The sequence below is a fragment of the Nothobranchius furzeri genome, chromosome 1 (assembly GCF_043380555.1).
Source record: "Nothobranchius furzeri strain GRZ-AD chromosome 1, NfurGRZ-RIMD1, whole genome shotgun sequence".
NCBI lineage: Eukaryota > Metazoa > Chordata > Actinopteri > Cyprinodontiformes > Nothobranchiidae > Nothobranchius > Nothobranchius furzeri.
Window position 1 is genome coordinate 84,859,917 of NC_091741.1, and position 122,481 is coordinate 84,982,397.

The 122,481-nt window shown below is 42.1% G+C and overlaps 7 protein-coding genes and 2 long non-coding RNA genes across 13 annotated transcripts; 6 read left to right on the forward strand and 3 right to left on the reverse strand.

Annotated features, from left to right (window-relative positions):
• Positions 1-6,990: 6,990 nt before the first annotated feature.
• On the reverse strand, positions 6,991-9,238 carry hs6st2 (heparan sulfate 6-O-sulfotransferase 2). Of its 2 annotated transcripts, none has more exons than XM_015948324.3 (2): positions 8,421-9,238; positions 6,991-8,017 (listed from the first exon to the last, which is right to left on the reverse strand). In XM_015948324.3, the coding sequence occupies exons 1-2, from the start codon at positions 8,993-8,995 to the stop codon at positions 7,204-7,206; spliced, it is 1,389 nt and encodes a 462-aa protein (XP_015803810.3). In that variant the 5' UTR covers positions 8,996-9,238; the 3' UTR covers positions 6,991-7,203. The 2 variants fall into 2 exon arrangements, with proteins under 2 accessions (XP_015803810.3, XP_015803801.3); XM_015948315.3 differs by having other exon boundaries at positions 6,991-8,020.
• Positions 9,239-19,416: 10,178 nt separating this feature from the next.
• Positions 19,417-24,079, forward strand: zgc:153018 (Transmembrane protein 179-like). The gene is made up of 6 exons (XM_015948300.3): positions 19,417-19,954; positions 20,467-20,604; positions 20,748-20,826; positions 21,624-21,836; positions 23,381-23,393; positions 23,645-24,079. Exons 1-4 carry the CDS (start codon positions 19,632-19,634, stop codon positions 21,819-21,821), a joined length of 738 nt encoding a protein of 245 aa, XP_015803786.1. The 5' UTR covers positions 19,417-19,631; the 3' UTR covers positions 21,822-21,836; positions 23,381-23,393; positions 23,645-24,079.
• A 1,954-nt stretch (positions 24,080-26,033) lies between these two features.
• Positions 26,034-26,720, reverse strand: LOC107378218 (uncharacterized). The gene is made up of 3 exons (XR_011520488.1): positions 26,580-26,720; positions 26,448-26,505; positions 26,034-26,172 (listed from the first exon to the last, which is right to left on the reverse strand). It is a non-coding gene; the product is annotated as an uncharacterized lncRNA (long non-coding RNA).
• Positions 26,721-44,561: 17,841 nt separating this feature from the next.
• Positions 44,562-46,133, forward strand: LOC139069820 (uncharacterized). Its single transcript, XR_011520489.1, has 3 exons — positions 44,562-44,677; positions 45,799-45,881; positions 45,998-46,133. It is a non-coding gene; the product is annotated as an uncharacterized lncRNA (long non-coding RNA).
• Positions 46,134-52,297: 6,164 nt separating this feature from the next.
• Positions 52,298-58,970, forward strand: trmt12 (tRNA methyltransferase 12 homolog). Its single transcript, XM_015948272.3, has 8 exons — positions 52,298-52,333; positions 52,409-52,461; positions 52,600-52,759; positions 52,833-53,031; positions 53,307-53,457; positions 53,538-53,647; positions 57,929-58,086; positions 58,271-58,970. The coding sequence occupies exons 2-8, from the start codon at positions 52,409-52,411 to the stop codon at positions 58,634-58,636; spliced, it is 1,197 nt and encodes a 398-aa protein (XP_015803758.3). The 5' UTR covers positions 52,298-52,333; the 3' UTR covers positions 58,637-58,970.
• Positions 58,971-62,491: 3,521 nt separating this feature from the next.
• On the forward strand, positions 62,492-83,845 carry sytl4 (synaptotagmin-like 4). 2 transcript variants are annotated; one of them, XM_015948249.3, is made up of 18 exons: positions 62,492-62,664; positions 62,762-62,810; positions 63,735-63,925; positions 66,860-67,075; positions 72,192-72,301; positions 72,456-72,567; positions 72,665-72,832; positions 74,807-74,918; positions 74,995-75,088; positions 75,158-75,252; positions 75,400-75,492; positions 75,832-76,010; positions 76,370-76,472; positions 77,780-77,941; positions 80,867-80,969; positions 81,045-81,150; positions 81,227-81,435; positions 83,127-83,845. In XM_015948249.3, the coding sequence occupies exons 3-18, from the start codon at positions 63,807-63,809 to the stop codon at positions 83,273-83,275; spliced, it is 2,130 nt and encodes a 709-aa protein (XP_015803735.3). In that variant the 5' UTR covers positions 62,492-62,664; positions 62,762-62,810; positions 63,735-63,806; the 3' UTR covers positions 83,276-83,845. The 2 variants fall into 2 exon arrangements, with proteins under 2 accessions (XP_015803735.3, XP_054595167.2); XM_054739192.2 differs by having other exon boundaries at positions 80,867-81,150.
• Positions 83,846-83,932: 87 nt separating this feature from the next.
• srpx2 (sushi-repeat containing protein X-linked 2) lies at positions 83,933-102,585 on the reverse strand. The gene is made up of 10 exons (XM_015948260.3): positions 102,304-102,585; positions 99,238-99,306; positions 97,869-98,060; positions 97,599-97,775; positions 97,178-97,301; positions 96,974-97,095; positions 96,709-96,888; positions 94,552-94,685; positions 94,339-94,460; positions 83,933-84,355 (listed from the first exon to the last, which is right to left on the reverse strand). Exons 1-10 carry the CDS (start codon positions 102,350-102,352, stop codon positions 84,175-84,177), a joined length of 1,350 nt encoding a protein of 449 aa, XP_015803746.3. The 5' UTR covers positions 102,353-102,585; the 3' UTR covers positions 83,933-84,174.
• Positions 102,586-103,333: 748 nt separating this feature from the next.
• tspan6 (tetraspanin 6) lies at positions 103,334-110,678 on the forward strand. Its single transcript, XM_015948240.3, has 8 exons — positions 103,334-103,557; positions 105,917-106,105; positions 106,185-106,259; positions 106,346-106,441; positions 106,552-106,701; positions 106,794-106,877; positions 109,883-109,954; positions 110,059-110,678. Exons 1-7 carry the CDS (start codon positions 103,471-103,473, stop codon positions 109,949-109,951), a joined length of 750 nt encoding a protein of 249 aa, XP_015803726.1. The 5' UTR covers positions 103,334-103,470; the 3' UTR covers positions 109,952-109,954; positions 110,059-110,678.
• Positions 110,679-116,237: 5,559 nt separating this feature from the next.
• On the forward strand, positions 116,238-118,303 carry mid1ip1l (MID1 interacting protein 1, like). 3 transcript variants are annotated; one of them, XM_054739191.2, is made up of 3 exons: positions 116,329-116,347; positions 116,865-116,941; positions 117,260-118,303. In XM_054739191.2, exon 3 carries the CDS (start codon positions 117,346-117,348, stop codon positions 117,826-117,828), a length of 483 nt encoding a protein of 160 aa, XP_054595166.1. In that variant the 5' UTR covers positions 116,329-116,347; positions 116,865-116,941; positions 117,260-117,345; the 3' UTR covers positions 117,829-118,303. The 3 variants fall into 3 exon arrangements, with proteins under 3 accessions (XP_054595165.1, XP_054595166.1, XP_015803716.1); XM_054739190.2 differs by lacking the exon at positions 116,865-116,941 and having other exon boundaries at positions 116,238-116,347; XM_015948230.3 differs by lacking the exon at positions 116,329-116,347 and having other exon boundaries at positions 116,786-116,941.
• Positions 118,304-122,481: the final 4,178 nt, after the last annotated feature.

A 122,481-nucleotide genomic window follows, 5' to 3' on the forward strand; every position in this document is an offset into this window, starting at 1 on the left:
CCAGCGGCAGCTCTGCGCATCTCAGATCGCAACTGCGCTTGTCTGCTGTGCGGCTGCCGGCTTGTGGAGGTCTCAGAGACCTCTGTGTTCCACCCGGTTTTGCCCAGCGGTCAGCCCGGCGTATCTCTGACTCAGAAGCTCTGGTGTTGTGCACAGTTAACTCCGGTTGTAGCTAGGTTGCTACCACCGTTAGCTTAGTTCCCACCTCCGCATTAGCTTTGGGTTAGCTTCAGGTTAGCTTGTAGCTAGTTCGACCGGGTGTCGTCAGTTGATCCCAGCCTTACAGCCCCACCCTCAGCTCCACCTCTCTTCCCTTTTGTGGAATTGTCTGGGCTTGACGGAACCTGTGACACGGTCAAAATGGCGGCGGTGGCCACCTCCCATTTGGCCTCAAAAACTTGTTGTTGGAGCCTATGGAATTGAATTGTCCAGTATTTATGTCGATGAGCAAAACGCATCAGGAACAAATAAAAGACAGAAAACAATAAAGGATATGATATGACATGAACGATTGGGTGTTAAATTTGTTTTTGAGGTGGCGACACTTTGAGAATGTTACTGTGGCCGTGCTCAGGATGCATCTGTCTGGAGCGCGTAAGAGCTCTGCGCCTCTCAGCTCTAAATAATACCGGAGAGTCCACATAAATAATGTAAAATAAGTAGAACCAGGATCGTTTTGGGCTCTCCCTGGGTGTGTAAGCTGAGGGCTTCCAGGGGAGCATCATCCTTTGGGGTGAGCCGGAATACCTCACCCATGATTCGAATCCTGCGTGTAGCACAAGTTGGTCGCATGAGTTGCCGGATCCTAGCAGACAGTTACCGGAACGGTCCTTTCAAAATAAGACAGTTCCCAGATCTTGTTCTGGCAAGAGCCGGCTCAAATTAAGCACTGATTCTATCCATTCAGATGTTTGATTCGATCCAATCAGTCGTGGAGGCGTGTTGGCCCAGGCCAGCCCTGAGTGGACCACCAGGATAATGGCCAACGAAACGCCCGTTAGGAGAGGGGAAAGTACCAGGCCACCCAGGTAGGAAAACAATATATGCAATGCAGGGTGGGCCGAGCGGTCCCATATGTGAAACCCCTAATAGTAGTGACAGATGAAATCAACACAAGTCCTTACCAATCATTCCAAATTTCAATCATTAAGAGCTAAAGTTAAAATCTTCTGTAAACAAAGGTCAGCAGATACAGTTTGATGTTCATAGCCAAATTTTCTTGAAGCCATATAGAGTTGTCATGGTTGTGTCTAAAGTTAATTGTAAAACACATTTGTAAAGTTTCTTAAGAAATAGATTGTAGAGAAACATCAAATATCCTCCAGGTGATACGAGGCTCTTTGCTAATAGGTGGGGTCAACATGTGGGTAGGACAGGCTCAAAGAGGACAGATAAGGACAAATGAGGCTGGCACAAGCGCACTGCGTCCCCATCAAACACAGTGCACCAAAAGGGCCTCCGACGGTGTAACCTTGAGCTGAGCTCTGATGTCTGCATTATTGTGCAGGCTGAGCGCCACCTCGACAGGCTGCCTTACACCTATAGTCGCTCCACACTATGGGTGACCTTCTGCTGCAGAAACACGATTAGCCACAGAGATCAACTGCTTGTTCTTCTCCTTTGTTCTTTATTGTAAGAACATAAACAGATTGTTGTGGCCTGTTAATCTCACCTAAAATTGAATGGTTAGAGAAATTAGCTTGTTTCATTTTTGCATTTATTTTGAACTTGAGTTTTAAATAAAAGGTCAAATGGATTTTAAAGACTTTACAAAGCAATAGTTGATAAAAGAATAAGAAGAAATTAATGAAAAACTTATTACATATTGTGGTACAATTGTTGTGGTCTCCAATATAAATGAATGCCTTGTGAGTTGATCTCTGTAGGAAAAAAAATGCAGTCACACTCCTGTTTCAGGAGGTAGAAGTTAGTTGGAGCAAAGGTGAGCAGAAAACAGTGGGATTTGGAGTCTAACTCATTATTATTAATTATATTTGAACATCTTTCCTCCGATTGGCTAACAGCAACCCTTTTCTACCATTGACTCAATTTGCTCTGCAACACTGATGTTTTATCTCCAAATATACCACAAGCCTGAAGGAGTTCTGCCATGTTGTGGAGTTGCTAATGCTAACAGTTAGCTCCTAAGAGCTGAGACGTGCTTTGCTCTCTCCTGGCTGCAAAAGCCAACTCAATCTTCCGCGGTCAAAGCCAAGATGGGTGAGTCCATGAATGAAAATTTACAGTGTGACGTAGATCTGCGTTTTCTAACCCGACTGTTTCCCCGTCTATTTTCATTAAACAGCTAATGGAGGAAATGGGGTAGAAGACCATTTTGACATTTAGCCTGCATGTGAAACTCAAGAGTGTTTCAAAAATAATAAGTAGAAAACAGTTTCTGTGAGCTTGGTTTTTAGCCACGTAATGTCAACTGGTTCCACTAACTTGCTTAAATGCAAAGAATAAAATATATTTACTCTTAACATGACAACATGTATATTACTCTTTACATTTAAGCAACTAGGTTTAGTGGAACCAGTGGATAGAAATTGGTTAAGTAAAATCAACGTTTCTTTTCTTAGAGTGTGCAAGGCTGCAAAATTTTGTTTCCTACAGAAAAAAACTTAGTATAAAGAAGATTGTTACATATTATTTTACAAAAAATTTTAAATGAGGTTGGTTTGCTTTTTGCATGAACAGATTTTTGTTCAGAACATTTAGAAATGATGATTTGATTATGGAGAAAAAAATTGTCAAAAAACAGAAAAAAGCCAGTGAGAATACAATTTTTTAGAAAAGCCTAGATCTGTGTTTCAGATTAGTTTCACATGAGAATCTGAGAGTTTCCCGTGTAAGACTGTTTTTCTGATTTTTACTGTAGTTCCAAAAACAATAAATTCCCATTTTAAATGCACAGGTTGTATAAGAACTAAAGCTGAGAAAACACAACTCAAATCTGTCTAAATCCTCTGTGTCACAGCTTACTAGCCACAGACAACTCTTTTAGGAGAAGTGACAAGAATGACTGCACAACCGTCAAGCATCAACGACCAGGTGATTGATTTAAAAGCATCAGGAAACCAATCCATAAATCACAATGTGAGTGAAAATCAGCATCCAAGTAATTAGGTTAAGTATGAGTAATCCCTTCGGCTCATTAAAGCACCACAACTCTATTTTAAACAACCATATTACTGCTAGTTTTATCATAAAAACCTAAATGAAAACATTACGCTTGGACGGTTTAAAAAAAGGAACAAAGTGTTAATGGCGCACAGAGTTTGTATTTGTGTTCATGTGAAGTCCAAAGTACTCTTCCCTGATGCCAGATAAAAATTTGACCACACTGAAATAACTAAATCTCCCACAAATAGTCAGATAAACACTTAATTTGTGAATTCTGCTACAGTGTTGATGAAAGTCTTAACTTGACCTTTAAAAAAATTACAGGCTGTGAGAAACAGGAAGTAAATCTAGTTATGTGGGAAATGTGTGTGTGTGTCAGTTTGTCTGTGTTTATATTAAGTAAAGAAAAACTAGCCTGACTGGTACAGAGTCCAAAGCCTGAAGGGTGAACTTGTCTTGACTGGCTGCATTGTTAAAGGAGATGAGATAATGGCTATGCATCCACTAGGACTGCAATCAGTAAGTGTAAATAGGTGATGACAACACAACATGGCATGCTGGCTTGACCCCGCAAAGGACAAACAAGGACAAGACCTCCAAACTCACAGCATGCATGCATGCACGCACACAAAACCATGCAAACCTGCAACAACCTGCAGGTATTTTTATCTTTCACTTTGTTATTGACTAAATGTTAATACATTTTTAAGTGACTCAAAAGGTCATTTATGACAGCGTGTTCGCACTTGACCCTCCAACAAGACAACAAACACAGTTTGTGTCGAAACAAAACCTAATTGCGAAGATATCTTTTGTTATATTAAATGTCAAAAAATAAAATAAATTTCGTTTTCTAGAATATGGCACCTGCTTACGTCATCTGTATCCAGATAGAGGAGAAAAACCCTGTCAGAGCTTTACAGAGTATGTTAAATGGGAGCGCTGTTGGTGATTTTTTTGCTGGTGCGTGCTACACCCTTCTTTAACAGCCAGCTTTTGCGCGTTTATGCAACAGGCAGCAGCAGCAGCAGCAGCGTATTAAATAGGTGCGAAATGGATTACATAGAAAACTCAGAGCCAACCTGTTCAAAGGGTTGAATTAAGAACGCAGAAAAATCACTCTTACCTGTTATTAGTCCAAACGGATCAAATGCTTTCGACTGAAATGTTTCTTGGATCGTACTTCCTTTTTGTCTTGGGTAACTGCAATCAGCACAACACTGGAGCGAGAGGGTGGAAAATAAAACGTGCAAGCTAGAAATAAGACGCAGCAGCAAGAAGCGGGGGTCTGCAGCTGAAATATTTTCGGCACCTACATTAGATCGGCAGCAAAACAGACTGCACTCAGAGCAGATAAGACATTAGAGGAAAAAGCACTCAGAGGGAGGGTTAGATAAAATGGGAGGAGTTGAACAGGGAGCGCCTCATTTTATTAAGGTGTAACCATCCAGGAAAATGAGTCACGACAAAAAGGTATGGCTGCGGATGGACAACCCCAAATGTGCGTAAATTAGCATACACAGCGACTTTAATTAGCTTAACGGTGGAAAGCTGATAGCTTAAAATGTACTGGTGTGAAGTAACCAGACTAGAAGTAATTAGATTGTTTTTATCATTATATGCGACTTATTCGTGTAATTTTGTGAGAGAAAAAAAAATCTTTGTTGAACTTTATTAAAATGTAAAGACTTTAGCTAGGCTAAAGCTAAGTTAGCTAATGTGGCAGTGTGGACGTCCTGTCAGTGTCCCGATTGGTGATGCGCCCCTGGCGTTGCCAAAGGGATTGTTTCTTTGGCTGACTGGTTAGCGCGCGTGGCTCTCACCCGGGAATCTGGGGATCGTATCCCGCCTGGGCCCTCGTTTCTCCTCTTTGCCACATTAACTTTAAAATGTACTGAAATAGTAAGTTGAAATTTTTGTTGAGGGCAAATCTCTTAGAAGTTTTACATTTTTCAAATAAACATCAATAATATGTGTTAAAATGATTAATTTGCACTTACCTTCTGATGGCTTTAATCGTTTTATTTTTTTCTCTCTGTAAAAAGTCGTCTTCCGGTTCGTGGATTTTCATATTTAAATCAAAGTGAGAAGAATAAAGTTGTGACTGTTGTCTTTTTCTAAAGTCACTAGTTGTGACACTTTGATTTTATAAACATTTAATAATAAAAAGATAAGCATTGGTTATTTAAAATATTAGTTTAATATTGAAATTACAGCTCACACAGAGTTAATATGTGACTTCATTAAAAAGGTGTAGTAGGCCGTTGTATATAATCAACCCACACTTCAATTTAATAAATTACTTTCTTTTAGACGTAAGTAATAACGTTCCTCAGAAAAATTACATTCTCAGTAGTCCAAACTCAAACAAGAAATATAAAAGGCAGACTTGATAGCGAAAAATAAAAGGTTAATTTAAGTGTACGAATGTATTTAATCTATTTAAAAATCAAAATGATGGTTGATATTTGGTATAGCTTTACTTTTGAAAATGTTATATTTGTCTAATACACATAACTAATCAAACTTGACATTTTTTCTCTAGAAATATTCTGAGTGAGGTGCAACAATACATTTTACTTGTAAGAATTAGGTTTGTCACTTCAGCTAATAGGCGAGTAGTTTTTATGTATAAAGTATACAGCACAGGCCAAAAGTTGGGACACACCTTCTCATTCAATGTGCTTTCTTTATGTTCATGACTATGACCATTTACAAAGAGGCCAACAAGTGCTAAACACCTCTGGGAACTCCTTCAAGGCTGTTGGAGAACCATTTCAGATGACTACCTCTTGAAGCTCATTAAGAGAATAGTGTGTGCAAAGCAGTAATCAGAGCAAAGGGTGGCTATTTTGAATAAAATAGAATATAAAACATGTTTTTGGTTATTTCACCTTTTGGGTTAAGTACATAACTCCACATGTGTTAATTCATAGTTTTAATGCCCTCAGTGAGAATCTACCAATGTAAATGGTCATGAAAATAAAGACAACACATTGAATGAGACGGTGTGTCCAAACTTTTGTCCTGTACTGTAGGTTGATAACCTAAATTAAAATTTACTTGCTTGTTTTTTGAATTTAGGAGCATCTAATGATCGGTTTAATTAATCTGGAGTAGGAGTAGGAAACACTGCCCCAATCCTGCTCAACTGAATTCAAGGTTTGCCTACATAGTCATAAAACGTTGTTTCATTAAAGAAACTTCAGCCCCCCCTGCTGGTCTTTTGCATGATTGCAAGTGTTCTACAAAATGGGTACTGTATGAAAGAAATGTGACAGTGGAAATTAAATAAGTGTAAAATTATTTTATATAAAAACCAGACAAACTTAATGACTTTGCATCATTGTGATGTTAATGCTACACAGTGAGGTATAAATGAAAACTCAATTTTCCTTTCTTATGATTTTAAAAGACACTTAAAAAAAACAAGTGCATTTCAAACTTCTGTTTCAAACAGTAAAATAATTTGGCAAACTTAGACAGTTCATCACAAAAAGTCATCACAAAAAGTAGTGTAACATAGATGAACTGCATTAAACAGTTTGTCCTAACAGAAGATAATCCTATTTTAAGCCATGTGAGTTCAAGACCAAAAGAAGAATGTTAAAGGCTTGTTTCCAGTGAAAGGTAGGAAAGTTGTGTCTGTTCTCAACAAACGGAACAAAGTAAACAAAGTGGCTGCATGGTGGCGCAGTAGTTAGCACTGTTGTCTCGCAGCACAAAGGTTGCAGGTTCGAAACTCGGCTGCAACCTTTCTGCGTGGAGTTGCGTGTTCTCTCCATGCATGCGTGGGTTTCCTCCGGGTACTCAGGTTTCCCCCACAGATCACAACATGCCCTACAGGTTATAAATTGTAAGTCGCTTTGGATAAAAGCATCTGCCAAATAAATAAACATAAACATAAATACACATAAAGTAGAACATCAGCTTTAAAAAAGACATAGTAAGTTTCAATAAATTAAGGTGTTCTCTAAAATGGGTTTATAGTGGGGTGGAAAGAAGGCCTATGCTCAACCTGAATTAGTGAAAACAAAAAAGGCAAAACTTGGCACACTTGATAAGACAGGCCTCCTGCTACCACTGTTCTACGTTGTCTGTGTAATCCTCCATGGTGCTGTTCTCCTCAAGATCCCACCAGTCCTCCAGGAGCACCTCTGACTCCACACTGTTCCCCGTTGTCTTCTGATGCTCCTCGTTTACGTAACTGTTTGTCACATGTGGCGTTTCAGTGGGCTTCAGCCACCTCCCCTGCTTCGTTGCGAACCTTCCACGAAGACGCCTCCTCTCCTGTTGTCGCCTTTCTCTGGCCTGCCTGCGCTCCTGCTGCCTCGCCACCTGGAAGCGCTGCAGGAAAAGGTCACGGGCATACTCATACAGCTCCACGTCCCACTGGTTCAGCTGGCGGATTCTGTGCTGTGTCTCAGAAGGTACCTCAACACTGGAAGCGCGCGTGCCGTTCAGCTGTGTAAAGGGGGCGATGAACGCCAGGTCGAAGGTTCGTTCAAAGAGGTACTGAGTCTTACGCTGGTATTCGGTCAGGCCAAAGAAGGCCATGCCTCCTAGGTTGCGTTTAGCGCTCTCCAGGAGAACTGCCCAGCGTTCCTCTTCACTCATGGCAGAGACATTGTAGCAGCCCACCAGACTCAGGTCAGCCAACATGCGAGTCTGACGGTTGTTGGCCAGGTTGTAGGGACAGTCCATGAACTCCTGCAGGGAGCACCCTGACCAATCATCTCCTGGATAACAATTTGGCAGCTCTGACAACGTGGGTGAACGTCCATCGCACACGTGTAGGGATGCTTTCCATGTAGCACCTCGCTGCACATGACGCCACTCACTCAGGAAGCGTGACACCGGATCTCTCAGGATTGTTATATAGTAATAGTTCCTACTGGAAATAAGAAGAAAATGTTGAGTTAGTCATCCTGAAATGCTTTCAATCGGCTCTGTGATAAAACAGTGTTTGGTTATTTATCATCATCTTATCTGGATAAGATGGAACAGATATGAGTCACATGCTGATTGTGTTGTAAACAAATATTAGCTGGTTTGGATGCCTAACACAATATGGAATGATCGTTATTGGAGGGCGTTCTTTTATCCAATCTGTTTTGAAGGTTAAAAGTTTTATTGTGATGTTTTTATGCATTTAAAAAAAACTGTTGATCTCTCGTGGCAATTTATTTATGCATGTATTGTTCCAGTGTAGCCTACCTGTGTAAATGTTGCTTTTTGTCTATAAATCATGCAGATTCATGTTATATTTTGCGTTCCTTGTTATATCCACCTACCTGGGCAGGGTTTTATGAGTCTCTTGGGAGCCCATGCGTGAAGGGACACAGCTGGTCAGCTCGGTCCAGTCTGCATGGAGCCCGCAGCTCCAGCCGGTGGAGAACCGAGAGAAGAGCCAGGTTTCCTTCTTACCAGGCCGAAAACACGTACACTTCTTCTGACCCGCGTGACACTCACATGGCCTCTCCAGCTTGATATTCCGCACCAAGTGTCGGCCAAAGGTCGTGCCCCCTGTCTTCTGGATGTGCAGAAACACTATAACATCATCTCCCTTCATGTTGAAATCCACAACGCGATAAAGTTCTGCTCTAGTGAAGTTGAAGCGAGGGACGAATCGAGCCAGAGCTCCGTCCTCTGCGATGTACGGATCCTTCTGAAGCCCGTCTTGCATTTCATTGTCGCCGATCCGAGGACGAGGTGGGCCGCCGATGGTGAACCATGACCCCAGGTGGTGTAGCATCTGGCACTCGGACTTACTGGGGCACACATACTGGATCATGATTACGCCAAAGATCAACAGCATGAGCAGCACGACCAGGAACCGCTGATGACTGCTGTTGGATTTCTCATCCATCTTCCCGGAGCGGACAGAACACCATCACTCAGGCGGTCCGGACCCCGGTGGGCGCCCGAAGAACGAAGGCGGAAACAATAAAAAGGCGGACGTGAGCCAAACGATGTAAGCGACCTGCTGTGTTGACTCGGAAAATAAATCTGAAACGATTGCTCTTTTCCTCTGGATGTCAGAGCGCGGCCATTATCGGGTTTGTTTACAATAACCGAGCAGCTCCATCATGGCAATCAGTCAGTTCCGCAGAGCAACAATCCCCTTAACGACGCCAATTCTCATTTTACTCAGCCATCGATTCCTGACCTTTCCTCCCATCATCCACTGCGCGTAGAGTGGGAGTGAAACATAACGTCATCCTGTGACGTAAGCGTAACTAGACCCAAACGTTACGTACCTGTTAATTTGCCATCTTCATGGAATATTCACTGCCGTGGAGCCAGCCCTCCGTTCGGAAACGACAGTCAAGCCAGCCCTCCCTCGATTTTTACAGGCGCAACTACAAAAGAAATTACGGTGTCCTCGCTCGAGATTGCCTTTCAAAATAAAAGCGTACTTCGACGATGTGTCTGAACCAACGTGCTGATAAACACTTTTTCTAAGTTTGTGTAAAACAGTGTGCAAGATAAAACTGCGTTTTAAATGATTTTATCTATTCATAAAATACTTTTAATTAAAAGAATGAAAACGTTTTAAACATTTTTCTGTAAAATTATGTGCAAGATAAAACCGTTTTTAATGATTTGATCTATTTAAAAAATACCTTTTAATTAAAAGAATGAACACGATTCAAACGTTTTTTTGTGTAAAATTGTGTGTAACATAAAACTGCATTTTTAATGATTTTATTTATTTAAAAAATACTTTAAAAGAATAAACACACTTGTGTACTTTGCAGTTCTTATACATCACCTCCCATTCATCCTGATCTGATGGGGCATTTCTAAATAAAGTTTCACTATATTCAATGGTTTCTTTCTCAAAATCTGTCCGATTCCGCAACATCATTCTACCTCAAGTCTTGGGTTGCCTCAGGGGTGGACTACTGGCAGTTGTGAGAGGGGCCCCTGTTGGGAAGACGGCGGGAACATGCGGCGGCTCCTGGCCCAGGCCTCAGGTGGACCTTGGCTCCTCTGAAATAATAATTCTGTCCCATCACGTGGGAGGGGGATGTCCAGGAGGGGGAGGACCCAACCTTACCTGGATGGTTGTGCAAATGCAGGAATGTGAGTATATTCTGCTGGGGGTGGGGCTGGGTTGGTACCCTCCATCGACATACGGTACCCTCGGACTCAGTGGGGCTCTGCAATGCTGCTGCTTTGGGCCCTGGCGAGATGGGCTGGGATCTCCATGCCCTGGGTGGCATTTTGGGAACAGAGGTGCCTATTGGGGCCAGTGGGGGAGCTGGCTCCCTGGAGGGCTAAGGCCAGAGGTCGGCAACCCGCGGCTCTTTCATCCATCTGATGTGGCTCTCTGCTTGTAAGCTAATTAATGAATATTTAATTACAATGTATTTTATTTTACTGCATACATTTTTTATCTGTAGCCAATTCTAAATTTAAATATCGTCTGCGTAATCCTGAACAGGTGTCATGATCTGCCCCAGCCTCCCTGACTGTGTCTCTCCTGCCCTGATTAACCTTATTGTTCTCACCTGTCCCTGATTAATCTGCCCATGTGTTCCTGATTCCCTTGTGTATTTATACCTCCCTCCTGGTTGTTGTCTTTGTCGGTTCATTGTCGTTGTGCATGTTCGTTCGTCCTGTTGCTCCCGTCCTACAATAAACATCTTTTTATTTTTTACATCCGTCTGCCTGCTCTTCTGCCTCCTGGAACCCACCACCACACATGGTCTGCCACCTCCACCCGCAGAACATGACAGAATGAACCGACCAAACCTGGACCTGTGGTGAGCTAACACACCTGCTTCTGGAGGATTATTTTTTCTTTTTCTCCCTTTCAGCAGAGGGTGATTTCTGGCCTGGAGTTTTTGTGTTCGGCGCATCCTACCTGTTCTCGGGGTGGTCGAAGTCCTCTGGGAGATTCTGGCGCATCCCACTTTGTCTTCGGGGTGGTCAGGGTCATTCACCACCTGCTGTTTTTGCCCCGTCCCATTCTCCTCCTGAAGCCGCGGATCCTGGAGCCTCAAGGGAGCTACACCCCCTACGCACGCCATTATTCTCCGGTGTGGTAGGGCTGGTCTCCCCGCTCTTCTCCGGTGGATCCTGGAGCCTCAAGGGAGCTACACCCCCTACGCACGCCATTATTCTCCGGTGTGGTAGGGCTGGTCTCCCCGCTCTTCTCCGGCTTCCCTTCACCCGAGCCTCCGCCGATGGACCCAGCAGATCGGGATGTGCACCTGCTCTGATTGGGATGTCGAGTACCTGCCGCCGAGCTGGGCTTCCACGCGTCGCTCCCGCTGCTCTACCATTTCCTGGTCCACGCCTGCAGGTTCTGTGCCTGCAGGTACTCCACGCGGCAGTTCCTGCTGGGGCCTAAGCCTGCTGCTGCAGTTCCTGCTGGGTCTCACGCCTGCTGCTGCAGTTTTGTCTCAGTGTTCCTGGTGTCCTGTGTTCCTGGAGTCAAGTCTACGTGTCAAGTCAAGTCAAGTCTACGTGTCAAGTCAAGTCTACGTGTCCAAGTCAAGTCTACGTGTCCAAGTCAAGTCTTCGTGTCCAAGTCAAGTCTTCGTGTCCAAGTCAAGTCTTCGTGGTCAAGTCAAGTCTTCGTGTCCAAGTCAAGTCTTCGTGGTCAAGTCAAGTCTTTGTGTCCAAGTCAAGTCAAGTCAAGTCAAGTCTTCGTGTCAAGTCAAGTCAAGTCTTCGTGGTCAAGTCAAGTCTTCGTGTCCAAGTCAAGTGTTCGAGTCCCAAGTCTTCGAGTCAGAGTTTCCCTGGTCTAAGTTCGTGGACACGTCTGTTTGGTCGTAAGACGGAGTGCCGCCTACTCTTAGAGGCCCCTGCTCCGCAGCCCTGGTCTGTGTTTGTTCCCTGGTCTCGTCTTCCGTGTTCCCTGGTCTTGTGTGCCCTAGTCTGGTCTTCGTTCGTCCCTGTGTCTCCTGTGCTCTGTGGCTTGTGGGTGTCTGGTATCCGCCCCTTAAGGGGGGGGGGGGGGGGGGGGGGGGGTACTGTCATGATCCGCCCCAGCCTCCCTGACTGTGTCTCTCCTGCCCTGATTAGCCTTATTGTTCTCACCTGTCCCTGATTACTCTGCCAATATGTTCCTGATTCCCTTGTGTATTTATACCTCCCTCCTGGTTGTTGTCTTTGTCGGTTCATTGTCGTTGTGCATGTTCGTTCGTCCTGTTGCTCCCGTCCTACAATAAACATCTTTTTATTTTTTACATCCGTCTGCCTGCTCATCTGCCTCCTGGAACCCACCACCACACATGGTCTGCCACCTCCACCCGCAGAACATGACAACAGGTTACCTGCTTGTGCATAATCAAATGTCTCTATAGGCGCTTTCTGAGCTGAAGAGGATATGAAATTCTGGACTTCTCCTCAGACAGGCTCAAGGATGTGTCGCAGTGTTGGAGACAGGAACAAGTGCTATTCAGCCAAAGATTCATAATCAGGGAACATTTTTTAAGCGACAAGGCTCTGAGAGACTGGGTTTAGAAAACACAGAATCGTCCTGCATGGTTCTTGTAGGAGCCATTCATGTTTTGTATTTTCCTTTTGTGAATGAGCTGGTTGTGCACAGGCTTCTGCACCTCAGGTGATTGGTTGCATCGTGGGTGTGAATATGAACGTGCACCCAGGTGGAGGTACGGCTGCCCTCACCAGGAGACCAGTGAAGTGCAGTCACGTAGTGATTTGCTGACAACCTCACATTTTTCAGCTTAGCCATTAGCCACAGCTGGTTCTACATGATTGTGGAGCAGAGTTTTAACCTGAAGATGGAGATATAAATATGGTTTTGGACTGAAATATTAAATTTAAAGTAAGTTGCACTAAACTGCCACACTAATGATTACACATGTGTACAGCACCATTAGACGCTCATCTATACAGGTTATCAGCAAAAAAAAGTTAATTTAGGCCTTACTTGCTCTTTAAAAACGCTGTTTTAACTTGCACACAGTTTTACAAAAAAAAACCCAGTTTAAATCGTTTTCAGTCTTGCATTTAAAAGTGTTTTTTAATAGATAAAATCATTAAAACACAGTTTTATCTTAAGACACAATTCTATACCAACTTAGAAAAAGTGTTCATCAGCACTTCAGACACACGTCCTATAAGTGTACTTTTATTTTGAAAGGCACTATCGACCGCAGACACCGTAATTTTTCTTGTAGTTGCGCCTTTAAAAATCGAAGCAGGGCTGGCTTGCCGCTCGTTCTATGGAAGCATATGTGGAGGGGAAAAAATCCTTTTATTATGCAGTAGCAGAAATGATATTTCATTTTCATATTACCACTGCCAAATTTGACTCAAATGAAATTAATAAGCAATCTTCCAAACTGATTTTTAATTTTCTTCTTCATCATTGCTTATTCTGTGACTAAATGAAAAGTATAAAGAATAAAACATTTAAGATTTGATTTTCAAATAACACTCCAGCAAAAATGTAACACAGTATGCAGGGCGGGCACGAAAAAGACATAGCAATTCCTCTTTCTTTACCATTTCCATTAAGTCACAGAATGAGCAATGATGAAGCAGAAAGTTAAAGAGCAGTTTGGAGGATTGCTTGTTTTTTATTTGTGAGTCACATTTAGCAGTTGTATGTTGAAAATGAAAATTGAATTCTGCTAATGCATTTTAATTTTCAAATTTGACATTTCAAATAGAATTTTGTTACACATTTGCTGGAGTGTTATTTGAAAATTGGTTCTCAAATGTTTTTTTCTTTATACTTTTCATTAAGTCACAGAATGAGCAATGATGAAGAAGAAAATTAAAAATCAGTTTGGAAGATTGCTTATTAATTTCATTTATGAGTCAAATTTGGCAGTGGTAATATGAAAATGAAATATAATTTCTGCTACTGCATAGTAACATGAATTTTTTTCCACATATGCTTCCATACGTTTCCGGATGGGAAGCTGGCTTGACGGCACTGAATATTCCATGGTTTAGGAAATTCAACAATCAATATTTGGCTTTCAAACTCGCCGAAATAGCTCAGCTGGCAGAGCGTCAGATCTGAAGGCCCCAGGTTCTACTCAGTGATTTTTGCTGTGGCATCTTCATTTTAAGTATGCAAAAGATCAGTTGAAAACCACTAATATTCCTAATAATTGAATATTTCTCTACTTTAAATATGCAGTATTAAAGATAAAGTTAATTATAAAATTTCCAGAGAAATTACACAATAATAAATAAATACTCAAGCAAATGTAGTCAATTTTGTCCATATTAACATATTATTTTGATGTTGTTTTTTTTTCCAGCTTGAGTTGTCAGTCTCTGTGCTTTAATTGATAAAATGAGTAAAGCATAACAATACTCCAGAAGTAGACGTCTCTAATTGGATATTCTGTTCCATGTCTTTTCTTCTTCCGGCTCTTGGAGAGTACAGACGCTTTTTTCCTCCTCTCCTCCCTATCTTATCCCCAAGGCTCTTTGTCTGTCTTTGGGTGTACGGCGCTTCTGCATTTTTTCTGGAAATTATGAAAAATGGACCTGGTCAGTTGGTCTCTCAACGCGATTGACAAGATTTTTTTCAATGATGAGAACGGGAGAAGGGGCTCCCGGATGCCCCTCTGGGACAGAGCCAGCTGGGCATATCATGGACTCCTGGAAACAGTGGAACCTGATCTGACTCTCTTAACTGTCTGTAGAGGATTCTGAAGACGTCTGGATATTCGTGGTGTTGGTGTCAGGTTTCTTGCTTTTTGGCCTGAGTGGTTACCTGGCTCACCGGAAAATTAATGAACTGTCAAGGAATACTGGCTCAATCCTGGAGCTCAGGGATGGATTACACCGAGCTGTGAACGCACAAACTCATAATTGTCGAGATGAGTCGTAAGCTTGGAACTTTGGCTGAGATTCAGACTCTGGCACAGAAGGTGGATTCGATCAAGGAGAAAGTTGACATATTAGCACGGATTGGGTTAGATTAATTACGCCATTATTGGATTTAGAGGGGCTGAGGACCAACAGCTTGTGAATGTGTGTGTGAATGGGTGAATGACTGATTGTGTTGTAAAGTGCATTGGGGGTTCGAGGACTCTAGAAGGCGCTATATCAAATACAGACCATTCACCATTTAACAGACTTGGTAAATAATATGATCCTGAGAGGAGGAATCATGTGATGACAGGGAAAGGCTGTAGCTTGTTGGCAAACCCAAACATGAAATCAGAGGGCTGAGTGATGAGGAAGTGTGAAGCAGCTATGATGAGAATCCGCTTCTTTAAATCCAAGACCATGGTCTTGAGTCGGAAAAGTGTAGAATGCCTTCTCCGGGTCAGGGATGAAGTCCTGCCTCAAGGGTAGAAGTTTAAGTATCTCAGGTCTTGTTCACGAGTGAGGAAAAGATGGCGCACAAGATCGACAGGTGGATTGGTGCTGCGTTTGCAGTGATGTGGGCGCTGTACCGATCTGTCGTAGTGAAAAGAGAGCTGAGCCAGAAGGAAAAGCTCTCGATTTACCGGTTGATCTACGTTCCTACCCTCACCTATGGTCACGAGAATTGGGTAGTGACCGAAAGAATGAGATTAGTTTTCTGCGCGGGGGGCTGGGCTCTCCCTTAGAGAAAGGGTGAGAAGCTCTGTCATCAGGGAGGGGCTCTGAGTAGACCTGCTGCTCCTCCACATCGAGAGGAGCCAGTTGTGGTGGCTTGGGCATCTGGTCAGGATGCCCCCTGGAAGCCTTCCTGGTGAGGTTTACAGGCGTGTCCAACGAAGAGGAGACTTAAAGGGAGACCCAGGACACACTGGATGGACTATGCCTCTCGCCTGGCCAGGCAACGCCTTAGGATTCCCTCTCAGGAGCTGGCCCAAGTGGCCATGGGAAGAGAGGTCTGGACCTCCCTGCTTAGAATACTGCCCCCTCAACCCAACTTCGGATAAGCGGCCAAAAATGGATGGATAAATTACAAACCTAGGAAAGCTAAAATGAGCACAAACAAAACATATTAATATTGTACTTATAGGCCAATGGGATGATGTTTAGGTCTGCATCCTGAATCCTTATTTGTCTCTGAGCTCTCGTGATTCAGAAAACTCCAGATGTTGACTCTTGTGTGAGTGCTTTTGCGGTCAGATGCCCTTATTTTTTTAGCTTCATAAGAGAAATGTTTTCTTTGTTTCTTCTGAGGCTCCATCATAATAAACACGTTACAATAAATGCTAACCAGGTATAGCTTGTCTGTTCTGAGGTGTAAATGTGGATTGCTGTAAAGTGTGACTTTGTGAGACTTCAAGTCACCGGTCTGGATAGTAGCCGGTCTGGGTTATGCAGGACTTTGGATGTGATGCGCTAAGGAAGGTGAAGCCAATGGAGGTCTTGAAGAGACAAGAGTGATGTGGTCACAGGAGTATGTGAGGTTTAGGAGACAGGCAGCAGAATTCTGGATGTCTAGAAGTTTGGTGAGGGTTTTGGATGGGATACCATAAAAGATGTTATTGCCGTAGTCCAGTGTTACCTAATGTTTTTGTTTGAGGACCCCCTTGCTTGTGTCCAAAACAAGCCAGGACCCTCAACCCCAACTCCTACATGTGATCATTTGTCATTTTTATGCAGACATACAGAGTTATAACTTATACTGTGTCATTGGGACATACATGTAATTTTTATAAATAAAATCTTGCTAACCCCACAACTTACAACAATTTAAAAATATGAAAAATTTATAAATTTCCCTTAAATAACCATAATGATATTGTGTGTCATATTTTATCTGATTTAAAAACTAGTTAGTTAGTTATGTAGTGTAATATAAGTTTCAGTGGGAGCACGGGCAGAATATCTTACCCTCCAGTCAGGACCTAAAAACAGCACCAGTAGGCAGCAGTTTATCAAAAATATCCTTTATTAACACAACCAGCAATAAAACACTATGGCCGAGTTCCTTCACGATAAAACCAGCTGTTCAGCATAAGTAAAATCAAGCAAGCGGGTACTTAGCTGGCCCAGTCGATGCGACCCCCTCCCCGGGGTCAGAGCCTCCGACACCGTCCAGCGCCCCGGGGTTCAGCTTGCGAGGACGGCGGGTGAGTCCACGGCTCAGGTCTGGCTGCCAGAGTGTACGGCGGCTGATGTCGGCGTGGTCTCGGCACCCAACTACTCCCAGCCCTCACTACCTAAAGAAGGCGTCAAGCCTCCCCTCCTAGCGCTGGAACACTGCCCACCTACTCAGCTGTCTTCATCGCCGGTAGTCCTAACCAACTGCGAACGATCCCGCCCCCAGAACCGGGTGCCACAATGACAGGTCGACCACACACACGCCTTGGTAGATCTGCCACCCTTTTCTCCTCTCCAGCCTCATTACGCCTGACAAGCACCAGCCAGCGTCCAGTCGCCACGCCCCCAGAATCTGGCAACCCCTGTCTTCTGTCTTCCACAGTAGCTTATGTATAAAATGCATGTTTTAAATGCATTTGTTCCATAGAAATCCTAACTTTTTAAGGGATTTGAGAATTGAATTAGTGTTGAATTAGACACAAAATATGTGTTTTTAGCTTCAAGGGCAACCTGCTGGCTTGATTATCACCTGTAAGTCACTTTGGGCAAAAACGTCTGCTAAATACACAAACATAAAAGATAAAGAAAAACATGAGGCCACACGACTGTTGCTGGCATTTTAGATAATCCAGACAATCGACCCGTCTGGAAGGTTTTCAAACTTCTTTTTTCCTTCTTAGAGGCTGCTGAAAATAGGTCATCAAGACAATAAATAAATAAATAAATATGTAAAATAAATAAAACTCTGACGTGGGATTGATGTAGGTAGGTCAGTGATGGTTCTAGCAACAAAGATGGTCTGTATAGGATGATGTCACACTCCACTCAAAGACTCACGTAATTAAAATCAAGTTGTCATCTCAACCGTCCCAGCTTTCACAACTAAAGATCGCTTAACGTGAAATGTTTTTATTTCAGTGGATTAAAACATCTTATTAATCAACATGGGATTTTAAAAGATTGTAAAATAAGTTCAAATAACTCATAGTCATTGTCTTCATCTAAATGTTATTTGTGCTGTTTAAGTCTAAGATAATTTAGTGAAGGTCTCATTAAGGTTTCTTTAAAAAATTAACAAAAATAAATAAATAAAAGAAATAAACCCAAAGGTTTACACATGAAGAGATGAGGCTGTCACACTGTATAACAGTCTTCTTGTGATTTATTTAAAAAGCAATCCAAAATATTTTACTTAGCTAAATTCTTTATTTATTTCATATAACTGGTAAGTCCAGTGATGGACAACATGTTTAAAATGTACAACGCTTTTGGTTAATTTTTTTAACACTGAATTCTTTATACTTCTTTTGCTCAGCTGGGTTATTATGCACAAATAAGGAGCTAATGCAGTAATAAGGAGAACCACAAAGAAGAGGTAGTGATGTTTTGTTGTTGACCTGACAGCATGATTGTTCATCAGTGACAGTTAGATCATTGTCAGTTTCCTATTATAGTTTATTTTATTACTGTAAACTTAGTCTTTATTTTATCGTCATAGACTAAATGTTCACAGATTCAGTACACTATCTGCTATTTATTTCATGTAAAAAAGGAAACATGGCAGAAATAATCCATTCTAAACTTATTTAATTTTATGAGAATAATACTGGCTATTATAGAAATGTTAGCTATCAGCGTAATAATAATAATAATAATAATAATAATAATAATAATAATAATGCATTGAACTTATATAGCGCTTTTCAAGACCCCCAAAGACGCTTTCACACACTCTCACATTCACACACTGCTAGTGATGGTAAGCTACCATGAATCAATGTAATCCCCATAGTTTAAATCATTACAATAACCTTGATTTGTTTAAACTAGAAGCCATCACCTTATGTGAAGCGGAGAGCTACTTCATTGATATTGAGCCATATGAAGGGCTGCCTGGAGAATGCATTACTGATTTGGACTAGAATAGATCAGAGTTAAACAGAACTGCATGTACACTAAACATAATTTAATGGTTTTTGGAGAATTTTGTCATATTTAAACCTAAATAAATGCATTGTGAAAAATAAGATGGCACTAGATTGTTTTTAAATTTTGATTTTAGGTTGGTTGAGCTATTTCTATTTGAAGAAAAGGCCAGTGGGAACCTTAAATAGTTCCTGCAAGCACCAGATTGGTAATCCCTGTTTTAAACGAATCTGTCCCTGCAAAAAATAAGACTAAGTTAAAGTGAAAGCAGTTAACAATCATCACTTAATAGATTTCAAGAAAAGAATACACCTTATAATTATTCTAATTACCACCAAATGTGTTTGAAAGAGCAGGTTCGGTTTGGTGTCTCGGATTTCTGTACGAGTGAGACCTCCTGTCTGCTGCTCCTCCTCTGCCTGTGCGTGCAGACCGTGTGGACCTGTGGACCCGCCCTACTTCTTTAAAATCCCACCCTAACTGGGACAAGTTACAGAACCAAGCCAAAGGGAGTACCTGATGACCCACTTAATTTTCCTACAAGGTGAAAGCTGTCATCGTTAGCTCGTTGCTCGGCCAGTGTCATGGAGCTGAACCGGCGGCTGCTTCTAGCTCACTGCGCGGCTCACGGCCTCTCTATAGCGGCTGGGCTGCTGGTTGTCGTTCCGATGGCCCTGAACGGTTCCGCTTTTAAAGGCCGCTGCGCCCTCTTCTCCACGGGCTATTGGAGGAACGAAAACCGGGCCGAGTTGACGGGGGAGCCTGGAGAGTTATCCCACCTAGTGGTGCGGCAGTGGGGCCCACCAGAAGCCTGCCAATTCGCCACATTTGTGGGTATTTTCACGGTGCTTTACGGGGCTGCGCAGGGCTGGAGGTGCCTCTTCTATCTGCACGGACGACACGACGAGTGAGTCTGCTGACACACACACACACACACACACACACACACACACACACACACACACACACACACACACACACACACACACACACACACACACACACACACACACACACACACACACACACACGCCAGTATCTTTGCTGGTAAGATGATGTAGTTATAACTAACAAGAGTGCGTATGTTCTGTACCTAACCATATATTGTTTGAGGCAGAACATATGCGCTCCTTTTTAATTAGTGTGCAAACATGCATGCTGCATTACAGGATATTACCGCTCACCTAGCCCAATGATCCATTTTCTTAAATAGAAAAATAATTTTCATTAAAGTGCATGTAGCAATAACTGAGCAGCAGTCATGCAGGTAAAACTGTTGCTATCAGGATTAACAAACGGTGTGTGTGTGTGTGTGTGTGTGTGTGTGTGTGTGTGTGTGTGTGTGTGTGTGTGTGTGTGTGTGTGTGTGTGTGTGTGTGTGTGTGTGTGTGTGTGTGTGTGTGTGTGTGTGTCCGCCAGCACCCTGTTTTCATCCTTCCTCACGGTCCTGCTGAGTGTGTGTGTCCTCTTCCTGTCCGGAGGGGCGAGTGTTATTCTGTCTCTGGGATTCAGCTCCTGGTGTGACACAGTGACTGATGACAACACGCGACCCTACAGGTACAGCCGCCGAGTTACTGCTCGTCTCCAGAGTCACATGATCCGGGGAATTAGATGCATTTATTAATAAATGTGTCATGCTGTAATATTAAATGTTTTTACAGAATTGTATTGCTCATCTTTTGGCTCTTGCTTGTGTTCAGCTGTGCAGAGTCTCAGTCAGTCCCACTTTATCTGGACGTGAACACCTCTACTTTCTTCACAGATCTCAGTCTGGCTCAGGTAGGAGCAGATAGTAGAGAACTATTTACCGTCATCTCACTACAGAGTTCCCTTCTCCCAGAATAAAACCTGAAATCGTGTTTTTCCTGCATTTTAAGATTAACAGATGTGATTTGGTAATTAGGAAACAATTTTAGGGATTTTTAGTCTTTTCACAACCTAAACAATTTGCTTTACCTTAACAACTAGAGCACAACAACTACAGCAACTACAGTGAGATTTAGTTTTTATGTTGCAAGTGTTCAAGGGAAAAAATCTCCTTAATAAATAAATAAATAAAAAGATCTGAATGTATGGGATTCACACGAGTTAAGATAATTCACACAGAATTTTTGTATTTTACCCACATGAGCATGAATCAGTCACTCACTTTTGTTTCACTTTCTCCCAGAGTTTGCTCCTCCATCTCATTTACAACACCAACACACTGACTTGGCTTGGCATTCAGAATAACATTTACTGCTATAATATACTGTGTGCAATATAAAGCACATGAATATTTAAAATGACTGCATACAATAAAAGTGACTTTTCATTGACTTAAGTTCTGGTCATAAGTTGGTGTAAAGCACTGGTACAGATCTCAATGTATCACCAGGATGCTTTTGTGGTTCTGAATCAGTGGTTGCTATGGGCAACATTAATTTCCTGTCGAGTTTTTATTTTTATTTTAAAAACTGACATACTGCTTACCTTTTTTTTTTAATAACAAAAGCGAGTGCTCTGATCCATTTTTAATGTGCTTCTTTGATCAGAGAGTTCACGTTCAGGTGTCGCCTCTTGCTCTGTGTCCCCAGGCGTCTCTGTGGTGTGTGACAGCTCTGTGGCTCGCTCAGTCCATCCTGGCCTTCCTGAGACTCTACCACTCTCACAACCAGCACATGACCGCACCTTGTCTGCACCGAGACAAGGAGCTGCTGCTCAGCTACAGCCTGTCTGACTGTGGCTCGGCCTCTCCTCCTCATCCTCCAGAAACTCCAACCATCTTTGTCTGACCCACAGAGTGTGAGGTAGAGGGAAAACGCCTTGCACTTAACTTCATTGTTGACATTTGAACCTCATTTTGTTCACCCAGACCACTCAACATGTCTGCTCTGTTAGTCTTATTTATATATATATATCACCTCTTTCAGCAGAATGTGGTCATTAATAGATTATTCATCAACTCATAAGCATCACAGACTGCAGGAGAAGAAATGCCAACGAAGTGTTGGCTGTAGTGAGGTGGTCTATGACTGGTGCGATCAGAAAAACCCACTAGTTATAAGTTTGCCCTCAAATATCAGGCAAGTTTTAGTCGTAATGCTGTTTTAAGCAATTTAATATCAGATCTATTCCCTTTAAAAAAAACAAGTGACCTATAAACCAAAGTATTTTATTTAATCTTGTAGAAAAGGGACATTTGAAATTCAGATCACTTCCTGCCATTGTTACGTGAATTTAGCATTTTAATATACAATTTAAATCATGTTACACAACAAGCTGTACCATATTTATTCAATTTTTTTTTATCTATAAGGGAATTTGATTGAAATTTGCAGCGAGATTGTTTTTAAGTAGGATTTAACCAAGATGGCAGAAACAGTGTGCTAGTGAGCGATAACTTGAACAAGACTTTTTAAATGTGAACAAAATATTCTAGAGCAGCCTCAGGTTGAGTTATGGTGATTTCGTAGATGTGTGAAAATGTTTTTGTTTAGTGGTTGAGTCATAAGATTTCTCTGACCAATACCACCAAAAATACAATAAACAAATAAACATATGAAAAAGCAGGCACTTTCAATGAAAGAGCCATTTACTAGAGTTTATTAGATGTTTTGGGAGGTGAAGTTCTTTGAAGTGTCTCCACAAGAAAATCAAAATGGTCTCCTTTGTGTTGTATCTGCTTTTCTGTTAGTAAACAGGGAAAACTCTTCAGATTGCAGGCTTGTTGATTTGAGATTATTACTGGATGGCCTGAGTCAAATTAGGGCCTCAGTCATCACTAACGGATAAAAGAATGACACGTCAAACCTTCCTGCACTTTAAGTGTCCAACACATTAAGATGAAAGAATTAGAACTTCAAAGGCAAATTCCACCCAAAATTGAAAATTTCTCTGTTGACATATTTCCCAGCATTAGATAAATGGGGGAAAACAATTTTGAACCAGCCGAGTCCTACTCCTGACCCGGTTGTTCTCCTTTAGCTTTAGCTTAGCATAAAACACAGCAAGTGAATGGATCCAACTAGCATTGTGATTTAAAAAAAAGTCCTTAAAATCACTCAGTAGTGATCCAAATTCTGCTTGGTGACCTAAATAATCAGACTGACTGCAAGTGAAAATAATTAGTAGCATAAAGGAATCACAGGTGCCATTTTAGACTTGGGCCTACTTTATGACAAATCACAGCTGTAAGCTTCCACTGAAAGGTGCAAGCAGCCCCAAAGAAACCTGCTTCCTTACACACGTTATCAAACCAGCATAATACAAACACACACACACGCAATATGTCAACGAGAGGAAAATTATGATTTTGTGATTTGATTTGTTTTTTTGTTTATGTTTCTGACAGCGCTGTAAGCAATGTGAGTATTTAATACATTGTGTTTATATGTTTAAGATGCATGCTCATTTATATTTGTCCTTGAATGCATTTTGCACTTTTGTGTCCTCTTCAGGGAAAAACACACACCCATTTATGTTTTGAGTGTATTGTTGAGATGAAGCACTGAGATGCTTAGATTGTGAAAGCATGTGGTTGGCGTGCGACTGAGCCACCGTGTTCATGAAAGTGGCTCACTGTGTGAGCAGGACCGGAATGTTCTTTTGTGTGCAGGGAAAACACACCACTGGCCTTCTCTGCTCTCGTGACGGTTTTCATTATGATGCCGTTTGTGTGGATGGAGCTGCTCTGTGGGGCTGGATGAAGCTCTCAGATCCTCCGTAACGGGTAAATTCCCGATGAGAGATTTGTGTGGAACTCGGTGAGGTCAAAGAAACCAAAGGGAGTTTGCAACAATGATGAGTTTATTTAAATGACTAAGTTGTTAACTCTTTTTACGTAGTTTACCAGAACAGCCGTGATGAAACGCAAACAGCAGAGCTGGAAATCTGAAGTACAGAGAACATGTGGTTGTTACTTGAATTATATGAAATGCTTTTATTTTTTAACTACATGTGATTCTGCTTGTCTTTGACCTATTTATGCTAATTTATTCTCATGTGTTTTTCCATTTTTCTTTATTTTAATAAAGAATTTCCACAAAAACAATGTTTGTCATAATTGATAAGGGATTTTGAAAATACTTACAACTTTGGTTAAATATGTTTGAACCTTTTTAACAATTTATTTTATTAAACTGTGTTATGGATTTTATCAGTAACTCAATACCTGCAGTCGAAGAGGAAAGGAGACAATAAGCAGACAGTCACCGGATTGCAATCAGGGGCAGAGCACGAGGCAACTGCCCTGAGATTCTGCCCTGAGAGTTTATTATATAACATGAGATAAGAAAAGAACAGAGGTGTGTGTGAGTGTGTGTGTGTGTGTGTGTGTGTCTGAGTGAGAATTCTTTCAGGATTAATGATAAAGAAATAATGGATCATAAAATTTCCATAACATAATCCCTCCTGTTTATCCGAATAGGATAACCAAACAAAAATAAAACAACAAAACAAAGAAAATAATAAAGAACAAATGAAATAATAAAACACGATAAGGCAAACACAACTGACAATAACATCAAACGGCAGTTTAAAGAGGTACAAGTGAAATAATGGAAATCAGTTAAATCAACACCATCATAAGAAGAGGTATTTCATACATACTGATGTGAATTTACTGTGACGCAACAATTCTACAGTTTATAGCAGTTCCTGTAAAGAGATTAGGAAGGATTAGCAAAACCATATAATATATCGTAAACATCAGTAGAGTTTACTGAAACATCAGATGAATTAAAGCTTCAGGTCACACACGGCTTTTTCTGTGAATGAGGAAAAATGAACAGGTAGTATCAATTTATGCAGCTCTAACTAGCTGAGGCAAACCAGGCATTTTTCATCAAAGAGCTTGTCCATGGACTGAGAGTCCCAGTTGAAGAATAGTTTGGAAGGTTAGAGTCCTCTCCGTTGATCAGGATGGTTTCAGTCTTAAGTTGATGAGTTCCTTGAAGTCCAGGTCTGGAATGCAAGAATGGAGTTTGGGATGTGAAAGTGCATAGTTCAACTTCTCAATAGGAAGGTGTCAGGGTCGTTCCATGGCATGCTGAGGTGGTTCACCTGTCAGGGAGCTGATCTTGTCCCCGAAAAATCCTTCTGGTCCTTTGACCGTGAAACCAGGTTGGAGATTGGGTGCAGGTGACTGAAGTAGTTATCCTTTTCCAGTGTCTCTTCTTCGATGTCTCCTGTCGTAGTTGAGTCCAGGGGGTCTTCAGCCAAGGTGGGTGCAGGCTACGTTGTCATGTAGGTGTGTGGTCAGGGAGGAGGAGCCCCAATCTGTCATTTCAGTTCCAGTACTCCCGTCAGATGCTGCTGTCCCAGTCGTTCCGTCAGGTGCTGAGAGGCGGCCCAAGTGCAGGGCCATGAACGTGAGCGCCAACATCAACAATGTGGTGAATCCAGCAAGCTTGAAGCAGATATTCATCTTTACCGGGGTTGAGACATGAGTACCTATTGTTACCATCACATCTTTGAAACCCGGACTTCGTTGCACTCTAATAGCGGTCAGTTGATGCTGTTGAGCTTGCAGTGGGATAGATGAATCCAAGATGGTCTCTCAGCAATCTTCACAGCAGTAGGAGTGGTGTGGAGTACTTGGAATGGACCTTCTCACCTCTGGCTGCCCCAATTGTCTTGTTTCAGCACCTTCATCAGAACCCAATTTCCTGGATTCACGACCTGTGGGCGAAAAAGCACAAGAAAATTTTGGGAGATCACTGTTGATTTAGACTTGTTTTCAGCAAAAATTCTTATCATCCAATATTTAAAGTATTTTCTCTGTCGCTCTGGACTCCAGTTATTCTCATCCACAGTTGTAATAACAAAGGTTCTTTCAGCTCAAATTCAAGGTCTCAACATCCAGCAGTTACCTCATTCACAAATATGTTCTTTTTACTTATCTTATAACAGAGGCACACAGGTGGGTGCATAGCACCTTGCTACTCGTTAATGCATCATTTTTCTATGTAGGGTCCATTTCATTTAGACTGCAATATTGTGAGAGTTTGTGTAGGAAAATCGTTATCAGCCGTCCGACCTCTTGAGACATGAGATAGCTCATGGCTCTCCAGAGCTAAAGAGGCATAAAAGGATATAAGCAAAACAGGTCAGATGCCGGCAAGCGTTTTTCTGCTTAGGAAAATCCTGAGAGAAGGAAAGAAAACATGGCAGAGGAGCCAACATCAGCTTTGCATAATGAATTTGATCAATAACCACTAACTTTCCACCAAACAATAGAACAGCACGCGATGCCATTTGTTGGAATTTAACTCTCACTTGTGGTGCAAAATTAAAACCAACAAAAAAAAAAAGCACAGTCATATTACTGAATAAACGACTAAAAACATCAAACACAACCCTGCAAAAAAAATAACCAACAAAACGCACAATAAAGAACATAAAACTTGAAAGCTGGCTACCCATAATGCACGCTGGAGCCACATGCGGTTCTTTCATCCATCTGATGTGGTCGGGGGGCTGCCAGAGATTTTGAACTCTTGTGAATGTTTTTGAACCTCGATTAATTTTGGATATTTGTCTGGATTACTCACCTCAGGTTGGCTTCTCCTCTGGATTTCCATCCAAACCTGCAAGGATCTCTCACCGGCTCGCTTCCTGGTTCACCATCACCCGCTTGGCCGACCCGTTCTCCACCATGTCTCCGCTCCCTCTCCAACTCCACACGCCCCTCTCGGAAACATCATCTCTCACCATCTCGGACTGCACATTATTCATTCCTGGACAATACCCCGGCTCATCCCCTCCCTGGCTCTCCTGAGTCTCCGTACCGTAAGTTCCTCCTACAACACCCCACTTTGGACTACAAATCCCAATACTCACCTCTGCTGCTTTCCCTCTAGACGCCGCTTCCTGTTTCCCCATCCGCTGGACTTCCAGTGCGCCCTTAGTTCTCCATTTTAATAAAAGATCATTATTATTTCCTTTAAATTGTCTCCGTCTCCTGAATCTGCATGTCTTGGGTTAGACATTTGCCCCAGAACATGACAATATTTCATTTTACTGCATTCATTTTAAACCTGAACAGGACCAACGGTTGACAGGTCACCTGCTTGTAAGATGTCTCTATAGGAGCTTTCTGAGCTGAAGAGGATGTGAGATTCTGGACTGTTCCTCAGGCAGGCTCATGGATGCATCGCCACGTTGGAGACAGTGCTATTCAGCCAAAGTTTCATAATCGGGGAACATTTTCTAAGTGACAAGTCTCTCTGAGAGACAGGGTTTGGGAAACACTCGCTTCAGTGAGAGGAACCTCCCCGCATGGCTCTGGTTCTGCATTGCGCTCCAAGCCCCCGATCTACACATCTTCAGCTCGTTGTCTATCTTGTGTGTGTGTGCTGACAGTGAGCTGCGCGGAGCTCAGTGTCCAGCTCAGATGTTCTGATGGGGATCTTTTCTTGATTGATGTAGCTACATCCGCGATGTGCGTAACGATAAAAATATCAGCGCATCTGCAGCCTTGAGGTTTCTCCGTCAAAATAAGTGATCAAATATGGGAAATTTCATTGTGAATCCTGTCATTTAACTGTTTTTCCTTCTTGTGAAGATTGTTGCAAACAGGAACATTAAACTTGATTAACACCAGAGCCATTCGCACTATGCCATTGTCTCTATCTCTGTAAATGAGGCTAAAACAAATTGATCGGATCCTTTTCTTACCTTTTCAACAATGTTTAATGTAAAGTTTAGTTCAGCACAAAGTTTAATTACAACAGTCCAACGAGACAGATCCTGGATTTGTATTCTGAACAGTTTAAACATGTTTTAAAAGGAGATGTGTGTGACGCGTCAAAAACCGTCACCTGCTCAACATTAAAACCACTAACAGGGTGAAAAATATCTAAGTACTGTCGACACAGATGGGCTACAAGTTCTCGGTCAATTTTATACAAACTGTTTTATTATCTTCTGTTGAAAGATAACTTTAAGTATTGGTTGCTGTCACCTGTTGTGATCGGTTAAAGCAGCTCTCGGTTGTCTTAGGGTAGGGCCCGCCCACAACGCCGCAGCTGCTGCGGCTCCCAGTGTTTTCTTTACTGTGGGAAACGGGTAATAATAGCTCTTTGATGGGAACAGGTTGCCGACCCCTTGTTCTACAGCGTGATCAACAATGGTGGGAGGAGTGAGAGATGTGTTTTCTAGCTGGAAATATAGTCACTATTTTGAGTTTGTATCAGCTAAAGATGAAAATATTAAGGTTTGTTGTACACTCTGTGCTGTCTCTGTGTGTTTTATTTTTTATGAATACTATTTATTTTAAGTGAGGACAAGAAAGACTGTTTTTATTTTATTTTTATACAAACATGCATTATGTCAGGCAATAGGTTTTAAGTTCAACTTAAAATGTAAGAAGATACGTTGTTGACATTACTGTTAAAAAGCATTTGCAATAAAGTGAGTGTTGGTAAAACCAAATCAAATCAAATCAAATCAACTTTATTTATAGAGCGCTTTCACATGGCCAGAATGGACAAACAAAGCACTGTACATCAATAAAATGCCACACAATAGGACAGAGATATGACCATTAAAATACATTAATAAATCCATTAAAATACACTAAAAATCCCTGTAAAATACCGTAATAAATCCTATAAAAATGCAATAAGAAATCCATTTTAAAATACAGTACAAAAACCTGAGTGCCAGTTCACAGTCCATATCCGGCCTACTTCCCCCAACTTCAACGTCCAAAAGCCAGCGAGAACAGATGTGTTTTCAGTCTTCCTTTAAAGGTTTCTAATGACTTGGCCTGTTTTACATCGGCTGGCAGCTCATTCCAGAGACTTGGTCCAAGTACTGACCAAGTTGTAGTTTTCATGTTGAGGCAGTGGAGAGTGTTTTTGGTACAAGATGAAAGTAACTAATAAAGTACCTCATAATCTAACTTAGTTACTTTTTAAATGAATGAATCAGTAAAGTAACTAAGTTACTTTTGGAAGGAGTAATCAGTAGTCAGTAATCAGATTACTATTTCAAGGTAACTGTTGCAACACTGGTCGTGTGCAGAATGTCAACAGAGGCAGCCGAAACCCACAAGGCAGCACAAAACAATGCAAAAGTTGGATCTCGCATAACAAGTCTCCTCTAAAAGCCAAAAATACCCATCCCAAGGAACTTACAATTACCAGGTTACATCAGCAGGGGGCAGAGTCATGCAGCATAGTGTGCATAAAACAAACAAAACAAACTAACAAAATGCCTTAAAGCTTATTTCCGGAGTATTTCTCTTATCCGATGGCACCATCTATTGGCTGACAAGCATATCACACAAAAAGTCTATTTCTCTGTTTTTTGTTTTAGATGGCGACTTCACGTTTCTGTTTATAAATGTGCTTCTGTAGCCGACAAACAGAGCTAAAACACGTTGTTTTACGAGTATTATTCTCATGTCATGTTTTGTTCTCATATATTTTTATTTTAGAGACTTACTTGTCTGTGAAAAGTTCATTAACTCTGCATCAGGCGAGGTATTCCTTAAATTTGAAGCATCTAAGCGGTAGTCTAACGCTATTGGTTTGTTCTGGTCGGCACTCAGTTTCCTGTTGCACGGAGCTCTGTGGGGCAGGGGTGTGATTAGCAAAAAAAAAAGACGTATTGCTTACATTATATCACAGTACATGATGAGACAATCACTTTTACGGATTTCTGACCAATCATATGTGGCAAGGTGGAGAAATGAGGGCCCGGGCGGGATTCGATCCCCAGACTCCCGGGTGAGAGTCATACGCTCTAACCAGTCAGCCAAAGGGACATCTCCTTGGCCAAGTAGCCAGGGCGCACGATCAATCGGGACATTGTGACAGGATGCTCACACTGCCACATCTTCCCCCCTCTTTCCACAAGCACGTCCTCGTGCTCCCGCGCAGGGTGCCACAAACTTCACATCCATGGACCTACTTGACAGTACTACATGGATCCTGCCAACAACGCCAAATGTGGCAAGGTGGATAAACGAGGGCCCGGGCGGGATTCGATCCCCAGACTCCCGGGTGAGAGTCATACGCTCTAACCAGTCAGCCAAAGGGACATCCCCTTGGCCAAGTAGCCAGGGCGCATGATCATTCGGGACATTGTGACAGGATGCTCACACTGCCACACATACATCATTTCTGAAAGGTGAAAACTCCAGAAAGCAGCTTTGTCACTTCCACTTCCGGTCGGTAACAAGACGGCGCCTGTGCTTGGCTTAGCCGCAGTCATCGTCCACTTTTTCAAACTTTTCTCCACTAACCTCCTCTTTTCCACCTTGCTCCTGTCTGCGATCCTCTTCAGTAGTGTCCCTGCTACCATCTCCTATGATTGCCAGACTCTTTTGTCCTTCCGTTCGTTCACGATCGCCCAAGATGCACCGAGGACATACCATCCTGTTTGTATATCTGAGTGGAGCACTGGCACGGAGCCAAACAACGGTCCCAAGCTGCATGCCTCCAGCAATGTTTATCCGGTCCCGGGAAAACGTCGGAGGAAAAGAGGTAAACGAGCAGGAATCCAGGTGAGAATAAGACTTCTCTTAAAGTGTGGTTTATCTAGTGAATATCGGCGTGATCTTCTAGCTTCTCTTCTTTTCTTTGGTGACTCGAGCGCCATTTCCGCATTCCCGCCAGGCCGCGTTGCAGCGTGGTTCATCCGTCCAAGTTTTTTAAGGTCGGTTTATCCTCATTCCTCAGTGGTTTCTCCTCCTGTTCCCTCCATAAGTATTTTTTATAAACCCCGTGGATCTAACCCTGCTAATTTACGCTCACTAACTCCAGCTGTTTCTGTAGTTTCTGATTCCTCCACCTCACTCAGCATGGCTCTATTAAATACCTGCTCTGTTAACAATAAGTCCTTCCTGCTCAATGATCTAATTCTCTCTAAAAGCCTGGATTTTCTGTTTCTGACTGAAGTTTGGCAGCAAACATCTGATTATTCTGGTCTGATTGAACTTTGCCCGAGTGGTTATTCTTTTCTTAGCCAGTCCTGGGGTTCTGGTCGTGGTGGAGGCCTAGCTGTTGTTTTCAGAGACCATCTTCCACGTGTAGCTCTACAACCTCTGGTCACTTTGCTTCCTTTGAACTTCAGCTGATTAAAGTCGGGTGTAAGGACCCATTCTACTGTGCTGTGGTCTATCGTCCACCTGGTCCAAATAGTTATTTCCTTCAGGAGTTTAGTGACTTTCTATCCTCCACTGTGAAGCTGTCCAGACTGGTGATTGTTGGTGATTTTAACATTCACGTTGATGATCCCTCTGATCACTTTGCCATGAATTTCTCCAGCCTTATGTACACCTTCGGCTTTACCCAGCATGTTTCTGGCCCCACACACACCAGGGGGCACACTCTAGACCTTGTTTTTACCCTGAGTCTAAATTCTGACAGTGTTTGTCCTGAGGACGTTTATATTTCGGATCACCATTGCATTTTCTTTAACTTGTCAGTTTCTGCGTCCCCACCTCCTGCTCGCCGTATGGTTAGTTCTCATTTTCTTAATGAGAGCACAGCTAGCCATTTTTCTGCTGCTTTTGATCCACCCTGTTCTTCTGATACCGACCCAGATTCCTTAACTTCTCAGTTTAACGAGCACTGCCTCTCCATTCTGGACAACATCTGTCCTGTCAGAACCAGATCAGTTCCTGCAGTGAACCCTACTCCCTGGTTTAATGACAGCCTTCACAGCCTGAAGCGCCAATGCAGAAAAATTGAGCATTTGTGGAAGAAAACCCATCTCCACGTCCATCTGCTGCACCTAAAGGATCTTCTGACATCCTTTAACTCTGCAGTCAGAGACGCGAGGGTTTTCTATTTCTCCAACCTGGTGTCCCAGAGCAAAGGGAACCCCAAGGTGCTGTTTAACACCATCAGCAGCATCGTCTCTCCTGCCACTCCTACAGCCTCCATCCACTCTGTTACAGACTGTGAGAACTTTCCGTCTTTCTTTAGGGACGAAGTCAATAAGGTTGGATCTAGCATTTCTCCTTCAGCCTTATCACTGCCTCTCCCAACCCCAACCAGGCCCATCAGGACTTATTTTCACACAAAGCCTAAAATAACGTTTCCCTCAGTTCAAAAATAAGCGCTTTCTTGGTACCAAAGTGCGTCTTTAAAATTCATGAATATCATATGTGAACTCCATGGCACAAAACAAGCGGGATTAGAAAATAGCGTTTTTAGCCCCATTGACTTGCATTCATTTTTTCGTCCTTCCGGGGACCCATGGTCCGGAAGTAGATGGGTGTGACTTATAGGCTCCCTATAGAAAACTGAGCACCAACCAGAACTGACCAAATGCGTTAAACTACCACTTACATGCTTCAAATTTAGGGAGGACCACAGTCCTGTGTTGTTTGAAGTTCCTCTTGTATGTGCCTCAGTTAAACCTCGCGCTGTTGCTCAGTGCAGACGTGTTTTTAACTCCTCCACTGCTGAGCACTTTTCAACAGTCTTTAACCAGATTTGTCAGATCCCGGATTTTTTATGCAGCCAGACTGATGATCTGAGCTCTTGGTTTTATTCCACCTGTCGGACTGCTTTGGACACTGTGGCTCCACTAAAAACCAGGCGGCCTAAAACCAAATGTGAGCCCTGGCTGAACGAAATGACCCGAGCTGTCAGACGCGACTGCCGTCGAGCTGAACGCAAATGGAAAAAGGACAAACTACAGGTGTCATTTCAGATGCTGAAGGACTGTTGGCGTCAATATCAAAGAACTGTGAAAGAGGCCAAAAGAAAACACTTTTCGGACATTATTTTGTCTAACTGCCACAACCCGCGTGTGTTATTCAAAACTATTAACTCTGTTCTTAGTGCACCATATGCTGACTCTATTGAGCCCTCATTAGAAGCATGTGAAAATTTGTTACTCTTCTTTATTGAGAAGGTCTCCTCCACAAGGGCTCAAATCTGTCCTTGTGCTCATGAACCCTCAGTCGTTGTTTCCTGCTCTGCTGTCTTTGACAGGTTTGAGCCTGTGACTCTGTCATCTCTACAGGAGACTGTTGGTCATCTTAAGCCTACAGGGTCTCCAAATGATGCTGTTCCTCCTCGACTTTTAAAAGAGGTGATACCTACAGTTGGTCCTCTGGTTCTTGAGCTGGTAAACCATAGTCTGAGGTCAGGCGTTGTCCCTAAAGATTTTAAACATGCAGTAGTCAAACCCCTGATTAAAAAACCTGCTCTTGATCCGCAGGATCTTGCGAATTACAGGCCTATCTCCAAACTACCGTTTCTTTCTAAAATTCTTGAAAAGGTAGTTCATAGCCAAATATTGGCCTTCCTGGAAAAGCAAAATGTATTAGAGGTTTTCCAATCTGGTTTTAAACCCTTTCACAGCACTGAATCAGCCCTTTTAAAAGTTTTTAATGACATATACTTAGCTACTGATGCTGGGGACTGTGTTGTTCTTGTGCTTTTAGATTTGACAGCTGCTTTTGATACTGTGGATCATGCTGTTTTATTCTCTCGTTTAGAGCACTGGGTGGGCATTAGCGGCACAGCTCTGGAGTGGTTCAGGTCCTATTTGGCGGGGCGAACTTTTTGTGTCAGTCTCGGTGACTATGTGTCGTCCTCCGCTCCGCTCTTGTGTGGTGTCCCGCAGGGCTCAGTTCTAGGCCCCCTCCTCTTCTCTTTGTATCTTCTTCCTCTCGGTTCTATATTGAGAAAGCATGGCATTGCCTTCCACTTGTATGCTGACGACTGTCAGATCTATGTCCCTCTAAAGAAAAAAGGCAGAAACCTCATACAGCCATTACTACAGTGTCTTGACGACATAAAGGCTTGGATGTCTGTGAATTTTTTAAAATTCAATGATAAAAAGACTGAGGTGATGATTTTTGGTAGTCCTACTGAGACACCCAATGTGTTTGTAGATTCCTTGGCCCAGTTTGTTAAACCAACTGTCACCAACTTGGGGGTCAAAGTGGACTGTGATCTGAAGTTTGAACATCAGATTAAGGCGGTGGTAAAATCTGGCTTCTTTCACCTCAGGCAGCTGGCAAAAATAAAGCCAATTCTTTCACGGCAGCACTTTGAGACAGTGATCCACGCCTTTGTAACCACTCGGCTGGATTACTGTAACGCACTCTACATTGGGGTCAGTGCATCATGTATTAGTCAGCTACAGAGAGTGCAAAATGCCGCAGCTCGTCTTTTAACTGGCACTCGAAAGTTTGAGCACATTTCCCCTGTTTTAGCTTCACTTCACTGGCTGCCCATTTCTTTTAGGATTCATTTTAAAATTCTTTTATTTGCTTTTAAAGGTCTTCATGGCCTTGCCCCCTCTTATCTCTCTGATCTGATACAGCCTTACACTCCCTCCCGCTCTCTCAGGTCTGCTGATCAGCTGCTCCTGATTGTACCCAGGACTGAGCGTAAATTTAGAGGAGATCGTGCTTTTGCTGTTGCAGCCCCAAAACTGTGGAACGAACTTCCTTTAGAGATAAGACAGGCCAGTTCCTTATCTGCTTTTAAGGCACTCCTGAAAACACACCTCTTTACCCTGGCTTTTAATACCTTGTGAGATGTTGGTTTCTATTTTTTATTTTATTTTAGCTGTTTTAGGTGATTCAAATGCGGTTTTATCAAGTTTTATCAAGTTTTTATTTTTAATATAGGGCTAGTTTAATTTTATGTATCATGTGTTTTATTTATCTTTGCTGTTTTCTTTCTAGTCAATTGTTTTAATGTACTTTCTGTACAGCACTTTGTTCCTGTGCTGGGTCTTGTAAAGTGCTTTATAAATAAACTGGATTGGATTGGATTGGAGTACCTCGGCTGATGCAGAAGAGAAAAGATGGCGTTCTAAGCAGCACGTTTCTTCAGGAGCTCTTACTGCTTCCCTCAAAGATGCAAAGATAATAGGTTAAAAAGTCTCATTCAGCTTGCTAAAACTTCATTATTCGATTGGTGAAGGTTACCTCTCCCTCTATGAGTTTGCTGGATCACGATCATTGTGAGGAAATGGTGAGTGAAAAGTCCGTGAGTGGGAACAAACAAATCCTAGTAAGCTTTAGCAACAAACTAAGAAGAAGAACAAGCCAAAAGAGGAGAAACAATCTGAAGAAGACTCTACAATTATGAAAATCCTGGAGGCAGTGACTAATTTGTCTGGCAGGATATACATAGAATATACAAGGAAAAAAAATGGAAGGATTAGCTGCCAAGATGGAGGAACAGTGCTTGATGTTTACGGAGCTAAAAGAAGTCTCTGAAAATTAAAAGAAAACAAAATTGCTTGAAAATCAACTGGCGAAACTTCAAGAAGAATTACTGACCACCAAAGAAAAAAGCAAAGAACAAGAGAGATACAGATGGTGGTGGAATTTGCAATTAAAGGGGGTCAAAGAAAAAGAAAACGAAGACATCAAAGGTACGGTTGTCTCCATTTTGTGCAAAATCGCACCTCGGGTTCCGTGAGATTTCCAAGACATAGTAGACACGGTACATCACATCGGGAAAAGAGATGCACAACAGACACGGCAAGTGATTATTCAGTTTGTGAAGAGAGTGCAGAGATCAGGGGCCTCATTTATCAAGCTTGCTTACGCACAAAACGGCGTCGGAAAACTGTGTAACGTGAGGAAGTATGGGGTTTCTGTGCCAAAGGTCGTATTTGCCCGGCTGGGTCAAAGCTGGGTCACGCAGCACCTTCACCCACAGATTAAGACCTTTGCCGCCAGCAAGTCTGAAGAATTCCACAACAACCGAACACCTGCATCTCCAGAGGAAGGACTTCAACACACAGTCTAGTCATAATAAAACAGAGTCTTAAACTTTCTTTGTTTAATGTTAAATAATCATTTGATCACTTTGCTCATTATAAATGTATTTTAATCAAATGAATGATTATTATGCTTTGGGTAATCATAATGAACTATAATGAATCAGTATACTTAATTAAATAATGTTTTTGAAGATGTTTAGCGATGACCTTCACACCTGCTCATACAGGTCCGTATCCACAGTAACTCAAAACACATTTGCTCTGACGCACAACAAGTTTGCTTTGGGAAGAGAAGTGGTTTTGGTAAGTTAGTCAGTTCAGAACAGAACGAGGAAGAGAGCGGAAGTGCGGAACGAACGCCACGGGGAAGGGAGCCTGCAGGCTCCTGTTCCCCCCCACGCTATTTCTGTCAAGCCAGGCAGAATAGCTGAAATGCAACCAGCTAACGCAGACTTGTCCCAGAGTCTTTTGATTTCTGAGTTAATTTAAACTTGAGAAAGCGCATGTGCCAAATGCTTCAGCAACGTGTACCGAGGTCAACTCTGGACTGGACCGTCGCACACCTTCATCTTCTCTGTCAGCCAAGGTGGCATCTGGAAAAACATCCTCCTTCGGTCCGGATCTAAAAGAGGGTCCTAAATGCGGTGAGGCAGAACACGATAGATAGCGTTCTGATGCTGTTTTTCTAATAAGAACTAAAGTTTAATTGCAAAACATCATTTTTCACTCAGATTCACCTTCCTCCTCTCCCTGAAGCAATCTCAGACACCTGCATGCACGCATTCATAATTACATCATCCTCAAGCTTAGCACATCCAACACAAGGTCTGTTTGAGCAAGCTTAAAATATCACCTGTTAAAGATTGTCCAACAAGGTTGCCAATGTTGATTGTTTTTCCTATGATTGTCATTTCAAATCGTTAGTTTAAATTGGAGAATTAAAACTCTTAAAATTTAAACTTGTCTTTTCATTGAACTGAAACACAGACAAACGGATATGATCGTCAGTTTATCGATGAAAACAACCTTTGAGTCTTCTTATCTCTATAACATTTGGTTATTAATTTGCTAAAATTAATATTCCAAATTATTATGTAGAATGGTTCCTCTTTCATAAAAGAGCCAACAACCATTATGCTGCAACTGCGTAAGCAACTTTCCACGCAAACTTTGGGATTTATGAAAGAAAACTTAGCGGAAAAATGTGTGCAACTTTAAGATGACTAAGGACCTTTCTTACGCACATTTTGGACATGGAGAGCACCTGCAGTGCTGCTGCTGAGAAGGATAAAATTATGAAATCCAGCAGCATTATCACTTGTACTGCTTCGTTTTCACACAGAACAAGACCCCCCACCCCCACCCCCCCACCCCACACACACACGCATGCACACACATGAGCGCACACACACACAGCCTGAAGTGCAGAATACAGAGTGCAGAATATCAGAAGGGTGTCATGGTATGCGCCTGCGTCTCCCCTCATGTGTGTCCTTGTGTTCTCCATCCCTCTCTAGGTTCTCCTTTTGTGTCTCCTAGCGCCCTCATGTGTCATTTGTCTGCGTCTCATTTATGTGTCTCTTTGTGCTCTTCATGTGCCTCCTGTTTGCAGCCCTCCAGATCATTCCTCCCAGGTCCTGTGTTCCTTCAGTCATCCCTAGCCCCTCCAGGTCTCCCTTCACGTTCTGAGTCCTTGTAGCTCCAGCCCTTTTTGTCCCCAGCTCCCTCCTGGTTTTCTTCATGTCTCTTAGTCTCCCCACCTTAGTTTCTATAGGTCTTTTATTTCAGTTGTGTGTGTGTGTGTGTGTGTGTGTGTGTGTGTGTGTGTGTGTGTGTGTGTGTGTGTGTGTCTGTGTCCTTCCCCAGTCAGGTCTGGTGTCCTCCCCTGCTCCTTTTTTCTCTTCCTCTCAATTATTGTTTTCACCTGTGCCAGTTCTCCTCACACCTGCTCCTCGTCTCCTATCACTCCAGCCCCAGTGTATAAAACCCTGTCCTTGTTACAATGTTGTGTCGGTCCATTGTGGTATTCTGTCAGTCTTCTCATTTTTGGATCTCTAGTTTATTGGCACTTCTCGTGTCTCTAGTGTTTTTTCTTGGATCTCTAGTTCAGTGTTTGGACATTTTTGGATTTTGGCTTCCAGCCTTTTGGATTTATTTTATTTTTGGTTCATCCTAAATAAAGGATTTTTTTTAAATCTTCACTCCTGCCTCGTGTCATCCTGGGTATCTGCATTTTGGGTCCTAACCATCTCCTTGCTCGCATCGTGACAGAATGGACCGACCAACCCAGCATAACCTCCAGGTACACCAACGCAGATGTACTATTACTATGGTGACCCGGACACCTGTTGGGACTTCATTCGAGACTGTGCCCGTTGTTTGGACCTGGAATCCTTGGAGTTTAACAAAGTTTTGTTTATGGTGCTTTGTTTGGGACATAAAGCCATGCGGTGGGTCGCAGACCAGTTCGACGTCGAATCTCTCAAGGCTGTGTCGTTCTGGAACTTGTCCACATTACTACTCCACACCTTTGGCTGTGATCCTCCTCCTTCTGCTCCTACACTCCTGTCCCGTCCAGAGTCGTTTCAGACAGTCAGAACCGGCTTCATCTCCTTCTCCCCTGTGCATGTTGGTGCCGTCTCTGCACCTCTGATGGGCCAAACCGCCACACCCTCACCTGGTCCTGACAGCGCCACCATGTCGTCTCCGGTGGGCTGTACCACTTCCTCCTCATCCTCAGTTCCTGCCGGCGTCACCCCCACACCTCCGAGGAGCCATGCTTGTCGCATCACCGCCATCACCCACAGTCATCTACAGCCAGAGTTGTGCCGCCTGACCAAGAGGCCCCTGCTCTGCAGCCCAAGCCAGAACTCATAAAACCATCTGAAGCCAGAGTTGTGCCGCCTAACCAAGAGGCCCCTGCTCTGCGACCCACGTCTGAGCTCCATCTGCCATCTCCGCACCCTGTTCCAGCAGTGAATCCAGTAATCGCTCCACCCACTCCGGTCCAGCCCGTCCAAGAGTCTACGGTCCAGCCCGTCCAAGAGTCTACGGTCCAGCCCGTCCAAGAGGCTCCGCTCCAGCCCATCCAAGAGGCTCCGCTCCAGCCCATCCAAGAGGCTCCGGTCCAGCCCATCCAAGAGGCTCCGCTCCAGCCGGTCCAAGAGGCTCCGCTCCCGGCCCAGCCTGTCCAAGAGCCTCCGCCCAGTCCGGTACCTCCAGGCCAGAAGTCGACGCCTCCAGTCCAAGGGTCGACTCCTTCAGAGTCTATGTTCCAGTCCGCAGAGTGTTCACCTGCAGTGTCTTCGTCTCCCGAGCCGCCACCTGCAGTCTTCGTCTCCCGAGCCACCACCGGCAGAGTCTTCATCTCCCAAGCCGCCACCGGCAGAGTCTTCGACTCCACCAGAGTCTACGTCCCTGTCTCCAGTGTCTACGTCCCTGTCTCCAGAGTCCCATGTGTTCCTGTCTCCAGAGTCTCCAGTGTCCCTGTCTCCTGTATCCCTGTCTCCAGAGTCCCATGTGTTCCTGTTTCCCGTGTCCCTGTCTCCAGAGCCCCATGTGTCCCTGTCTCCAGTGTCCCTGTCTTCAGTGTCCCCAGTGTCCCCTCAAGAGTCTACGTCCCCACAAGAGTCTACGTCCCCACACTCTCCAGAGCCCCGGGTGTCCCTTTATTCTCCAGAGCCCCGGGTGTCCCTTTATTCTCCAGAGCCCCATGTGTCCCTGTCTCCAGAGCCCCATGTGTTCCTGTCTCTAGAGCCCCATGTGTTCCAGTCTCCTGAGTCCCCAGAGTCCCATGTGTCCCAGTCTCCTGAGTCCGCAGAGTCCCATGTGTCCCAGTCTCCTGAGTCCCCAGAGTCCCATGTGTACCAAGAGTCCCATGTATCCCAGTCCCCTGAGTCCCCAGAGTCCCATGTATCCCAGTCCCCTGAGTCCCTAGAGTCCCATGTATCCCAGTCTCCTGAGTTCCTAGAGTCCCATGTGTCCCAGTCTCCTGAGTCCCCAGAGTCCCATGTATCCCAGTCTCCTGAGTCCCCAGAGTCCCATGTGTCCCAGTCTCCTGAGTCCCCAGTGTCCCATGTGTCTCCGTTACCTTAGTCCCCAATGTCCCATGTGTCCCCATTACTTGAGTCCTTTCCTCGTCCTCCTCCTAGGTCCCTTCCTCGTCCTCTTCCTCCAGCATTCCCAAGCCCTAGACTTCCCTGTTCCCGGCTCCTGTCCCCACCATCGCCGGCCCGCCAGAGTTCCCTGTGCCCGGCTCCTGTCTCCCCGTCGCTGGCCCCCCAGAGTCTCCTGTTTCCCTGGTTCCCTGTCGCCCGCCTCCCTGGGTCTCCTGTTCCCTCCTCGCCCGCACTTTTGCGTTGCTTTTGTTTGGTCCCTCCTCTCCCTCCCTCTGGTTTCTCGTGTCCTGCTTTGTCTTGTCTTTTGCTTGCTATTGTTTGTTCGTGTTTTGGTGTCTGGTATCCGCCCCTTGGGGGGGGGGGGGGATACTGTCATGACCGGTAACCAGTTTTTATTTACTTTGATGTGCGTATCGACACGTTATCCTGAGGCTATTCCACTTTGTAGGATTACCTCTAGCTCTGTGACAAAAGCCCTGACAAATTTCTTTTCCACCTTTAGCCTTTTTAGGCTAGTTCAGACTGACCAAGCGCCTCGTGATTTTTATCTTGAGAGGTGCTATAGAAATGATATTTTCTTCTTCTTCTTCTACTTCTTCTTCTTCTTCTTCTACTTCTTCTTCTACTTCTTCTTCTTCTTCTACTTCTTCTTCTTCTTCTACCAAGGTACTAACTTTAAGTCTAACCTTTTCAAACAGATATTAAGGGAGCTAAAAATACAACATATTTTCTCAAGTCCTTACCATCCAGAGTCCTAAAGGGCTTTAGAACGGTGGCATCAGACTCTAAAGTCTACAAATTCCTTCCTCTTGCAGCAGAGTCAAAATGGGACCTCTTCCACCTCTTCTAGGTTGTCTGGCAATCCTTTAAGGTGCATATAAAAAAAACACAAACATAAATAAGCTCAAACATGCTTACGGTAATTGTTACAGCACTGTCATTCAATGCTCCTTTCTTTACAGTACTACTGTATTGTACCACAGCACACTATGCTACATCAAGTCTGAGTTACAGTGACAGTTACAGTACGTCTATATTTAAAAGTCTGTAAGGTCATGTACTAATGTAAGTCTCCTGTATGACTATGATAGCATAGGGCAAGTTTGTGCTGAATAACTACATTACAGTATGCTCACCTGTTCTCCCCTTTCCCCCTCTACCCCACTTCCACAAGGCTGACCTTCCATGTCCTGCAGTTTTGTAGATACAGTATGCACCTCATGCCAATTCAGTGTACTGGTTTACAGTATATATATACTTGTAAAGTAGGGATTAACGCGATTCACCTGTTAGGGACTGTGTAGAAGAGGCTTTTCATTGGCTGGGAAGAACTGCGTTTTGGCAAGATGGTGGAGCGGACAAGCATGTCTGTAATCTTGCCTTTACCTGCGCCACAAATTTTGTTTGAATTTGTTCAAAACTTCCCCTGAAATTCATAAACGTACTCAGCAGAACTCGCCTGGCATTTTGTTGACATGCAGGTCCCAGCGGCGTGTAAAAACGTTCCATTCCTCGATGGACATGCCGACATCCACTCTCGGTCGATCCAGCGCAGGGCCAGGCAGGCCACGGGTGCAGCGGGTTCGGTCCGGCTCTGATGGGCCAGGCCATGGTTTGCCAGCAGCGCCACGGCGAGAGCCTCGGACACGTCGTCGGTGGCGAACGAGCAGGCTGGAACAGAGCATCTGACGACCACCATGGCTCCTTCATGAAGAAATACACTCCTCGATGTCTAATGGCTTTATTGACAAGGATGAAGGAGCCCTGCGGCGACATACAAAGCTGAGTGAGCAGAAGCTCACGGCAGTGTGAAGCAGCAGCATGGCCTGACAGCCAAAGCTAAGCAATGCGATAAAATAGGTAAACAAATGCAGCGTGGCTTAGCATGCATACTGACAATGTGACCATTACATTAGCTTAACAAGCAGGTGAAGACTTACAGATACAAGTCGAACAGTAGCATGGATAGACAGTAGTGTGATGGTTGAGCAGCAGCAATACAAATGAGAAGCAGCAGTATGTACAGTCAGGGATGGTCACATGCACGTGACTTCAGGCACATCCCTGAATACACCTTTTTCCCTCGAGGTTTGATCACAGCACATCCTAGAGGCCAGTGGTGACTTCTGCACATGTTATGGCTATGTGGGTTTTGTGAGCCAGGATATACACCTAGCTTATGAATGGTATCTTGTCTGTTACCCAAACATTTTTGGCCGATCACACTAACTGATAGAGTAACACACGGCATATATAAGTTATATATACATTTTTAACCATCACTCTCTCCATTCATGCAGTTACGTGTGGTCTGAGGAGGGAAGGCAGTCATCGTGACTAATTAGACCAATAATGCTATAGTAGGAAATCAAGTGTGTCCACTGACTGGTTTATGTATGATTTCAACATGTTTATGGCCAAAACTGCTGAAATTTACCCGTTTCCTGATCAAATACTTAAACCCAAGAGGAGGCGATGAACTAGCTGCCTTGCTCTCACTCCTGCACACATGCAGTGGCGGTTCTACATCGAATTACTCCCCGGGCGAGGCCCCCTTTGAGCGCCCCCCCCCCCAACCCCCCCCCCCCCCCACCACCACCACCACCACCACCACACCACCCCACCTGCATGAACACACGCATGTTTTCTACAAACAGGCATGTTTTATTAGAACGACTATTGAACATTCATTTTTCTAAGTTGCACATATTTACATTAATTACTATGAAGTTGTCAGAATGTAAAGCACTATTCATTATATACTGTATCAAAATATATAGAATCAAATATACAAAAACAAACAATAACTAAATATTAAGAATATATGAACATAATAGATAATAAATATTCTAAATAGCAAAAATATTTCACACGTAACAAACTAAAGATAATCACTACAGCATTGCACTTAGAATAGAAAACACAAACTAAAATTAAAACCTAACCTTGATGCAAAGTCATCAATAATGTCATCACATGAAATCTGCTCCCCTACTGAGTGATTGATACTAATCAGAGCCAGGTTAGTGAGCCGCCCCTGAAACATAGTTGACCTCAGGTATGACTTGATCAAGTTTTGAAAAGCTCCTCTCAGCTTGAGCCACAGTGACTGGCAGAGCAGTCCAAAAGTTGGGGTAGATCTCCAATAGATCTTTATCATGATCCATAATATTTTAGAATTGCCTCTGAAATTGTAATTTAAACTGACATAAAAAACTGTAGACTACCAAAAATGCCAACTTTTACAGAACAAATCATGTAAAAAATAATCAGTGCAGCCATCTGCAATAAATAAACAGGATAGTTAGTGGTGACTGGGGAGTTTTCTTCTGCTTGTAGAATTGTTTTATTTATTATTATGTGAACATGATCAACATGTGTTTGTTGTTGTTCAGGCAGGCCACGGGCTGCAGTGAGCATTTAACAAATCCTAGTTTGAATCAGTAAAAAACGATTCGAGGACTTTTTTCAAACCATTTGAATATTCGTTTAAATATTTCAGCCCTATTAGCTCTGTTAGCAATTAGTTGACCGCATTTAACCGTTAAAATCCCAGTTAACTGGTTCAAAAAATTGAAAACATGCATCATGAGAGCTACATACCTTTATCTTTCTGCTCTTTTTTCTTTTTTTCCCCTGAATGGGGGCACCTGGTGGTTTTAGCCTTTTTATGTTCATCTCTTCTGTTTGGCTCCTGACTCAGTAAGTTTCCTTTAGTCAGGACTAATAAATTTGAACTTGATGGGGGGTGACCACAAAATCGTTTTGTTTTTCCTTTTTTTATTCGGCCATTTCACACAATTCAGAGAAACCTGAAAGAATGATAGGCCTGTGTTTATGATATTATGAATGAAATATGGAAGAACGTTAAGATGTGATTGACTTTAGCCATGTTAATACAGTTGATTCAGCCCCTGCACGCTCATTTCATTTGGGAAAGACGCAGAGGTGAATTCCCCCGCCGCACCCCTCCCCTTCCTGTTCTTTAGACACACGGAGCACGTGAACGTTCTCAGTCAGCAGGAGCGCCTGCAACTGCAGGGGGCGCCAACTTGCTGTTTCCAATCCAGACACTGTCATAAGACAGATAATAGAAAACCTCGGTGCAGCGCAGATTTCCTTTTTTTTTTACTCCGCGCTTGTGCGCCCCTTTTGTGTCATGAAAAAATGCCGCCCCGGGCAACTGCCCTGTCTGCCCGTGCCTAAAACCGCTACTGCACACATGGCTGGGCGCATGCACCAGTGCCCTGTATCTATTGTGAGGTGCTGCGCCGTCAGACTGGAGGCAGAGATGAACGCCACTAGTCTCATACTATCAAGCTTTGGGGATTGTGAATTTGTAAGTCTGACTTCAGTCCACTCCAGCCAGTGCCTCCCCAGTCCTGAACCTCGCCGCACGTCACTGCATTCACAGCCAAGCTCTGTCAACCATGCTCACTTGTTTGATGGTGTAAGAAAAGTGGTAAATCTTTTACTCTGCATTTCTCACACCCTGTAACATTTTCCTAATTTTAACCTATTATATGTAAGTGTAGGCTCAATATTTTATAAGTGAGAAAAAAATATTTTTCTGGCTCCTCAAGGCTTCTGTTTGGTTAAAGGATGAAATGTTTTATCACAGTTACTCATTGTCTGTTTATTATACCAATAGTCTTTTTCTCATAGACAACTACACTGACCTGTGCCAAAAGAGGGAGGCATTCATAAAGGATGAGGACATCTGGAAAAGAGAGGAAGACAGGGGAAGAAAGAGGAAGATAAAGCCCAACAGCAGGTGGATGGACAATGAGGAAGAGAGTCAACAATCAAAAAAGGTAAATTAATTTATTAAAAAATGTGGAAATGGACAGCTCTCAAATTAATTGAGTACACTTGCATACAATACCTTATATAAGTGACACTTACAAACTATGTTATCATAATATTCATATATTCCTGTGAATTGCTTTGAAACCTTTATTTAAAAAACTTAAAAAGTTATTGTGTCACTATACTCTGACTATTCTAGTACTAAATATTTCCCTTTAGCACGTGTATTATAATTTGCATCAATGCTCATATAAGATAAACTCTATGTCATGGTCTGCATCTGCGTCTCCTCTCATGTGTCTCCTTGTGTTTCTCCATCCCTCTCTAGGTTCTCCTTTTGTGTCTCCTAGCGTCCTCATGTGTCCTTCTCTGCATCTTCCTCATGTGTCTCCTGGTGTTCTCCATTTTTCCCCAGATCTTCAGCCCTCTAGGTTTCCCTCCTCAGGTATCCCCCTCCCAGGTCCTGTGCTCCCGTGGCCCCCTTTAGTCACGCCCCTGTAGTTTTTCTTTCTGTAGTGTTTTTCCTTTAGTTTCAGCTCTCCCCTTAGAATATTAGTTATGTTTGCTGCCCTTCAGGTCTTTAGGTTTTTCTCTTAGGTCATTTTCCTTTGGCTACAGCTGTTCATGTTATTAGTCTCTCTAGTGTGTTTTTCCCATCGGTGTTTGAGGTCCCCCCCCCCCCCCCCCATTAGATTATTAGTTATGTTCCTGCTCTTCTTGTCTTTAGGTTTTATTCTTAGGTCATGTTAGTTTTCTCCCTGATTAGTAATTGAGTTCACCTGGTCTCTCTCTCCCTACACACCTGCAGTTCATCTCCCTCTCATCCTCCCCAGTGTATAAAACCCTGTCTGTGTCTCAATCTTTTGTCGGTCCATTGTTTTGTGTCAGCGTTGTTTTGTTCTTCGTCACTAGGTCTCTAGGTTTTGTGCTCTTAAGTGAGCTTCATTCGCCAGGGTTTCAGGACATAGGTTTTTGGCTTCCTGCCCTTTTGGAATTTTTTGTTCTCCTTCCTAATAAAGGACTGTTTTCATTTACATCCACTCCTGCCTCATGTCGTTCTGGGTGTCTGCATTTTGGGTCCAAACCTCCTCCAGACTCGCAACGTGACACTCTTAAAATTTTGCAGCAAAAATTTAAAAAGGCATCCTGTCCTTCAAAAATGATGAAGACTTGAAGAAGGATCTGATGGCAAGACAAAAAGATTTAGAGGTAATTTATCATATTTGAATATTTACAAGCTGTAGTTGTAAACATGCTATTTGTGTCTGAAACACATGACACTAACATGTTGTGTGTGTTTTGGTGTTGATTTCTGTGTCTTGCAGTCCCCAACCGAATATGAGGAGTCATCAGATGACGAGCTGCCATCCAGGAACTGGAGCAAGGCACAAAAGCAAATAAAGCAGTTAATAGCTGAGAATAAAAGGCTGAAAGAAGACAACTTTAAACACCTAATAGAAGCAATGAAAGGTATGTTTATATGATCAGTCTTTTCATGTAGAGACAAGAGAACTAGATTAGGATATTATTTATCTTAAAGTTGCACAAAAAATGACTGTTTTTTGTATGGCTTGAGAGTTCGCTTAAATAGCAGACATAGGGTTTTAATGTTTTAAAATAATTATTTATATCTTCATTCTCAATAGAGCTTCCAGCAGTCGTGCAGAACTTGCGAGACATAACTGAGCTATTGTCATCGACCTCAAGCAGTGCATCAGCCGGATCAACACTCGTGCAAACACCTGTTAACACCAGAGCGATCAGAACTGCAACTTTCTGCTCCCGCATCTCCTCAAGTGGACTCTGCTGACTTGGTAATGCTTGTATTGCACTAGAATAGGGGTGGTGGTGGTGTAAACTTTAGTTGTCACCATTTTCACACCTTCTGAATTTGTATGTATCAGGTTGAAGAATGTCTCTCGGAAAAAGTCCAAAAATATAAATGTTTACAACGGTACGGAGCAATCGTTTGATTCATAGAAGTAGGGGAAACATGAGTTTAGAGGTGGAGTCTGCATGAAGAGGTGTAGGACAGTGAGGGACACATTTGTCCATGTTAAAAAGTCTGAAATACATAAACACAAAATGTAATTATCATTCACCAGAGACATGACTGTAGTGGTGGCAGGAAACCACCAGATCATTATCATTATTATGAATTATTATAAAACATCAGAATACATCTGATACATACATACTCTGATAAAATTGTCAACAGACAGTCTGAAGTGTTTGGTTTTGAAAAAGTCAGTTTTATTTTGGCAAGTCGGTCAAAATGTCTAACGATTTTGACTTTTTCAGTGTGGCTAGTGTGGGGGGAGTGGGTGCTTGATCAAACCTATTGAAATGCAGGTTTTGGTCGTTCACCCAATTCACGTCCTCTTCTGCCTGTGAGTGGGGCATTTTGAAGCCAGATATGGTTTTCAGGGTTCTCCACACCCCACTGATATTCTGCTGCTGCTGCTGCTGCTGCTGCAGCTGCTCCTCCATTTTCCTCTTGAATGACTTGAGTTGAATCACTGAAATAATTTATACATTGTGGCACAATGAGAGGCACTTAGATATTTACATTACTTTTTTTGTAGCTTTGAGTGGATATTAATGTTTTCTTTGTTATGTCTTCAACAGGCCATGCTCTGTCAAAGTTCCCTGGCACAAGTGTGCAAGACGTCAGAAGAATAATCCGGAAAAAGTGCAACAACGAAAGCTATAAGCAGGCTTCTGCAAAGAAGTCCTTGGACATTTAAAAAATTGGACATTGTTTGCAGCTGACCACACTCACATGGACTACTAAACACAAACATCTAATACACAATGGTAGTTTATGCAGATGAGCTTTTGGCTCAGAAAGGTGCATTATCATCTTGCTTATAGCAGGGTCCTGGAACTGAAGACTGACAAGGTTATTTATAGAAAAGCCTAGTTGAACAGACACAAACCCATCAGTTGGTTGAAAGATGGACACATCATCAGGGGGCCACAAGGGTTTGAGGGACCATGAGGTGCCCACATCTTTACCTTGTGTGGCAAGAGGGTCTGTAAAGTTGTTGAGATGACCGTCAAGGAAGTTCTCTGGCAGAAGTCGAGCTTCAAAGCCGAGTTTCTGGCCACCAATGTAGCTGGAAAGGTGTTTACCTGTCCACATGGTGGAAAGAGAAAGATTATTGCAATCAGAATATTTTAACACAAGTTGTTTGTCTCGCTCGAATACAGGAGCATCTGCTTGGTCCACGACCTGTTTAATCTGAGAGAAAACATCAGAATGTGACTCTGGTGAAAGCTGAATCTGTGGTGGCAAAGGTTCTGGGTTAGGTGGTGAACATGTTGTTCCCGCCTGCTCAGAGTTACCAACCGTGAAACAGTGGAGGTCAGGAGGCAGAACGATGGGCACAGGTTCTTCAACCCCTGACCAGAGTTCCCCTCCTCCCACATCAATGACAGCATCAATGCGCCTCAGAAAGTCCATGCCAAGGGTGAGTGGCATGGTTCCACTTTCGGAGATGTACACGGGGTGTGTCAAGCTCATAGGACCGATCGTGAATTGGAGCAGAGTCTTAGAAGACAAGAGCACTGTAGAATCAGAGAAAACACGAATAGTTAATGCACAGGGAATCAGTTCTGGAGGGTGTACGCCTCCCCCTACATCCAGGCAGACGCGGTCAAAAAGAGACTTGCTCATGATTGTAAAATCTGAAACAGTGTCTAAAAGTGCATTGCAGGGATGCCCCTGTTGCAATATGACAGACACTGTGGGCTTACCACCCCTCCCCTGTGGCAGGAGAGGTCCCAACAGTAGTTCGTCAGGCTCGACACCAGGGGGCGCCTGGCCAGTCCATGGAGGTTTCACTTATCATTGTGGATGGAGCGATATGGGACATGTTGTGTGTTTCCTGTAGTTCAGAGCCAGTCAGTACATCTGGTTGCAGCGTTTCCATCTTATCTGAAGGCAAATCAGCAGAGCACAGGGTTAGAGCCCCTCCCTTGTGGGAGGCATCTCCAATAGCTTGGACTTTTGTGACTTCCTGTTGCAGATTGGAAAGCTGCCTCTGCATGTCTTTCTTTTCAGTAAATTGCATATTTCTCATTTCAGAAAGTTGCATATTTAGTTGGGTCTGCGTTCGTGAAATCTGCAGTTGAAATTCATTTTTCATCTGTAGAGAGAAGTCAAATGATTAATTTGCTCTGAAGCCATTGTATAGATGTAACAGGTCCTTTAATTTGTTGTAAATTAATGGGAGCTGAAAAGGAAACCCTTGCTTACTGGTTGAATGTAAATGAGCTTTGTTACAGGAGAAAGTTGTAGTGTTTTGAATGAACAGTCAGGGCAGAACAGTTCAGTAATGACTCAGAGATGTCACTCAGGAGACCGTAGAAAGATGGCAGTCAAGATTGCGTGGCGGTCCAGGCAAGATGGCGGCATGTGTGTGCATGCGCTGTGCTTCCAACTGGCGGTTAGCACAAATGGCTAACGAAAGTCAGTTTCTCATACCGAAAGTGTTATAAACACTGCTAAATCAACTCGATCAGAGCGAAGTTTTATCCCTTTGAGGGTAGCGGATTTTAAGACACAGGAGCGCTGTGTCGATCGATTTTCAGCTGCGGGTAGCTACTCCGTTTTTGCTGAAATCGAGAGCTAAACTTTAGCAGCTGAGCGTGCTAAGCTAGTGGAGCCTGTCAGCTGAACAGGCGTGTGGTCCAATTCTATCGTAGAACTGGCCAGCCCGAATAAGCGAACGTTCGTGAGCGTTCGTTTTAATATTTCGGACTATTTAGTGTTGTGCAGTTTGTGTTGCACGGACGCTATTGTCATGGTCTGCGTCTGCGTCTCTCTCATGTGTCTCCTTCTGTTCTCCATCCCCCTCTAGGATCCCCTTATGTGTCTCCTTGTGTTCCTCATGTGTGCCCTTGTCTGCAGCCCCTCCAGGTTCTCCCCCCAGGTATCCCTCCCAGGTCCTGTGCTCCCGTTGGTCTCCCTTAGTCACCCCTCTGTAGTTTTTCTATAGGTTCAGCTTTTCATTTAATTAGTCTCTTTTAGTGTGTTTCTTTCCCCACCGGTTTTTTAGTTCTCCTTCCTCCTTAGATCATTAGTTATTTATCTTGCTATTCTTGTCTTTAGGTTTTGTTTTTATTCTTAGGCCATGCTATTTTCCCCTCCTCAACTCACTTTCCTCTCCCTGATTAGTTAATTGATTTCACTAGGTTTCTTTCCCCACGCACCTGCAGCTCATCTCCCACTCATCCTGCCCCAGTGTATTTAACCCAGTCTGCGTCTCAGTGTAGTGTTGGTTCATTGTTTGTGTCAGCCTCGTCTCATCCCCCTCTCTAGGTTTTAGTATCTCTCTTGGTCTCTTGTGTTGTTGGTATTCTCTAGGTTTTGTTAGTAGGAATTTTGGACTCTGGTTTTTGGCTCCCTGCCTCCTTAGGATTTACTCCTTAACAAAGGATTTTACGTGTTTTCCATCTCCTGCCTCGTGTCTCTGGTTCTGCATCTTGGGTCCTAACCTTCCTCCAAACCCGCATTCCATTTTAAAAGCTTATATTGACTGTCGCAATTGATTCTAGTCAAGCTACGGAAATGACCAGTTCCGGCGATCACTCGGTGACTGGGGAAGATCAGCTTCCGGTGGAGACATTCTTTATCTCCGTACACAAGATTAATACAGTGTCATGAAACACTCAGAAAAACATATAAACATGTATTTACATTGAAGATGACAGCAGGAAAAATCCGTTCTTTGTGCTAGAAACTCCAATATAGCTTGAGGTGACGTCAGCCTTTAGTGGAAGAGAGATGAATCAGCGCCTCCTTGTGGGAGGTGAACGGTGCCACACCCCCTTTTTGACTTTAAATTGAGATGCTGCACTCTAGTGGTGAATTATCATGCAGACTAGTTCTGTGTCCCTGGGGGGGGGGGGGTGTAACTTTTGGTGGAAAACAGTAATTTCATTCTGTTACAGCATTAAAATGTGAAGAATAAATATAAATAGAAGTTTATTTGTAGTACTACTGAGAAACCTCAAACGTTACATTCAGTATATATTCAGTAGTTTTTGTAAACGTTAGGTTAACTGGTAGTAAATTATTCGTATACCTTGAAGATTGCATTTAGTATACATTAAAGTGTACTTTCATAAAACTATAAGTAAACTTAAAGGTCATTGCAAGTAAACTAAAAGGATACCCAAGTTTATTTTCAAGTAAACTAAAAGTTTACTTAAAGTATATTACAAGTGAAGTAAAAGTTTTCTTAAAGTTTATTAAAAGTAATCAGAGTTTACTTAAAGTTTATTACTAATGAACTAAAAGTTGACTCAAAGTATATCACAAGTGATATAAAAGTTTACATAAAGTATATTACAAGTGAACTAAAAGTTTACTTAAAATATATTACAAGTGAACTAAACATTTACTAAAAGTATCTAACAAGTGAACTAAAAGTTTACTCAGCGTATATTACAAGTGAACTAAAAGTTTACTCAGCGTATATTACAAGTGAACTAAAAGTTTACTCAGCGTATATTACAAGTGAACTAAAAGTTTACTCAGCGTATATTACAAGTGAACTAAAAGTTTACTCAGCGTATATTACAAGTGAACTAAAAGTTTACTCAGCGTATATTACAAGTGAACTAAAAGTTTACTTAAAGTTTATTACAGGTAAACTAAAAGTATACAAAACAGTTTATCGCAAGTAAACAAAGTTTACTTTAAGTTTATTGCAAGTAGACTAAAATAGCTTGAAGTTTACTTTAGTGTTCTTCTAAGTATACTTTTATGGATTTAAAGTGTTCCAATTTAGTGCGAAGAAGTATACTTGATAGTAAACTACTGGTGTACTTGTATCCGTGTACTTGGAGAAAAGTATGCTTGGGGACATATACTTTCTATACTTTAGTATACTTTGTAAAATAAACTTGAAGTTTACTACTTTTTGGTAAGGGTTAGGATGTACAGGTGGCCTAGTGTCCTTTTTCACAAATCTCATTTTATCCTATCTCAAACACGGCACGTTAGCTTTTTGTACGTATTTTGAAGGACAATTACTGAAAAAGTACACAGTAAAAGTAGGTCATACTTTGGTACCAGGTAGTACTCAAGGTACTTAGCAGGTATGTATAGGTGGCCTAGTGTCCTTTTTCACAAATCTCATTTTATCCTATCTCAAACTCAGCACTTTTGGCATTTTGGACATACTTTTAAGTACAATAACTGAAAAGTGCACAGTAAAAGTAGTTCATACTTTAGTACCAGGTAGTACTCGAGGTACTTAGTATGTGTGTATCAAAAAGGCACATTTAGCATTTCAGCCCATTCTGTCGCTCATCTCAGCTCTTCTCCAGCAGCGAGACGGTATTACCGTAAAGTACCATGTAAATGCGCACTTCAATTGGAGGTGCGGCTCGCTTGATCACGGAAAAACGAACGACGGCTCACCGCAGTAAAAAAACTTCCACTTAAGAGAAATGCATGCCGTTTAAAAATGATTGACATTTATTAACTAATTCAAAATAGCAGTTTATATTTTTCTGAAATAGATCAATGTTTTTATTTTCAAACAAAAACATAGGTATAAATTTTGTTTCTAGAAACGACGTTTCCGTTTTGTTTTTGTCCGTCCTCAATAAGGATCCGGGAGGAAACACGATACGTGAATTTGACGGTTAGCTTCCGACAGCTTTAATAATTAAAAATAATCACAGAAAACCAATCAACTATTTTTAAGTTTCTTTTAAAGATGGATGGTGTGCCTTGTCTTCGTGTGTCTCCGTGTCATGCACAACTGTTCAGGTGAAGATGAATTGTCTGTGTGAACCTCTGTTCACTCCAAGTTAGCTACCAGTTAGCGTTAGACCCTCGACATTGTTTAAAGGCTGAAAACATTTTGTGTCCGTCTGGAATAGCGGAGAAACTGTGTTTATTTTATAGGAAATGTCTACAGTCCAGAGGGCTGCTTAACCAGAGACTGAGTCTAGTCAAGAACGCAGATGGAACTGTCCTCCTGCCCGTTTTAGGATCCTGTTTGTCACAAATTGATCTTCAGTCTCTGAGAAACACTGCAGGGGGTTGTGACTTAGTTTGGACTCAGGTAATTCCCGCTAAGTGAAATACTTAAAATGTAAAGCTGGATGTTTTCAGCTTTGTCATTTTCCTCCCCTTAGTCTCCACTTCAGTCAAAGACGAAAAAAGGGAAAACAGGTGGACACAAACTTGTGGAAATCCTCCAGGAACTGATGGAGTCTCAAGGTGAGAGATGGACAGAGGAGCTGAAGAAAGACCTCCCTTGTAGCTTCCAGAGACACGGGGATCTCATCCTGCTGGGGGACAACTGTTTTACCCATCCACTGTGGAAGAGATTAGGTACTGCTCCACCTACCTTAACACTAACTAGACTGAATTAGGATTAAGTAGAAGACAAGGAACAGGCTGGAGCATATACTCAGTTAAGAGGTTTTAATCAGTGGTGCGAACCAACATTTTGACATGATTGTCTTCATCATGGAGTGCGCTCCAGCCTCTTCCTTGTCTTATATTTCATATCCTTCAGCTATAGAGCACCTTCAACATCAGAATCGGATTGTGCGCAGAGCACCTCCTATATTAGGATTGAGCCGGTGTGCTTTCTCCTATTTTAGATGACCGGTTATGGAGGGCTGTGGCCAAAGCACTGGGTGTTGAACGCCTGGCAAAAAAGAGCCGGATATCCCAGGATGGATTTAGGTCTCCTGTGGTGATGATGCTTTTGGGGGAAAGCAGCTGGGTCAAACATGTGGACAATGGCATCAGGTCAGTCTTTGTGAGATTCTTTGTAATTATCTCTTTGTTTGGATTTTTAAAAGCAGATGTGTTTTGTTTTGTTTTTTCAGCTATGAGTTTGACGTAACAAAGAGCATGTTCTCAGCTGGAAACATAACAGAGAAGCTCCGGGTGGCACGATTTGACTGCAGAGGAGAAACTGTGGTAGATTTATACGCAGGTATTAAAACATCATTGTGCATTTCAGACAACAAAAACTATAAATCTAAGAAGCCATGATTTTATACACAAAACTCATTGAGATTTATAAACATCCATACAATATTACAGACCTAACTGCAGTAAATGCCACTCTATCCATCCATCATCTTCCGCTTATCCGGGGTCAGGCAGCGGGGGCAGCAGTCTAAGCAGAGAGGCCCAGACTTCCCTCTCCCCAGCCACTTGGGCCAGCTCCTACAGGGGAAACCCAAGGCGCTCCCTGGCCAGCTGAGAAACATAGTCCCTCCAGCGTGCCCTGGGTCTTCCCTTGGGTCTCTTTCCATTTGGACATGCCCAGAAAATCTCACCAGGAAGGCATCCAGGAGGCCTTCTAAAGCTGGGCGGATACAGTGCAACTTTTTCACTCGTAGCGTTCAGCTTCAGCTCAAACTGTACGACTTCCCCACAGAGCAAATCTCACGAGTCATGTGCTCATACTGTACGTCTGGGAGCAACACAGCGGACCTGTAAATATGCTAAAAATAGCAGTTTTTACAAAACACGCCAGACTGTTTTGTGTTGTTATTAATGTCTATTGTCCTTCGGGAGTGCTGTAGGAGGAGGACACAGGGATTTGTAGAAAGGAAAGTAAATCAATGTTTTGTGATCAGTTCAATTTTACATAAGCATGAAAAAAATGCTTTCTTGACGATCCTAGTCATTATGTGCGTAAAAAAAATAAAAACAAATGACGTGTGTTAATAGAGGAATAGCCGTGTTGACGCATGTTTGCACATGCGCTGTGAGCGGTTCTGGTACTTTCTGGGTCACAGCCACTCGCAGCGCCACGATGCGCTCACGAGGGTCAAGCAAAATATCAAACACGCCAGAAATCTGTGTGAGCTCATGATTTATGATCAGTAGCTGGTCACATGGTGTTAATCACCTCTCGTAACCCCCTGTGCAAAACTCGCCCTGATCTTGTGGATTCTTGCATGAGGGGGAAAATCGGCTCAGAAAAGCGAAAAAGCCGCACAGTGTCCGCACGGCTTAACTAGATGCCCAAGCCACCTCATCTGGCTTCTCTTGATGTGGAGGAGTAGCGGATCTACTCTGAGCCCCTCCTGGATGATAAAGCTTCTCACTCTTTCTGAAGCTTTATGCTTGACGTTTCAATGATGTCTGCATGGCTCCACGCGACCAAATGACATCATTTCAGCAACCACACCCCTCCGCACGACCCACAGATTCCACACCACGCACCTAGGAAGTGCTCTAACTACAGTTGTGGTCAGAGGTTTACATACACTTGTAAAAAATATAAGGGCTCCACTGAGTGTCCCGTTATTTCTAAAACTCTGATTTTTCTCTGATAGAGTGATTGGAACAGATACTTGTTTGTCTAAAAAAACATTCATGAAGTTTGGTTCTTTAATGTCTTTATTATGGGTTAACAGAGAAAAGTGATCACATTTGCTGGGTCACAAATATACATACAGCAACATGAACTAGCAATTTTGAGTGACTTCTTGTGAGTGATTATGAGTGACTACAGCTGGTGACTTCTCTTAGGCCAGGTAAATAGGGCTCATTGGATACAAACGCCCACAAACGCTACAATGGGAAAGTCAAAGGAGCTCAGCATGGATCTGAAAAAGCGAATTATTGACTTGAACAAGTCAGGAAAGTCACTTGGGGCCATTTCAAAGCAGCTGCAGGTCCCAAGAGCAACAGTGCAAACAATTGTATGTAAGTATAAGGTGCATGGCACTGTTTCATCACTGCCAAGATCAGGAAGAAAACGCAAGCTATCACCTGCTGCTGAGAGAAAATTGGTCAGGAGGGTAAAGAGTGAACCAAGAATCACCAAAAAGCAGATCTGCCAAGAATTAGAAGCTGCTGGAACACAGGTGTCATTGTCCACAGTCAAACGTGTTTTGCATCTCCATGGACCGAGAGGCTGCCGTGCAAGAAGGAAGCCCTTGCTCCAAAAGCGGCACCTTAAGGCTCGACTGAAGTTTGCTGCTGATCACATGGACAAAGATAAGACCTTCTGGAGGAAAGTTCTGTGGTCAGACGAAACAAAAATCGAGCTTTTTGGCCACAATGCCCAGCAATATGTTTGGAGGAGAAAAGGTGAGGCCTTTAACCCCAAGAACACCATGCCTACAGTCAAGCATGGTGGTGGGAATATTATGCTGTGGGGCTGTTTTGCTGCCAATGGAACTGGTGCTTTACAGAGAGTAAATGGGATAATGAAGAAGGAGGATTACCTTCACATTCTTCAACATAACCTAAAATCATCAGCACGAAGGTTGGGTCTTGGGCGCAGTTGGGTGTTCCAACAGGACAATGACCCCAAACACACATCAAAAGTGGTAAAGGAATGGCTAAATCAGGCTAGAATAAGGGTTTTAGAATGGCCTTCCCAAAGTCCTGACTTAAACCGCATTGAAAACATGTGGACAGTGCTGAAGAAACAAGTCCATGTCAGAAAGCCATCAAATTTAACTGAACTTCACCAATTCTGTCAAGAGGAGTGGTCAAAGATTCAACCAGAAGCTTGCCAGAAGCTTGTGGATGGCTACCAAAAGCGCCTAATTGAAGTGAAAATGGCTAAGGGACTTGTTACCAAATATTAGCACTGCTGTATGTATGTTTGTGACCCAGCAAATGTGATCACTTTTCTCTGTTAACCCATAATAAAGACATTAAAGAAGCAAACTTCATGAATGTTTTTTGTGACAAAGAAGTATCTGTTCCAATCACTCTATCAGAGAAAAATCAGAGTTTTAGAAATAACGGGACACTCAGTAGAGCCATTATATTATATTTTTACAAGTAAGTGTGTGTGTGTGTGTGTGTGTGTGTGTGTGTGTGTGTGTGTGTGTGTGTGTGTGTGTGTGTGTGTGTGTGTGTGTGTGTGTGTGTGTGTGTGTGTGTGTGTGTGTGTGTGTGTGTGCCAAAGTTTTACTCATTGTTGGTCATTCACATGTGAGGATATGACATGAATGTGTATATAGGTTTTTATGGGTTTTACAAATGTGTAATTTGGATGTGTTTTTAGAATTTAGAGATTTTAGTGCCGGCTGCTTCACAATGCTGTCTCGAATTGCCCCTCGGGGACTAATAAAGTTGTCTTGAGTCTTGAGCACTGCAGGTGCTTTCCATGTCCAAAATGTGCAAAAGCCAGGTCCTTAGGTCCAGGTCCAAGTCCAGGTCCTCCAGAGATTCTCAGGAAGTGCCACCAACGGCTAGCCTAGTGAACTAGACCAAATTCTTGCTTTGCAAAGTTATGTATTCACATATATAGTCTGGCTTGCCAGGCTAACCAACGGCTATGTCTCCTTAGGAAGCTCAACTCCTTTGGAGTCAGCTCCTCAGTCATGATGACCTTTTACTGTACCTTCCTGGAAAGCATCATGACCTTCTCCATCACTTGCTGGTTCTACTCCCTTAGCCTCCAGAACAGGAACAGACTGCAGCACACTACATCAGTGTGTTCCAAAATCGTGGGCCTGCCTGTCAGAACTCTTGCTCAGGTTTTCTATCAACAAGCCCTGAGACAGGCAGCCAAAATCCTCCACAACCCCTCTCACATTCTTCACCCCGCATTTCAATGGCTCCCCTCTGGGCGACGCCTACGCTGCATTTCCTGCAAGACTGAGAGGAGGAGAGCCACCTTTGTCCCTAAAGCCATTCTGCTCTTTAACTCCAGCAGATAAGATAAGACCATCCCCCGAAAAACCCTCTCCTTGGGCTCTCCATATATTTAACTTTTATACAGACAACACTTTAGTCACTTTATTCACTTTACTCAGTGATTTTTGCATATTTTACTGTTTTATCCATCTTATTGCTGCTTCATTACTTCCTTATTGCCTATTTATTTAATGTTCTTATGTCCAACGCCATGCTGCTCTGCTGTTATTTCTTTTAATTGCCCCTCGGGGATAAAGTTTTTCTGATTCTGATTCCTTAGTCAACTTTAAAGTTGTGCACATTTTTCCGCTAAGTTTTCTTTCATAAATCCCAAAGTTTGCATGGAAAGTTGCTTACGTAGTTTTCCGACCCCGTTTTGTGCGTAAGCAAGCTTGATAAATGAGGCCCCTGGCCTGTAATTTTAATAAATCACTTCACCTGACGGTAAAACAAGAAAGTTACCTTTGACCTTTGTGTCAACCATTATTTGTGGACACAAAAAGAAGATTGTTTCTGTTCTGTTTCATTCATAATGAAATTGAATCTAAATCATAAAGCTTTCTGCTGAGTATTTATCACATTTGCTGTCCTTAATCAGGTATTGGATACTTCACTCTCCCATATCTGGTACATGCAAAGGCCAGGCATGTTCATGCCTGTGAGTGGAACCCTGATGCTGTTGCAGCTTTACAGAAAAACCTTCATGCAAATGGAGTGTTGGACCGCTGCACCATTCATCAAGGAGACAGTCGACAGGTTAAATATTTTTCATGGCTGATATGTTATTCGTATTTATTATAAAAGTTGTCTTCCAACAAGCTAAACTCAGGTACTTCCTCTAGTGGTACTACTGTCTAACTCTTGCTGTCTCTGATAAATAAGTAAAAGCTTTTAATGTTACAGAAAATAATAATCCACCATCTTTGTTTCTCTCTCACAGCTCCAGTTGTGTAATATTGCCGACCGTGTGAATCTGGGCCTCATCCCGAGCTCTGAGGACGGCTGGCCGGTTGCTTGTCGACTTCTCAGGAGAAAAACGGGTGGAACTCTACACATTCACCAGAACGTCACCCAGCCGTTACAGAACCCCGCTGCTAACGATGCTGCTGAGAGAGAGACTGCAAAGAAAACTGACAGGGCGGTGTGGCAGACCTGGGCCCAAAATACATCAAATCGAGTTGCTTCTCTTCTTAAAGATATCACTGGTGCACCGTGGGTAACAAACATACAGCACATAGAGCATGTGAAGTCATATGCACCTCATGTCCACCACATTGTGCTGGACTTGGAGTGCAGACCATCTTAAATTTATGTAAATATGGTGTAAACTGCAAACGGCTCCAGTTTCAGAAATCTACAGAGATCAGTAGTTTCCAACACAAACTCAATAGCAGCTTGTCATCTGTGCAGGGTTTAGTAAACCTTTATTCTTCTCAGGATGGCTGATGTAGCACAAACTCTACTCAAAACTCCTGTTTTACTGACCTCCTCTTGTAGCTGGCTAGACTCAAGACTGCATCATCTTCTGGTCGCTGCACAGAACTCTCACTGCAGGATGCTTCATGGTTGTCATTTTATTCATGTGTATACTGGTTTTCTTTTTTCCAGAAATTAAAGTAAGATGTTGAGATGGTGTGAAATGTCTGACTGTTTTATATTGTTTGTTAATTCTGACATCTGAGTGGAAAAACAAAACACAGAGACCTTCACACAGAGGAGGCCCTAAACGCTTCATAGGAGTGGAAATAATGCTAATCTCATGATCTGACCTCCACACTCAGCGGGTCTGAACCTAGTTGACTACATATCAAAGATTGTACCCAAATAAGGGAATTTCTTCAGGATGAGCGAGGTTCATTTTTAAACACTAAGTTAAAATCGTTGCAAATTATTAATGGAGCTTTTCTTCCAGCTTGTGGCTGTCCACCTTTAGGCCTTTTTTGTCCTTCCACATCTGTGAAAGTATTTTCGTTTTTCCCCTCAAACAGACAAATTCTGCATTTCAGCATGTAGTTGATTGTATTCAAACTTTTAGGGGAGCATGTCCTTTAAAGTAAAAAAAATCTTCAATATATGATATGTCCTCACTGGGTTTGGATAGAAATTGTGTTAAACTAGTTGGCAAAGAACAAAGTCTCAACTTTTTCTTTTCTTCTCTTTCGGCTTTTCCGTCCAGAAATTGTCACAGTGAATCAACTACCTCCACGTAGTACTAAAAAAAGTCCCAACTTTTTCCTTTGAAACATTGTTTTACATTTGGTTTGGTATTGTGTGTATTAGAAAGAAGAGGTATGCTAACCCTTGTCTCGTTTTATCATGAGTGAAGACAGGTGTTGTGCAAAGATGTTTAGATCACATAGATTTTTTTAATACCAACGGTGACAATACAGGTGAGACTTGAAATGTTAGGATATGTGGTAAAAGTTCATTTATTTTATTAATTCATCTTAAAAGGTGAAATTAATATATGAGATGGACTCATTACATGCAAATCCAAATATTTCTTCGTCTTGATTTGTTATAAGTGTGATGATTATGGCTTACAGCTGATGAAAACCCCACATTCAAATTCTCAGACAATTAGAAAATTGTGCAAAGGTTCAATATTCTAGAATCCGTGTCACTCTAATCAGCTAATGGATCCATAACACCTGCAATGGGTTCCTGATCCTTTAGATGGTCTCTCAGTCTAAGCTGAATTACTGACATAGATGGCCATTTGCACCATATTCTAGTTTCTCCAGTTACACATGTGGGCCTATACAGTTCACCCAAGTGGAGGTAATAGACCTAAATTAAGCAAATAAGGTAGCAGGTAATAGGGAAAACAAGGAAGTCAAAAAGGAATTTAAATTACATTAAAAACAATGAAAATAAAAATAGATCATGCTGACTAAATCACATCTGCTTCACCCAGACTGAGTTTGGGAGCCATCATCAATCATACACACATGAAGTATCTCAAGAATTGTAAGTGTGAAAATAGAAATATTAAATTGATCCAAATAAGGAATAATTAATGTCATTTGTAGTTATTAAGGTTCTTTTTTACATCCGCTGGACAGAGCCGTGTCCAGGACTTTTAAAATGGGGTGGCCCATGTGGGGCACTTGCTTATGCATGGGTGGCACCAATGGTTATGCTTATTTATTTATTTATTTACACAAATCGTTTATTTATTGTGAATTTCGGAGTTTCACATTGCACAATCACCATTTTTTCTATTCATCTTCTAGTTTTGTGGTGGTTAGCAAGTCACTTCTTGTTGCATTATTGCCACCAACTGGAGTTGAGTGGGACTCTAAATACTATTTATGTGAATATAAAAAATAAATAATATTAATAAATGTTCTGTAGGCCTGGGCTAGAAGATAATGTTAAAGGTGCATGCTACCACACACTATTTTTGGAGTTTACAACTCACGCCTTTTGTCGACAATGTAAAGTCAGTTTAAATTGGAACTTGGTAGGGTGGCACCTGGGGTGGCCAATCAGATTCTAAGGGTGGCATGTGCTACCCCAGGCCACTCCCTGGACACGCCCCTGCCGCTGGAGGATCAGACTGCCAAGGTCCCTGCTTTTGGCTACTACCCTGACACACAATGCACCCAACCCCTTTGGCCCCTCCCACTAGTGGTGAGCTCATGAAAAGGGGGACCCATGTCTCCTCTTTGGGCTGTGCTCGGCCGGGCACCACGGGTAAAAGCCCGACCTCTAGGCGCTCACCAACATGCCCCAACTCCAGGCCTGGCTCCAGACGGGGGCCCCGGTGACCCGTGTCCGGGCTATCACAGAATGTGACCATCTGAATCTCAGTAATAATGCAGATGTCTTTAATTTTCACTAAAGATAATTACAACAAAAGGGTTTTCGTGATGTTTGTGTCATTTTATTTCCCTTTTTATCTCCACCAGTACATATGAGTGGCATTGGAGTGACGGGGGGAAAACGTAGCAACCAGATAATCTAATCAATTTCCCTCTGGGATTAATAAAGTATTTTTGAATTGAATTGAATCTGCACTGGTTTCTAATAAACTGAGGATGTGCATCACAACAATTAATTTCAATAAATGGAAGTTCTGAACATTTTACCTGCAGACCTCGCATGTTGTAAAATCAATGTTTAATGTTAGCAAACATTTCTTGTCAAAGCCCTGGTTATCGCTGCATTTATTGTCCTGTTTGTTTGTAATAAACATTGACAAACGCTCTTTTTAATATCCATGGCCCGCGCCGCACAACTTCCTCAAAGCTTACGTAGTTTACGGTTTTAACGTAGCATCTTCTTTTATGCCAAGTCAGGATGTACAGATGCAATAAAACGCAACACTGACCCCTGGGGTCACAAATTGTGATGGGTCGCAGAATTTGGTGTAACACCTGTTGGCATGGACATAGTTTGGGCGGGGGACACTTTATCTAAAGTCACATTTTGTCCCCTGCACTTTTTACCGTCCAAAAACAACATTACGCTATATTAAATATCACTTGTTGAGCACTAGGACCAAGTGGTAAACAACCGCTTTTGTTGAAGCCTGTTTCCCATTAGAACCATCCATAAGCCTGCCACCTGTGTACTTGACAGTTCTGCATTCCTGACATTGCATAAAAGAGCCTCTAGGCAGTAGTTTTATACATTTTTTTTGTATACTTAATATAAACTTAACTTTAGACTCATCTTGCTTCATCTTGCTAAATGTTCAGTTTAAAATAGCCATTTTTGTTTTTAGAAATCAACACCTGGCCGTAAAAATACATTTAAATTTCATAATTACTCTTTACTTTAAAAATATTTAGGATTTATAAAAATTGAGACAGTTAAGTTTTATTCATATATGTCTATTTTTATTATAAAACGCTAAAAGCTATAAATGTGTTAATGAAATACTTTTGCATTCAGTACTCCATACTTTATGAAAAGAAAGTTGTTTCATTTTAGTCTAAAAGATTCCTTGTTGTTAAAAAAACACCTTCAAGCCAGTTTTCGTCTGAAAGGGGAAACTTTATAAAAGCGCACCTCGCTCGCTGTTCCAGGTGAGGAGGAAAGCAGGGGGAAAGCTGTTTCTGGCACTTTTGGCTAATTATTACTGCAGCGTACTAGTGGGCCAAAATTTCCACATCCAGCGGTTGTAGAGAGCAAAAACAAAACAGGCACTTGTCATGGAAAATAAGGAGGAGAGGAGCTGACTGCTACGAACTTTTCCTTTTCTTCCGGTCTTGTGAGGGGGGGAAAGAAAAGAGAAGTCCAACTCGGTCCGACCAGCGGGAGTCAGTAAAGGCAGCGAGCCAACACGGAGCTCGGTTACGGTTCAGCTCCTGACCGACAACAAGAGTAAGTAAAGTTTCCTGTAGCAACGTGATAGTTTAGTTCCCTGTCTTTTTGTCTAGAGTTGAACTTGTTTATCCTTTTTTTTTTGTTTTTGTGTCAGGAACATATCGCTCTGCTTAGGGGAGTGTGGTCGTCTCCACCAGCAGCAGGTGTGTGTAATCCTTCAAATTTGTCAAATTATGGCAGAGTTGAGTGAAAGTGTTTTATTTTTTTTACTTTCCATTTTAGCGTGACTTTATGGTTGTAAGCAGACTATTATTTTTTATGTGGTTATGCCACTTAGCTGAACGTAATTGATTTGCGTACGTCAACGTTTTTAACCGTTGGAAATGTGAACAGTTAAAACCGTCAGTGGTAAATATACCTCTTTTTAATGAAAACTTCAACCGAAAAGATCGTATTTAAAAATAGGAGTAATTTATTTTAAATATTAAATTTGTTTTTAATCATTTACAACAACCCTGCATAATGCTATCCCGCATTTTAAATAACACGTTCATAACAGATCAAAATAACTTAATTCAAACGCCATTTCCTGGATGTAGAAGTTGTCCTGTAGCGGTTTGTAATTTAAACTCGAGTTAGCTGGCATTCAAACAATGAGGAAAAGGATATCCATTTAATTAAAGCACACAAGTGGTTTAATGCTCCACTCCACCCGCTGTGTCCTTAGGGTGGGAACCCTCCATGCTACATACCCGTGATCATGTTGTTTTAGCCTTCCTTATTCAAAACAACCTTTTACCCTGGCAGAGTCTTCCTGTGGGATTTTTATTTATCCTCATCATTTATCATTTTGGATGGCCTTTGACTTGTCATGTCATGGGAAATCTGTGTGCTGGCTTTATCAAGATGCACAGGCTAATGTTTTTTACCCTAGATGACGTTAATTTTTGTATTTCAAAAGCATGCACCAGAATAAAGATGTAATCTAGTGTGAAGTGAGTCTTGTTCCTTTAGCTTTTCCTCTCTGATCGGCTACATTGAGTTATCCAGGTTTAACCTAATTGTTTTTGCCTACTCAGAGCAGAAATGTTTAGTCAAGTCCTAATGATGATTTCTCTCTCTCTAAGGACCCAGGCTCAATGCAGCATTAACAAGGTTGAGTCAATCCACCTGCCCTGGCGGTTCTGGGTGAAGGCACCATGCCGGAGGCTCTTGATTCGATCAACCTGGGCTTCCTGTCCGACTCCGAGCGTGAGCTGGTCCTGGATGTGCTGCGACGAGACGAGGAGCTCAGGCTGGTTGAAGAACAGCGTGTGCGGTGAGAAGAGTGCTTCCTGTTACTTTGCACAAGAGCCAAAATATGTTAATTAAAAGACAAATTTAACATTTAATCTTGCATAAGTTTCTCTCTAGGCCTGGAATAGTGTCTCTTTCAGTTTTCCCTCAGATATCCAAGTTCAGTTTTAAGTTTGTCACAGTTGAGGATTAAATATTGCCATCCTACAGCAGCAGTGCTCTGTATCTTATTAGCTGTTGTAGTATTTAATATAACCAGGAATTTACTCTAAAACCCAAATTTGTCTTTGTCAGACATGACATGCTTGTCAACCACACACCCCTGGCGCCACTTTAGGTGTATGACTCGCGTTGCTAGGGGAAGCCGCAGCACACCAGTCAAAAGGACGGATAAAAAGAACAACAAACACATCCCTTACAGGGATAAACTAGTTGATATCAATGTAAGTTAGAAGCAGGTACAGAAACATTACAGTCAGAGGTCACACTAGACATCTTTGTCATTTTGACCGACAGAGTTTACAAAACGGTCATGATCGTCATTTTCATTTCTCGGATAATAAATTAAAATAAACAATTTCATTTTCATTCATATTTGGTCCAAACAAGCTGACCAGTGTGTCCAGCAACATATTAATGTTACAATTAAACAATTTCACTTAAATTAGGAACATTTTACCTGCAACATTCTGTTCTTCCTGTTGGCCTGTGACCTACAGACGTGCTCCGAGCTGCTCTTCACAGCTCCTCAGTGCACAGATGGTGAGCTGTGCTGATCATGGTGTCTATGAGATAATGCTCAGATGTTCTGATGGGAATCTTTTCTTGATTAATTTGTTACCTCCGATGTTCTCTGTGCTTAATGTTTAAAATGTCCGCTCACCTACATGTGATTCCTGTCTGTCAGAAAGACCAACAGCCTTGAGATTTTTCATCAAAAAAACAATAAACATAATGGGGAAATATCCGATTAACGCGATGCTTGCCTACATTTAACTTTTACTTTTTTGCGAAGATGGTTGCAAAGCTCTAGAGAAACTAACCCGATTAACATCAAAGCAGAGGTGCACTGCACCATTAACTCCATGACTGTAAATGACAAAAAAAGATCGGATCCTTTTCTTACTTTTTCAACATTATTTATTGTAAAGTTCCATTCGTGTTGTTCGGTACACAGTTTAATGACAAAGATCTGTTCTCTGAACCGTTGAAACATCTTCCACACAAAGACACACCTTAAAAAAGCTGCATGTGCCCAAATACTGGGGATGAGCAAGTACACCACTATCTGTATCTGTATCTGTTCAACTAACTAAATTATCTGTATCTGTACTCGGAATGGGCGGAGCATAACCCGGAAGTGGGCGTGGCTTAACCGGAAGTGGGTGTGGTTTACATCAATATATTATTTTAAGTCTGAAATTGATATGGATTGATCAGAAGTTGATATGTGTATTGTTTATTTGAAAACTATTTACAGAGCAGCCTCAGAATAGATTAAATATTTTTGATCACAATAGAAAAGGAACTATTACAAAACAAGTGTTTCAATAAAATCAGAACATTAATATTTAAGTGCATGGATTAATACATCTGAACTCATGCAGTAGGAACTAGGAAATATGAAATACTATAACCAGACACAACTTTATATATTTTTTTTATTTTAATTTGATTAAACTGATTTTTTTCTTAACGTTCTTGGCATTTTCCCACACAAAGTTAAACAAAACAATGTTGATTGAGGTGTGTGTGTGTGTCTGTGTCTGTGTGTGTGTGTGTGTGTGTGTGTGTGTGAGAGAGAGAGAGAGAGATAGAGAGGGAGAGAGAGGGAGTTAAAAATAAATAAAAAAAAAACCAACCGGAGAGGAGGTAGAGACGCAGCACGTCAGCTCTGTCTTGTCAAATGCACCATGTAAGTTACGAAAAAAGTTACTTTAAATATTCAACCGAAAAAGAGGCGAGCTGAAGCAAATCTAAGGAAAACTGAAGAAACGTGAGCAACAGTGAAGGAATCACAGCGAGATCCATTACTGTCTGTGTGTGTGCGTGGATGAGCCGGACGGACTGCGCTCCCGGCCGGCTAGAGTTTTGTGTGTAGGGAGGGGCGGGCGCTCTATGTGACTGGCCAATCACAGAGCGTGAAGACAGTCTGTTACCCAATGAGGATTTTCCTTCAGCAGGATTACAGATATTTACGGGGTTTACTCGTGTCATGCTCGTATTCGTCAAAAATGCTTTATCCGTACCGGATACTCGTCTGAAACGAGTATCCGGCTCATCCCTACCAAATACTATGGAAAGTAAAACTGAAAATAACATCAAATAAATTTTAGGCACAGATGCTACATCTTATGTTATCAAGATTTTGCTTCTTATAATTGTGACCTGACATGGCAGCCCTTTACACAACACGAGTGTACCATTTTCGGCATGTTTATAAGCTCACAACACACAAAGCAACCCATGCTTCCTTTGTTTTTACACCTAGCTATCCCATCATGCAACATGCTACAGCACCCATGCATCATCTGACAAGGACGGATTATTAGGAGATGAAAGCGTCACCATACAATTTGTAGAGAAAATAGCAGTAATGTCAGAATAAAGTCATTTCCAGGTCATACCAAAGACACAATAGGACCCAATGCCTCCCTGCTTGACACTTTAGGGGTTTGATTGGGGAGTTAAACAACCAAATAGTTCCTTAGCGTGGCCACAGCTGCAGCTCACCACTTCCCATGGGGATGGGTCAAATGCAGAGATGTAATTTCATCAGCGTGGGATGATAACTAATGGGAATTTAACTTTGTGGTGTTTTTTAATAAGTACGTTACTATTGAAGAAATGCCTTACTTTGTACACATTTTCTCACATATGATGTGTTTTACCCAGCAATGCTTGTGTGCATGTCAGTATCTGATGACTTTTTCTTTTTCTTGTTCTTTAATCTCAGGAAGTTGAAGACCGAGTTGCAGGAAGTAAAGAGGAAAGGAGCCAAACTTGGCAGTGGAAATTACAGCGAGCACAGCTGTGGCCGATGCCAGGAGCCTCTGAGTCGCCTGACTGTTTTCTCCAACCAGTGTAAGATGTGCAATCACTACGTGTGCCGGAGCTGCCAAACGTTTCTGCCCAATGGATCCTGGCTGTGCAGTGTGTGCACCAAAGAATCGTAAGATGTTTCATTTGTAATATCTTGGTGATCTTTAGTGTGTCTTTGTAAAACAAATGTTCTTTACCAAGACAGCTTTAAGTGTTTAAAAACAGATTGACTTCTGAAGATTTGAGAGAATCTGTCTTGGAAGTTGTTTGATCAGTCGGCATCCTGCAACTGCACCTATGTACAAGTTTTAGGTGTCAGTCAACCATAAAATCTAAGTACAGAGATGTTGTTTGTGTCAAGTAAATATTGTAATTCAGAGTTGTGTGTTCCTCTAAGACTGTGCAAATATCTAGGATCCACCCATCCACTAACCTCATGTACAAACCAGCTGCACACACCCTGAAGGTGGGCTTGTACTCAAATGTAGTCCACCATGTGAACATTATAATAAGCAAACCTCCACATGGATAAACATTTTTATGTGTGCATCTGCAATAATTAGCTTGTTTAGAGTAATGCAAATGATGATTTGTGACCCCAGAGAGATGTATAATAAAGGCTCAGAGAAACGTTAATGGGCTCGACACACGGGAGGCGATAAACGACTGCGTTCAGCGAAACTCATTGCTATGGCTTTGATAACCTGACACACAGAAGGCAACATGTTGCAGTGGCCAGCAGCAAAAGCCAGAGACTCGCTCTGTTCTAGGCCAAATTTAGTTGTTTTGATTAGCGGTCAGATTGGAGGGAATGTTGGTTTATTAAAGCAGTTCAGAGTTGGAAAAAGCAGTAGATATGAAATCTCACAAGGTTTTGCTAGAGTTAAGTGAAGTCTTACTTCTGACTTTACTGTATAAAAATAAAAGAAATGCGTGAATGGGTTCACCCACAAAGTAAACTTACCTGGTGTATTCATTCTGTCACCGACAATTTCCCATGCTGCTACCTTTTTGTGAAAATCTCTAATCTTTTGTAGAAATGTTGTAAAGCTCTGGGAAATCTGACACGGCAAGTATATAACTTTTCATCCATGTTTGCCCGTAGATGTACTGAGAAGCATCCTGTCCGCTCCATCAATGAAACCTCTGCTGATTGGTCCTTGTCTGAGCGGCAGCAATGAAAAGTTTTAATTTTCTCAACTTTCTGAGATCGCATTGCTGGCTTGCCTGTGCATGACACATGCACAAGTGCAAAATTTCACATGCATGTTTTTCACATGTCGCATACATGAAGGAGACACGATTGCCACTTTGTTGTGCATGTCTCTCTTAATTTTTTTCCCCCCGTGTCCTGTCTGGCTGTGAAGCAAACAGAATTGATGTCTGAGTGCTGGTGACAAGCCTTACAGATTTACTCTCAGGTGGAGCATCAAAGCGTCTGCTTTTAATGTCATGCCTGATACTTAAAACTTTATTGTTATTGTTTTTGAATGCTTTGTTATTCCGACCACACACGGAGACAGAGGTGAAAGAGAAAGGAAAAGACAAAAGGTGGGGAGGGGGGGGGGGAGTTCCACAAAAATAAACAATGAACAAGAGTCTGCTTCTAGAGCTGCAGAAAGAGAAAGAATAGAAAAAAATGGGACACACAACAATACAACAGGAGAAAGCCATTGCTGCGTCAACTTGAAGAAATATACAATCAGCATTGTTTAACTAAGCACTCTTATGATAATAAATCATTATGCATTTAGTGGCAACGACAGCCTTAAGACATGTGTTGAACGTGCCCAAGTCCATACTTATGATAGCACCTGTGTGTGTACACGCGCTTGTTTTAAGATTTCTCTATAAAAGCGTCCAATAGAGTGTGAGAGACCACAGATCTGCCCCCCAAAGATGTGTAGGAGACTGAGGGAGCTCCAAGTCCCAGAGATCCAGGCGCTGCCCCAGAACACAGGAACCCCAAGGAGACTGCAATCAGAAAGGCCCCCGCCCCCCTCGAGAGGCACAGAGGATCGCCCCGGGGGGCCACAACCAGCAGCTGGCAGAGTCCCAGGAGATATCAGCGGCAAGCCCACAGGCCCGCCCGCAGCCTCCCACCCCCTAGCCGGCCGAGCCCGGGACCCAACAACCCGGGACCCAGGGGTGACCACCCCCGCCTGGGACCCAGCAGAGCCCAGGGGCCCAGACCCCACCAGACAGCCACCGGGATTGATCAGGCAGATGCCAAAATCTTAAACCCCCTGACCCGGTTGCCACAAACACTCAGGCAGACCAAGGCACAGCCCCTCACACCAGGTGTGGCAGGGGGAGGGGAGACGAAGATCTATATCATCAAAAGAAGTCCCAGGAGAAGGGAGGAGTCAAAGGCCCCACCTGACATATACAGTCATACACAAACACAGTCACACACTCCCTCCCTCATGCTCACACATGCACATACAACCAAAGACTTACAAAAATGCACGCCGGACACCCACTCATGCTCCCCATACACACCCTATTCACTCTGGTCCCGGTACTGCTGCACATGGGGTACAACCATTACCGGTTCCCTGAGTTCGACCCTTTCTGCTGGGGTGCTGATGAGCAGGCTCCCCCGCCCAACGCTGAGCACAGCAACCCACCACCCCAGACCCCAACCAGACGGCCAGATCTCCCTCCTAGCCTCCAGCCCCAGAAAGCCAAGCAACAAGAGGTGTGCTAAGACCCCTAGTCTCCCTCCGCCTGCTCCAATATAGTGTTGTGTGTTAATGAGGTGTATTCCATGGCTGTGGTGAGCGGGCAGTGCGGGCGTTGTCTGGCCTATGCCAGCTGATGCCACCACACCATCCCACTTGCACCCACAGCCCTCAGTGTCTAAGTGCAGTTTAAAATTGGAAGTGGGCACCGGCCCTCTGGATGAGGCTGAAAAATCCCCCTGCCAAATGCCGTTGAATGTGCTCACTCCCATGGCCTTAAAGCCTGATTTATGCTTCTCCGTTTGCATCAGTGCGGAGACACGTAACGCCATTATCCGTCCTTGCGTAGGGCTCCGGCAGGCATGCAAGTACGTACGGAGTCGAGCCCACTTTTTTAAACATCTGTCGAACGAGACGGATTACGCAAGCTTGTGATTGGTCAGGACGCCGCTGTTGTTTACAGCGCCGCCATTGCAAAGAGAGCCGAGGATAACTAGCGGCAGACACGGAGAAGCTTGAAGAAGACCTCGCGAAAAAACTCTAAAAATATGAACGTTTCATTCTCCCGTGACTGGAGACTGGAAAGGATGCGCAGCAAGCGTTTTATTTGTGGACGGAAATGACAGGAAACGTGGGTTTAGAGGTGGGGAGCGCATGAAGAGGTGGGAGAATGAGAGACAAATATGTCTGTGTTAAAAGTCTCTTATATACACAAAAAACACAATATAAACACACGATCATAGACCAATACATGGCAGGATACCACAGAACAGCGCTATGCCCTCTGTTGTCCTGCCGGGCAATTGCTTTGCAACACTCTCCAGGAGACTGAGAAGTAAAAGAGCAAAACGCTTCAGTCAATCCATGCGTGTCTGTCCCTTGCGCAGCTGACGGAGAAGCATAAACCAGGCTTTAGTGTGTGTTTGCGTGGAATGTCGTTGGTGGAAGTGTTTAAGGTGCAAATAAAATTGGGGGGCAGGTTGCCACAGGAATGCAGAAATGGGGTCCATACCTGCACTCCCTGACTTGTCCACCCCCAAAGGTCCTGTGTGCATGTTTGTGTGATGATGTGAGGGAGCAGGAGGAGAAAAATATGCGGGGATGGGGAGGAATGGCTGGTTGCGCTTAGCCCTCCAGGGAGCCATGTCGTGCATGTCTCACTGAAAATGAATGGAGAGGCAATGTCGCCTCCTGTGTGTCGAGCCCATAATACTTCCACCCCAGTTTCTGCATTAGCTACCAAAATAAAAATTGAGTGCGAAATTGTCAGGTCAGAAAAAGCTGCATAGATCTACGTCACACTCAAATTAGTGTTCATGGACTTGCTCACCTTGGCTTGCGGCTGTGGAAGGCTGTCAAGTTTTGCAGCTAGGAGAGAGCAGAACAAGTATCGACTAGTAGAAGCTAACCATTAGCATTAGCAACTCCACAACACAGCAGATCTCATTCAGACTTGTGTTGTGCTGACACTTCCTGTTGTCAGCCAGCTGGGTGAGGGCGGAGGCGGCTTCTGACGCGCTTCTATTCATAAATCAAACCTCTTTTTGTCTGTGCGTTAGTCTTGGTTATTTTCTTTTACAAGCATTAGCTGGCGTTTTACATGATGCTGTTCCAAGGATAGTAGTGCTCCCAGTTGATCGTCACAAAAAAGAAATGTATTGTGCCATGGATCCCACCACCCATGCGTAATCGGCTCATCCGAAACACCTGAGGACCCACTTAAATCACATGTGACGCACCCGACACCACCACCACCACAGACGAAAGCCCAACCCACAAAATAAATGGCTCTACATGTGTTGTTAATGGGGAAAAACATCAACTTTTTTAATCCAAAAAGAGTGAGCGGAGGCAGCAGAAGAGTTGCTTCACTATTAGCCAATCAGAGGAGAGATTTTCTACATGAATATTAATGAGTAACACTCCAAATCTGTCGTTTTCTGCCCCCCACACCTCCGGTTAGTTTCTACTTTCTGAAACAGAAGTGCCAGAGCTTTTATCCACTGAGTGACTCATGAGGTTTTTATTCATACTAGAGAAAGTAGATTTATTGAAGGTGGTATAAACTGCTGCCACCCAGAGGTCAGACTTTGAACTGCAAAATAAATAAAATAAATGTTTGTATGCAAATCCTCAATAAAAAAAATCCATTCACTGCTTTTATATATCGATTCAGTAGCTGAACACAAAATATTGCAGTATTTCAATGTATCGTTTTTTTTCTTAAATGCTTTCTTGTAATGTAATGTAAAATCAGTAAATATTGGTTATCTAATATAACAGTGATTTTGATATCGGATATCTGTCTACGTTTTTACATCAGTGCATCCCTGGTAAAAAGACATAAATGTTATGACAATTAGGTTTCATTGCTGTTTATTCTAATAAAGTAAATGAGACTTGTATAAACAATCCTTTGACCTTTAGTGACACAGCTTTGTACTTTTCTTTAGTAATAATAATTCTATTGTAAGCAATATTATAATCTACTGCATCAGTGATGTAATGATTATGTGGAGTATCAATTTATCACACTCCTTAACTGATCTGTGTACATTCCAGGGATATAAAGAAAAGGACAGGCGATTGGTTCTATGATCAACGAATCAACCGTTTCTCTGGAGCTCCTGGGCACAACCTAGTGAGGGCCTCCCTGAAAAAGCGGCCTCCAGGTAAGTTCAGGAACAGGAAGTTAATATCAGCTGTTGGATTGTAAACAATGCTTTCCCCACCCATAGCTACAGCAGCAGTGTTTTAGTTTAACATTATTGATTGTGTCTTTTACTTAATCTTTTGGTTTTTTTTTCTTTATGTACAATATTATAGCAAAAAAGCGCGAGACAATTGGAGAAACACTCCTGAGGAGTGTTGAAAATAACACAAATCCTTTTAAACCAGTGCCCCTGCCCAGGCAGAAAGTTCAGACGGCTACCATAAGGTACTGGTCTTTTCAGTCTTTGGAACACAAATGTTCTTTGAAATGATATTTGAATGAGCTTGACCTTTTGGCTCATGTTTTATTATTTTTTTGACAGTCAGTCAAAAGAGAATTTGGGATCCATTGCTTCAAGAGAGTCATTTGAGTCAAAGACCAACGTGTCTTCAAAGCCAACGCACAGTGACACGGAATCGGCTGAAAACACGAGTATCGTCAGTGGCAAAACGGAGACCGAATCTGGTCGTGCAACTCCTGAACAACCGAGGTCAGTTCAGAAGTAGCATCTACTTAGACTAGCATCTAAGTAGTATTTTCTGTCATTGGTACTAGGGCTGCAACAACGAATCGATAAATTCGATGAAAATCGATTACTAAAAGCGTTGGCAACGAATTGCGTCATCGATTCGTTGTGTTGCGCAACTCTTCCAAAAGCCCCCTCCCCTCCTGCCCGCCGTTGCGCGCAGACCGGTGGAGAGCCGGCAGTTGTTTGTAAGAGGAACATGGCAGAAGCAGCGAGACCCCAAAAAAGTAAAAACTTCTAAAGTTTGGGAGCATTTTCAGTTAAATCAGGCGAAGACATGCAACGTTTGTAGGTCAGACTTAGCATGGCATGGGGATACTACGGTGATGATGCAGCGTCTTAAACGCAAGCATGTCAGAATCATCAGCGAGGAAGGAGAGAGCTCGGTGTCCGGGTAAGTTAAAAACTTTTCAAAAGTGATTCACCCAAGCCCCGGATTATTACACAGGCTAGACATGCCCTAAGCTCGTTAAAAAAAGTCTATAAAATTGTAAGCGCGACGCTATTAGATAGGCGGGGGGGGGGGGTACTCGCGCCGCTGCGAACCGGTTCCGCCGTCACATTCCCCCAGAAACTGGTTGATTACACCGGGGCCAGACTAACATGTGGCTTTACAACCACAATGTCCTCAGAAACGAAAACGCTTTTAAAAGGGAGGGAGGAGTCCTAACTGTTGCTGCAGGCGTGTTGTGTGAGAGTGCAGTTATATACTGGTTAATATATTTTTGGGTTCAGTTGCTTTCATGTGGCCTAGTGTGAGTCTATTTGGGATCATTGGAATGATCAGCAGCATTTCTTGATGTGACTTTATGGCAGTTGCCCAGGGCATCATCGCAAGGAGGATGGCATTCATTTACTTTTGTTTTATTTGGTATTTTTCAGTCATTTTTGGAAATAGTGATTAATTTTGATTAATTCACAGCCTATGTTTAATTACATTTAAAAATTAGTTGTTTGACATCCCCAATTATAATAAATGTCTACAGATTAGATCAAACAAAACAGATGAGAATTGCCCTTAAAGAGCAAGTCACCCCCAAATAAACTTTTTTGTGCTGATAAACTAAATAAACGAGTGTCTAATCGTGCTGCAGACACGTGTCGTCAATAATTTGGCACTTCAGTGCATCTTAGTTAAAATTTAAATATTCTGCCTAAAACTGGCAGTGTTGTGCCGTTGTCAGGTAAAAACTCTGCACTGTATTTTAATTTAAATCTGCCACCGCTATTGGCTAAGAAGTATGCTATGATGTAAACTGGTACATTATGATGTCACAATGCTGTCGTGAGCCTGAGTGTGTGTGTATTTGTTAGCGGCTCCGCCCTCTCGGTCTGCCAGGCAACAGCATGTGTTGCATTTTTCAAACATGAAGCGGGAGTGGAGTTAGACTCTGGTAGGGGTTGACTTGCTCTTTAAGCTGTTTAACTTGGACCAAGCATTTTAGGTCACAGATAGGTGTAGCTTAGGGTCTCTGTCTATACACCTTATAAGACAATTTAGGTGATGGCATGTTGTTTTTCTGCTATTGAACTGTTTTCTAATAATGTTGTGTTTAATAAAGTGAAGGAAGGAGAAAAATAATGTTTCCCTAGCAGTTTAAAAAAATGTCCCTATGTAATCCGATTAATCGATTAATCGTGTCGAGACCCCATCCGATTAATCGATTATCCAAATAATCGTTTGTTGCAGCCCTAATTGGTACTACATGTTCATAGAAGCCCAATTCCCAGAAACTGAGAAACTCACAACGGTTTTTAGTTTAGTGTGACATTTACCGTTTTTTACGATGTATAAGGTGAAGGCCTTATTTGTTAAAATACATTATAAAACTCATAAGTGTTCCAAGAGGTTCAGGTTGGACAATGATTTAGAAGCTAACTGCATTTTATTTGAAACGTTGCACTTTTAAGCTCTAGTTGACCTGGTTTTGTTATCAGAGCCCACAACTCGGTGCCGTCCAGCCCAACAGGATCCAGTGTTTCCAGCCTGACTGTTCCCATGAAAGCCGATATCGTTCACACCGACAGCGGAAACTCAAACAGCAGTGCCGTAAGATTCTTTTCTTTCATATTTAGTCATTGTTTTGTTCTTTTCTGACCAGACCTCCTTGTTTTTGTCTCTGCAGCCTGTGCTGCAGGTGAAACCAGCTGATCTGAGCCTTGAGCTTGAAGTAGACAGACTCTTCAAGAAGAGCATCAAACGAGCCCCCAAACCTACAGGTGACTGTTTTTATAGAAATATTTGCTAGTTTTCCTTATTATTAATTGTTGGATTGTATAATTTAACAGAATGTTTATCAACTCTGGATCTTCGTGATGGATGTGAGGCACCAGCAGCTTCCATGGGCCACCGAAGTCGCTCTGTACCAGGCTTGGATGTACAGGTGAGAAAACTAAACTGCTTTAGTACTGCTGATAAGATTCATTTCTTTTTCAGAAAATGTTTTTTCTAGGTGTTTATAGTACCGATCTTACAAAAACAAATGGGTGTATTTATTTTAAGTCTGCTCATTTTTTTTATGGTTCCACAGGAGGACGAAGACGAGGAAGAAGATATTGACCGCTTAGTGAGCTTTCATAAATTATCAATGGCTAAGAGTTCTTCCAGCCTTCAGAGCTCCAAGGTATCAACACTTCCTACGTTCTGCAAAGCCTCTGATAGTCCTATAATGGTACTCGTGTTAAGTTATCTAAACACGCATCTTTAACCTCAGGATTTCCTCTCAAGTAAGGAAGTCTGACATTAAAGTACAAATTCTGGCAAAGAATGTAGAAGTTACGAGTGTGGGAGGAGAACAAAACTGCTGCTAATAGTGTATGTCACTGGGTTTGGATGTTGGGGAAAACACAAGCAAGCATTTTAATAAGTGTCTAAAAGTCTATGTATTTTTTATTTTTTATTTTTTTGCCCTTGGAACAAACATGGGTGATGTTATTGATTTGTTTTGTGTCTGTTTATTCAGGGCACACTGGGCAGCCTGATGAGTATTTACAGTGAATCAGGAGACTTTGACAGTGTGGAGGTGAGCGGTGATGTTGTTTTCTCTGTCAGCTACGATGAACACACACAAAGCCTCTATGTGCTCATCAAGGCGTGCCACGATCTGGCCCACGGTGATGCCTCCCGGCAGCTTTCCAACCCGTGAGTGTCGCATATGCTACTCCACTATGCTCAACCTTTTTGTTTGACGTTCTACTCAGACCGTTTTTAACCGTGCAGCAGGACTGATGGTGTCTGAGAAAGTATATTTTGCAGTTTACACACACCCCTCAGTGATGTTGCCACAGCTTTGATCGGTGGAGATTAGAGGTTGCTGTGTTTACACAGCCCCGATACTTACTTCCCAGTCGTGATTAGCTGAGCTTCACAGGAAATTGAATGTCAACAGATTATTTTTTTTCTCTTCAGCATTTAGTCAGGAAATGCAGTTTAACATCAGTAGTTGTGACCAAGAGAAACAGGGTTTGATGTGCTTTTCTGTTTTTGTGTGTGTGTTGCAGTTATGTTAAATGTTATCTGCTCCCTGACAAATCTCGCCAGAGCAAGAGAAAGACCAGCATCAAGAAAAAAACCACCAACCCTGTCTACAATGAAACATTAAAGGTGATGATTTAAACAGAACTGTGACGTTTTACTTTGTCTGAACGACGCCACCTGTTTTTCCTCTTTGCTCTACATTTGTTGAATTAAATGACCACACCTTGAGGGACCTCAAGATTTATATTGACTTTGCAGATAAGTACATCTATTGTCAAATATTGATTTTTTTTTGTCCTGCCTGCAGAGGACTCAGCCCAAATACTCAAATAAAACCACACACTGTGAACTGCAACAAAACTGCTGTTCTCCAATTTAAAATCCTCGATTTAAAGCAAATCTGCAGAAAAAAAACACCATCATGGAACACTCACCCCTCCCATCCTTCCACTGGAACCGGAAACCTGTGTTACCAGAGGAAATGAGAGCACTAAACCAAGTCCTAGCATCTCTTGGTGTATTTATTTTATTTTTTATTTTTTTTGGGACTCTGGTAGTTTGTCCTAAAGTTGAAGTGGTAACAGCCGTCTGTTTCTGTTACTGAGCACCAGTGGTGTTCTGCTACTAAATACGTGCGTGCGTAATGAATGGAGGACCCAGGGCAGTGCAGTGTGACGGTTCAGTGAGACTGACAACCGTATGGTCCAATAGTTGCTTTCAGTCTGAAATATGTCATTGGTGGAGGTTTTTGGACTAATGCAAGAGAACCACTTTATAAAATTTTTTTGTTTATCCACTATATATTTATAGCTATACAATGTTCAAACATTGTTAGGAGGCATAAAATGTTTAAAGCTAATTTGTTTTGTAGATTGGTCATTGTAGCCTTAAACATTAGAAATATTAAGAAGATTTCTCAGTTAAGTTCTGTTTTTATCCATCTGTTATTTAAGACTTCCACCTCACTACTTTTATTAATTATTAATTAATCACTGTGTAGCGCCAGTGCCCTATACACTGGCACTACCTGGTTGCTGTTGCGGGTGGTCTTTACGTGTGCTTTAAGAAATGCAGCTTGAGTTTATTTCTGATGATGTTTATTATGTTGTCTTGTTCCAAAATGTCCATGATCCATTTACAGCAGTTAAAGTGGGTTTCAGTGAATGCGTTACTTGCCCCAATGACAGTCCGCAGAGTCCGTTACACACAGCCACAGTCCTCGCCACACAGTAAAAAACTGTTTGTCCCATCCAGCCACACCTGAGTCCAATCTGTGTTGGCTTAAGTAGGCTGGTGCTTCCACAAGCAATTAACCAATAACATGAGGCCAAGCCTCCTCTCAAGTGCACAAAAAGAAATGACACATATGGCTCCTACACACGGTGTCTAACATAAGGCCTTTAATAAAAGCTTATTCTCTGTCCTGCCTCCAGTACACCATCAGTCGTTCATTACTGGCCACCCGTTCTGTGTTGATATCAGTCTGGCATCATGGCCGCCTCAGCCGCAACACCTTCCTGGGGGAAGTGGAAGTCGCTCTAGACTACAGAGACCTTGATTCATCAAGTGAATCCTGCATGCGCCTCTTGGCGAAGGTAGAGCAAAAAGATTTATAATTTATTACTTTACTATTATGACGATCAATTAATACCGAGAGCTATGTGAAGTTTTCTTGTGCCTACATTCTATAAAATGCATTATGTATTTTTTAAATCTCGTAAAATGTTTGAAAAGCATTTTTTTAGGTTTACATTTGCATTGTTTACTATAAAGGTGTTTTTAAAATTCACTTTAATGATAGAAGAATGGTATTGTTATCTGCATAAAGTATTCAGGAGAAAACTGAACGCCATACTCAGTGCTTCAAAGTGCCAACTATATCTTTTAAAGACTCACTCTAATGAAAATGGTGTTTTTTCTGTTTTTGACATATTCTTGAGGTATTTTTTATGCTACAGGATACATCTAAAGAAATTTAACCTCAAAATTGCATTTCTGAGTATTTCTGCATTGAAACCTCTGGGGTTGTCATGTCACAAACCCACTGGGTGGGTCACAAAGTCTACTCCACTCTGCTCCCTCAGGTTCTGAGGAGTATTATCAACATTCAAATGACAAATGGGTAGCTCAAGTAGTAAGAGACCTGACTGTTGCGGAGGGTCTGAGTTCAAATCCAGTTTTGGCACATATGACATTTTGGCTCAGTTGTCACAAGTTTTTTTATTTTTATTTTTTTACATTAATACAGTAATAAGATGCCCACATTTTAATTAATAAACGTCCAAATGAGATGCGCTGAAAGACGTGGAAATCACTGCCAGAAAATCGTCAGTTCAACTTTCATTTTGGAACTGTTGTTCAACCAGGATGTGACGTCTTGGACTGACGTCGTTTCATTGGTCATCAAGCATCTGAATGTTTGCTGGGATCATTAGTCTACGGGGCAGTAATGCCAGTGCTACATGCTGTAGCTGCTGTTTGTTAACCTAACCTTATTTCAGCTGTGTTAATGTGATGTATCATATAATGTAGTGGAATGTGTTTTACATGGGCAGGTTTAAGGCAGTTCTGGAGGCAAAGGTTCAACGTGGTACTAGCAAGGTGTACCCAATAAAGTGTCCAGTGAGTGTATATGTAAACAGGGTACTACAGCCAGTGCTTAATTTGTTAATCAAACGTTCCTGGGATGCAAATACTGATGTCAACTTAAGGTTGACAGATCATTTGCTGCTGTGGTCCCCAGACTCTGGAACTCTCTCCCCCTGAGCCTGAGATCAGTAGACTCAGTGGACTCCTTTAAAAAGCAGCTGAAAACTCACTTGTTCAAGCTGGCTTTTGTATGACCTTCATCACCACTCTCTCTTTATTCTGCTCTCCCCACCTATTCCACCTTCCTCAGGATCCACTGATTTCCCTCTTATCTATTCACTCTCTTTCTTACAATTGTCAATTTTTTGCTCATTTGAAATATATTTTTAACAATTTTCAAAATTTTTTAAAATATTTTTATATTTTGTTTTTCTGAAGATTTTTATCTTGAGAGGCCCTATAGAAAAGATATTTTCTTTTTCTTCTTCAGTACACAACTCCAAAACACAAAGCTGAGAGCTTTCTTCAAATTAGTTTAGAAAGTTGTACCGAGCTCGCTCGCACACAAGCTGGTCAGAGGACAAGCAGCACGCCGTGGAGGAGAGAATTAGACAGGTGGCATGAAGGAGGAGCTCAGAGCGGCAGTCAGAGCAGGTGGATGACTTTTAAGCAACAAAAAATAATGGTCTACTTTTTACTCAGAATGAACAAACACATTTGCTGATGATGATCTCAGTGGTCCAGATTGTTGCTTAGAAGGAATCCACCTGCTCTGTCTGCTGCTCTGAGCTCCTCCTTCCCTCCACCTGTCCGATTCTCTCGCCCACCTGCAGCATGGCGCACTGCTTTGTTCCTCTCTGACTGGCTTGTGTCCAAGCGAGCTGGTCCAACTTTCTAAACTAATTTAAAGAAATCTGGCCCAGCCTGGAAATGAACCCATGTCCTCTGCGTGTAAGTCGGGGGTCTTACTAGAGTGTCCCTGTCCTCGGCTCCGCCCACAACCCAGAGGCAAATCATCAATGAGCTACTGCCACTATATAGAAACTAACTACTAGAAAATGGCACAGGTTTGTAATTATGGCTAAAAACAGTATAATCATAGTTTAAAGACCACTGAGAACTATTTTAAAACAGCTAAAAAAGATTAGAGTGGGTCTTTAAGGATAATTCATTTTTGTTTCCATTGTGTTTGTATATCTAGTTCATTGAAAAGGCATCAAGATGAAAGCGGAGTGTGTTTGTAGGTTAGCTGTACTTTAAAGCAGCAATTTGGAGGTTTTCTCAGAGGGCACCATCTAGAGGCGAGAAAAATGTACTGCACCTTAAGCCCCTCTCCCTACTCCCGTGATTATGAAGCAATACCTCTTGTTTGTGAACACGCATCTGTAGCCGGCCATCAGAGCTGAATCACTTAATTTACAATTATTAGTTTCATGTTATACGTTTATCTGAAACCTGCTGTAGGTCAATTTAAGGTTTCTATCAATTCAGTTCAGTATGAGAGCATTCTATATTTTATAAATGTAAACAGCATTTAAACTTTTTAAAGCCGATTTAAATGTCTGCAAGCCACTTGCAATTATTAATTTGAAACATCAAATATGATGTGAATTTTTTTGGAATTAAACTGTGTGGCTGCTTCTGTGAACAAAAGGAAACAAGCTTCATCTGAATTCCAGATCTGTTTTTACTGATGTACTATGAGTACATGTTGGTACTTTTGCTGAACATAGGCTTAGTGTAAAGGTAACAGCTAAATCTAGTTAAACCTGGGTCGATAACTTTGTCCATGTCCAGTGCTTTTAGCTAGTTTATAAATAGTCGGTCCTGTATCTGCTTCAGCTGTCCAGTATTGATCAGTTTTAGTAGAGAGGCTTGTTTACTGTTTTCAGGTTCCCTGAGTCCTAAATATGATCGATTTTATTCAACAGGCAGCTTCTGTTGTGCAACCTTCAGCTTTTGCTCAGTACAAGGGAGAGCTAGTGATTTCACTCAAGTATGTCACGCATAAAAAGACAACGGAGAAAGTCAAAGGTAAAACAAAAGCATATAAAACCGTTTGCTGGACATTCGTTGCCTCTAATCTTCAAGTTTTTATTTTCTCTTCAGGCAAGAAATCTTCAACTGAGGAAGGCGGTGAGCTGCATGTCCTAATTAAGGAGGCAAAGAATTTGACAGCAATCAAAGGAAGCACATCAGACAGCTTTGTTAAAGGGTTGGTGATGACCCATCGCCTCTGAAAACCTCAGTGTGTCCATGTTTAAATTAACCTGGAGTCTCTGGCTCTGCAGATATTTGTTCCCAACAAAGTCCAAGACTACAAAGAAGAAGTCTGCAGTGGTGAAGAAGAGCCTGAATCCCCAGTATAACAGCACATTTGTGTATAAAGAGCTGACTCTGGAGCAGCTGAAGGAGATGTGTCTGGAGTTGACTGTGTGGGACAGAGAGGCCATGCTGAGCAATGAATTCCTGGGAGGAGTCCGTCTCAGCTCAGGAAAAGGTCAGATCCAGATGTTTGCTCCTCTGATATACAATTTCTGATGCAATAGGAGAGAATCATTCATTTCAAACATTGGAAACTGTCTATGTACCCCTGGCTATTGTTTTAAATCAAGTTGGAAAAGTTCAAACTTTCATTTTCTCTAAATCTTAAAGGGGCATTATGGAAGTTTGACAGCCAAAACATGTATAGAAATAATAAATTTCTTCTTCATACATTCTCCTGCAATGCCCTGGTCCTGTAGAATGAGCCATGGCATTTTTACTGTGATTGCCTGTTTTTCTGTAAAATCACAGAAAAAGAGAGCTGCCCGGGTCGAGCAGGCTGCTTCATGCACGTTCACGCTCAGGCATAGCCCGTAGCATTTGCTATCAGTAGCTTTAAATGATAAATGACAAATGACCCGCACTTGTATAGCGCCTCTCAGAGTAAGAACTCCAAAGCACTTTACACTACAGTGTATCATTCATCCATTCACACACACATTCACACACTGATGGTGATGAGCTACGATGTAGCCACAGCTGCCCTGGGGCGCACTGACAGAGGCGAGGCTGCCGAGCACAGGCGCCACCGGTCCCTCTGACCACCATCAGCAGGCAAGGTGGGTCAAGTGTCTTGCCCAAGGACACAACATCAGAATTCTCTGTCCGGAGCCGGGATCGAACCTGCAACCTTCCGATTACTGGACAACCCACTCAACCTGAGAGAGTGAGGTAGTGCCAACTCAGCGACTTTGTCGCTGTTCCTAACGCCTAGTGATTAACCTAGCTACATTTCTGAGGTCCCTTAGCTACTTTCTTCTAGATATTTCCTGCAAATTAGCAACAAAATAGCCATTTTCGCTCTGAACTGTTATTTGAACTTGTTTCAGCTGTCATCAAGGATATAAATATTACAGATACAAAAGATGTTACTGGTGCTTTAGCTCACCTAGTTAGACGTTGGACTCTCGTGCAGAAGTCCCGGGTTTGATTCTGGATGTGAATATAGTTTATTTAGAGTTTATTTTTTACATTAATGGTATAGTTTTTTTTACAGTAAGATGCCCAATTTTTTATTTGAGACTCGCCGAAAAAAGATGTGGGTTCAACTTTCATTTTGGAACAATTTTTCAAGCAAGGGAAGGGAATGATCTGAGCATGCAGGGAGACTGACCCATCATAAACCTTTGTCGGCTGTGCTGAAGAGAAAGGTACAGAACCAAATTATTAATTAATTAGCTGCGTGTTCTCCTGTCCTCTGTCCTCCAGGCCACACACACACACACACACGGGACTGTCTCAGCTGTTATTTTCGTTGAGGAGTGTGCACGTACAGCATGCGCTACTCGTGCACGAGCCTGCTATTGAAGTTGCCGTTACACTTTTGGCCTGAGGGCGAGCATAAAAATTCTAAACTCCGTAAAGTCCCTGTAACGATCAGACTGGGATTATCACACATGAAGAATCAGTGGCTATCATGTCTGAGTGATGGTGCATCTAATTATTGTTTGAGGATGACGCATGTTTAAGTATGTTTATTGTAAAGTATCAGAATTTGAACAGTGCATAAATGATGTTTGGATGAATGTTGCCGTGATAAAAAGGTTTTTGTGTTTTTAATGTCCTTTATGTGAAAATTAGTTAAACGTTCCACCGTTAATTATACTGGTACTAAAACTGCTCTTTGTTTGCTCTTCATCTCGGTAGGCATTATAAAAGTAGAAAAAGAGGAAGTGGTGCTGGATTCTGCTGGAGAGGAGGTCAGCCTGTGGCAGATGATGATGCAGTACCCTGACTCGTGGGCAGAGGGCACTCTTACACTGCGTTCCACAATGGGAAAAACTAAGAATAAATGAAGGACAGCAGAGGACCGAAGCCTAGGAAGTAACACAGATGAGCTCTGGCTTTACAGACAAACACGAGTCTATGCATTAATTTTGTTCTGTAAACATCTTTAACCTGAAACCATTTCTCCCTCAGCTCTTCCTCTGCTCATACCATGTAGAGGTCTGGTTCTGTTCACTTCCTGCAGACTTGCTGTTGGAAATGTGCCAAAGCGTTACAACACTACGTCACTTTGCTTTTGAAATTCAGGCTGTTATTACCATTAGAAATGCATAGCACTTAGCTCAGAAGTGTCTTCATTTTGTCACTCTGGTTTTTGCATTTGTGTACAAAATAACACTAACTAAAAATTATATGTTAACTGATATTGCAGATAAATGCTGGGTTTAACAGTTATGCTTAACTGAATCCAAACCTTTGTGCTTTGATGGTTATTCCATTTGCACAACATGTTTAAAATAAATAAAACCAGAATTGTTTTTATGTTTTAATGTTAAACTCATTCCATAGTGAGGTCAGTCACATTTATCTTAAGGTTGCCTTGAATATCCTGTTCACTTAATAAAAGTTAACTCAGTAAATGCTTGTCTCCAATTTCCTTCGTGTTCCAGGTAATTATGATATCCTCAGCTCCGTGGGATTTAACATTAAGACTGAAAAGATAACTGAACTGTTAATGAGCATTTATTACAATCTCATTCTTTGTTCTAATAAAACCCGCTGCTGTATTGTGACCAGGAATTTGTTTAGTTTAAAACAACTTCTGCTTCCATGCTTCTCAGTTGAGTAAACAATGCCAGCACTTCAGTGTTGTGATCTGAAACAGGAGGAACTGCAGTTTTCTTCCCTCTTGTCAATCTACATCTCGTTTTGGTTATAGTGAGTTTATTGCTACGACAACCATTTTATTTTAGTCACAGAAGTCTCTGTTGAGCTCAAGCCTCTCCCGTTCATCCTCATCCAGCAGGAAGCTGTCTATGTAGGAGAAGAGCTCTTCGGTGGACACAGGGACAATGAAGCGCTCTCTGTCCATTCCACGCTCATCCAGCAGCAACATGCTGAAATAAGATCTGGAGATTCTGAATATTTGCCTGTGGAGAAACGGAAAAATAAAGGCTACAATCCATTATTCGGTTATTTAAAAAAACAGGATAACCAGTTTAGAAAATAGTTGAAGGGTGGGTGATGGTGGGTGGCTCATTTTTATTAAAGAACAGTAACTGCATGACATTCACAGCTCATGCTTAAACACAATCCATACAACTGGAGCAAAAACGGTAAGACAGCCTGATCAGAAATGTGTAGACTTAAAATTAATCAGAACCTTTATGTGTATTAAGGCCATGTTTAATTGACCAAATATGAATTCTCGTAAGTTTGCCTTTAAAATCACTGTGTGCAGATATTGTTATACATTTCTGCCTTTTTGCAATCTGCCAAGCATAAACAAACTAGAGGAATGTAAACAAACTAAAGTCTTGGCTGAAACAAACATCCCAGTATCATGGGTGGATCTACTAAATTATTTATGGGGTGGCAGAAGAGGGGCAAACATTTTTCTAGGGTGGCAATACATACACACACACACACACATATATATATATATATATAAGAAATATTTCACTGCAACATTATATTGTACTTTGGTTTTATTGTTCACTCAGAAACATGTTTTCCTTTTTCTTTTCCCAGTATTTACATATTCGTATTTGTTTTGGGTCCTCATTTAATAAGCTTAAAGGCCCATCACAAAAATAAAACACATAAAATTATGTCCTTCCTACAACAGCTGAATGCGGCATTTTCCATGTTGTTCAGCAAAACAATTTACACATGCATCAAGATCCAAAGATTTTGCCTGTTTTGACTCAATGCTGAGTACAGCCTAGCTTTTCTCTGTCAAAGCAGACTGCAAATAGGTCTTTATGAGCCTGAGAGTTGAAAAACTTAGATTTTTCTTGAATTTATAGCTCCCAGCTGGGGTGGCAGGGGTAGCAAGGCTTTCTTTTAGGGTGGCAACTGCCACCCTATGCCACCCTTGTAGATCCGCCCCTGCCCAGTATTATTCAATTTTTAAATATGATTTTAGTGAAATCAAGATTTGTTTAAATATCTTAAGCAGAGGATGTATATTTATGTCAAATATGATCATAATTGTTTTGACTCCAAATAGTTTTATCATTTAGATGATACCTGCTCATTAAAACCCTGCATTTTAAAGGGGACATATGAGACTAAGTTATAGCAGTTCTATGGTCTACACAAAACATGTTCATTTGTGTAAAATCACTCATATTAATCGATTTCAGCAGTTTTATTCTCGACTGTTTCAGTACTTTCCAGAATGAGCTGTTTCACTTTTAAATGAAACTATGTAACTTTTATATTTTAAAATAATTTTCTTGAGCCAGTATGTTCTAAAATAATCCTTTGCAGAGTTAATAAGTCACTCAGCCCCTCCGCCCCTTGTAGCCCCGGCCTTCTCTACCAGCTCCTCCGGCAGGACCCCAAGGCGTTCCCGGACCAGGTTGGAGATGTAACCTCTCCAACATGTCCTGGGTGGACCCGGGGGCCTCCTGCCGGCAGGACATGCCCGAAACACCTCCCACGGGGAGGCGTCCAGGAGGCATCCTGACCAGATGCCGAAACCACCTCAACTGGTTCCTTTCGATCCGGAGGATGCAAATGAGGATTCAAATTGAATGCAGACCTAATGAACATCCTGTTGCGCCTATAATATTAACTTTAATATGTCTTGTTTGTGCATTTCTTTATGTTTGTCAGGTGGCAGTGATCATGTCCCGTTCCATCACCAATTGTGCACTCGCCCTTTAAGACCCACAAAAGCTCTCTTACCTGGCAAACGCTCAGTCATTGATGCTTTCTCATCTCTAACGAAGTTCCTTTTATCCTCACAGAATTGTTAGCATGCTGCGCAGACCCCAGCTGCTGCCAGTCAGTTGGCGCCACCAACCGGGGCTCCCTGCCACAGTCCTTTCAGCTAGCAACGTGTAGAGTAACATGCCTGACTGTATTACATTCTGAAAAACCAAACTCTCTGAAACCGCTTTGGGGTTCCTGACATGCTACAGCCTTTCCCTGTGGTCACATGATTCTTCCTTTCAGTATCTTTATATTTCTTTACCAGGAACTCTGTTAGTCAACAATGAAGTGGCTATAGCTAATATGCTAGCGCTGGAGTGTACTGTCAATAGCTGCCTCAGTGCAGTTCTCTCTGTCCGCCAGGTGGCACCTCCTTTAGGTGTATTTTTTAAACAGGAAGTGTGAATGAAGTAAGACTCCACCTAGGGTGAATTGCTCTTTAAGAAAACAAGTTGGAGCTTGCCCACCCATCCCTGATCAGGCTGCTATAGGGTGCCTAAGTCACACCCATCTACTTCTAGATCATGGCTCTCTGGAACAAAGAAAAAATTAACACAAGAATCAGTGGGGCAGCTATACAGGTCCTATTAAAAAAATGCATATTGTGATAAAGTTCATTATTGTCTAATGTACTGATGAACATTAGACTTTCATATATATTAGATTCATTACACACAACTGAAGTAGTTCAAGCCTTTTATTGTTTCTAATATTAATGATTTTGGCATACAGCTCATGAAAACCCAAAATTCCTGTCCCAAAAAATGAGCATATCAGGAAAAGGTTCTCTAAATGAGCTATTAACCTAATCATCGGATTCAACTAATTAACTCTAAACACCTGCAAAAGATTCCTGAGGTTTTTTACTGGTTCATTACTCAAAACTGCAATCATGGGTAAGACTGCCGACCTGACTGCTGCCCAGAAGGCCATCATTGACACCCTCAAGCAAGAGGGTAAGACACAGAAAGACATTTCTGAACAAATAGGCTGTTCCCAGAGTGCTGTATCAAGGCACCTCAGTGGGAAGTCTGTGGGAAGGAAAACGTGTGACAGAAAACGCTGTACAACGAGAAGAGGTGACCGGACCCTGAGGAAGATTGTGGAGAGGGACCGATTCCAGACCCTGGGGGACCTGCGGAAGCAGTGGACTGAGTCTGGAGTAGAAACATCCAGAGCCACCGTGTACAGGCGTGTGCAGGAAATGGGCTACAGGTGCCGCATTCCCCAGGTCAAGCCACCCAGAAACAGCGGCAGAAGCGCCTGACCTGGGCTACAGAGAAGCAGCACTGGACTGTTGCTCAGTGGTCCAAAGTACTATTTTCTGATTAAATCAAATGTTGCATGTCATTCGGAAATCAAGGTGCCAGAATCTGGAGGAGGACTGGGCAGAGGGAAATGGCAAAATGCCTGAAGTCCAGTGTCAAGTACCCACAGTCAGTGATGGTCTGGGGTGTCATGTCAGCTGCTGGTGTTGGTCCACTGTGCTTTATCAAGGGCAGGGTCAATGCAGGTAGCTATCAGGAGATTTTGGAGCACTTCATGCTTCCATCTGTTGAAAAGCTTTACGGAGATGAAGATTTCATTTTTCAGCACGACCTGGCACCTGCTCACAGTGCCAAAACCACTGGTAAATGGTTCACTGACCATGGTATTACTGTGCTCAACTGGCCTGCCAACTCTCCTGACCTGAACCGCATAGAGAATCTGTGGGATATTGTGAAGAGAAAGTTGAGAGACGCAAGACCCAACACTCTGGATGAGCTTAAGGCTGCTATCGAAGCATCCTGGGCCTCCATAACACCTCAGCAGTGCCACAGGCTGATTGCCTCCATGCCACGCCGCATTGAAGCAGTCATTTCTGCAAAAGGATTCCCGACCAAGTATTGAGTGCATAACTGAACATAATTATTTGAAGGTTGACTTTTTTTGTATTAAAAACACTTTTCTTTTATTGGTCGGATGAAAAATGCCAATTTATTGAGATAGGAATTTTGGGTTTTCGTGAGCTGTATGCCAAAATCATCAATATTAGAATCAATAAAAGGCTTGAACTACTTCAATTGTGTGTAATGAATCTAATATGTATGAAAGTCTAATGTTTATCAGTACATTACAGGAAATAACGAACTTTATCACAATATGCTAATTTTTTGAGAAAGACCTGTATGTGACATGAATGTCACAAGATTTCTGTGAAATTTAAAGACAAATTTTGATGCCAGGAAAGCCAGGGCCGGCCCGTCCTATAGGCAATATAGGCAAATGCTATGGGCACCAGCCATCCAGGGGGTGCCACAAAGAGAAGAAAAGTGTAACGAGTAAAACAAGTTGTATTAAAAGAACAAGGGCACATCAATGTACCTTCTTAGCACTGTCTATTAAAGAGCAAGTCACCCCCAAAGAGTGTCTAATTGCGCTTTAGACAAGTGTAGTCAATAATTTGGCACTTAAGTGCATCTTGGTTAAAACTTAAATATTCTGCCTAAAACTGTCAGTGTGTGTGCCGTCGCCGGGTAAAAACTCTGCACTGCATTTAAATTTAAATCTGCCTTCGCTATTGGCTAAGAGGTACACTGTGATGCTGGCTGGTACATTATGATGTCACAATGTTTTTGTGATCCTGTGTGTGTATTTGTTAGCAGCTCTGCCCTCTTGGTCTGTCAGGCAACAGCATTTGTTGCATTTTTCAAACATGAAGTGGGAGTGAGGTAAATAGCACAGCATATGTGCAGATATCTTTTGTGAATCTGGTGACACTACAGCACACAAGAGTTTTTTTTATTATTATTATCATCGTTTGCAGTTTCTGTTGTTTATATTTGCAGACAGTCCCTGAACGCTCACGACAGTTTCGTGGGCTCATAAAGCACGCCAGAAGCTGAAGACAGGTTGTTTTGTGCAGGGCCGGCCCAACTCAGTTTGGTGTCCTAGGCGAGATTACCCCATGGCACCCTCATCGCTACTCTGAAGCAGGAACCCCCCCCCCCCCACCACCACCACCACCACACACACACACACACACACACACACACACACACACACACACACACACACACAATGCTCTTATAATGAAGACTTGTGGGTTAAAGCTGGTCTGATGTTTGTCAGAGTCATTACTCTGTATCACTAGCCTAGTGAACTGGACCAAATTCTCGCTTTGCAAAGTTTGGTCTAGGCACGCTCCATTGGAACCTTCGCAGCTCCTACCAGGACTCTGGCTAGCAAATCACAGCTCTCTAGAGGGATTTCAAACACATAAAGAGCTGTGATTGGTCCATAATGGTGGGCCAATCATAGTGCTCTATCTGCTTAGTGAACAAATCACAGAGCTTTATCTGCTTTGTGGGCCAATCAGGACACTCTATATGCCTGGTGGGTGGGATGATGCAACAGAGTGAAACCAAGCCCCCACAATGTGGCTTTAAAATTGAGTCCAACCCTTGCAGTTCCACCCTCATCCGCTGGGGGCTGGTATCAAGCGAGCAAATCCTCATTGACTCCCATGTTAAAAATGCCAATTTCACAGCAGAAATAAACATGTTTACAGCCTGGTACCAAAACATGTTTTTTGTTTAAATTATCTAGTTTACACTCATGACAGCTCTGAGGGGGGTGAATTTTTTCTCACACTTCTGTTTAAGTGTAGTAAAAGCCCAAAATTCTGTATAATTAATGAGCATCAGACCCACGTGACCACAGAGCTAGCTCCATGGAAAGGCCTCAGTAGAGCCTCGGTCTGGCTTGGAAACTGTTTCGGGATTTTGAGTCTCTGTGTGTGTGTATTCTTTATTGGATATTTTTTGTGCAATTGTTGGACAAAATGACTTGCTGTGGCATTAATTGCACTAATAGAGCGTCCAAGGAGTCTCCACTTCATTTTTTTCGGTAAGTAAAATTATATTTATGTATTTTAGGTCACTGCCGAGCTGAGCTTAGATTTTAACATGTACTGTTTAACCATGAAATTTAAATGTAATAGGGTAAAACCCAGTGCATTTAACATAATGCTGCACTTTAGAAAATGGGTTGAAATATAACATGTTGGTGGAGCTGGGTTCCGACTATCGGCTTGTGGAGCTCTCGGCAGACCTCTGTTTTCCACCCGGAATGCCGGCTGTTTCTCCCAGCAGCCCGGTCCATCTCTGTCTGATCGCGGCTTCTGTCTGCTGCGGCGGGTTGCCGGCTTGTGGAGCTCTGGGATGGAAACCTTTCCACCCGGTTCTCCCCAGCGGCAGCTCTGCGCATCTCAGATCGCAGCGGCGCTTGTCTGCTGTGCAGCTGCCGGCTTGTGGAGGTCTCCAAGACCTCTGTGTTCCACCCGGTTTTATCCAGCGGTCAGCCTGGCGTATCTCTGACTCAGAAGCTCTGGTGTTGTGCACAGTTAACTCCGGTTGTAGCTAGGTTGCTACCTCCGTTAGCTTAGCTCCCACCTCCGCATTAGCTTTGGGTTAGCTTCAAGTTAGCTTGTAGCTAGTTCGACCAGGTGTCGTCAGTTGATCCCAGCCTTACAGCCCCACCCTCAGCTCCTCCTCTCTTCCCTTTTATGGAATTGTCTGGGCTTGACGGAACCTGTGACACGGTCAAAATGGCGGTGGTGGCCACCTTCCATTTGGGATCAAAAACGTGATATTGGAGCCTATGGAAAGAAGATGTCCACGTATATTATGTCGATGAGTGAAACAAGAGTATGTCACATTCTTTGTCCAGTGGAATGCGGAGATCATTTGAAAGACGATGGTAGAACCCGCCCCACAACCGAGAGCCGTCAATGGAGTGTTGCCAGACTAAATAATACATTTATTTAGTCTGGCTTGCCAGGCTACTGTATCACAACTGTTGCTCACAACAGGTTCCTCAGTAACGGGACAGGCTGGTGCTAAAGCCCAAATGAGTGTCTATCACAGACAAGGTGGTAGAGTAGTGTTGTTTCCTACAAGCCAAACTCTTTAAAGGCACATAAAATAACAGCTGAAACAATTTATTTAAAGCCTAGATGATGAATTTTGAGAATTCTGAGGAAAAAAGTCAGAAAGTTGAGATTGGATCTGACATTATTGAGAGGAAATTGGTTATCTGTTTTCCTCTTCCATAAATATTTACAAGATTTTTTGTCTTTTTTGAAGAAAAAAAAACTTTTTTTTTAAATTATTTTTGTTTGTTTGTTTTAAAATTTAGAAAAAGGGTTCGGAAAAGGGTAGAATGCCTTCTTCGGGTCAGGGATGAGATCCTGCCCCAAGTGGAGGAGTTTAAGTATCTCAGGGTCTTGTTCATGAATGAGGGAAAACTGGAGCATGAGATCGACAGGTGGATTGGTGCTGCATCTGCAATGATGTGGGCGTTGTACCGGTCTGTCGTGGTGAAGAGAGAGCTGAGTTAGAAGGCGAAGCTCTCGATTTACCGGTCGATCTACGTTCCTACCCTCACCTATGGTCCTGAGCTTTGGGTGGTGACCGAAAGAACGAGATCGCTGATACAAGCGACCAAAATGAGTTTTCTCCAAAGAGCGGCTGGGCTCTCCCTTAGAGATAGGGTGAGAAACTCGGTCATCCGAGAGGGGCTTGGAATAGATTCGCTGCTCTTCCACATCGAGAGGAGCCAGTTGAGGTGGCTCGGGCATCTAGCCAGGATGCCTCATGGACGCCTCCCTGATGAGGTTTTCTGGGCACGTCCAACTGGGAGGAGGAGACCCAGAACACGCTGTAGGGACTATGCCTCTCACCTGGCCAGGTAACGCCTTGGGATTGCCCTGGAGGAGCTGGCCCAAGTTGCTGAGGAGAGGGAAGTTTGGGCCTCTCGCCTTAGGCTACTGCCCCCGCGACCCGACTGCGGATAAGTGGATGAAAATGGATGGATGGAATTTAGAAAAAAAATAAATATTTTCAGAAAGAGCATTGATATTTTTTCAATAATAAATATATAATAATTTATTTTTAATGTGTGTTTGTGGGGGTAGGAGGTGTGTGTATGTGTGTGTGTGTGTGTGTGGGGGGGGGGTCCTGGCTGGACTTGGACACAAGGATAAAAGGATGTACAGTACAGATATTTTCACATTTGGAGTTTTGATAGAGGCAGTAGAGACCCACATGGCACCACAAAAGATGAGTTGGTATGAGATGGTAACATTTTACAATATGGGTCCTTTTATTAACATTACTTAGAGCATTATTAAGCATTAATAAACTGTTAAATAAGCTATTAACAACTGCTTAATATTAATAGGTAACATCAGAAACATTAAAGGGATACTTTGTTTGTTCATGCTTAATAATGCACTAAGTACTGTTAATAAAGTGACCCTTATTGTAAAGTATTACAGATGGGTTTTCATTAATATGTCCACTTTAACATAAACGTTTTTCATCCTGTTCACCCCTTAGTGGTTTCAAGTTTCCCTGAACTTTGTCCAACACACTGTGGACCTGCATACCGTCCTGTGGACTGCGGAGTTTATGTGTCAGTGTCGAAAGTGAAGCTTAGGAAAGTTTCCAACCTGGAAAAACTGAGAGGCACCCCTCTCTCAGTTTGCACAGTTAGTGGAAAAAAATATCTGTCTGTGTTTTTCGATGAATCAGTTTATGTTTGTGTTTATTTCTGTTGTTTAACTTAACCCGAAGGTGTCATCAGGGACATTTTTGTCCATTTGGGCAGTTTTTTGCTTTTTCTTTGGACGCCATTTTAGCAAAGTGTATGTCCTGTATATGGTACAAAGTTTTGTTGCACAACCTCTCTCTGGACTAATTTTGAAATTCAATTTGGAATTTGCTCCTTTGTTGTCACAGAATTAATTTAACCAGATAATCAAACTACAAAGTGTTTGATGGTGCCTGGGCTCTGGCCAGGTGCATAAACATACGGTACTTTCCGGACTTTAGAGCGCACCTCAACATAAACCGCATCGGGCTGAAAGCTGCAGATATCTACTGAACTGAAAACGTAGTTTAACTGTCAGTGTCACTCTCCGTGTTGCTGTCATGATCCCGGGGTGAAGAGGTGAAAACATGCAGCGCCGTTTTACTGTGAAAAAATCCTCCGGGGCGCCTTCCGTAGCACTCCTTTCCAGCATCCATCCTTTTAAAGCCGCGCACCTCATTATAAGCTGCGTTCAAAGCGTGGGAAAAAGTAGCGGCTTATAGTTTGGAAAATACTGTACTAATTGTTTTTGTGTTCTACACTTTGAAGTTCAGTACGAGAGTAAAACTGTGTATTATTTACTTATTAGAGGTCATGTTGACCTTTTGACTTCGATTCAAACTGCAAAAGAAATGTGTAGAGTTTCTCACCCAGAATTTGGAGGTAAACAGTAAACATAATAAATTAGACTACTTTTCTCCTAAATGAAACCCTAATATCACAGAAAGCATGATTATTTGTTGCAGATATTACAGGAACAAAAACTGATTTGAATGGAAGTCAACGGAACATTTTTGTCCACTAACATCACAAGAGGATGGTAACTTTTAAATCTGTTGCTACACAAAAACTATTGATGCAAAATTGATTTGTAGATATTTCATAAAATAATCAAAACTGATTTATAATTAATGCCCCAAACAGAAAAAATAGTTTTTTTCATGGGGCAATAACAATTTTTTTGTTTTTCTTTCATAAATTACAGTAATGACTTTGAGTAATCAAACTTACAATTGAAGGGTTAAAATCCTCAAAATGATGGAAGTTGTAATACGTTTCAGCAGGGCTGAAGTTGTTTAACAGAGCTAAAAAAAAAAGGTTTAAGAAATATGAATGCATTAATTTTTATAACTGTAGCGTAGTTAATCTACATAACTAGAATTTAACGCTGTTTCTATGCAGCTCTGCTAAATCCTGAGAAAGATCAAACAATTGGCAAATGAAACTTTATATATATATATATATATATATATATATATATATATATATATATATATATATCCACTGATATTTACATAATCGAGAAGATTTTACCCAGTGGACAAAAATGTCTGCTAAGGTCACAAGATTATAGTAAATTAAAGTGACGCCTGAGGGTGAAATTTTATTTTATCTTCAGGAAACTAAACTTATTTAATAGTAATGCTTTGTAAGTCATTTAAAAACACCAATTCCAGTGTTTACAAATTTGTTTTGCCTTTCCAGCGTTTAATATGATTTAACACCTCTTCCCAAATTGAACCATAAACCAACTGAAGAAGTAAACAATCAGCCCTACCTCAAACCCTCGATGACTTCAGACTGAAGCAGATTTTCTTTAATACGGCCCGTCTCACAAGGCGGGGAGCCCAGAAGTTCGATAACTGTTACATGACGTAAGTCTATTCCACAGTCAGATTTCTGATGAAAGGAAAAACAAACATTCGAAGGTTTCTTGTTCATTAAACCTCTACAGAACTTTTTCAGGAAATTATGGGTAATATTTTCTCACTTGTATCATGACATTTTGCAGCTGGTAGTCTGAGTCAGAAACATTGGGAGCAGAAAGGATCAGCAGCCTCCTCTTTTCATAGAACTGGTCCAGGAAAGCAGAAGTAGTCTTTACATCAAATTTAACTTCCATTGCTGCAACACAAGATCATCTACATCATGCACAAATCACACTACACACTGCTGTGGAGCAGAGAGAAAACAGGAAATGGACTAAACAGTAAACATTAAACTGTGACAGTGCAAAAATTATTAGTTATATTAAATCTAAAAACTGTTATGAGTTTCTGGTGTTCACTTGTGCATGTTTCAATCTGTTTTTCTCAAGGTAAAAAGACAAGTGATTTTAAAAAAATCACTTGTCTTTTTGTAGAGAAAAGAAGAGCTCCGTTTGTATGTGCACTCAGTGCTTTCTTAGAAGATTTTAGATAAAAACCCAAATCGGGCAGCTGTTAAAGACACATTGGGGGGAAAAAAACATTTGAATCATTCAAGACAATTTGGCTCCAGGCTATTTTTTTTTTATTAAAAATAATGTTAGTGAGGCACAGATGACACACCCACAATGTAATGAGTAATTTTATGTAACCGCAAGGCCTGTTTGATTACTTTGGTCTTATTTTGTGTACTGAACTGAACACTAGGTGGCAGCAGAACACTGCTAATATTTAGAGAGGTGTAGTGTAGAGTTCAGGGGAAGTTCTGCTGATGGTTACAACATTAATGCTGTGTGTGTGCGCTTGTCCCTCCTGCTGTAATAATGTTCATACGGATAAACTGACTTCCTGCCTGATTTATATAAACTACAAAATATAATGCTAAAATGTTTTTTTTCCTTCATGAAGAGCGATTTCTCATGATTCATTTAATTGTAGTTTTTAGTTGTGTTTTGAGCACGTAAAAAAGTTTTACAGGTGCTGGTCATAAAATTAGAATATCATGACAGTTGATTTATATCATTAATTCCAAAAAGTGAAACCTATATATTATATTAATTCATTGCACACCGACTGATATATTTCAAATGTTTATTTCTTTCAATTTGATGATTATAACTGAGATAGAACAAAAATCCCAGATCCAGCATCTCAAAATATCAGATTATTAATTAAGATCAACACAAGGAATGTGACAGATGAAACCATGTCTTGTATGTCTGTGCATGGTGGTTCTTGAGGCGCTGACTCCAGCTGTAGCCCACTCTTTGTGAATCTTCCCCACATTTCTAAATGGAGTTTGTTTCACAATCTTCTCCAGGGTGTGGTTATCCCTATTGCTTCTACACTTTTTTCTACTTTGTCTTTCCTTTTGCCTCTCTATGGGCAGCTTTCCATCTGGGCCGGCATGGGCCGGGCTAGGTGGTGTCAGTCTGGCTCCCGCACCAGTAGGGTTTGTTAACACACACTTCTCAGGAACGGGGAAATCCTGGAGCACATGGGCGGAGAAAAGGACAAGTGGAAAAATCTGTAGTGTCCTTTAAACAAAGGCGACCATGAGCGCACGCGCGCGTGTGTATTTGTGCGTGTGAGTGTGTGTGTGTGTATATAGCTATATGTCTATAGATCTACCGGTATATATATATATATATATATATATATATATATATATATATATATATATATATATATATATATATATATATATATACATATAAAGTCTTTGGTATGACCCAACCGGGATTTGAACCAAGATCTCTCAGTGCCAGGGTGGACACTCTACAACTTGGCCAATGAGCTGGTTTATAGATATATAAACATGGTATAGATTATTTTTTTAGTTTTTAGATTTTTTTCTCCCTTCATATGGATGAGCCCCCACTGTTGTGATGCAATCGGCCTTAAAATGCATATTTGGAAAGATACAGAATATGAATTTGGACACAGCCAACATTTTAAAAGCCTCTCCCTCGACAACATGGGAATTCCTCCCCACTGAAGCTCATTATATCCTCAAAAACATGCCAAATACTTCATACTACTGTGATTTCACAAAAAGGGTAAAATACTATGATTATCCAGTGTTTTGTGACCCACAAAATCTTTGAATGATTGGCTGCAAGTATGTTGCAGTAGTTGTCTTTCAAAGAGCACAAAGTTGAACAAGGATCTAAAGGATTGTTTTCAACCCTCTTGTGTGGTTCGTGGGACCCTGTACTCACGGACACACTCTGCAGCTCCCTCACTCCAACTGAGGTTGGACTGGCAGACTCGACTGGACGTCCCTCTGCGCTCATATCCTCCATCACAGTGGTACTCGCATGTCGCACCGTAGTTGTTCCCGTCAGAAGAGCAGCTGAGGTAACCATGCAGAGGTGGAGGTATTTCAGTACATCTTCTCACTGGATGGAAAACATGCGGAAATCACGCTGGCCTCAGCTCCACGTGTCCTATGTCTACCCATTTCATAACTCAGACAGCCCTTACCCTCAACACGTACAATAAACTTGCAGGAAGCGCGGTTCCTAGCTTGATCGTACACCTTGTAGCGGATTATGTTTACTCCCTCTTTGAACTCGGTGCCGGGCTCCTGCCCCTCTAAAATCACACTGCAGAAAAGCAGTAAAAAAAAAAAATCTGGTATTTAGTTAAAAACTTTAAATGGAGTACAGAAAAGAATTATCAGCATACTTAAGGTGTTTATCAGCAGTATCTGTGGCTTTTGGGTGGTCCCAGATCACGGTGGCTGTGAGCTTTCCAGGCTCTGCAAACCTGAGTCTGGATGGTGGACATTTTATCTTTGGAGGATCGGTATCTGAAATGAATTAGCACTCAAGCAACACTGATATGACACATTGTTTAACCTAGAGGAACTGTTGCTGCAGAGTATGAACACTAAAACAACAACAGGATGTGCCACGGATCCAGCCCAAAGGAACAAAACGAACAGGAAATGTGCTTTTTTTGAGTTTGGCACTCACAGTAAGTTTGTTTTGTATGAGAATGACATAAAATCTGGACACCAGAGCAGACCAACTCAATCTAATTGAAAGTAAAATTTCCGGGATGACTGTAAAGTTTGAATATTGACCCAGTTTTACTGAAGCTGTACCTGAACACTCTGGCTGTACTCCGCTCCATAACCCTCTGGGCTGGCAGGTGCGTGAGTGTTCCCCCTCAATACGATAGCCAGGGATGCAGGTGAAGTCACACCTGGAGTCCACCACAAAGCCTTGTGTGCAGGTGTATCTGCCATGTGGAATGAGGGGCAGCACATGGCAACGGACCTCTAAAGAGACATCACCACAAAACATGTACTGTCATTTTTGCAGAGTGAGCACGTTTAACTGAATTTGTTGCATTTTTCCTGCAATTTTCCTACTGCGGCAGTAAGCGGTCCCAGACCAGCGACGATTGGAGAGACACTGAATGGACTTTCTTCCCAGCAGCCGGTAGCCTCGATCGCAGGTCATCTGACAGCGGGTGCCCAATGTTCCCCTGTAGGCCCGACCTCGAGGGGATTGACAGGTCACCTCACCGTTGGTCAGACTCGGAGAACGACACCAGTTTGGGTCTAATTTGACAAAAATATATATATATTTAGGCAAAGCGCATGTGATGTAATGGAGAGTATCGAGTTGCAGTTTCCTAAGTTTTTCCACCCCTATTGCAAATCTGAATGCTGTTCTATAAACTCTTTCACATTTGTACATTTCACATCATGTGATCAGAGAATTCTGTAGATCTCGACCACAGAAATGGGATATGGAAATAAGTCAGTTTCTTTCAGGCTGGAATTCACTGAATGTTATACTTATGGCAATGTAAATGTTTTAAAACAGCGCTTGCATTAACTACTTTAACATGTTTAAAACTGGAATTGTTTTAAGGCATTTCCATAACTGTTTCAACTGTTTATTTTAGCATTTAAGTTTTTCTGTCTGGCCAGAACTGTTCTGTTTCTTCAAACTGAAGTTAATCACATATTGATCTACAACAGGCAAGACATTATTTGTTCATAAACTTTTGGAAAAAAAGCCACTTCAAAAGATCTGAACTATCACAGCTCGTGTAAACGTACATGACAGTGTGACTCTTTGAAACTAAGATAGAAATAAATGAAGGGTGGATCAAGACTTTTATACGGTAATGTGTGTTTCTAATCTAAGTTCTAACCGTGTGAAAAAAGGACCAAATGTTAGTGACTAAATTATATAAACTTCAAGAACAACTCTCTAATATTAATAATACAAAGCACCTTTTATCAGACTTGTGTGGAAATTAAAATCAAATGGCAGTCAAAACAGTCTTATAGATTGTCATAACATCTTGAGTTTAGTTATAATGTTGTTTTTTTCTTTTTGAAAAATAAAGCTGAGTTTTATTAATATTGTAAATAAATTCTACAAAACACTCACAATTTAAAGCTATAAAGAATAAAAGCATTAATGCAACACACTGTCCTAAAAGTGTCTAAACGGTCAGTAAATGATCATGGTTGTTTAGTTCACAAAATAGTTTATGTAATCATGTTTATTCTTGATCTGATTACCAGGAGGGCGTTTTACTGACAGGTTGTGTTTACATCACACCATGAATGCAAAGGTCTCCTACTATTCCTCCGGCACAGTTGTGCACGTTTGTTTACCAGATGTTACCTTTGAATAAATCTGAAAATGGTTAAATGTTGTAGACCGAGTCTTGGTGCTGCTACGTGGCCCTTCTCCAGCCAGCATGCTTCCCATACGTACTTTTGTAATCCAGTTCAGGAGTATTTTCTTCTTCTAAGTCATCGTAGCTGTCGGCGGTCGCTGCTCCAGCTGAAATAATAAATGACAGATCTTTAGAAGAACAAATCTTCACGTTTAATATATCAAACGTCTGTTCTTTGGTCAGAGAACATGTGAACTACATGTAGTTCACACAGACGCTGAACAAGAGAAGGATTCTCCCTCTCTCTCATTCCCACTCATCTTCTGTGAAACATTCCAGAACACAGACACCTGGATTTACAATCAGTCTCCAATAGGAACTCCTGCAAGTTTTTACACATGAAAATTACTCTAAGAGTATAGCTTCTTGAAAAAATATAGATCTGTTTGACCACATTCTTTATTTCAAATTTGGATTTACTGTATAAAAATATTTCTCATATCTTTCTTCTGGTTTGATGTGAACAACATAAGTGAATCTGGTTGTGATACATTATGTTTGCATTATTTTTATTATTATTAAAAACTCAGATTAAAGCATTTGCCACTAGTAGAATGACAGTTCCCACAGATGGACTTTATTAAGTATTGGATTCACTTCTCTTTGCATTTGTAGTTTTATCTCAGTAAAGTTCATAAAAACAAACAAATGTAGTAATTTTTATTCTGTATTTGATACAAAAAATGCAGCTACTTTGTTTAAAATGTAGGGATTTCCCAAAAGTCCGAAAATTTTTATTTGGTCGAAAATTTCTTCAGTGTGACTTCTTGTCTTATATTGGTCATCTTTATTATTATGAATAATTTGTAAGGACTATGTATTTGTAAGGACTTCCATACATATATTTTTATGTCATAATTTTGACTTAGCTATCTCATGAGATAGCTAAGTCAAAATTATGAGATTTTTAAAAAATCTGAGTGGCAAGAATGGGCTTTCATATAAATGTGTGGGTAGCATCCCAAAGTAAACGTACTAAAATCCGCAGTTACATTCTCTTGTGTGTGTTCAATAATAGAAATGGTGACTAATCAGGCTTTTCAGTGATTCTAGACTCATGAACAGACAGATTTGTTGTTTTTGTGATGCATTTTCTGACCAGAGAACAACATAAATGTCTTTTTAAATTGGTCGCGCCAAATCTAGGCCTCAAATGGTAAAGATTTTTGTTGTCTGATGTTTGTAGAAGTGGCTCTGATCTTCAGTGAAGACATGCAAGCAGCTGGTTTGATTAGTGATGGATATGAAGGCAAATGATGACTTTGCTATTGATCACAAATATGGATTAATCAGATGCATTTGTTAGGCAATAGTTTAATTAATAGAAGTTAATATTTTGTTATTCTAACCCAGTCTCTAATTAAAATTCACCATAAAAAGATTAATGTAGACTCTGATGTTTTTCTGCCTGTTGTGAAACATTTCTACTGATCACACATGAGGCAGCATGTTTTCATTATTCCCTTAAAGATGGTGGCTCTTACTCATCACTTTTCTACATTGCTGGCTCATGTATGTTACTTTCCCAATGAACCATTTCCAGTGCTTCTCAGCAGTTGTGGTCTGGACTCATTATTCCTTTGAAAACTTCTAGAACTGACTCAGTGTTTGAAGCTGAGGATAGAGTTTCCAGTCTGTTGCCACCGCCCCCATCTCAGCCCGATTCCTGCTCCACTTCTTATCCCTCTGCTAAAGTTTGGTCACTTTTTTGGCAAACATAGTAAAGGACACTTCAACACACTTTCTATTTATAAAGATCCTTGGCATTCAACCCCTCCTCTTTACTCTGAAAGGATTAAAGCTGTCTTCAGCATTTCTCTCATAATGAGTTCAGTGTTCTTCACAGTAACTTTCCCCCTAGGCTAATCCCCACCACCACCACACACACACACACACATCACAGTGCTAGTCACACAGGAAATAAACAATCTCAGCTCATCAGCATGATACTCAAGCTGCAGCAGACTGCAGCAACATGAACCATCATGCATATGGAAAATAAATGAGTACTGTCTTTCTTTACAGTTACTGTCCTGATGCATGAGCTAAATTCCCATGGAGCAGAATACTGACGCTAAGCTGCCTGCTCATGGAGGGATGAGTTAAAACGGCTCTAATGACAAAGACGAGGAAACAACCGACATCCTTTCAATTCATCACCTTCTGAGTTGTGCTTCCCCTCAGGTGGCTTTCAGGTCATGTTGTTATCTTGGAGGATTAAATGAAGGCTCTTTCTGTCCCCACGAGGGGTCTCCCCAGTAATTAACGGGTAGTGATTGGAGCCAAGCTGTAATTAAACTGCCTGGACAGCCAGCAGAGAGGAGCACCTGAGGAGGGAGGCAGCTCAGCCTTAGCTTATTTGAAATTCATCTGAACTGGAGATCGGCCAGGTGCATGTTGGGAGATGTTCAGGAGGGGGCTCTTCATTCCTGAGGCGAGGAGTGGGCTCCATTGGTAAACCAGCACATCTGTGTCTCATATAAATGTTGTTATTGCTGAGATGAAGGTTTTTCTTCCTAGCTGACCTAATGTAGCCTCCATGTGTTCATGTGAAATATCTCATACAGTTAATAACAAATTCAAACATATAAATGAGAAAAAAGGTGATGATTACTAGAGTTGGATAGAAATTTAAAAGATTTATTCTTGGTTTCCTCTGATTTAATTACAATTAATTATATGAGACTTTTAAAATGGACAATTGTATCTTAGAATGTGATGCAAATGACCAAAAACAAGCCCTATCTCAGCTGTTCAATAATCACAAAATAATCAGCTTTAATTTAAAATTTTGAGTAATCCCCAAAGATTTCATGTTGGAACCTCAAGAGTGAAAGCGTGAACCTTCTGTTTGGACTAAAGCAAATCAAGAAGTTATTTTAAGGTGTATAATGTGTGTCTTTTGCACTTTATGCATCAAATCAAGTAATCAGATCACTCTGTAGTCTAAAATTAGTCATAAGTCTTTGCTGTTTTTTTATTATATGGTAATAATAAAGACTTGTTACCATTAGCACAGCTTTCTCAATGACTAATTTTTTCTGCAATGAAGTAATAAAAACAGCAACACTTTTGTTATAAAAAGTGTTATCTACTAAACTCACCTGTGAATAATAGTAAGAAGAGCACAGCCACAGGTCCACTGGTGAGCATGTCAGAAACACAACGATGAACTTTGGAGAAGAAATCTGCAGGATGTTCCAGAATCCTACGCTACATAATAAAGTAAACCCCCAGAGAAAGAATCCGAATATGATGGTTGAAAATAACAAATATTACTGAAAACACCAATTAAATCTATATTCTAAAGCCCACCGAGGACAATAAAAGCTCCAGCAAACGCGTCTGAGTATGACTGAAGCGAGGATCCTCCTGCTGGGTCCTCATCAAAGTTAAAGCAAGTTAAAGCCACTGGGTGGCACCAACGGTCTCGTGTGTGTGTGTGTGTGTGTGTGTGTGTGTGTGTGTGTGTGTGTGTGTGTGTGTGTGTGTGTCCTCCCACTGAACCCTTTACTCGTGGGTCTAGATTATGATTATTCTGCTTACAAAAAAACATATTAGTTTAATTGACTATTTTTACAGGGTTATTATTTAAATGTATTAACGTGGGCATCCCCAATTACTGTTTACAAAATCACTAAAACCCGATAATTACTTCACCAGCTGGATGTAATTAGATATTTAACGTGTGATTTTCCACTTAGTATTTCCACATAGGAAATAATATAATAATGTAGCTTACCTCCAGGAGTGTAAATGTTAATAAAATTAATTGTTTTTTATTTGATCGTTGATTATCTTCAACGATTGCCACGTTGTAGTCATTTTGTTTAGTCACATCACCTTAGCATCATCAGCAGCACGTAGCCCCAAACCGGAAATAAAACCTTCAAATTAAAAGTAACCTTTTACATGTGTGTCCAATTAAGATATGGTTACATGTAAAATATCGTAGTTAAAATCAAACTTGATAGTTCTAAGCAAAGCACGGTCAAGCAAAAGTCGCATTGTAAATCATACTTGTAAAAGCGTTCTTTGTGTCCGACATCTGGAGCTTTTATCTTGACAGTTGCTGCCGTTCAACGTCACCATTACTGAGCGCTTAACGTAGCGACGCGGGTCCCGGTCGGGGGAGGGGGGGCTGTTAATTCCTTCGTGAAAAGTGACGACACTTCCCCTCTCTCCTTTTATTCCAGTGTTTTTCCTTTTCGCGTCGGGATTCAGACAAAACAACTTTTATTTCTCTTCCAGTTCTGAAACTAAACTCCACCATGTCGCCGCCGTCCCGACGACTCCAGACGAAGCCAGTGATTACCTGCCTGAAGACTTTCCTCATCTCCTACAGCCTCATTTTCTGGGTGAGTCTCCTGGCGTGTAATGGGGGACAGCGAGCTAATAAAAGAGCAACAAAAGGACTGGACCGGCTGGACGCGGCCGTTGTGTTAACCACACAAACAGCAAGTCATTCCAGGAGTTTATTAGCGCAGTGGAGTCGCTTGGAGTTGGTTTGTGTAGAAGCTAAAACACTTGTTGAAAATCCGACGAGCCAAGGAGGAGCGAGTAGCTCAATCAGCGGTTCAGAACGCGACCGTTAGCCGCGAACCACTATCCTAAACTAAAGGCTAACTAGTTAAAGTTAGCCAAACTAGAGGCTTAATTAGTTAAAGTTAGTCAATCTGAAGGCTGGTTAATTAAAGTTAACCAAACTAAATACTTTGTAACTAGTTATGCTTAACTAACCTAAGCAAACCAAATTAATGGCTTGATAACAAACAACTTAGCCAAACTTAAAGCTAGATAATTATAACTCCTTTGAAATGCACATGGATTAAATCATTACAGAACTTAATTAACCATAATCAGAAGTTGGTTTAATATAACAAACATTCTAATAAATCAGTTAATCTGCTCCTATTAGAAAAATTACATTCTATTGTAATGTGTTCTAATTATTTGATGTTTGCATTCACTTTTGTTTTTAGATTAAATTAAAAGAGAACCGAACTTTTACGAAGGTGTTCTTTTCCTGATATAACTTTAAACTTACAAAATTGAGAAAGCTTAACTGTACTAATAAAGTCACTGTTTTTACGTAATTAGTTTATTTTTTCTTGGCACTTAAACTGTGAAAAAAATGCATTTCATAATTCATGAAGTCGAGTTGAACATTTAAACTTCGTTTTACGTTCGGTTAGAATCCAGTCTCCAGTCAGCTCCATGAATGTAAGGTATTTAAGTTTTAAATGCAAGCCGCAACCTGAATTCCTCATGTGAGAACTTGGACTGACACGGTAATCCTTTTTGCTTGAATTTCAAATAATTAAACTTCAAAAATCTGCGTTTTTATATAAGTTCAGTGCAGACATGAACTCTCAAAGAGTTGTTTAGAACAAAGGTGAGACCACCATGAAACTTCTGAGTAGACAAACAAAAACTGATTCCAACACAACAACCTAATCGTATCTGTTGAGGCCGGTTCTGTTGCATGTGGGTCAGGACGAGTCGCAGTTGTCTATGGAGCAATAAACTCTAAATATCCAGTGTAGTCTAAAAAGGAAATCTATGGAGATATATCTGTCAGTGGGCTGAAGTTAGTTAGTTATAGTATCATGCATAATTCCTATCTGAACATGCAATTCTAATGTTCTTGTTTTAACTGTAAACAAACCCATTACGTGATAACTGGGTCTGACCACAGCTCCTGTTTGTTTACACAGGTTAATTACATGCACGTCTTTAATGGAAAAACGAACACTTAGTGTTGCGCTGACTGTGCTGATCAAACAACCAGCAGAGGTTAATGCTGCTGCTAGCGCCGCACAGCTCGATGTTTCTATCTAGCTATTAATCGCTGCTGTCTACCCTCACCGTGGCTTGGACACACACACACACACACACATACACACACCAAGCCTAGACCTGTTTCCCAGGTGTGTTTTTACTAAAACTGACAGGAAGATAAATAAACCACAGCATATTAAGTATCTTGTGAGTGAGTGACCTTATGCATTTTGTTTCACTACCCATCATGTCTCGGATACAATCGCCCCTCTTTCATCTGCATTGGCTCCCCAGAGCACAGTGTAGATTAGATAAAGGAAATCAATGTGAGAGAGCATATTTTTCTGGATTTAGTGCTTTGTGGTTAAAGAAAAGTATCCTTGATGTCTGTCAGATTTGATTCATGTCACGGTTCCCTCAACAGATTAACCACGGTCGCTGTTTGTACAAATAATTTTATTAGGATGAAAGAGGCCCATTAATGTTGAGTTTAAATTAGCAGAGCTACAGTTGAATCTCTCTGTAAGCTTTGATTAATATCCCAAATGTGTATTGTTTAAGTTGATGTTAAACACACTGAAACTGTGAAATAATCTTTCAGTATATGACCCCTCCCGTGGGGAGCTTGAGCTGCAGACACAGCCACTCTCAGGAACTATTTGGTGGGTTTAACCCTCCTAATTCAACCCCTTAATGTTGAGTGTGAAGCGGGGAGGCATTGGGTCCCATTTTTAAATTCTTTCACCTGTGGGTTTTAACCCACGATCTCCCAGTCCCAGGGTGGACATTCTAACACTAGGCCACTAAGCTGGTTTGTAAATGGAGAAAACTTCAAATTTTAAAAGCAGTTGTTTGTAAATAAATGTGGACACAGTTGCACTGACCAGGCGGTTTTGAGGGTGTTCATTAACTCTCTCACCTCCCTATCATCTTCAGTTCACCGGCGTGATCCTGCTGGCTGTGGGGGTGTGGGGGAAGGTCAGCCTGGAGGCCTACTTCTCCCTGGTTTCTGGAGAGAGCACCAATGCACCATATGTTCTCATCGGGACCGGAGCCATCATTGTTATTTTTGGACTGTTTGGCTGCTTTGCTACGTGTCGTGGAAGCCCATGGATGCTCAAACTGGTCCGTGAGGGAGTCGCTGCTAATGTCCTGCTCCACACGCGTCCTGGTCTAATTTGTGTCTTTGTTGTTCTGTTGTTAGTATGCCATGTTCCTGACCCTGGTGTTTCTGGCTGAGCTGGTGGCTGGAGTCTCAGGCTTCATCTTCAGGCATGAGGTGAGGAACTGAACCATTGACTTTTGCTTGTAAAATTAGTCGTGTCAGCTCATGAGCATCTAATTTACATGTTCTGAATTCACCAGATCAAAGCCAAAATTGGGACTGCTTATAGAGGCGCAGTGGATACTTACAATCAAACCGACAGCAAAAGCAACGCAGTCGACACCCTCCAGAGAACGGTATGGTGACGTTACTACAGATTATTTATTAGGTGAAACATCTACTGCCTCCTCTTGAATCTTAAGAAGAGAACAATTATCTTGCATAAATAAATGTCTGTGTTTTCTAGTTGCACTGCTGTGGAATAAACAATTACACTGACTGGGGTAAGACTGACTACTTCAAAGAGAATGGCATCCCTGCTAGCTGTTGTAAAGACAAATGTTCCCCGGAGTCCCTGAAAGACCTCGACAAGGCTGAAAGTGAGGTGTTCACTACGGTGAGTGGGACAACTTACCTGAGAGTGTAGTCCATTTTATTTTTAGGAAACTTTTAAACATTTCTAACATGTATTTATCTTTTTCTGTGCAGGGCTGCTTTTCACTGGTCACCAATGTGTTTGAAGGTAACCTGGGAGTCATTGCAGGGGTCTCATTTGGGATTGCATTCTTCCAGGTGTGTAATCAGCCTAAAATTTGCCTGAAGTTGATGTCTAAGAAAAACTTTACTCACACACATTATTTGGTAGCAATAGAGCTTTGTATTAAAATAGAACAGTTGAATTGACCTCATGGATACGTAACACAAATGCACAACAAAAGCTCATTTTGAATGGATGATTACATCTTTACCATTATTTACTTTCTTTTATGAACACGTGATCGTTACAACCAGCACTGTTTGCGTTTTTGCACAAGCCTCTCCTTCTCTGTGTTTAGCTTCATGTGCTAATAACATCGTGAAGTTGAGTGTGTCGCATTGAAAACGGTTCTGTCAGAAACATGCTCTGTTTTCGGTCTGTCATTGATCGACTGACCGTTTTACAGCTTCTATTCTCTGGTAGATGGTCAACATGCTCAAGCTGCCCCCTTCCATCAGTCCTGAGTTCTTTTAGCTGTTCCTAAAGGAAAACGCTTGCAGAATTTTAGGATGCCTGCAGCCTCTGAAGTGTTTACTCATAAATAACAGCTGTTTCTTTTTTTGAGTGTAACACATTAGCATAATGTTACCCGATAATGATCCGACTGTCCAAAGTCTGTTTGTTGCTTACTAATAGGTGAACACTAAATTATCATTTCACTAATAAACCACTTATTTTTGTTTTTACTGTGGCTGCTGAAGAGTCCTAGCCTGGCATGCTATCCTTTGTGTGAATATATAGTCTGACCATGACCCATAGACAGAGCTCAGACGTTGGACGGGATCTATGGTTATCTTTCAGACTGTCTCTGCATGCTAATGGACAACAAACAATGTGACCTGCTGTGGCTGTCTGTCAACGGGGCAGTCTACCATATGCTGTCGAAGAAGACGCAAATACATCCTTTTTCAAAATAAGACTAAAGTACCTCTATCTGCTCTTGACTCAATGAAAAACCCAAATCTAAATAGTCCAAAGTTGATACCAACGCTGTTTCAAACAAGTCACCTCATCTTAGTTTAAAGCCGGGCAGACACTGTGCGACTTTTTCACTCGCAGCGTTCAGCTTCAGCTCAAACTGTACGACTTCCTCGCAGAGCAGATCTCACGAGTCATGCGCTCACACTGCACGACCCAGTTCTCGCATGCGACCTGACTGCTCACACTGTACGTCTGGTAGCAACACGTCGGCCCTAAAAATGTGCTAAAAATAGCAGTTTTTACTCAACACGTCAGACTTTTTTGTCTTGCCTGTTGTCCTTCGGGAGTGCTGCAGGAGGACACACAGGGATTTTGGGGGGTTGGATGAGGAAAACGAAATAAAGAAAGTGAATCTGTGTTTTGTGATCAGTTTAATTTGACATGAACACGACAAACACGCTTTCTTGACAATCTTTGTGAGTAAAAAAAACGTGTAGAAACAAAAACGAACAGCGTGTGTTATTAGGGAAATGGCGAGCGAGCGGCGTTGATGCAGGATTGCGCGCGCATGCGCCGTGAGCGGTTCTGATACTTTTTTGGATCGTAGCTGCTCGCAGCGCCGCTTCAACAGTGCGATACCCTCACGAGGGACGAGCGAAATATTAAACACACCAGAAGTCCCTGCGACCTCACGACTGCTGATCGGCGGCTGGTCACGTGGTGTTAATCGCCTCTCGTAACCCCCTGTACACTACACGACCGCTCGGCGCAAAACTCGCCCCGATGTCATGGCTTCTCGCACGACTGGAAAATCGGCTCAAAAAAGTGAAAAAGTCGCACAGTGTACGCCCGGCTTTACTCAATCGCCTAATCCCGTTCACCAAACCAATGGAGCGCTGCGATTGGCAAGACATGAGACTAGTCTGGCCTGCTGAAGCTCTAATGAAGCTTGGCGAGACCAATCTGCAGAGCAAAATCTTTTTGCTTCTTCTACGGTCTGTCTAGATTTCTAGGCTAGAAGAGTCCAGAACTAGGAAGAGATTAGTGACCAATGGAGCCATTAAAGACTGGCCATTGTGAAGATTTAATACATGAAATGAACTAAAATGATTTATGTTACAAACATGAAGAAATAATCATGGTATCATTTTTTTTAGCCTGGCCTGAGACACTCTTCCTCTGTTCTACACAGAGAACTAGTCTGGTTACTCACAGGCTGAGGGGCGGGAGTATAGCCAGCTCAAAAATAACCAATCAGAACAAAGACAGAAAAACCGACTGTACCGCGCAACACTGTAGTAGTTTATTTTAGCTGTAGTCAAAAATGGCATCTGGCGATGGCGCAAAGATCTTTTTTAGAAAGGCTTTTAGCTCTTCTACTTGTTGTGGTTTTAAAGACGTCCAAGTCATTTAGAACAGAGGAAAGAGCCGCAGCGAACTCCACTTCAGTCGCCGTGTGTGTGTGTGTGCGTGTGTGTGTGGCACAATTGGCTTGGTTAGAATTCTCAAGGGGCTAGAGTTACTTTAATAGGAGAGTTCCCAGTCCCAGTGCTCTGGTCAGGCTACTCATTTTTATGGATCCTGGATATTAAAAATACTTCTGTATTTCCAGAGTTTGCCAGTAGGCTGTGGGTGAACTTTAGATCATCACTTCAACAATGGTTGCTTCTGAAAGGTTCAGCTTTAGCATCACCAAAAGCCTTTTCTCAGTATTAAACGTATTTCTGCTTTTTCCCTCCTGAGAAACATCAACTAAAGTGATTGGTATTTTGATCATTTGGGATAAATTGTAATCGGGTTTAAAAAAAAAACGCACAAACACCTGATGCTGATTGTTACCCAGTCTCATCAATAACATGACCCAGTACTGAACTGGTGTTAGGTGAATTAAACCATGACAACACTATCATCACTGTCAGGACGTTTTACAGCAGGTTAAAGTTCAACTTTGTTATGCAGACCAAACAGATCGTGGAGCGTGGAAAAATACCTTTTTTTTTTTTCTATTTGTATGAGCTGACATTTAAATGCTTTGTAACTTATCATTTTAAACTGTTTTTTGTAATTGTCAAACTGTGTCCATGTTTTTTCCATATTAATTGAAACTGATTTCCCTCAGGTGATTGGGATTTTCCTGGCCTGCTGCTTGTCTCGCTACATAACCAACAACCAGTATGAGATGGTCTAACAGGTAGTGGCGTTATTGGTTTAACTTCTCCGTTAGGGATTCTGTAGATTCACATTCAAATGCAGATGAGCTGCTTTTGTCACAACCCTTGTGATCTCTGTTTGCAGGTGACTGATGGACAACTCCTGGTGCAAATTAATTTGGGATTTTAACGTTATATATTTGTTAGCTGATATCATTTTTATGGAGCGAACACTCCCGTGACTTCTACTTTTATTCATTCTCACTAGTGGAGTAGAAAAGGGTAATGTTCTAGAGGTTTAAAGGGATGACATCTGCAGAGCTGTTTGACAAAAGAAAAGGGACCCAGTTGAGATTTGTTTCTCAACAGATTAAAATAAAAATTCCATAAGTATTGCTGCCATCATGTAGTCGCCACATTTCTATTTAAATTGTTGATACTTTTGTATTTCATGTCTTTGAGCTGCCTTATTTTGAACTTGGAGAATAAATCCTGTAGAAGTTCTTTAAAAATACTTGTCTTTACATGTGAAACAGCCAGAGCTGACCTAGAGCTCAGCACCTTGGAATCAAGTTGGCGATGGATGAATTATTGTAGAAAAATGAACCTTAGTGACCATGTGGGCCAGTGCTGTTGAAGGCCTGCAGTCATGTGTGCCAAATCCAGCAGCTCTGCCAACTTTGTATTACTGTCTTCAGTGTTTGTGTGTTTTCTTTGTGGATGCATGTATAAAAAAATAAAGATGAAATCCTGTATCTTCAAAAACTAGTAGTCTCTTGTTTAGAGTTCGCCAGGTTACTACTAAATGTCTAATTAACATGAATGAATGATCAATTTATTCAGTCAGTCATCTTAAGATAATGTGTACAATAACATGTCATACAAATAGATACAAATACCATTTCTCACTAACATACATTCCTTTGTATATGGTGTCTATTTGGTATCTCATGACTGAATGGGTTTAGGCAGAAGCAATAGCTTATATAATTGCCTAACCTACTTACAAAATATTTCAATTTCCCGCAATGAACCAACAACCCAAATGAAAATAAAACACAAATCCATCCATCAACATCAAAATAATACTCTTCAAAAATATTTTTACTGATAAGTTTTTTAAGAACTGAAAGAAGTTGCTCATTTTAATTCTATTTTAGCCTCATTCCAAAATTTTACTCCCATTACAGAGAGACATCTACTTTTCATGCCCTTTTTGGCTTTTTGTAGAACAAACATACATACACCTCTTGAATCATATTTACTTTACCTCTTTGCAAAAAACATTAGTATATTTTCTGGCAGAGCTGTTAATTTTACTCTAAACATAAATTGCATTATTTTATAATATAGATCTTCTAATTTCATAATCTGTGATTTTGAAAACAACAGGTCAGTATGAGCATAATTGCTCTTGTTTATAACTCGAATAGATTTATTTTGTATAGATTTTATTTCATGTATACATGTTTTAAAAGTTGAACCCCATATTTCTATACAATATGCCATGTATGGTTGTATTAGTGAACAGTATATTAGACGTAAGGCCTTATGGTTTAGTATGTCCTTCAGCTTATATAATAGACCCAAAGATTTGGCAATTTTTCCTTTTATATAATTTAAATGATGCTTCCAGGATAAGTTAGAGTAAATCACAACACCAAGAAATTTTATTTCAGACACTCTTTCAATTTCAGTATCTGAAATTGTTAATTTCCCATACTCCTGGAGCGTCCCCCACAGGGTGCCCCTGGGGACACGGTCATAAGCCTTCTCCAAATCCACAAAGCACATGTGGATTGGTTGGGCAAACTCCCATGGCCCCTCCATCACCCTTGCAAGGGTATAGAGCTGGTCCACAGTTCCACGGCCAGCACGAAAACCACATTGCTCCTCCTCTATCTGAGATTCAACTATCGATCGGACCCTCCTCTCCAGTACCTTGGAGTAGACCTTTCCAGGGAGGCTGAGGAGTGTGATCCCCCTATAGTTGGAACACACCCTCAGGTCACCCTTCTTAAAGATGGGGACCACCACCCCGGTCTGCCACTCCCTAGGAACTGCCCCCGATGACCACGCAATGTTGTAGAGACGTGTCAACCATGACAGCCCTACAACATCCATAGCCTTGAGATACCCAGGACGAACCTCATCCGCCCCCGGGGCTCCGCCGCTGTGTAGTTGTTTGACTACCTCAGCAACTTCTGCCCCCGAGATCGGACAGTCCATCCCCAGGCCTCCCAGCTCTGGTTCCTCCTCGGAATGCGCATTGGTGGGATTGAGGAGCTCCTCAAAGTATTCCTTCCACCGTCCGACTATAGCCTCAGTTGACGTCAGCAGCTCCCCATCCCCACTGTAAACAGTGTGAGCGAGTTGCTGCCTTCCTCTCCTGAGGCGCCGGACAGTTTGCCAGAACCTCTTTGGAGCCGATTGATAGTCTTTCTCCATGGCCTCACCAAACTCCTCCCACGCCCGAGATTTTGCCTCGGCAACTGCCACTGCTGCACCCCGCTTGGCTATCCGGTACCTGTCTGCTGCCTCCGGAGACCCACAGACCAGCCACGCCCTGTAGGCCTCCTTCTTTAGCCTGACGGCTCCCCGAACCTCTGGTGTCCACCAGCGGGTACGGGGGTTGCCACCACGACTGGCACCGGCCACCTTACGACCACAGCTAGCAACAGCCGCCTCGACAATCGCAGAGTGGAACAAGGCCCACTCGGACTCAATGTCCCCCACTGCTCTCGGGACGTGGTCAAAGCTCTGCCGGAGGTGGGAGTTGAAGACCGTCTTGACAGGTTCTTCTGCCAGGCGTTCCCAGCAGACCCTCACTATGCGTTTGGGTCTGCCAGGTCTACGCGGCATGTTCCCTTGCCATCTGATCCAACTCACCACCAGGTGGTGATCAGTTGACAGCTCCGCCCCTCTCTTCACTCGGGTGTCCAAAACATACGGCCGCAGGTCAGATGATACGACTACAAAATCTATCATCGACCTGTGACCTAGGCTGCCCTGGTACCAAGTGTACCGGTGGGCATCCTTATGTTCGAACATGGTGTTCGTTATGGCCAAACTGCGGCTTGCACAGAAGTCCAATAACAAAACACCGCTCGAGTTCAGATTAGGTGGGCCGTTCCTCCCAATCACACCCCTCCAGGTCAAGCTGTCATTGCCCACGTGAGCATTGAAGTCCCCCAGCAGGGGCACCCTGTGGGGGACGCTCCAGGAGTATGGGGTGGGTGGTTTTCTGTTAAGGGCCATTCAGTCCCTTTACCAGAGGAGCGTGAGTTTGGTCCGCATTGCCGGTAGTAAGTCGGACCTGTTCCCAATGAGGGTTGGACTCCGCCAGGGCTGCCCTTTGTCACCGGTTCTGTTCATCACTTTTATGGACAGAATTTCTAGACGCAGCCGTGGTGTGGAGTGTGTCGAGTTTGGTGGCAGGAGAATCTCGTCTCTGCTTTTTGCGGATGATGTGGTCCTCCTAGCTTCATCCAGCTCTGACCTTCAGCTCTTGCTGGGTAGGTTCGCGGCCGAATGTGAAGCGGCTGGGATGAGGATCAGCACCTCCAAATCTGAGACCATGGTTCTCGACCGGAAAAGGGTGGCTTGCCACCTCCGGGTCGGGGGAGAGGTCCTACCTCAAGTGGAGGAGTTTAAGTATCTCGGGGTCTTGTTCACGAGTGAGGGTAGGAGGGATCGGGAGATCGACAGGCGGATTGGTTCGGCGTCTGCAGTGATGCGGACGCTGAGCCGATCTGTCGTGGGGAAGAGGGAGCTGAGCCAGAAAGCCAGGCTCTCGATTTACCGGTCGATCTACGTCCCAATCCTCACCTATGGTCATGAGCTTTGGGTAATGACCGAAAGAACGAGATCGCGGATACAAGCGGCCGAAATGAGTTTCCTCCGTAGGGTGGCCGGGCTCAGCCTTAGAGATAGGGTGAGGAGCTCGGACATTCGGGAGGGACTCGGAGTAGAACCGCTGCTCCTCCGGATCGAAAGGAGCCAGTTGAGGTGGTTTGGGCATCTGGTCAGGATGCCCCCTGGACGCCTCCCCGGGGAGGTGTTTCGGGCATGTCCTGCCGGCAGAAGGCCCCCGGGTCGACCCAGGACACGTTGGAGAGGTTACATCTCCAATCTGGTCCGGGAACGCCTTGGGGTCCTGCCGGAGGAGCTGGTGGACAAGGCCGGGGAGAGGACGGCCTGGAGCTCCCTAGTTGGGATGCTGCCCCCGCGACCCGGACCCGGATAAGCGGAGGAAGACGACGACGACGAAATTGTTAATTTAAAGTCCCCATTTTTTACCTTCTTATTTCCAAAAATCATAAATTTAGTCTTTTTTATATTCAGTGATAGTTTATTTACATCAAACCAAGATTTGAGGATATTTAACTCTTTTTCGGCCTTCTTTAAAAGTTCTTTTATATCTTTACCTGAACAAACTAAATTTGTATCATCTGCAAACATTATAAATTTGAAAAAATCTGTCACGTTACATATGTCATTTATGTATAAAGTAAATAATACAGGACCTATTACTGACCCTTGTGGAACTCCACAACTTATTTCTCTAAATCCAGATTTTATATCTTTAATTTTTACATACTGTTGTCTGTCTTTTAAGTAACTCTCTATCCAGGACTTCGCTGTACCTCGTAGGCCATAATTTTCCATCTTTTTCAATAATCTCCTGTGGTCAATGGTGTCAAAAGCCTTCTTTAAATCAACAAATATGCTAATAGAGAGTTCTTCGCTTTCACTTGCTTGGGCTATTTCTTCTACCATCTGCATTATCGCATAGGTAGTGGTTCTGTTTTTTCTAAATCCATATTGACTGTCACTTAATAATTTATTTTTAGTAATATATACGTCTAGCTGGTTCACAAATAATTTCTCGAGTATTTTTTAAAATTGTGGAATAATTGCTATTGGCCTATAGTTTTCCATAGAATGCTTATTTCCAGTTTTAAATATTGGGATCACTTTTGTTATCTTCATAGTTTTAGGAAAATGACCTTTATGTAGTGATAGGTTATATATATATATATATATATATATATATATATATATATATATATATATATATATATATATATATATATATATATATATATGTGTGTGTGTGTGTGTGTCAATGGTCTCACAATACAGAATATAACTTCTTTTATAATTCCCATGTCAATTTCATTTATATCTGTGGATTTTTTGTTTTTAAATTTTCTTACTGTATTTACAACATCAGTCTCACTTATCTCATGTAGAAACATTGAGTTGATATTACTATTTATCAGATTATTAAATGTATCTGCATCAGGTGGGACTGCTATCTCATTTGCTAATGAGGGGCAGATGCTTACAAAATATTACAAGTTACAAGATAAGATAAGATAAGAACAACTTTATTTATCCCGAGCATAGACTGTACATACCCGAGGATCCCGAGGGAAATTGTTGTGTCATGTACATGCTCAAAGCAGTAGGAGAGACAAAGGAACAGGTGAAATAGATATAAAATATACGATATATACAGTAAAAATAGTGTACAGTAGTATACAATAGGATAGTGCAAGAGAAACACTCGGATAACTCAACAAATGAAATACATGACTGTATCCCTAATTACACATATGAAGTAAAACTGCAGTTTTATTTTTTTTTAGTATCCTAAACCATGAGCCATGTGATCTCATTAAAACTTATTTAGTTTTAATTTTCAGACAAATTAGCAGAGATGTTTGATAAAGGCTTAGTATTTGTGACCTGCAGACACAATGCAAGTGAAGATGCTCTATTTACACAACATCCCTCAGTGCTTAGCAGAAATCCCAGTTGACTAAACAATCCTCAACCGTCACCAATTACTGAACATGTGCAGAGGCTTCAGGTGTCAGGAAACCTGCTCTAGTTTTCCCTGCATGTGTGCACAGCTTACACTTCTAGCTGTGTAGGCATTGCCATTTGGTTGTCATAACATTCATGTTCACCTTAACTTGTCAAAGTGTCTGATGTTTATAATTTATTGCTCATGCCTGAAGATAACAAATACAATCCTGTTGAAATTCTCACTTTTTGCATCAAAGGGTTAAATAAACATCTCAACTTCTCTGACACAGCTGTGGATTTATTTTAGAGTGACATGATTATGAGGAATGGTAATTAAAATAGCACTACCTTTTAAGCGTCTGTTAGAAAAGAGAAATAAGTACGGCTGTAAGCTAGTGATTAGAGGACCATTGTAAACAAGTCAATGCATTAAAGTAACTTAGCCCACCTAAATAACCTGGTACAGAACCAAAACAGCCACACCTTATTAATTAGTGCAATTGGGAACACCTGAGATCTGCATGGCACGCGCACGTCTTTGCCGCTGACTTCCATAAAGCAGGAAGACGGGTAGGGCGGTGTGCTGGCTCTGTGGCGGAGAACTCAGTCTAAACCCGGTAAGACCTCAGAGTTTCTCTAGAATATCTCAGTTTAACTTGTTTTTATGAGTGAAGAAAAAAGATTTTTAAACTCAAGGGAAGTGGCTTAGTTCTACCAGCAGGTGGCAGAGCTGAGCAACAATCTGCGACAATGAGGGGAAATGAAACTTTTGAACATCTTAGGCCCAACTGTTACTTTAACATCGGCTGGTTAGTAACCTACACACCCCACCAACCTGACGAGCCACTGTTTTTAACAAGCTTCCTTCAGGCTGTAACGGGTTTCTGTAACCAGGCAGCGGCTGATGACGAAAGACTGAACAAATAAGCCTGACTGGCCCCTCTGAGAGGGTTTTGATTGGTCGGTTATGGATCAGATGCTGCAGAGGTCCACCCACAGCCCTCACGCAGCCCAATTGGCTCAATAGAGGGAGACCAGGAGGGCGGACTTTAATGTTCCGGCTTTTTTTCCTGGTATAAAAGCGGGGTTAAGCTCGTAGACAGCCGAGGAAATTCTCACTTTCCTTCCCGGCAGTTGCAGTCCGGTTACTGACAAGATCTTCCAGCCAACAGGTGAACTAGAAGGCCTCCTCAGGTTCTCTGGTGCTACAGGTCAGTCTGCGTTATCTAATTCTGGGTTCTACATTATTAGGGATCAGGTGCAGGAAGTCAAGGTCATAGTTATGCGAGTTGGTGTTTTTGTTTCCACTTAATTCAATGCAGTAAAATATTTTATTTTTATGTATTCCTGAAGTAAATGAAATGTAGGTTTAGTTTTTGTATTGGGAGTGTGCTTGATGGGCATTCAGCCTGTTCTCTGGTGAACTTGCAGATTATTCTGATCTGACTGTTCATTTGTTCATTTTTTCCTACTTGATCAGTCTCCTGCAGCTTTCCTGCACCCTCATGTTTCAATACTTCCTCCTGCAGATCAGTCAACCTCAGCAGCTCAGCCTTAAACCCCACCACTATCTGCCTCCTCAGCACTGTAACCAAGCCAACCTAAAGCCTCCAAGATGATGCAGATCAGCAGCAACTCGGCCAGCAACAAGCACTCGCTCATTAACGTCATGCACCGCTTCATAGCAGCAGCCAACAACATGGACGAGACCATCATGGTGCCCAGCCTGCTGCGAGACTTGCCCCTGGAGGAGCAGGCAGCCAACCAGGTGGAGACCAACAACAACGAGCCATCGTGTGCCAACAAGCAGAGGGACATGTATGAGCACTATCTGCTCCTCAAGTCCATAAAGAACGACATGGAGTGGGGTCTACTGAAAAAGGAGATGAGCAGCGGCGCCAGCTTCCTGGAGATGGCTGTGAAGCAGGAGCAGCAGCAGCAGCCTTTGATGGCGGCAGAGGACAACACCGACCTGGAGCACCAGTTTCATTATCACCTCAGAGGACTGTTTGGAGTTTTGTCCAAGCTCACCATGCGGGCGGACCACCTCACCAACAGATACAAGAGGGAGATCGGAGGTGGAAACTTCATGAGATAGACATCTACCCCTCTCTATCTCTGAACTGATGTTTTTGTAATGTGGACAGTGAACTGATCGGGGCATCCATCCTCTCACTCCTTTACTAGCACTCCTCCCCCTCACCTGAAACCAGTGATGCCTGAACCCGTCGTCCTGACTGTCTGCTTGGTGGAGGTTTGCTGACCTTCAGCCAGACTAAAGCGCAGCTCTGCAGAACTCTTCACATGGTCCTTTCACACTTAAGCTGTCAGAGTTGTTTGAATAAAAGGTTCGTCCGCAGGAGATGTTGAATGCTGGTTATTCTGCCCCTCCTTTTTAAATCGTGATTTCCCAAACGCAGCCCTGATACCTGCTGAATTCCTCACTTGTTGTGCCTTGGCATATTTTATTTTTCTACACCTGCATGCCCTGATCAGCTCACAGTGGCTCATCTGTAAATTTTAAAAACGGATTTTATATTTTAATGCAACTGAAATAAAACTATAAATAACAATTCTGTCCTGGTCTCTGCTGCAATAGGAAAGATGCCAAAGTAGTGAAGCCTCCAGAAAATCTGCTGTAAATGGATCTAAATGAGCTTAATGTGCAGAAATGTAGCACATTTTTAAAACAAAACCACTTTTGTAATAAAAGGAAGAGTGTTTTTGAGGTCATGGCTCTTTACACAAATGTAGCTTTAATGACAGTTGATCCATGCAAATGAGGTGATGAAGCATGGATGTCTGTGCTGCACTGACAAGTTCTTCACTACAGTGCACAATTGGGTCATCTTGGTTAAGCTCCCATACCGACCTACAAAGGGAGCTAATTTTTTTTCTTTTTACTATTATCTGAAAGGGTTAACGAGCTCCAAAATCCACATCTTTGATTCCCTCCTGACACAAAGTTCACTAATCTCAAAGGCTGGAGCTGGTAGCTGCACAATTGTTATAAAATGGCCGTAAAGTCTATCACAGCTAAGATGATAAATCTTAGCATCACACTAGCTCAGAACACAATCTTTACATCCTCAGCAGTCTGGAGAGACTTAAATGACATCAATACAGTTTCTGCAGCTCTCAAATGGAGCCTTAATTTGATGTGTGCTATCCATCAAAGGGGGAAGCCCTCCCCTTAGCAACTGCGCCACCAATCCCATCGTTAAAGCTCCCCTCCTCTGCTGCTCTCAGCCACAGCTGTGACTATAGGCTGTGGTGAGGTGAAGGGCACTGGCAAAGAGGCACAGTAGAACAAACGGGTGTTGCTGCAGTGGGCACTCGGGAGTCAGAGAGTTCACACGGGGGATGGACCAAGAGGCTGCAGCTCTGCTCTGTTCCTACTCACAAAGGACCACTGAGATGGCTTCAAACAAGATGGCTGCACTGGTCAGTGTGCCTCAGCCCACTCAGATTAACTGGGTCAGCTAAACTGCTGACAGCTGGCCCCTCCGGGAGTCTCAGCAGAGATTTTGTTTACAACACTGAGCTGATTTAAATCCTCAAAATACAGCAGACAAATTAAACTCAGCATTTTTCATCAAGCCCCTGGCTGCAGAGGCTGAGCAAACGTTCAGAAGGAAAAGGCCTGACTTATCACCAAACAGCAAAAATTCACCTGTGGTGAAGCTGAGTTGCTAAAAAGCAAAATATTTCCCAAAGCTTAAGAGTTAAAATCTGATAAAACTGTGTTGAAATATAGACGTGGGTAAAGATTCACCCAGAAGACAGGAATACCAGGTCATCTCACGCTGAGAGATGATGGAGGTCTAGCTGTTTTTGTCCAGTCTTTGAAATAACGTTATTTAAAACAGTTTTTATGTATAAGCTAAGATCCGTTGGCCAAGGAGGCCCTCTTGAACTCCAGACGTGCATCAAGATGTGCATCTAATGATCGCTCTAGAAGGTTCAGTGGTTCGTTAGAGACCGTTGACTCACAGATTTTTGGCAAAATTGTAAACAAAGATAGTTCTAGGATGAGTTATAGATCTGAGTGCATGTGGAGACAGTTCCCAGCTACTGACACACCAACCTTTGGATCAGTTTCTGTAAAACCTGCAGTCTTATTTGTGGATGTTTTTGTGTTTACTGATATTGATCAGCTGTGGCAGCTAGCTTTAATTAGACTGACTTCAAAAGGTAATTGTAGATGTAGGTCTACACACACACACACACATACACACACACACACACACACACACACACACACACACACCTCTGAAGAAAGTTGCTACATACTGAGCTGCAGAAAGCCATACATGATATTGGGCAATTTGGTACAGCACAGTTGCCATGGCAACATCACGCCCTAACTTAGCAGAAACAAGACAATCTACGTTTAAACAGCAACTCTATGGCTCCAAACCTTCCTCCTTTAAGCTGTTGTGTTTGGGTTATAGAGCAAAGTGTGCTCTGGACAGTTGCTATGGAAACAATGGCAGCCTACCACGGACAGAAGGGGTACTTCCCAAAAGGTCAAAACCTCATTTTTAACAACACAAAATTGTCTTCTTCTCTGGTTTTAGGCAAATAAAAAATATAAATAACACCTACGTTTGCTACACCTAAATACTTCAACAATAAAACGCCTGTTTCAAGAAACAAGTGGTTACATCTAAACTAATGCCACAGGGCTTGAACCACGACTGATATTCTGTAAGACAGACAGACAGCTTGCACATCCAGGACACACTTGGGTCTTGAGAAACCTGAAAGCAAATGGCTGCAACCTCTGGTTTCACAATGCAGTGAGGCTTGAAAGTTCACCGGGTTTTTGAGAAACTCAACATCTTTAATCGCTAAAAAGCCAAATTTCAGATGTGTGATCATTCAGGAGCAGCTCAGTTGTTGCAAGTGTTCAGGCTGATGTCACAGACAGATTCTGGGACACACGTGGAAGTTGTCTTTAAGTTTCACCCCAACCACCCACCCACCCGTCCGCCTGCCTGCCCGCCAGGCCAGCACGAGGCTGTGTGACTACAAACTTGGCAGGCAAAGGTTCTCTTCCCTGGCATGGCCCTCCTGTTGCTCAACGGCAGTAAAACTCCAGACAACCAGACAGGGCAAAGATTAGGTCGTGTCAACCGTGCACAGGTTAGAGCTGGAAAGAGTCATCTAAAGGTCAACAACTTTAAATAAATATGCTCCTATCTGTAATTACAGCTCCAGCATTTATCTCACTGTCACGCCTGCGTTTGCTCTTATCACGTGGACACCCCTGGTCCAAAACCTTTCTCTGGTAGCTGATTCCTGAGCGAACAGCTGGTGGTACTCACTCTTCTGCTGGCTCTGGAGGCACCTTTCAGTTGGCTGAGAAACATGATAAAAATAATAGAAACTGTAAGACAGTGGCTCACATTGAGCTGAAATTGCACTTTACACTTACAGATAGACCTCGACTTGAGAAGAAATATGATTATAATTTATTTCAATCATTAAAAAAAACAACAATTGTCAACGAAAGCCATTTTAGACACGGTTAAATGAAAATAGGCTAATTAAACTGTAAAAGTAATGTATTCACCAGGCTACACATCACCAGAATGCAATGAAATGTCAGCAGCTTTTTATGGTTGGTTGCTCTATCAACTAGAGCAGTTTAATCTCTAACTAAGCATCATATTTCACTATGGATAATAGTACTCATGATATATCAGAAAGACTAAAATATGAAGGGGTCTCATGAGACTTTTTATGGTTTCTGTTTGTGTTTTGTTTGGTTATTTTCTTTATTTTTATTTGCTCTATTTTTTGTGTCTGAGCCAGTTTTACTTTCGGGTCCCTACACCTCAGGTTTCAGCTTCCTAATCAACAAACCTGTCCAGTCCACTTAGATCATCTTACATGTACTGTTCTTATTTTGGTTTGTTTATGTTCTGTTTTCTGAAAAAGTGAGAGCTCCACGCCAGACTTCTGCTTTTGATCTTCATTATTTCATGGTGTAGTGTTTGCCTTTAGAAAATCTGATATTCAAACTACTAATGAAAACATTTCATTAGCAGCAGTCATGAGAACAAACCATGATCAGTCCTCTTCCCTGCTTACCAGTTTCAGAGGTGCGTGGATCTAGTAGAGGTTTAAAGTGGATGACACGTCTCGGCTAAATGCTGACATCACAGATTTGATGGTTGGGACTGAAACATGTTTGGTTGTGTAATGTGGAGCTGTGGGCAGTAGAGCCACTGTTGCTGGGTGTAGCTGAGACATGTGAAGCCCACATAGCTGTGCACAGCTCAGATACAATGTGCTTCCTTGTGCTGCAGACATAACGTGAACCGGCACTGATGTCATTAGTGTTCGACTTCTCTGACAAGAGCGGCACAGCAGCAGGACACATTCACGGAGACAATAGCTGCTCTTTAGAAGACTGAATGGAAACATCCTTCCTCCAGACTCACATGAAATAATAACAAAGTCTCATCAACAAAATCCTTCAACGAGGGAAGTGCCGTCACATTCTCTTCGTTTTAAGGCTTTACAGGCTAGAAATAAATCAAATCTCACCTCATATACACAAAAACACGCAACCGATTCTACCGTGATACTGTTTGTTGAAAAACAGAACAAAATGGAAGAGCAGGGTGTGAAACCCCAAGTCCACCCCATGACCCAGCAGCTTGTAGAACCTTCTTTAGCAGTTTTTCATCCAACTTTAGTGTTGTCATTGTCATAAAGGAATTTTGGTTGGAATTGAGGT

What these genes read in the sequence shown, in the direction of transcription:
- hs6st2 (XM_015948315.3), bottom strand. Translation starts at nt 8,995, where the DNA reads ATGGATGAGAAATCCAACAGCAGTCATCAGCGGTTCCTGGTCGTGCTG. An exon ending in ACTCATAAAACCCTGCCCAG is followed by an intron (nt 8,021 to 8,420) that starts GTAGGTGGATAT and finishes TCTTATTTCCAG; the next exon opens with TAGGAACTATTACTATATAA.
- zgc:153018 (XM_015948300.3), top strand. Translation starts at nt 19,632, where the DNA reads ATGGAGCTGAACCGGCGGCTGCTTCTAGCTCACTGCGCGGCTCACGGC. An exon ending in CTGCACGGACGACACGACGA is followed by an intron (nt 19,955 to 20,466) that starts GTGAGTCTGCTG and finishes TGTGTCCGCCAG; the next exon opens with CACCCTGTTTTCATCCTTCC. An exon ending in GACAACACGCGACCCTACAG is followed by an intron (nt 20,605 to 20,747) that starts GTACAGCCGCCG and finishes GCTTGTGTTCAG; the next exon opens with CTGTGCAGAGTCTCAGTCAG.
- trmt12 (XM_015948272.3), top strand. Translation starts at nt 52,409, where the DNA reads ATGGATGGTGTGCCTTGTCTTCGTGTGTCTCCGTGTCATGCACAACTG. An exon ending in TCCACTGTGGAAGAGATTAG is followed by an intron (nt 53,032 to 53,306) that starts GTACTGCTCCAC and finishes CTCCTATTTTAG; the next exon opens with ATGACCGGTTATGGAGGGCT. An exon ending in TGTGGTAGATTTATACGCAG is followed by an intron (nt 53,648 to 57,928) that starts GTATTAAAACAT and finishes GTCCTTAATCAG; the next exon opens with GTATTGGATACTTCACTCTC.
- sytl4 (XM_054739192.2), top strand. Translation starts at nt 63,807, where the DNA reads ATGCCGGAGGCTCTTGATTCGATCAACCTGGGCTTCCTGTCCGACTCC. An exon ending in TACCAGGCTTGGATGTACAG is followed by an intron (nt 75,253 to 75,399) that starts GTGAGAAAACTA and finishes ATGGTTCCACAG; the next exon opens with GAGGACGAAGACGAGGAAGA. An exon ending in GCATGCGCCTCTTGGCGAAG is followed by an intron (nt 77,942 to 80,866) that starts GTAGAGCAAAAA and finishes TTTATTCAACAG; the next exon opens with GCAGCTTCTGTTGTGCAACC.
- srpx2 (XM_015948260.3), bottom strand. Translation starts at nt 102,352, where the DNA reads ATGCTCACCAGTGGACCTGTGGCTGTGCTCTTCTTACTATTATTCACA. An exon ending in TGCAAAATGTCATGATACAA is followed by an intron (nt 94,461 to 94,551) that starts GTGAGAAAATAT and finishes TCCTTTCATCAG; the next exon opens with AAATCTGACTGTGGAATAGA. An exon ending in GAAGTCATCGAGGGTTTGAG is followed by an intron (nt 84,356 to 94,338) that starts GTAGGGCTGATT and finishes GTTTCTCCACAG; the next exon opens with GCAAATATTCAGAATCTCCA.
- tspan6 (XM_015948240.3), top strand. Translation starts at nt 103,471, where the DNA reads ATGTCGCCGCCGTCCCGACGACTCCAGACGAAGCCAGTGATTACCTGC. An exon ending in CCTACAGCCTCATTTTCTGG is followed by an intron (nt 103,558 to 105,916) that starts GTGAGTCTCCTG and finishes TATCATCTTCAG; the next exon opens with TTCACCGGCGTGATCCTGCT. An exon ending in AAAGTGAGGTGTTCACTACG is followed by an intron (nt 106,702 to 106,793) that starts GTGAGTGGGACA and finishes TTTTCTGTGCAG; the next exon opens with GGCTGCTTTTCACTGGTCAC.
- mid1ip1l (XM_054739190.2), top strand. Translation starts at nt 117,346, where the DNA reads ATGATGCAGATCAGCAGCAACTCGGCCAGCAACAAGCACTCGCTCATT.